Source organism: Pipistrellus hanaki (assembly GCF_964339955.1).
Source record: "Pipistrellus hanaki genome assembly, chromosome: 6".
Lineage (NCBI taxonomy): Eukaryota > Metazoa > Chordata > Mammalia > Chiroptera > Vespertilionidae > Pipistrellus > Pipistrellus hanaki.
The window spans coordinates 35,268,991-35,410,790 of record NC_140508.1 but is presented as its reverse complement, the minus strand read 5'-3'; the positions used below and the strand labels follow the sequence as shown (position 1 = coordinate 35,410,790).

The 141,800-nt window shown below is 45.2% G+C and overlaps 5 protein-coding genes and 1 pseudogene across 15 annotated transcripts in view; 2 read left to right on the top strand and 4 right to left on the bottom strand.

Annotated features, from left to right (window-relative positions):
• CBFA2T2 (CBFA2/RUNX1 partner transcriptional co-repressor 2) overlaps nucleotides 1-3,591 on the bottom strand; it is a 133,923-nt gene extending 130,332 nt beyond the window's left edge. For 5 of the 6 annotated variants that reach the window (XM_084888558.1, XM_084888559.1, XM_084888565.1 and 2 more), the window contains exon 1: nucleotides 3,404-3,591. Coding sequence is in view for 3 of the 6 variants with exons in the window: in XM_084888565.1 (XP_084744691.1) it covers nucleotides 3,404-3,437 (34 nt within the window). In the remaining 3 variants the exon portion in view is untranslated. The remainder of the gene's footprint in view (nucleotides 1-3,403) is intronic. The other variant, XM_084888563.1, reaches the window with a different exon arrangement.
• Nucleotides 3,592-23,152: 19,561 nt separating this feature from the next.
• On the bottom strand, nucleotides 23,153-24,439 carry LOC311624824 (MICOS complex subunit MIC26-like; annotated as a pseudogene). The gene is made up of 2 exons: nucleotides 24,402-24,439; nucleotides 23,153-23,778 (listed from the first exon to the last, which is right to left on the bottom strand). The product of its transcript is annotated as an MICOS complex subunit MIC26-like (transcript).
• Nucleotides 24,440-30,081: 5,642 nt separating this feature from the next.
• Nucleotides 30,082-61,550, top strand: SNTA1 (syntrophin alpha 1). Its single transcript, XM_084888571.1, has 8 exons — nucleotides 30,082-30,528; nucleotides 34,535-34,720; nucleotides 53,149-53,353; nucleotides 56,595-56,802; nucleotides 56,914-57,044; nucleotides 58,937-59,133; nucleotides 60,667-60,854; nucleotides 60,938-61,550. The coding sequence occupies exons 1-8, from the start codon at nucleotides 30,216-30,218 to the stop codon at nucleotides 61,028-61,030; spliced, it is 1,521 nt and encodes a 506-aa protein (XP_084744697.1). The 5' UTR covers nucleotides 30,082-30,215; the 3' UTR covers nucleotides 61,031-61,550.
• Nucleotides 61,551-67,684: 6,134 nt separating this feature from the next.
• On the top strand, nucleotides 67,685-96,774 carry CDK5RAP1 (CDK5RAP1 mitochondrial tRNA methylthiotransferase). Of its 5 annotated transcripts, none has more exons than XM_084888566.1 (15): nucleotides 67,685-67,769; nucleotides 68,418-68,605; nucleotides 69,120-69,450; nucleotides 71,203-71,306; nucleotides 72,457-72,491; nucleotides 74,627-74,727; nucleotides 74,965-75,175; nucleotides 78,429-78,549; nucleotides 81,557-81,787; nucleotides 82,025-82,122; nucleotides 82,977-83,032; nucleotides 84,561-84,691; nucleotides 87,582-87,731; nucleotides 94,572-94,712; nucleotides 96,511-96,774. In XM_084888566.1, the coding sequence occupies exons 3-15, from the start codon at nucleotides 69,141-69,143 to the stop codon at nucleotides 96,598-96,600; spliced, it is 1,779 nt and encodes a 592-aa protein (XP_084744692.1). In that variant the 5' UTR covers nucleotides 67,685-67,769; nucleotides 68,418-68,605; nucleotides 69,120-69,140; the 3' UTR covers nucleotides 96,601-96,774. The 5 variants fall into 5 exon arrangements, with proteins under 5 accessions (XP_084744692.1, XP_084744693.1, XP_084744694.1 ...); XM_084888567.1 differs by having other exon boundaries at nucleotides 67,687-67,760; XM_084888568.1 differs by having other exon boundaries at nucleotides 67,688-67,789.
• A 3,698-nt stretch (nucleotides 96,775-100,472) lies between these two features.
• Nucleotides 100,473-110,897, bottom strand: LOC311624908 (vomeromodulin-like). Its single transcript, XM_084888580.1, has 8 exons — nucleotides 110,826-110,897; nucleotides 108,033-108,303; nucleotides 104,618-105,119; nucleotides 104,206-104,307; nucleotides 102,545-102,700; nucleotides 101,568-101,652; nucleotides 101,154-101,211; nucleotides 100,473-100,910 (listed from the first exon to the last, which is right to left on the bottom strand). Coding segments are annotated over exons 2-8 (1,161 nt in total). The 5' UTR covers nucleotides 108,289-108,303; nucleotides 110,826-110,897; the 3' UTR covers nucleotides 100,473-100,908.
• Nucleotides 110,898-118,501: 7,604 nt separating this feature from the next.
• Nucleotides 118,502-135,939, bottom strand: LOC311624135 (vomeromodulin-like). The gene is made up of 15 exons (XM_084886977.1): nucleotides 135,868-135,939; nucleotides 133,614-133,872; nucleotides 130,698-131,199; nucleotides 130,273-130,374; nucleotides 128,787-128,942; nucleotides 127,780-127,864; nucleotides 127,367-127,424; nucleotides 126,547-126,617; nucleotides 125,170-125,307; nucleotides 123,596-123,718; nucleotides 123,267-123,334; nucleotides 122,932-122,962; nucleotides 121,229-121,289; nucleotides 120,113-120,192; nucleotides 118,502-118,756 (listed from the first exon to the last, which is right to left on the bottom strand). The coding sequence occupies exons 2-15, from the start codon at nucleotides 133,855-133,857 to the stop codon at nucleotides 118,733-118,735; spliced, it is 1,743 nt and encodes a 580-aa protein (XP_084743103.1). The 5' UTR covers nucleotides 133,858-133,872; nucleotides 135,868-135,939; the 3' UTR covers nucleotides 118,502-118,732.
• Between the last annotated feature and the right edge of the window lie 5,861 nt (nucleotides 135,940-141,800).

Here is a 141,800-nt window from a genome sequence, read left to right as displayed (position 1 = left end):
AAAGCACTTATTATCCAGGTGTACCTGTGCAGAGTCCCCACAAGATTATGAAATCTTTTTATTTTTAGATTTTTATTTATTGATTTTAGAGAGAAACGTCTATTTGTTCCACTAATTTTTTTAAATATATTTTTATTGATTTTAGAGGAAGGGAGAGGGAGAGAGAGAAAGAGGTAGAAACATCAACGATGAGAGAGAATCATCGATGGCGTACCCCTGAGCATGTGCCCTGACCAGAATCTTAGGTTGAATCTCAATCACTGAATACCACCAACCAAGTTGTTGTTCTGTTCCACTTATTTAGCATTCATTGGTTGCTCCTTGTATGTGCCCTTGGGATGATGCTCTAACCCACCAGTTGGCGACCAGACCACTGGTGGTCCGTGAGGGCGGAAAGATTGGCGACATCTGCTCTAATCAACTGAGTTATCTGGCCAGGACTAGACTATGAGATCTTTAAAGCAGCTTTGTATCCTCAGCCACTCACAGCGCCTAAAATAGAATGTGTCAAACACAGTATAAGTACTTTACATGTATTACCAAAATACATTATATTAACATATACATAGTATCAATTATCACAGTAAAACTGCAAATGAGGTTAGAATTCTCATCTCAATTTTATAGATGAGGAAGATAAAATGCACAGAGAGGTTAAGTAACTAAAGTGTTCAAAGTCTCGAAGCTAATAAGAATTAGACCCCAAGATTTCAACCTAGCCACAACTCCAGAATTGAATATAAACAGGGTTAAGAAGGTCTCGCTACAAGACCAATCGTTTCCATCACAGAGGGCATAGTTACTATTTACCCGCTGAGGGATGTAAGGACAATATTGGAACCTCTAACCATATTTGTTTTAGCTCAGCCTTTTGTAAAATGTCTATTTTTGCACATTATAAAGTATACATAAATAACCCCTGGGCAGTGTGGCTCCGCTGGTTGGAGCATTCCCCATATAACAAAAGGTCTCGGGTTTGATTCCCCATCAGGGCACATAAATACCTAGGCTTCGGGTTCGACCCTGGTTGGGGAACATAATGGGAGTCAACCAATTCTGTCTCTCTCACATCAATGTTTCTCTCCCTCCCCTTCTCTCTAAAAAATCAATGAGATGTATCTTCATCCTCCCACCTGGCCTGTGTTGCTCAGTGGCTTGGTGTCCGATGCACCAAGAGGCCACCAGTTTGATTCCTGGTCAGGGCACATGCCTGGGTTTTGGGCTCAGTCCCTTGTAGGGAGTGTGCAGGAGGCAGCTGATTGATGTTTCTCTTCTCTGATGTTCCTATCTCTCTCCCTCTTCCTTCCTCTCTCTAAAATCAATAAGAAATATATATATAAATTAAAAAATAAACAAACAACAAAGCATATCCTCGGGTGAGGATAAAAAAATGTACATAATACAGAGTACAGTCAACACCATAATTGTAATTTAAAACAAACATTCACTAATGTGAGTATAACACCCAACCCTATTTCCTGAGAGAACACTAAAAACATGAGGCCACTGCTCTAGAGTACTTCCCCAGGGACTCTGCGCTCCTACATTCTCCCTGCCCAGGACTTCAGTTAAAAACATTAGCCAAATGTTTAGACTATAGGTAAGCTTCTAGAGGCAAGAGTCTGCTCTTTCATTCATCTTTGAAGCCCTACAACAGCACAGGACCTGGTGCTTAGCAGATGGTCAATGCTGAATCTAACTGTATCATGAGAATCTCACTGAAAAAAATCCTCTCAATATTTTAATATACCATGCTATATGCTTCCAGATTAAAAGAAAATATATACTAAGCACACTGCCTAGGAATATAGAATTTCCTTAGAAACACCAAAAAAAATTTTAATAAATATTATGTCCTCCTTAGTTACATAATAGAACCAAAAATTGTACTTTGGGGCATAATTTAAACTCAAAACTGCATGAAAGAGATTTGGACATACAAAATTTAAGTTCAGATTAAAGATTCTTTCGCTACAGAGGTGGTGTACCTTTGTCAGATCTAAAGGTCACCTCTGTCTGCCTTTCTTTAGGTATAAGCTCCAAGAGGAAGGAATTAAACTATCAAAAGCTGCAACTGCAAACTTGACTATGAAGAGTCGTCAGCTGGGGGCAACTACTTTGCATTTCTTCCATCCAGCACTGAATGGGTATCACACAAAGGAGGAGAGGGGCTGTGTAAAACCTCCTATTTAGGTGTTGAAGAAGATGGGCTCTGAGATTAGATTGATTACATTAGATTGCAGGGTTTCTTCTGTTCCTCAGTTTCATCCTCTGCGAAATGGGCATTTTCAAGTACTTAACTCATAAATAAGTCACCAGGATTAAATGAGAGAAAACACACAAAATGGACTTGTTTCCTCATTTACCAAGGTCTTCCCTCCACCCCCAACTACTAGTAAATTCAAAGGCCAAGTTTGAGCTATCTAGTCTGCTGCTATATTCTCTGGGCCAAGAAGAGTACTTTTTGCTTAATAGATTATTTAATAAATATTAAATGAATGAAATGCAAAATGCCTGCTGCTCAAAAAACACTTTGGCGAGAAACAATTAAAATGTTATTGTATTAAGAGACCCCACCCCTAACCCAAGGATCTCAACAATTCCTGGAGGAACACTAGATAAATGCTAAAATGGGAGAATGGAGATAAGAAAATCAACTGGATTGTAAAACAGGACTAAGCAAAAACAAAATAAAATCTTAAATACACAACCCACAGCCTGATCCCGGGCTTTCTGGAATAAGGTTCACCCAGGATGAGGTTTATTAGCAATCACAATGACAGTTTTCACGCTTGGATTATGTGTGCCGAAGCAGTCTCTACTGGCTTCCCAAAACCCAACCACCAGGGTCGGATGGGGTAGTGGAGACGATCCTCACACCCCCGTTTCACAGATGGGAGAAGTGAGGCTCGTAGAGACAGATCCAAGGTCGGGATGTGAATCCCTGCAGTCCGACCCCACAAGCCTGCACACGCTACGGGCTCCTCCGAAGACCCATCTGGATCTCCTCCACCCTAGGCCCCATGCCCCTCGAAATCAGGAGTGTGCCATATTCCCCCAGGAGCCGGACTTGGTGGCCCCAGTGCCGGGAGAACAAAACAATCCCTGTCCGTGGGCAAGTCCGAGGGACGCCGGCCCAGCCTGGGCTTCGAGGCCGCGGTCCGCACCGCTCCGCTCTCCCCGGGAGCCCCGAGCCCTCCCGAAGGCGCTGGAAGCGCCCAGGCGGCCCGGGGCGCCAGGAAGGCCCCGCCCGCCGCTTGACCTTGGGTCTGCCGCCCTGCTTCGGGCCTCAGTTTCCCCACCGCGGCCTCGCGCCGGGGGCCTCTCGGCGGAGCTCGCGCCCGTGGAACCACAGGCCTCTCACACGCCCCCCTCCAGCCGCCCGCCTTTCCGTCCCACTTACGCTGGAAGGCGGCCGCTCCGGGGACACCCACCATCGCCGGGGGCCTCAGCCGCGAGCCTCCCGCCGCCACCCGCAGCCAGGGTCCTTCACCGAGGCCGCCGCCGCCGCCTCGGGACCTGTGGCCGCCAAGCTCGCCTACCCCAGCGCAGCCGCTTCGCCCGCACCTACCGCCGCCGTTAGGCCGCGCGCCGCCCCGCCCCCTCCGTTGGCCTGCCCCGCCCACCGGCCACGCCCCCAACGCGTGCTCCCGCCCGCTAGACCCACGCACGCAGAAGCCGGGCCCAAAGAGCAGCATCCGTTAAGCCCCGCCCCCTGGTTGGGCCCGCCCCTTCCGCGCGAACCTATCGCCCTATCCCGGAGCATCCTGCTTCTCAAACCCGCCCCTCCTGCGTCACTCGCGCTCGTCACACCCTAGGCTCCCTCTCGGTACCTAGCTCTCGGCGAGGCCCGGGGACAGAGGCGGAGTCCTAGGGGCGGGGCTTAGCGGGGGAAGGAGACAGCGTCTCACCTGAGTTCTCCACATTTAGGCCCGGTAGCCTTTGAGCTGGTTGCTGACTAAGTCACTTCTTTTTGGCCTACTATGTTCCAAAAGTGCAAAATGGCATCGTCATTATATTAATATCGTTTAGTTTTCATTATTATCATTGTTCAGGTCCTGTTTTTATTCATTCCATCAGGTTAACCCTCACAATAAATGAAAGAGGGATTATTTTTGCATTTTTCTGCACAAATGGGAAGAAGGGCTTTCCCATCAGCCAGCATGTGCACGACTACTTTGAGCTACTTTGAACTAGTCTGCCTCCAAGGACTCAAAAATAGGAACTAAAATGAAAACAAAGTTAAAAATGCCAAACTCCTCTATGTACAATGACAAAGTTCTTTTAAAAGCAAAAAATTGGGATAAAATATGTGCAACAACCCAGCTGGCATGGCTCAGAGGTTAAGCATCGACCTAGGAACCAGGAGATCATAGTTTGATTCCCAGTCAGGGCACATGCTTGGGTTGCAGGCTCAATCGTGCAGGAGGCAGCCCATCAATGATTCTCTCTTATCATTGATGTTTCTTCCTCTCCCTCACTCTCTGAAATCAATAATTTAAAAAAAGAGATAGTAGCCGAAACCGGTTTAGCTCAGTGGATAGAGTGTTGGTCTGCAGACTGAAAGGTCCCAGGTTTGATTCCGGTCAGGGGCATGTACCTTGGTTGTGGGCTCATTCCCAATGGGGGATGTGCAGGAGGCAGCTGATCGATGATTCTCTCTCATCGATGTTTCTATCTCTCTATCCCTCTCTCTTCTTCTCTGTAAAGAATCAATAATATATATATATATATATATATATATATATATATATATATATTTTTTTTTTTTTTAAAGAGAGAGATGGTAATAGTAATAGCAAAAAATGTCCAATCTTCCAAAACTTCCTCCATCCCTCCATTCACTGCCAGTATACTTTGGTTACCTAAGGCCTACAGGTAACCAAAACATTTCAGAGTAAGAAACAGACTCTGACCACTTTGGCTCAGTAGATAGAGCATTGGCCAGTAGACTGAAGGGCCCCGGGTTTGATTCCGGGCAAGGTCACATGCCCGGGTTGTGGGCTCCATTGCCAGGCTTGCAAGAGATAGCCGATCAATGATTTTCTCTTACACTGATCTCTCTCTCTCTCTCTCTCTTTCTCTCTCTCTCTCTCTCTCTCTCCCTCTCCCCTTCTCTCTGAAATCAATAAAAAAATAAAAATAAAAATAAAAGTAAGAGACAGGATGCCCTAGCTGGTTTGGCTCAGTGGATAGAGTGTTGGCCCTTGGACTGAAGAGACCCAGGTTTGATTCCAGTTAAGGGAATGTATCTCAGTTGCAGGCTAAATTCCTGCCTTGGTCCAGGTGTATGCAGAAGGCAGCTATCAATGTGTCTCTCTCACATCCATGTTTCTCTCTGTGTGTCTCTCCTCCTCCTTTCCACTTTCTCTTAAAAAAAAAAAATAATGGAAAAATATCCTTAGGTGAGGATTAACAACAAAAAAATAGAGTCAGAGACAGGGCTGGGTGCCTTACAAACTCAATTTGACTTCAGTTTTGCAATTGTTCCATTTTCCAGCTAAAGACACTCAGATCATACTGATAATGATCATACTGAGACTCAGAGACTTACCACAAAGTTTGCCTGTGTCAGAAGTTTAGTCTCAGGTGACAAAATTGAATTCTGACATTCCTTTCACAACCTTGTAAAGAAATTATCATCTCCATAGACCTAAGGAAATTGCTCAGAGCCCTGGCTGTTTCTTGTCCAAACCAAGTAATTGTTTCTCCTCAGTAACAAAGAGGATGAAGATGGGTGGCAGGGAGAAGGGCATGCTGCCTGCCATCTGTCCTGGCCATTCCCCTTCTGCTAATGAATGGTAAACACAAGGCCCAGCCAGCTGAGTGTAAGGAAAGCTAATTTAAAGGTGTATGGTCTGTATTGAGTAAATAGGGGCCTGTAATGGCGATGGCACTTTAGAAAGCCTTTCTGTGACCAGAGCAGTATTTGGCATGGGTGGGACTTTTCCAATAAGCAAGGCCTTTTCTCTCTAGGAGTCTGAAGAGCACAGGAGCTTAGAGGGAGAGATAAACACGTTGACTTTCTTGACCACAGGTTCTATTATTAAAATCCATTATTGCTTATGATTATGAGAGGAATGTGAGCATACTAATGGTGAGGAATTTGTTACTACACAACAAGATTAAGACGTAAATGAAAACCACTCTTAATTCTTGACACTAAAAAATAAATTGCTGCCCTGGCCAATGTGGCTCAGTTGGTCGGCATTGTCCTGTGCACCTGGGGGTTACCTGTTCAATTTCCCATTTCAGGCTTGATCCTCCGTACGGGACATGCAGGAGGCAGCCGACTAGATTTATATTATACCCACACATGGGTGTTTCTCTTTCTCCCTCTACCTTCCTCTCTCTCTAACAATCGATTTAAAAATCTAAATGAATAAATAAATTGCTTTCACCATTTTACTAAATATCCTTCTCAGCTATTTTTTTTTTTTATAACAAAGGTGGAAATTTATTGAAAAACAAATAGAGACTCCCACGTGGGGAGGGGGAAAGAATCTCACAGCACAGACTCCCACGTGCAGAGAGGGAAGTCTACTTTTCAGCTACTTTTCATCAACTATTTTTTAACCCTTACCTGAGGATATGTTTATTGATTTTTAGAGAAAGAAAAAGCGAACAAGAGAAATATCCTCTTAGAGAAACATTGATTGGTTGTTTTCTGTATGCAATGCCCAGGTTGTGGGTTCGGGGATTAAACCTGAAACCTAGGTATGATCCCTGACCAGGAATCAAACCCATAACCTTTTTGGTGTACAGGATGATGCTCCAACCAACAGAGCCACAATGCTGGGGCTCGGCTGTTTTTATTCATGGGTATTTATATAAGTGAAATCATACTGATAATACATTTCTGCATCCTGCCTTGCTTCTTTTTTCACTATTATAGATATCAGCATTTTCGTTGTGTCACTAAAAGTTATTCATAAATATCACTTGATAGATGGCCACATGACATTCTATTTTTGGTAGAATCTGATATGAATAACCATTAGGGCTCTTTTTCTTTTCCTTTTTTTCTATTATAAATTATGTCTTACACTTTCCTCTTCTGATTCTTTCAATAGGCTTTTTAAAAATAATACTTTATATACCTTATTTATTTATTTATTTTAAAATATATTTTTATTGATTTCAGAGAGGAAGGAAGAGGGAGGAAGAAAGAGATAGAAACATCAATGATGAGAGAGAATCATTGATCGGTTGCCTCCTGCACACCCCACACTGAGGATCAAGCCCACAACCCAGGCATGTGTCCTCTCTGGGAATCAAACCGTGATCTCCTGGTTCATAGGTCAACGCTCAACCACTAAGCCACGCTAGCTGGTCTCAGTAGGCTTTCAAAATGGTATTGTTAGGGGCAAAACAGTACCAGAATATTATTACCAGCATCTGGACCTCAGTCCAGCAACCTCAGTATTTGAGATCTGGCTAAGAAAGAATTCAGAGCTAAGACTCAAAATGAAAAACCAAGTTTATTTAGAAAGTCACAGAGGTGCAAGAAGGGTATTATAGAAGACATGGGCTCAGGAAACAAGTTACAGAGGTAAAAGAAGGGCCCTTGGAGCACAGAAAAAAGAAAAACAGAAAACAAATGTGCCTGAGGGAATGAGAGGGGAAAGGCATGGGTATGTTCCAGAGTCAGAGAGAGATGGAGCTCCAGTGATGGGTCCTTTCTCTTCAGGGGTTTTATCTAGAGATCTCAGGGGAGGATCTCAATAGACTATTCATCAGCTTTTCAGGTATACTTTCAGGGTCTTGGTCCACGCCAGGGAAGGGGGTTCATTAGTCATGGAAGCTGCTCCTGATGCCAGCCATGATGTCACTCCACCTGGCCTTGCTGTTTTTCTAGGCCTGGAGCTGAAACACAACTGAGGCCCAGATGCTATCTCTAGGGCTTAATGTAAGGGAGTAGTTGTACAAGGGACTCATATAAGCCTATTCTCCAGTCTCCTTGTTCCAACTCTAACAGGGTCTACCACATGACTAGGGATATGGAAGGTCAGGGGGTCTAAACTGCATGACCAGCAATGTGATGGGGAGGAAAGGTCATCCTGGGGAGGAGGTCCCTTCCTACAGTAGTCTGTTGCTAGGCACACAGGGCTTCCTCTCTGGTGACCTTCTTTACCTTGCCTATGGTTCCTACTCTGCTCATGCCTAACTGCCTACTACAGTATTATTGGGTCAGTTATAACAACATTTTCAGTTTCAGCAAATCGTATTTCTACCAGTTGAGCATGCTCATCTCCCAACACCTTAACAATGAGTATTAAAAATATTTTACATTTCCAGATTTATAGATGAAAATATGGCACATTGCTAATAGTCAATATTGTTCCCTCGTGGTTAAGTAAAGTCATGAGACTCAGAAGTGCCACATCATCTCAGTGACTTCACTGATAAATACCACTAGAATTCATGTTTTACTCCTCATATTGACTTCCACTCTCCAGGGTGAGGTTCTTATTGCCTCTATATAATAATTTTTTGTCTTCCTTTAGACATTTTGTTATTATTTTTATTGATTACAGAAAAGAAGGGATGAGAGAGAGAAACATCAATGGTGAGAGAGAATCATTGATCTCCTGCCTCCACATCCCCTACCGGGGGATGTAGCTGCAACCCAGGCATGTATGTGCTCTGTCTGAGAATTGAACTGTGACCTCCTGGTTCTTAGGTCAATGCTCAACCACTGAGCAACACCATCCTGGAACACAATTTTAAATCCTTTATAGGATTTAAGAAACCGGTTTGGCTCAGTGGTAGAGCGTCAGTCTGCGGACTGAAAGGTCCTGGGTTCGATTCCGGTCAAGGGCATGTACCTTGGTTGCAGGCACATCCCCGGTAGGGGGTGTGCAAGAGGCAGCTGGTCGATGTTTCTCTCTCATTGACGTTTCTAGCTCTCTATCTCTCTCCCTTCCTCTCTGTAAAAAATCAATAAAATATATTTTAAAAAAAGAAACACACATAGGGCTGAAACCAGTTTGGCTCAGTGGATAAAGCATCGGCCTGCAGACTGAAAGGTCCCGGGTTCAATTCCGGTCAAGGGCATGTACCTTGCTTGCGGGCATATCCCCAGTAGGGGGTGTGCAAGAGGCAGCTGATCGATGATGACTCTCTCTCATCGATGTTTTTAACTCTCTATCTCTCTCCCTTCCCCACTGTGAAAAATCAATAAAATATATTTTTTAAAAAAGAAAAAAGAAAAAAAGAAACACACATAGGCTTTGTGTTTCTTAGCATCAGGGACATTTTCTTGTTTACGTCTGGTCTTTGGGCCCAGGATGGGTCTGATAAGAAAGTGCCACTCAGGAGAGTTTGGCCAGCCTCAGTCAGAACGGTCTCCCTTTTCAGCTTGTGCTTATGTATTCACTCAGTCACCCAATAAACATTTGATATTTCCGATGGTAGACCAGGATTCAGACTGTATCACTCTCTGCCTAAAATCCTCATGTACTCGCATACTCTGATGGTGGTAGTATAAATGGTACAACCACTTAGGAAAACAGTATTTAGTAAAGCTAAACACACGCCCATTCTATGACCCAGCATTTCCACTTCTAGGTAGATACTATAGAGAAATGATACCATGTGTGCATGAAAACACATGTACACAATAGTTTATAGGAGCTAAGAATGAGTAAAGATAGAGGATATATGAAATGGAGTCACTTTAACCAAGCTGCTAAAATTATTAACATCTGAAGGTTGAGGCATGAAGAAAGACTATTCTTGTTCTAACTAGCCTGGGAACTTAAACTTTTGAACTTCCCAGTTCTGCATCAATTCCTGGATATACATCTGGACATATACCAGACCTCCAGATAGCCTTCTGATTGCCCCCTGAGGACTCAGGCATCCAAGCCAACAGATATCCACCTGAAATCTATTATTCCAGCCGCTGGATGTGACCAGACCACCTGGCATCCATCTTCCAGCCTGCCTGACATTTTACTGATAACCATCCTGAACTAACCTTAGGGCTAAGAATGCAAGACTATTTCTTTAGCATGTACTGTTTACTATAAGAACTCTTAATTTTTCTTTATTGAGCACTTCCCAGTTGTAAACTCTAAGACCCTTGAACAAATCTTTATCACTTATTTCTTGCCAAAGTCTCCAGACTCTTCGAGTTCATTCCAAAGAACATTATTTACAAAAGCCAAACCAGAAATTTCCAAAATGTCTGTCAACAGGAGGACAAATTGTGATATACTCAAACAATGGAATACTACTTAGCAATGAAAATGAATAAACTATAGAGGCAATAGACACGAAATTCACATATTAAGTGAAAGATGCTGACACAAAAGAGTATATATAAACTCCATCTTATATATTAAAGATATAATATGCAAATTGACCATCATGCCCCCACAAGATAGCTGCCTATGACCAAGCATGCTGTGTGAGGCCACCAGGCCAGCAGGGAGATTAGTGAGGGACAACCAAATGACTGAACAGCAGGCTGCATGGGATGACCAGGCTGGCAGAGGAGCTGTGAGGGGCGACCAAGCAGGTGGGGAGCAGTTAGGGGTGACCAGGCTGGCGGGGGAGGGGGAGAGGGTGCAGTTGGGGGCAACCAGGCTGGCAGGGGGGTGGGGGCAGGAAGCCATTGCTGTTTGCTCTTCCCTAAGACCCTTCCCCATCCAAGTTGTATGCAGAGACTTTTGCATATGAATGGCCTGGTCCTTTGAAATCTAAAATTACCTAACAAACTGCAGCTGAGTCAGAGAGACCCAAAGTATTCAAAAGAAGGCCCAAGGCCCCCACTGCATTGCTTCACAGTTAGGCCTTATCTGAGCACTGCCAAAACCCAAACAAAGAGGAATCTGCAGATCTCTCCATAGCTCCTGCTGGATGGCCTCAGGCAGAGGCTAAATTAGCATCTCCTTAGAGATCCAAGAGCCAGTGTACCAGAGGTCAGAGTAGAACCATCCAGATTACTGCTCCTCAGATCCATAAGGAACACACTCAGGGGGCAGACTCCACAAGCACTAAAGCCCCGCTGAAGCAAGTCTTATCTCCTAAAGGTGTCTCCAGCACAGCAGTTCTCCCATCATAGACACATCTGATCCTTACAACCAATTGGCTTGGAGGTCAATTTCTCCCAGTAATACCAACAACAATCAAGGCTTAACTACAACAAGACTGTGCACACAGCCCACAAAAGGGTGCACCAAGAGTGTCCACCTCAGGTAACTGGGGAGGCTGAGCCACTGGGCTCTATAGGACAACTAGCACACAAAGCCACTCTATCAACTGCCCTTCCCTGCAGGCCCAGTCTCCCCCAACTTTCTTCCTCTGCTGGCATGGTCACCCCTAACTGCCCTCCCCTGGAGGCTTTGTCCCTCCCAACTGCCCTCCCCTGCTGGCCTGATTACCATAACCACCTCTGGCCTGATTACCATAACCTAACTGATTACCATAACCACCTCTGCCTTCAGGCCTGATGTCCCTAACTGCCCTCCCCTGCCTGCCTGATCACCCCAACTGCTGTCCCCTCCTGGCCTAATCTACTTCTGCCTTGGCCCCCCACTAACATGACTTTGTCCAGAAGGATGTCTGGAAGATGTTCGGTATATTTAGCATACTATTCTTTTATTAGTATAGATGATTTGTTACTGTGTTATGCAAGGACAGTAAGATAAAACCTATGAAAAACATAAGAATACTGAGAATAAATAAAAGCAAAAAGGGTCCTGAAAAATAAAATAAAAAGTTTTCATTTCAGATCATCCTTTGTGGTTACTTTAGGTCTCTGAGTTTGCAGGGTCTCCACACAGGCCTTCCCTGAGCTAGTTGGGCTAGCATGTGACGCCTTTTCTTCCACAATTTTGAAGGTGGACTCAATAGGATTTGCTGATGGCTCCTTAGAGTATGGTAAAGAGAAAGGTGAAGGATGATTCTAAGGTTTGGGGCTGGACAGCTGGAAGGATGGGGAAGCCATCCTTTAGAAGGGAACAACTGTGGGATTAACAGACATCCTGGGAGCAACACCAAGACTTCAGGTTTAGAGATGCCAATAGGCCAGCGATTTTCTTTTTTTAATTATTATTATTAATATGTTGATTTTTTTTTTTTTTTTACAGAGAAAGGGAGAGAGATAGAGTTAGAAACATCAATGAGAGAGAAACATTGATCAGCTGCCTCTTGCACACTCCCTACTGGGGATGTGCCCACAACCAAGGTACATGCCCTTGACCAGAATCGAATCTGGGACCCTTGAGTCCCCAGGCTGATGCTCTATCCAGAGCCAAACAGGTAGGGCTAGGCCAGAGATTTTCAACCTTTTTCATCTATAGGTGAGAGGGCAGGGCGGGGCAAGGATAAAACTCCTGACTCCACTGTGGGGCAGGGCGGAGTTATCCTCCATTAACTGGACCTTAGCCCAATCAGGGTTAGCCAAAGCAGTGACATCACCACTGGAGTAAAACCCCAGGACTTGGCGAAATTCGTGTTCTTCCGCCATGCTGCTGGCATGAGTGGGACAGAGCCCATGCTAGCATGGAAAAGGCTCTTTTGTTTATTGCATCGGACTCGGCTCCATGGTGGTCCTTGGGGATCATGAAGTCTGGGCGTAACAATGGCACACATAAACTAATTATGTACTAAATTCTTCAGCACACCAAAAAATATATTTTTTCACTGTAATAGACCATCACATGGGAATGTTTTACAATTCTTTATACACCAGCAGTAAGGTTGGTGTATAAAAATTGAAATAGTCTGAATGTGACCCATTTACTCCTTTCAGCCTCTGCTGCAGCTAAGCCTTGGCACTGAGAGGTTGCTAATCTTCCCCTCTGCTCCACACTGGGCCTCCCATCTGGTACACCTTCCCCAGGTGTCAGCTGTGCTGGAAACTGCTCATCCAGGCCCAGACGTGTAGCGTGACCTTAAACTGCCTCTGGGAGGTGGTGAGGACAGGGCCCTCATCCACATCCGGGCCCAAGGAGGCTCCAGCTGGTGGCAGCCAAGTTGGGTGCAGCTGTTTGCTTTACAACACAGACAATTGCGCCCACCCCCTACGTGCCCCAGGGCGCACAGCTCCCGCACCTGTTCTCCACCCTCCTGCCCAGGTGCAGAGAACAAAAGAACACCCACTCACCAAGGTCATTACCTTGATGGGGGTGGGGGAAAAGACTGCAGATGGGAGAGAAAGGAAGAAAAGCTCAAGGGAATCCAGAGTGTGAATCAGCAATAGTCTGATACAACTTTATTGGATAATTGAAGTTGTTCTATATTTGTGCTGCTCAGTAGGACAGCCACCAGGACAGGTGGCTATTGAGCACTTAAAATGTGACTGGTGCTACTGAAGGACTAAAGTTCTATTTAATTTAATTTCATTTAATTCAATTTAATTTGAATTTAAGTAGCCACATGCACCTAGTGGCTATCTTGTTGGACAGCATTGGTTTTAACACTTGGATGTGGAGGACATTAGGATGCTGATAATATGTTTAAGAGCAGCTATCATCCGTTGAGCTCATACTTTGTGCCAGGTACATTGCATGTGTTCTCTTATTTACTTCTCACAACCCCTCTAGAGGAAAGGTATTATTATTACAAACGAGGAAACTGAGGATCGGAGTGGCAGTCACTTAGCCAAAGTCCCAGAATAAGGAAGTGCTGAAGGTGAAAGGGAACGCCCAAAATTGCATCCTAAAAGGCCACTCAAATAAAATAAACACAAAGGTCCCTGCTGGCTCTGCGGCATCTAGCTCTCTACAAATGAATGAGGTGTGCAAATTGCTAAAGGAATGCAAATCAGCCTATATTTGGGGGACAAAAGCTCAGATCCTCTGGCCGACCTGGAGTCTTTCTAGGCTGTGGGTGGGTGGGGGCGGAGGCTGAATGACAGGGAGGGATCTGGGAGAAAAGGGTGTTGGGTTAGGGTGGGGCCGGCCAGCTGGTGTCGACAACTGAGGACATCAGCTGGCTGGCGGGCTGATGGTCTGGCAGGCTTAGACAATGAGGGGGCCTGGTCAGAACCCTCTTCCTCCACACCAGGCCCTCTCCTCCCACCTTGGCCAGCTGCCATTGGCATCGTCTCTGGTCTTGGCCGAGGCCTGTGGGCTGGTGGAGAATGCTGGGGAGGTCTGTCTGGAGTGACGTAGGGCAGGAGACAGGGAAGGTTAGAAAGTTTCTGGAGGTCTTCTTGGTGTGTAAGATGTGGAGCTGGGGATTTTGCCTGCATCCTTCCATTTGCTCCTCCCTAAGTTCCCCTGGTAATAATAATAATGATTACCAACAGTAGTAATCAAGTGGCTCAGGCTGGCCTGGCTTGGCTGGAGCTAAAGGCTTTATCTTAGTTAATGCTCTAGAGTCTAGACTACCTTAGGAACTAGAGTTTTATTATTTCCCTTTTCCACTGGAGAAGCCCAAGGCTCCGAGTTGTCAAGTGACTTGCCCATCGTCACGGACTAGAGAGCAAACTTCTTCACCTCAGTTTCCCATTCTTACTCTCTACTTAAAGCCTTATTTGGGGATTTTGGAAATTTATGAGGTGTTTACACTTTTTAACTGTTGGAAAAATCAAAGTAAGAATGTTGTTTGTGACGTGTGAAACATTAAATTTAAGCATTAACATCCTTAAGTAAGGGTTGGTGTGTTTTGTTTTTTTTGAAACACAGCCATGCTTATTTAAATATTGTCTAAAGTTGATTGCTCCAACAGCAGGCAGACTATGTTTTATTACCTGTCCATTTATAGAAGAAGTTGCCCATCCCTATCCTACCTCTTAACCTGGAGATGGCTCCAGGGCAGGCTGGGGACCCACACTTACAGTCCCCTGAGGGTCCTCTCTCTAGTATTCCCTGACTCTGGGCAGCTCTTTCCCTTAGCAGATCCTGATCCATCCTGTCAGCAGGAGTATGAAATGGTATTCATGCATTCATTCCACAAATTGGTCTGGAGCACCTACTGTGTGCTAGACACTGGTCGAGGCATGAGGAATAAAGCAGATAGGGTCCTTATCTGCAGATATCAAACAATCATCCAGCACATCTCTAAATACAAAAGGTAGAGAAAGCTGTGAACAGGGATCTTGGAAGTTAAAGAGCACTTGACAGGAGAGCCAAGTTAATCTGGCTATCAGAGAGAGCTTCCTATAGGATGGCAACATTTGGAAGTCTGAAAAATTAGTAGGTTCCAATTCTTTGAGACTCACCTTTCCCTCACCCCCTTCATTTTATTTATTTTATTTTTTATTTAATTTTAATTTTATTTTTATTTTTTATTATTATTTTTTAAATATATATTTTATTGATTTTTTTACAGAGAGAAAGGGAGAGAGATAGAGAGCTAGAAATGTCGATGAAAGAGAAACATCGACCAGCTGCCTTTGCACACCCCCTGCCGGGGATGTGCCCGCAGCCAAGGTACATGCCCTTGACTGGAATCGAACCCAGGACCTTTCAGTCCGCAGACTGACGCTCTACCACTGAGCCAAACCGGTTTCGGCACCCCCTTCATTTTAATTTCTTTCCTTCTCCTAGGAGCCTAGATCTTTTTTTTTTTTTTTTTTTTTTTTTTGCCTAGATCTTAACTCAGTTGAGATCTCTCTGTTTAAGGAAGAGAGGCTCATTGAGAAAGGGGAGATAGAGTCCTTTTTACGGCATGAGTATGAATTGAACCATTGAGTGAGACAGAGCATGCTAGAGAAGGTAGATGCATAAGTTGACAGTCACTATTTTATTTTTTAATTTTTAAAATTCTCACCTGAGGATATGTTTATTTTATTTTATTTATTTATTTATGTATTTATGTATTTATTTGTTTATTTATTATTAAAATGCAGTTTATTGATTTTTTACAGAGAGGAAGGGAGAGGGATAGAAAGTCAGGAACATTGATAAGAGAGGAACATCAATCAACTGCCTCCTGCACACCCCTCCACTGGAGATGTATCTGCAACCAAGATACATGTCCTTGACTGGAACTGATCCCAGGACCCTTCAGTCCGCAGGCTGACTCTATCCACTGAGCCAAACCTGTTTCGGCGGATATGTTTATTGATGAGAGAGAGAGAGAGAGAGAGAGAAACATTTATTGGTTGCCACCAGTAGAGCCCTAACAGAGGATTGAACCCACAATCTAGGTATGTGTCCTGACCAGGAATCATATCTAAAATGTTTTTGTTGTACAGGACAAGGCTCCAACCAATCTAGCAACCCAGCCTGGGTGACACTCACTATTTTTTAAAAAATGATTAGAGTCCTGGCTGGTGTGTCTCAGTTGGTTGGAGCATCGTTCTATATACCAAAGGTGGTGGGTTTGAGTCCCAGTCAGGGCACATATGCAGGTTGTGGGTTTGATCCCTAGTCAGGGTGCATGCAAGAGGCAACTGACCAATGTTTCTCTCTCTCTCTCTCTCTCTCTCTCTCTCTCTCTCTCTCTCTCTCTCTCTCTCTCTCTCTCCCTTCTTCTCCCCCTCTCTCTTTCTCCCTTCCTCTTTCTCTAAAATAAAAAATTTAAAAATATTTTTTATTTAACTTCAGAGAGGAAGGGAGAGGGAGAGAGAGATAGAAACCATCAGTAAAGATAGAGAATCATTGATTAGCTGCTTCCCTCACATCCCCAAATGGGGATCAGTTGACCCTACAACCTGTGCCTTGATCAGGAATTGAACTGTAATCTCCTGGTTCATAGCTCAATGATCAACCACTGAGCAACACCGGCCAGGCTAAATTTTTTAAAATTAAAGCATTAGTGGAATACATCATAAATAAATAAAAATGATTAGAACAAGTATAAAAATGATTATATGGGCCAAAACCGGTTTGGCTCAGTGGATAGAGTGTTGGCCTGCGGACTGAAGGGTCCCAGGTTTTATTCTGGTCAAGGGCATGTACCTTGGTTGCGGGCACATTCCCTGGTGGGGTGTGTGCAGGAGGCAGCTGATCAATGTTTCTCTCTCATCGATGTTTCTGGCTCTCTATCCCTCTCTCTTTCTCTCTGTGAAAAATCAATAAAATATATATTTTTAAAAATGATTATATGGTACCTTTATGTAATAATTGCAACAGTTGATTCTCCAGTTCATTCATTTGCAAATATTCAACAAATATTTATTGAGTATCTGTTGTGTGACAAGTACTGTTACAGCAGTTAACAAGGCTGATAAAAATCCCTCAAGTGGAGCTTCTTCAAGTGTAGGAAGCAGTAAGTAATGTACTTGATATGAAATGGTGATAACCACCATGGAGTAAAATAAAGCAGGAGCAGGTGGCAGACAGACAATTTGAAATAGGTGAGGGTGAGAAGGTGACAGTCTCTCTCTCTCTCTCTCTCTCTCTCTCTCTCTCTCTCTCTCTCTCTCTCTCTCCTCCATCCCCCTCTCTCTCCCTCCCTCCCTCCTTCCCTTCCTTTCTTTCTTGGTCGCAGTTTGAGCCGAAAGCTACTTGTCCTGTGTGGCTATCTGGGGGAGGCATGCATCGCTGTAGCACTAAGATGCCATGAAATTAGAATCAATAGCATTCTCAACTTATAGAATTCTAAGTAATAGAATTCTGGGGCCATGTAATGTTAATCAATAGTTCCCTGGTGCCATAAAATTCTAATCAATAGAATTCTCTGGTTGTGAATTCCAACTAATTGAACTCTGAAGCCATGAAATTCTAATTAATCAGGAACCTTCCCTGTGAAAGCAGCTAAATTCTCTGTGAAAGCAGCTAATAACTCAGTGGGGTTAACCAGGTAAGGGAGGAAGAATGCCCAGGAGCGGGGAATAGGTAGCATGCACAAGGGTACTGCTGAAGAAGATGGAGAGGTTGGGAGTTGGAACCTGTCCTTCACCCAGCCATTCAATTGGTTAGACAACCTTTGAGGGTTCATTTCTCTACCTCTGAGTGCTAACACCAGAGTTTCAACAGCAGACAGTCTGGTGAAAATGTAACGCTCCAAGGCACACCTGGGCGGAGTCAGTCCTACTTCCAGATTTTCTTCCAATCAGGCCTGGGACCTGCCTAGTCCTCTCTTCGCTGCATGGAATCAGAGGACTCTGGAGTGACTGAGTCTGGGCCTCAGTTCTACCTCTTCCCCTTCTGAGTCTTAACTATAATGTGGTATTGTCCTAGACTCTTTCTTCTCCCCACCACTCATTTATTATTCTTTCCAATATTATTATTATTAATAATAAAAGCATAATAAGCTAATTAGACCACACATACTTCTAGAAGAAGCTGGGACTGTGAGGGGTGCCTGGGTCTTGGGTGCCTGTTGGTAGCCGGAGGGAAGCCCAGGTCCTGGTGCCAGAGGGAAGCCAGTGCTGGCAGCCAGCGGAAGGAAAGCATACTCTTGCACGAATTTCATGCATTGGGCCTCTAGTTTTTAATAATAGCAATGACTGTAAGAAAGGTGTTTGCCAAGGTAAGCAAAGTATTTGCCTAAACAAATTGGTTTACAAGAATTTCCTGAGGCAAATAGTGAAGTTATTTATTGGTTTACAGTTTTACCTTCTAGGGTAAGAATTTCCTTGAACAAACAATCAAGTCATGTTGACATGGAGGCTTCAGTTCTTAGACCCAATAGTTGAGTATTATTAAGAAAGATGGTCTAGCCGAAACCGGTTTGGCTCAGTGGATAGAGCGTCGGTCTGCTGACTGAAAGGTGGGTTCGATTTCGGTCAAGAGAATGTACATTGGTTTCGGGCACATCCCCGGTAGGGGGTGTGCAGGAGGCAGCTGGTCAATGTTTCTCTCTCATCGATGTTTCTAGCTTTCTATCCTTCTCCCTTTCACTCTGTGGAAAATCAATAAAATATATTAAAAAAAAAAAAAAAAGATGGTCTAGCCCTGGCTGGTTTGGCTCAGTGGATAGAGCATCAGCCTGTGGACTGAAGGGTCCTGGGTTTGATTCTGGTCAAGGGCACTCCTCTCCCTTCCTCTCTGAAAGCAATAAAAATATATTTAAAAAGAAAGAAAGAAAGAAAGAAAGAAAGAAAGAAAGAAAGAAAGAAAGAAAGAAAGAAACTAAGATAGTCTAATCCTAACCGTTTTGGCTCAGTGGTTCAGTGTGCTCCTATGAATCAGGAGGTCATGATTTGATTCCCGGTCAGAGCACATGCCTGGGTTGTGGGCTCAATTCCCAGTGAGGAGCATGCAGAAGGCAGCCTATCAATGATTCTCTGTCATCACTGATGCTTCTATCTCTTTCTCTCTCTTCCTTCCTCTCTGAAATCAATAAAAATATATTTATTAACAACAACAACAAAAAAGAAACATGGTCTAGGTTCATATTTATTCAGGCCTCTACGGGCGTCATGTCATTGCCAGTGTTTCACTATCACACACAGGGCTGCAATGACACCTTGAATGTGTGGCTGAACTTTTCTCCGAAGTCCCAGTATCGAAGTGAAAGTAGCAAGATGTGAGCATCTGCAATTTTCCTCGAGGCCTGTATTTCTAGCCCACTTCCCTGACTCCCAGAAGAGGAATATTTCCCTCCAGGGCCACCAGACCAGACAGCAGGATCTGCCAGGGCTTTGCCCACACCGGCTGCCTGCCCACCCGCCTGTCCTCCCTTGTTCTAGCAGATTAACAGTGACCTGTGACCCCAACAGGCTGGCCATACTCCCAGCCAATTTTAGCCTGTCGAAAGGAGTCCCTAGGGGTGGTCAGGGCTCAGGGATGTGTTGGCCAGATGGGCCTGGGAGGTCTTAGGTTGGCTTATCCCAGGAGGCAGAGCAGGTGGGCAGCCTCCAGCACCCGCCTCCCGCCATTTCCCTATCATGCATCACTGGGCTGTAGCTGGAGCCAGATGGTGGGGATGGGGCAAGCTTGCAGTTTCTGGTCTGACAAAGGATCCTCTATTCTACTTCCCCACCCTGACCAGCTTGGCTAGTCTAGTCTCTGATTGCCCAATCAGTCAGCCTTGGCCTGTCTTGCCGTGGGCAGCCTTTCTGCCAAGACTGTCCCTTTCCCCATCCTAGGCAATATTCCTGGGAGCCTTGGACTTGGAAACCCACTCATCAACTTGAGAGTGGGTATGACTAAAGCAGTGCTACTTCGTGGTTATAATGGTTATAGATTTAAATCTACAATAATAAAGGCATAATATGCTAATTAGACCAGATAGCCCAACGACCTTCCAGACATCAAGGGTGAAATTGTGGCAGCGGAACTGAGGCAGAGATGGTTAGGGGCGATCAGGTAGGCAGGCATAGTGTTTAGAAGCCATCAGGCAGCAGGTGAGCAGTTAGGGGTGATCAGGCAGCAGGTGAGCAGTTAGGGGTGATCAGGCAGCAGTTGAGTGGTTAGGGGTGATCAAGCAGGCAGGGTGAGCAGTTAGGAGTGATCAGGCAGGCAGGTGAGAAATTAGGAGCCAGCAATTCCACATTGTGAGAGGGTGCAGGCCAGGCTGAGGAACGCCCCCATCCCATGCATAAATTTCATGCACTGGGCCTCTAGTTCATTAATAAGATCAAGTGCAATGGGCCAGGAAGGATTGTGGCAGACTGGTATGTGGCAAACAGTGAGCTCTCATCAATGAATGGTCTCTGTGATTACTACAGATAGGGAAATTGAGGCCTAAAGAGGAGGGTGCTTACAGAAGAGTCTAATGGTTGGGAGTCCCTTCCACATGAATTCATTCCAGATCTGATACTGAGAGAGTAAATCTTTGGGCAGATTACATAAACTCTTATTCCTCATTTAACATGGGGCTAATTAAATCTTTATCATAGAAAAGAATCCTTCCCTGGCCAGGTAGTTCAGTTAGTTAGAGGATCATCCTTATATGCCAAGGTTGTGTGTTCAATCCCCGGTCAAGGCACATACAAGAAGCAACCAATGAATGCATAAATTGAAGTTTCTTTCACTCCTCCTTTTTCTTTCTCTGAAATCAATCACTAAATTAAAAAAAAAATTACCTGTAAAATAGGTCCAATAACAATAATACTATGAGGATTAAGTAAGTTATCCCCCAAAAAATGGTTATGGACCATACTCAATAAATATTAGTTATTATTGGGAGGTAAGAGGAGGAGCTTGGGGAAGGTCAGCCAAGGAGTTTTTGGAGGTGGGCCCTGGATACCCCTAACACCTGTCATCTGTGACGTTCCTCCTCTAGCTAAGCTTTGTAGTGTCTCCAAGTCAGATCTGTCTGGACGTGTAGCTGAGGGGAAGTCCCTGGGTGACCAGCAACCCTAGATCCCCTTCTAGGTGCTGCCTTATGGTGTATTTTGCTGTATGACTCTAGTCCTCTGGAGACTGGGAGGTTTGATTTCTACCTTCCTCAGGAGTCAGGCTTGTCTCTGACATGGGCAAGAGCATGAGTGAGGGAAGGCGGGTGGTAGGGAAGTGAGTTGGGGTGAATGAACTGCAGGGTTGCTGCCAGGCCAGCTTTCATGCAAAGCTGACTCCAGGAGTCCCTCCCCACACAGAGGGCCTGGGAACTTTTCAGGTGGCTCCTTGATGGCAGGTGAAATCTATTAATATCAAAGTAATGAGGTAATTACCGTGATTTGGAAAAATTACTGGTGAATGCTTTCGAGGGGATTTCAGAGCAGAGAAGAGCGTGCGTGAAACATCTGTGGGAAGAAAGGAATCAAGGATTGTTCTGAATGCAACATGAGGGTGGGTGAGCTCTGGGCCCAGGGGTGCTCCCTCCACAACTTGTGATTCCTCCTGGAATCAGTTAAGGTTAGGGGGTTGGGGCAGTGTGTAGAACTCCCAACTTTGGCTCTGTGTGTGTGTGTGTGTGTGGGGGGGGGGGGGTTTGGGGCCCTTTAATTTTCTCAGGTCATAGTATAAAGTTATACACCTGAAATTTATATAATGTTATTAACCAATGTTACCACAATAAACATTTTAAAATATATTCTTATTGATTTCAGAGAGTAAGGGAGAGGGAGAGAGAGATAGAAACATCAATGATGAGAGAGGATCATTGATAGGCTGCCTCCTGCACACCCCCTACTTGGGGATCGAGCCTGCAACCTGGGCATGTGCCCTGACTGGGAATGGAATCATCATTCCCTGGTTCATAGGTCAGCACTCAACCACTTAGCCACCCTGGCCGGATTACTCCAATAAATATAATTTTAAAATTTCTTTCAGAGCCCTCCAGGCTTTTGTTTTATTACCCCCCTCTCACATATGTGGAAAGTGAGACTTAGAAAGGGGAAGTGAGTTACTTGAGTCAATGGAAGAGCCAGGACTGGAGGCCAAATCTGCCTGACCCCAAAACTGGTTCTCTTTCCATTGGCTGGGTCTGTGACGAGGGGGTGCAGGTGCTGAGATGGGATGGGCTCAGTAAATGGTAACTGGTATAATAATGGTAACCATAATAATAATCCCACCTCTGAAATGGATGTGTAATCCTCATTTAAGGAAGGGAAGAAAGTGCTTCAGAAGTGGCAAGTTTAAGGATCCCCACTTGCCACACCATTCTAGACTCCCATCTTTCTTCTATGGATGCTGGATGGCCAGTTACCCAGGGCCCCGCAGCCCTGACTCTCTGCTGCCCTCTGCTGCCATCTATCAGATGTGGCGCTAGGATGCTGAATCTACATGGCTCCAGCATCAGGCTGTTTCCAGCTCATTGACAAATGTCTTTTTCAAGTGACTAATAGTGGGCTAGGGTTACAGGGGTAGGGAAACCCTCTAGGGCCTCTGGTTCCTTCTTCATCAAATGCTGGATTGGGATAAAAAGTCTTAGGCCATGATTGTGAATCTCCTTCTGCTAAGGTTAACACCTTCCTGGCTCCTCATTATCTTTAGGGAAAACCCAAACAAACCCATTGCCCTGGTTCCTGTTCCCTCTACTTCGATTTTCTGAAAGCCTCTTGATCCTCACATGCACATCCTCAAAGCCCAGTTCAAACCATCACCATTATCCCTCCCCCCTCCCCCCCAAGCTTTATTTTCTAGTCCTGGGTCCAGAATTAGAGAATTTAGGATTATTGTCTGGTTTAAGAGGACCCCCCTCCCCTTTTTTTTAAACTTGGAATTTTAATTATGTATATAAATAGCAACATGAGAACAAGAAGTTCAAAGACATGTATGTACATTATCTGGAGGTGAAAAGATTTCAGATTAGTCCCTTTGTGGTATGACATCAACCAAGGTAACAATAAGGCCTAGTGTAGTTTTTCCTAAAGAAAAAAGCCTGTTTACTACTTTAAATAATGACATCTCTTCCATTTTTTTTTTCTGTAGAAACACTGGTTTATTGTATGGAGTTTCCAATGTTTACCTATAACTGATTAAAATGGGCTGAACCTGGAGTATTCTACTTATTTCCAGATGAATTCTTCACATTTCCTGGCTTTTGAAAGTTCTCCTTCCACAAATCTTCTACAACTATGTATCCTCATAAACCCAAGTCTTATGGACAAATAAGATGGTTTATTGTGGATAATAAAGCGAGGCAGCTAATCCCATGAAACTAGGTGGATATACCAGCTTTTTTATTTTTGAACTTCTAGCTAAAAGGAGTCCAACAATGCCAGCAAAACCAAAAACACCAAGTCTTGAAAAAAATCCAGAAGGAGCATTTTGGAGAAATTCATTGCTGTCTAATCCCTACCAAACCAAACTGCATTTTGGGCTCAGTTTGGGAATACATTTCCTGACACCAACTTGTATATGGCTTGCAATACTGTCGGAGATGTGAGATGCTTTCTTCAAGTTGAGTCCTTGGCTCCTCCACATATTTAGACTGAACTTTGGAAACAGTAGAGTGAAAGCTCATTCACGTTCACAGAAGCTTTGTGAGTTGAGTCCTTTTTCTGTGATGAAGGTGAGCAGACACAGACTGGCTGGACCTCTGGATTACCTTGAACATGTCGCTGGCAATGGTGGCTCTGGCGGAGTCCGGAAACCCCTATCTTAATTAATTCCTCCCACCAACAAAAAAACAAGCACCCAACAGCGAATGTCCTGCTTCCTGAGATGATCATCTACTCTTTACTCTCTCCTCTTCTTCTTGATTTCTAACTCAGGACTCAAACCCTTGGTTTATTTTCTTTTTCTACATTCTCTTCCTAAGTTATCTTAGACTGTCACACACTTTAAAGTCTTCTGTTGTCGACTCTTCCTAATCTTCACACAAGCCATCTGAAAGTCCTAACCTCCTCATTACCTCTTAATTATATTTACTCCTCTCCATCTTCTCTTCAGCCATCTCCCTAGTCCAGGTCACTACCATCTGCCATACCCAACTTCAACAGTCTCTGTACAGATTGGACTTTCCAAAAAAGGCAGCAACAAAAGTTCCAATGGCATGTGCTCCTCTGGAATCTTATCATTCTCCCATCGAGAGGTGGAGTCAAATCCCCCTCTTCTTGAATCTGGGAAGATCTTTGCGATTGTCTTAATCAATAGAGTACAGCAGAAATGATGTTAATATGGCTTCTCAGCTTAGATCATAAAAACACTATGTCCTTTCACCTTGCTTTCTTGAACACTCGAACTTGCAACCCAACCATCATGCTTTGGGCAAGCCCAGCAGCTCATGGAGAGGACTAGAAGCCCCCAGACCCCAGCCCCACCTGAGCTCCTAGCTATGGAAGTGAGCCATCTTGAAAAGTAGATTTTTCAAGAAAAAGAAAAAAAAAGAAAAGGATTTTTCATTTTCTAGTTAAGCCACTCTATCTGACATTATATGGAACAGAGATGATCTGTCCCCACTGAGCCTTAGGCAAACAGCGAGAAATTACAATCTCTGAACACATAATAATCTGGCCACTCAGTGTGTGTGTGTGTGTGTGTGTGTGTGTGTGTGTGTGTGTGTGTATTTTAGAGGCCCAGTGCATGAGTTCGTGCATGGGTGGGGTCTGGCCAGGGGGAAGGGACAGGGGTGGTTGGCCGGCCTGCCTGCTAGTCGAACACCTGGTCAAGGGGAAAATTTGCATATTAGCCTTTTATTATATAAGATATACACTGAGTGGCCAGATTATTATGCATTCAGAGATCATAATAATCTGGCCACTTAGTGTATAATTGACTGTCATTGTTTTAAGCCTCTTAGTGGGGTTGTATTTTACACAGTAATATATAATCTGAATACTTCCCTAAATGATCTCTTCGCTTCCAATCAATCCATTCCCCCTCATCTTGCACACATTTTGTTTAGTAGCCAAAGGGATCTTTTAAAAATATAAATCAGCACTAGCTAGTGTGGCTTAGTTGGTTGAGTGTCATCCTGTGCATTGAGGGGTCGCTAGTTTGATTCCCCGTTAGGGCACAGGCCCAGGTTGGAGGTTGGGATGAGTGCCCAGTTAAAGTTTAGAGGATTAGCTAATCTGAACAACTCTCTTGAAAAAAAAAAAAAAAAAAAAACCCTAAAAAAATCTAAAAGTGGTGGGTAAAATCTAAAAACATACATTACTGAGCTGCTAAGCATGAAAGGAATATGCCAAAATGTATTTTTTAAAATCCTCACCTGAGGATATGTTTATTGATTTTAGAGGGAGGGAGATAGGGAGGGAGGGAGGAGGGAAGGAGGGAGAGAGACATCAATGTGAGAGAAACATTGACCATTGATCAGTTTCCTCCTACATGTTCCCTGACTGGGGATTGAACCTGCAACCTGGGTATGTGTGCTGACAGGGAATCAAACACGCAACCTTTTGGTGCACCGGACAACCCTCCAACCACTGAGTCACCCAGCTTGAGTGCAAAATTTATTTTGATTCACAAGTATTTCTGCAAGATCTAAATCATACAACTTATAATATGTAAATAAAGGAGATTATAAATTCGTTAAGGCTTGCCACATGTAAATCTCAGTCATGACTGGACTTCCCATCCATTTCTATTATATTTGGGGACATGAGACAGTGGAATCTTTGGTTCTGAAAACGTTAAATCTTTAATTGTAGTAAAACTGGAACTATATAAATACACAGTTTTATTGAGATATAGTGGGGAGATGGGTGATAAGTAAACAAACATATGAAGCACGCAGTACAAACTGTTATGAGTCCTGTGAAGGAAATAGATGGCTATGAGAGAATTATTAAAAGTTCTCTCAACCTTGATTTGAACAGGTACTTTAAGGAGGCAGCACTGAGACAGCAAAATCAAGAAGTGTGAGTTCCCTCTCCCTGTCTTGGCTTGGGTGGTTGGGAGTAGTTTCTTAATTGAAACGGGCTGCCTTGTGGAGAGGTGAGCTCCTTGTAACTGGAGGCATCCAAGCTCAGGCTAGAGGGAAAGCTCTTAGAGATGCTATAAAGGGCCTTCTCGCTTGGGGTAAGGCAATTAGACTTAGGGACATTCGGTGGGTCCCCTCTTAAACACCAATATTGTATGATACTAGCATTGCTTTACTCTGACTTTCACAAGTGTACAATTTGAATTCTCTGACATCCTGAGAGTCTGATTTTAACTAGGATCTTGAGCAGCCCAGTAGAAGGGGCTAAAGCTAAGAAATCAGAAATAACCTGTTTCATATTCGGGTTCTGTCATTTATTGCCTGTCTGACCTAGGATGTCACATTTTCTCTCTGACCTTGGTTTTTTCATCTGCAAAATGGAGATTTGAGTGCCTGCCTTACAAGGCTGCAATGAAGGTTTAAAGGTGACATATTAGGGAAGCACCTGGTTTAGTTTTCATCCCTCAGGACACCATGGAGTCTTAGTCTTGGGAAGCCTCTCAGCCTCCACTGAGATCCAAACCTCACCTGGGGTGCAGTATGGTGTCCCCGTGACCTCTGGTGCCAGATTGCTTGGGCTTATTACATCATGTATCTGAGCCCCAGTTTCCTCATCTGCTTAGTGGAGACAATAACAGGACCTACTTCTGAGGACTTTTTAAAAAAAAGAATTTTTTTTAAATTGATTTCAGAGAGGAAGGGAGAGGGAGAAATAGAAGCAACAATGATGAAAGAGAATCATTTATTGGCTGCCTCCTGCACGCCCCCTATTGGGGATCAAGCCCCAAAACCTGGGCATATGCCCTGATCTCCTGGTTCCTAAGTGGACACTCAATCACTGAGCCACATCAGCTGGGCTCTGGGACTGTCTGGAAGGTTAACTGAGATGATCCAAGCAGTTAGTCCTGTTAACTTTCATTATTGCTGCCATCTTAGGGTCTAGAAGGCCAGGAGAGTAAAGAATCTCTGCTCCCTGCCTTGGAGCTTGTGCATAGAGGCCTCGCTGTCTGACCAGAGTCCTCTCCTGGACTCCTGGCCCAAAGGCTTGAGCCTGCAGGACCTTCGGTGGGAATTCAAAACCGGTGAGCTGTAAAGTCCCCTCCCTCCTTCCTTTCCTCCCCACTCTCTTGTCCCTTGGTAGTGAACTGGTTTCCTCTGGAAGCTCTGCCCTGAGGTTGGTGGGAAGCCAGGCCTGTGTGTGTGTGTGTCTGGGAGGACAATTTCTGAGCCACAGAGGGGTGGCATCAGCTGACCAGAGTGGAGGGAGAAGAAGAGCATTTTTCCAGCTACAGTGTTCCTGTGGGTGGGCCGAGAGGGACACAGCTGATTGGCACCGCCCATATCATGTGATCTTGCACATACACACCACACACACACACACACACACACACACACACACACACACCCCTAACACTGTTTTCTTTGACTTTACATCCTTCTTCTCTGCTAGCCTCCTTTTATTCTGCTCACATCACACCTCTCATTCCTCTCTTCACATTACAATCACAGAAAATAGTCCCCCAGGGGAGAAACTCTGTATTAGGGCTCTTTCTCACCAAGTTTGGCTCATTAAGTCTTTTTTAAGCAGGGCAGTACGTGGGGGGACTTTTAAAGATCTGGCTCCAGGCTTTGGTCCTGGGAAAGAACGCTAACCTCCCCCTGGTCCCTTGTCCTGCCTGATCCCTCCTCCCTTCCGAAGTTCCAAAAACCAAGTAGATTGTAATTCTCATTTATCACAAGTGCTTACCCCCATTTTTCTTAAGCTGCTCTACAATCTTTAAGCACCATCATACTTTTAAAACATCAATGCATAAGTAATGCTATATTTCTTTCCTACATGCTTCCATCCTTCTCTCTCTCTTTCATATACTTGTTGAATATCATGTGTATGCCAGACCCTGTGTTCATTTTATTTATTTTATTTTTAAAATATATTTTTATTGATTTCAGAGAGGAAGGGAGAGGGAGAGACAATGATGAGAGAGAGAATCATTGATCAGCTGTCTCCTGCATGCTCCACACTGGGGATTGAGCCTGCATGTGCCCTGACCAGGATTCTAACAGTGACCTCCTGGTTCATAGGTCGATGTTCAACCACTGAGCAACACACGCTGGGCCCTGGGTTCATTTTATTTTTTACTTGTGTCTCTCCTATTTTGACACTTATAACTATAAAACTATTTGACTGATGCTTGTGTTCCACAATAATTACACTTCATGTTTTTTCAAATGTGTTTTTATTGATTTCAGAGAGGAAGGGAGAGGGAGACAGAGATAGAGACATCAGTGATGACAGAGAATCATTGATCAGCCACCTCCCTCATGCCCCCCACCAGGGATCAAGCCCACAACCCGGGCAGGTGTGCAGACATGGTGAGATTTTTCTGATACGCTTCACTTCATATTTGGCAGCTGTCAAGCAGAGTGGGCCAGTCTCCAGGGACTGGTGTCAGATAGGCATGAGTTTGAATCCCAGCTTTGCTCCCACTCACAAATGTGTGACCTGGGCCAATTAGAACTTCTCAGTCCAGATTTCCCCTTTTGTATGTTGGGGTATTCAGAGCAACTCTGCGAGGCTACTGTAAAGATGAGATTACACATGAAAAATATTGACTTGGGCTTGGCCAGTAGTGAGCATTCAATAAATGAAAGTGATATTGATTCTATAGGATTGATAGTTTTCTTTTTAAAAATTTTATCTTTATTGTTAAAAGTATTACAGATGTTAAAATATTACAATTTTCCCCATTGACCCTCCATCCACCCCTACCTTTCCCAGGCCTTCACCACACTATGTCTGTGTCCATGGGCTATGCATATATGCAAATACGTTCCCCTGGTTAATCTCTCCACACCCACCCACCCACACCCCTGCCTTCCCTCTGAGATTCAACACGTCTTCACATAGACTTAATCCTGACACACATTATTATGACTTCCATTTCACAGATGAGGAAACCGAGGCTTAGAGAATTGAAGTGATGAGACCAAGGTGGACATGACATGGAACTAACAATGTCTGAGCAGGGATCCTAAACCAGGTCTCCGGACATCCAGACCCAAGAGCCCACGTTCCAGCCATCTCCCCTCACACCGGGACTAGTTTTGGATTCTTATCCAGACAGGTCTCTCAGTGTGGGACTTCAGGCTTTTCTGTCTTCGCCTGTGAACAGAACAGGGAGTTAATCTTCTGAACTCCCTCGGACGTGGGGAGACTGTATCCCCCCTGAACCTTAAACGGAACCAACCGAGCTCTCAACCCAGCAGGCGTGGCCGCCACAAGCCACGCCCACAGCAAATCACGCCCACCGACCAAAGCAGCGTGGGAAACCAGTCTCCGGTCCTAGCAACCGAACTCGCAGCTCGGTTCCTAGCTCATCAACCCAAGCCCTGAGCCTGGAGGTCAGTGCCCTACAAGCGCAGCTCTGCTACAGCATTCCAAAGCTTCACACCAGGATTCCTGTGTCTGTGTCTTTTTCTTGTTTTTACGTACGTGAGCTATGGTCCTGGACCTATAACCGTGTCTCCTCCACAGGATCCTAGAGCTCCGCTCCCAACATGAAAGCCTCCCGCCCCCTTATGGCTCCGCCGAGCTCTCACGCCTCACTGGCTCCCTGCCCAGACGTCCCCCCACCCCCCCAACCCCCGCTTTTTTTTTTTTTTTTTAAATATACTTTATTGACTTTTTACAGAGAGGAAGAGAGAGGAACAGATAGAGACATCGATGAGAGAGAAACATCGACCAGTTGCCTCTTGCACACCCCCTACTGGGGATGTGCCGGCAACCAAGGTACATGCCCTTGACCGGAATCGAACCCGGGACCCTTCAGTCCGCAGGCCGACGCTCTATCCACTGAACCAAACCGGTTTCGGCCCAGAAGGCCTTTAAACCTCCCAGGGGCCCCCACACTTTACCATCTTCGGGTCCTGGCCCGCCCACCGCTAGCCCCGCCCCACGGCCCCGCCCCCGGAGGCCCCGCCCCCAGCGGTCCGGGCTGGGCTGGTGGCGGCTGGCCCGGCGGGGCCGGCTGCCCTCTGCCCTGGGCGCTCGGCGGGAGCGGGCCGGGCACCGCGGGGCCGGGCGATCGCGGCGGCCCGGGGGCTGGAAGATGGCGTCCGGCAGGCGCGCCCCGCGCACCGGGCTGCTGGACCTGCGCACCGCGGCGGGCTCGGGCGCCGGCGGCGAGCGGTGGCAGAGGGTGCTGCTCAGCCTGGCGGAGGACTCGCTGACCGTGAGCCCCGCCGACGGCGGCGAGCCCGGCGCGGAGCCCGGCGCCCCGCGGGAGGCGCAGCCCGCGCAGCTCAACGGCGCCGCGGAGCCCGGCGCGGCCGCCCCGCAGCTTCCCGAGGCGCTGCTGCTCCAGCGGCGCCGGGTGACCGTGCGCAAGGCCGACGCCGGCGGGCTGGGCATCAGCATCAAAGGTGGGCGAGGGGGCGCCGGGGGCGGAGGGGTCCTGGGGGGCTGGCAGCGCACCGGGGGCGTGGAGTTGGAGGACTCCTGTCTGGGGGTAAGAGGGTTCGAGGGGGCAGCGGGAGCCGGGGCACCAAGGTCGTCGGAGAGGGCTTCGGGAGTCCGATGTCTCCAGTCGAAAGGCACAGGTGTGGAGGGGGTGGGGGACGCCCAAGGACACGTGGGTGGGGAGTGCTGTGTGGAGGCGTAGAGAGCTGAGAGCAGTTACCATCCAGGGGTTGCATGGACATCAAGGACAAGATGGGCCCCGGGAAAGCAGAGGATGGATGCAGAAAAGGGATTGAGGCCTGGGACTGGGAGGTTCCTAGGGCAGGGAGGAGGAAGTCCCTGAGACACAAACAAGGTGGGGGCTACGGGTAAGACCTGCAGTTCAAAGCACAGGGGTCAGTTGGAGACTAGGCACCTGCTGGGCTCACAGTCAGGGGGCAGGAAAAGACACACAGAAATATGAGGACCCAGTAAGGCTGTGTACCTAGGCTAAGAGGTGGGTTTGAGTTTCCTGATCTTACTAACTCCTCCTTGCACAGGACTGAGAGGGGTGGACCTAGACTTGTTACTCCTTCCTCTCTGGGAGCTCTCAGCTTCCAATATTGACAACTTTTTATAAAAATGTTTTTATTGATTTCAGAGATGAAAGCAGAGAGAGAGAGAGAGAGAGAGAGAGAGAGAGAGAGAGAGAGAGAGAGAGAGAGAAACATCAATGATGAATCATTGATCAGCTGCCTTCTGCATGCCCCACACTGGGGATTGAGCCCACAACCTGGGCATGTGCCCTGACTGGGAATCAAACCGTGAACTGATTCATAGGTCGATGCTCAACCACTGAGCCATACCAGCTGTACCTGACAGCTTTTTTTTAGGTTGCAACCAGACTGTTTTTGAGTCCAGGATCAACTGTGTGAACTCAAATCACTTCCCATCTTTGAACTCCAGTTTCCTCAACTACATAGTGAAGCTAAAAATATAGTTGTGATGTTTCTATGAGCACAGGAGCCTGGAGCATTCACCCTGCCAGCACATAGTAGGTGCTTGGTTATTATTGCTGTTAGATGAAAGGGAAAATGGAGGCCAGGAGAGATTCCCAAAGCAACGAAAAGCAGTGCTTAAAATCCCTGCACACCCCAGCTATTGGGTTCACCGTTCCTACACAATTACTTTTCAGGGTCTCAGGCCAACTCTACTATCATTCTGGATGTGCTCCGTTCCCTCTTCCTGGTGCTGGGTCTGTTCCAGTGCTTCCAGACCCTTTGGCCTGAGCGAGAGGGCAGGGATGGTGGTGGCTCAGCTACTACAGTGTGCTAAGTGCTACGGCACTCTAGGCTCACGATCCACTTCATCCTGGCAACACGTGGTGAAAGGTAGAGAGCATAGTCAATATTTTGCAGGTAAGAAACTGAGATTCAGAAAAGGAACAATTTCCCCAGGATTCCACAGTCAGTGAGTGGCAGAGCTGGGATTTGAACCTTAATTATCAGGCCACTAGATAGTGCCCAGGGAGTTGATTCTTTCTCATGGAAGGGCAAATCCCCATGTAGTGACCCCTACAAGAGAAAAATGATAACCCAGGGAGTGGGCATCCATCTTAGCCCCAAACTCTAGCCCGGGGTTAAAACAGATCAATCCAGAAGTTGTACACTTAATGTGTCAAAGCAGGAAGGAACTTAGCGTTCATATAGAGTTATACTTTGTAGATAGACTAGGAGAGAAGCAGGGACTTTCCAAGGTCACATAAAGTTACACCCTAGCACCATACTTCCAGGTGGTCGTGAAGGTACTTTTGGAGGCATCAGGGGAAGTACCAGCTCCATTTAATTCTTCATGTATGTAGACTGCACTCCTGTTACCATGATGACCTCCCTTCTATGGTCAGCCCAGCCCGAGCAGCCAGGAATGACCACAGTTCCACATTGCACTGAGGTTCCCAGTTTCAAGCCAAGCAGGGCAGATATAAATAGAAACCTTTTCCTTTCCTTGGCCTCAAGCTCTATGCAGAACAATAAGCAAACTGTTAGGTCTGTATGGGGTCAGGAGAAACTTCCAGTTCTATGGTTGCCACACATTTATTCTGTGACCTTGGAATAATGACCGCCCCCTCTCTATGCCACTAGTTCATCTTCAGTCTTTCAGGGATGGACCCGTGGTGTGATATCTGAGGGCCCTACGTGCAGTCTGCCACAGAGTTAACGGTATTGCTTCTGAAGCTGGGACGCCTACATTCAAATACAAACTGGCTTTGCCACTTACTAACTGGGCAACCATGGGCAAGGGGCTTCTCTTCACACTTCAGTTTTCCTCATGGGAACCTGAGCGTGCCTGTGTGATTGGGGAGTTGTGAAGATGCAATGAAACACCATTGACAACATTTTGCTACTTGGTACTTGGAACTAACAGTAACTATTATTACTTTATTTTATTTTATTTTAAATATATATTTTATTGATTTTTTTTACAGAGAGGAAGAGAGAGGGATAGAGAGTTAGAAACACTGATGAGAGAGAATCATCGATCAGCTGCCTCTTGCACACCCCCTACTAGGGATGTGCCTGCAACCAAGGTACACGCCCTTGACCGGAATCGAACCCGGGACCTTTCAGTCTGCAGGCCGATGCTCTATCCACTTAGCCAAACTGGTTTCGGCACTTTTTTATTTTATTTTATTTTATTTTATTTTAAAAGAACGTTCAAGAATTTAGCAACAAAGCAATTCAGAAAAGTGTATTAACTATTTAGTTATTTTTTTTTATTTTTATTTTTTTTTAAAATATATTTTATTAATTTTACATAGAGAGGAATTGAGAAGGACAGAGAGTTAGAAATGTCGATGAGAGAGAAACATCGACCAGCTGCCTCTTGCACACCCCCTACTGGGGATGTGCCCGCAACCAAGGTACATGCCCTTGACCGGAATCGAACCCGGGACCTTTCAGTCCGCAGGCCGACGCTCTATCCACTGAGCCAAACCAGTCCCAGCTATTTAGTTATTTATCTAGGCTTTTGAAACCTCTAGGTTTTTAAGGCCTACGTCTAGATCCTGGATTGTAAAATTTAGAGCCATGGCAATAGCTAATCCCATCATAATGCCAAATTAGGGGGTACCAATGGGTTTCCCTCACTGTGGGAAAATTGCTTAAAACCCAAAATATGTATTTAAGGAAAAATTACTGAATCCCCTTGTAAATTACTCAAACACTGGTGAATACCCAAAGCATTGGACCAAAAGATCCAGTGACCGAACTGTAACATTAAGAATTTAGAAAAGGACTTTCTCAGTGAGGAAACACTCACCTGTGTTCACTCCTGTCCTAGTCCCGGAGCCTGTAGAGGTGAACCACTGGGGAGAAGAGGAAAGTTTGTTCTAGAAGGAACTGTCTACGGGATCATAGGATTTCTAATCTTGGAAAAGGGAAGAATAAATCACTTGTTGAACGACTGCATGTCTTTTCCAGGTCTAAAGAAAAAACAAAGCATGTATAATGGAATCCAACTCTCAGAAGACAGCAAAAAAGAAATTTTCAAAGAATTTCTTGTACAATGAGGCTGTTCAAATTTGCATGTAATCATTTCAGTCTTTATAAACAAAAACATTTTGAACCTTAAAAAATGACTTATTATTATTTATTTATATGTTTTTTAAAAATTATCTTAAGTTTTACATATGTCTCCTTTTCCCCCAATTACCCTCCCCCCCAACCATTCCCAAATGGACAAGCCCTCACCGCCCCAGTGTCCATTGATTATGCTAATATGCATGCATACAAGTGCTTTGGTTGACTATTAGCATTATTAATGTCCCAAACTTCTAAGATTCTTTGCTGAAATTCTCTTTATCCTCCCATCTCCCCTTTCCCAGCACTGGGCCGGACACTGCGGAGGCCTTCAAAAATAATTTTGCCTCCATGTGATTCCCAAGGGTTGGAGTGTCTGCCTCAATGTCTCCCCCTTTCTGTGTCTGTGCAGGGGGCCGGGAGAACAAGATGCCTATTCTCATTTCCAAGATCTTCAAAGGCTTGGCAGCTGACCAGACAGAGGCCCTCTTTGTTGGGGATGCCATCCTGTCGGTGAACGGGGAAGACCTCTCCTCGGCCACTCATGATGAGGCGGTGCAGGTTCTGAAGAAGACCGGCAAAGAGGTGGTGCTGGAGGGTAAGCCCTGGGGAGCTGAGGGTGTTCAGCTCATCCCTACCGCCTCCAGGCCTCGAGCAGGGGCGTCTGGGAAGTGGGCAGGATTGAAAACAGAAACAGGACCTGGGGACCTGCCTTGAGACTGCATGGGATGGTGGGAGAGCCAGCGCAGAGGCAGACAGACCTGGTTTTCGTTTCCTCTTTCCCACTCCCTATCTCTGTGGCCTTGGGTAAGTCCCCGCACTGTAGTTTCCTCATCTGTAAGTCAGGTCTGTAATCTCTGCCTTGCTGGGTTGTGTGAATAGGACAAAAGGCCCATGGCAGGGTTGTCACTCAATGAGTGACTCAGGGGAAGAGAGAAGATGAGACTGGAGATGGGACTGCTAAGACTCTTTCCTGAGGAACCTGGAGAGCTCTTAAGTTCCAGTTCTTCCAGTACTCAGGGGCTCTAACACCCTGAGGCCCGTCTCATTTGGGAGAAGACAAGGCTCAGAAAGGAGGTGTTTTTTGTTTTGTTTGTTTTGTGGGTGGTTCCTCTCCACTATCCCTTCACTGTGTGTCTTTTCTTTCTTTCTTTCTTTTTTTTAAAAAAATATATTTTATTGATTTTGTACAGAGAGGAAGGGAGAGAGATAGAGAGTAGAAACATCGATGAGAGAGAGTCATCGATCAGCTGCCTCTTGCACACCCCCTACTGGGGATATGCCCGCAACCAAGATACATGCCCTTGACTGAAATCGAACCCGGGACCCTTCAGTCCCCAAGCTGACTCTCTATCCATTGAGCCAAACTGGTCCCAGCTCACTGTGTGGTCTTGGATGAGACCTTTGCCTTCTCTAGGCCTCCATTTCCCCATTGGCTGTTACAGGCCTCTTGCTGTGGTTGTTGTATATCTTCCTTTTGCCATTTCTCTCAAGAGATTTCTGCTTTGCTCAGCCCTTTCCTCAAACTCCAGTTTGCAGTTTCCGGAAGTCGTGGGGGCCTGAGGAATGTGTCTGGCTCATGGCCCAGAACAGGCACAGGGAGGTGGCGGGGGCTGATGGAGAATGCCATGCTGAGCTGAGCCCCAGCCCAGATCCTGACACGTTGCCTTTGTCTCCCCAAATGTGTCTCTAAGAGGCCACAGAAATAAACAGCGTTGGGTCTCTGGGTGATCTTTGGCATTCTTGTTCTCTCTCAGTTTTTATTTTTAATATTTTTAATTGTTTTTTTTTAGAGCGAGAGAAAAAGAAAAAGAGGGGAGGGGGGAGAGAGAGAGAGAGAGAGAGAGAGAGAGAGAGAGAGAGAGAGAGAGAGAGAGAGAGAGAGAAATTGTTGTGAGAGAGCTGCCTTTTGCACTTGCCCCGACCTGGGATTGAACACACAACCTGGGTGTGTGCCATTACCGGAATCGAACCTGCCACCTTTTGGTTCATTGGACGACATGCCAACCAACCAAGCCACATGGGCCGGGGCTCTCTTAGTTTTGTTTGACTTTTATATTTTAGGTGTATCTATTTAAATGCTACTGGTGCAGTTTTTATTTTTATTTTTTGGTGCACTTTTAACATATACAGTGTATTTAATTAGAGAGTAAGTTTAGTAAAGCCGGGGACAGTGAAACAAGGAAGAGCCTGGGACAGAAGAAGCAACAGGAGAGAGACCAGGTGGGGCTGCTTCCTTCTCTAGAAACGTTAAGGGAAAGCAGTGAGCAAAGGCGGGGCTTCTGTCAGCTCACTGGAGAGTCAGAGAAAAGGGGGCCCTGGGGAGAGGTTCTGGGGGTTAGCCCACTGCTCCCCTGGTTGCAGGTCTGTGGGAACCCTTCGATGCATGCCTGTGGGGGAAGGAGAGGAAGAAGGGAAAGGTGCCCGAGTGTTCCTGGGAGGGAGAGCGCGCGCCTACAGTATATATTTTTAAAAAGCTGACACTGCAGTGTTGGTCCCTAAAAGCTTAAGTACATCAATCATATTTTAACAGCAAAGTTACATTAATGATATGGCTATAAGATACTTTTTCTCCCAGATGTCTTATTACTAGCCTCTAATGCAATTTGAAACAGTTGAAATTTATCACACTGTCATATTTTGGTTGACTTGAAAAGCTCTTTTAGTTTTTGCTGTTTGGAAGTCTAGCCCAGGAGTCCTCAAACTTTTTAAAGTGGGGGCCAGATCACGGTCCCTCAGAGAGCTGGAGGGCCGGACTATATGAACTACTAATTCCTACTGTAACACCTCGGCTGCGCTCACTGCCCGAAAAACCTGGCGGGCCGGATTAGACTCCTCTGCGGGCCGCATGTGGCCCGCGGGCCGTAGTTTGAAGACCCCTGGTAGCCTATAGATGGCAAAATTTCTACTATAGACACATTTCTAATCCACACGGAGGTCCCTCTCAGCCCCTCATCTTTCGGTTGAGAATGCCTTTATTTGGGTTCTCAGTGTGTATCATTCTGAAAGGTAGCATCTCTGAGTGTTAGATGCTTGAAGCATCTCCTGGTTTAGGAGGTACTTGTAATATCCAAACCTTCCATCTAACTCATTTACTCTATTCCTTCTTCACTAAGACAAGAAACATTTGCAGAGACCTACTGTGCACCTGGTTGCAGAGCATTGAGTTAGAAGCTGAACTAGACCCAGGCTTCTCCTGAAGGAGCTCACCATCTGGAAGGAGAGATAAAACATAAGCACTGTCTCTTCTACATAAACTGTTTAAAAATCAGAAAGGAGCTGGAATTGATTAATAAGGTCTACCATGGATATGGCAAGGAAGAGAAGTAACCTGTGTGCCATCCCAGGATTGAGGGTCTCTAGTGCTATGTTCTCTGAGACTTTTATAGGGCAAGATCTTTCCTTGGCAAATCCTGCTTCAGGTCTCCAGGTGGAGCTTGGCCTCTCTCTTTAAAAAAAAAAAAAAAAAAAAAAAAAAAAAAATATATATATATATATATATATATATATATATATATATATATATATATATATTAATTGTTATCAGAGAGGAAGGGAGAGGGAGAGATACAGAAACATTAATGATGAGAGCGAACCATCAATCAGCTGCCTCCTGCCAGGAATCGAGCCCCAAATCCAGGCATGTGCCCCAACCCGGGAATCAAACTGTGACCTCCTGATTCATAGGTCGACACTCAACCATTGAGCCATACTGGCCTGGCAAGCTTGGCCTCTCTGTTGCCCAGTATAGAATTTGGCACATAGTAGGCACTTTATAAATGTTAGTAACTCCCCTCCTGTTTCACTGCATTTTTATAGAATTGATATTATTTTTTCAAATGTTTAGTAGCGTTCTCCAGGGAAGCCACCTTTATAGAAAGGTTTTTAACTCAGCTTTTAATGTTGTTAATAGGGTTATTTAGAGGATCTACTTTTTTTTTTTTTTCTTCTTGATGAGCATTGGTAGTTTTTGTCTTTCAAGGAATTTGCCCTTTTCATCCAAGGTGTCAGATTTATCGACATAACAGTCATTTCTTATTTCTGCCTTTTGGATGAGAGCCCTCTTTTGCTTTTTCTTTTTCTCCCCTCCCTTTATGCTGCTCTGCTTGCTCAGTGGTTTTGAAGGCACTTATTGGGGAGACAGCGGAGCAAACCAGGTCCCCGACATGTCACACACGCTGAGATAGGGTCTGCCCAGGGATGGGGGGAGGAAGCGGTTTCTTCCCTGTGGGTTGTCAGGAGAGACTTCCTGGAGAAGGGGATGCTGCCAGTTTATGAGCACTAAGCAGAGGCGAGTTCGGGGTGGAGGAAGGCGTTCCAGGCAGGGGAACTGTGTGAGCAAAACCATAGAGGGGTAAAGTGACTTGACTCTAACAATTCAGCTTTATCTGAATCTATGGCATGAGGAAGGAAGTGAAAAGAAGAGGCTAACCAGACTGACAGATACTGCAGAGCCAGACTAAAGGAACTGGACTTTCTCTGGAGAGAAAGGAAGAGCCATTGCAAGGTGTTCAGCAGGGCTCACAGGGTCAACTCTGAGCTCTAGCAGCATCACTCTGGTTCTGAGGGAGGCACAAATAAATGCAGTATGGCAACCGGGAGGCGAGGCCATGAGCAGGAGGGAGAAGGTGGTGGTTTGATTTAAGCAGGCTTGCATAAAAAGAATTTGGAGGTTGTGGCCTTCTTTGTTAATTTCCCCCAGCTTTTTCTTAGTCAAAGTCTCTTTTGAGTTGCTTTCTTGGCCCAGCAAGCTTATGGAAAGAGTTCATTTCAACCAAAGCAGTAAAGGGGTGAGAGTAAGGACTGGAGTCAAAAATCTTTGAGTTGCACGGGTGAACTGAGAAACTTGGAGGATGTGAGGGAGCTAAGATGCTGGGTTGTGGCTGGTCCTTGAGATTTGGAGGAATCTGTGGAGAGGGTAAGAATTGGGCAGTGGTCTGAGTCTGGAGCCAGTGCTCTTGAGAGCCTCTCTGGGCCTAGGTTCTCTGCTAGAACCCAGCCACCGGTCACATTGTTCAGAACGTCCCTGCCCCTATCTCATTCATAAGCTACCTCCGAGGGGCCATGGAAGGGTGGCCTGTCCTTTGTGTCTTAAAAAAAAAATTAAAAAAAATTACTGATTCAGAAAGAAAGGGAGAAGGAAAGAGAGATAGAAACATCAATGATGGGAGAGAATAATTGATCTGCTGCCTCCTGCATGCCCAGAATGGGGATCAAGCCCGCAACCTTGTCATGCGGAATTGAACCTTGACTTTGTGGTTCATGGGTTGATGCTCAACCACTGAGCCACACCAGCCGGGTAGGTGGCCTATTCATTGGGTGAGAAGTTGGCAGGGAAGCTGGGCATCTTTCCTGAGGCCTGGGTCTTGGTAGGCACAGAGCTTCCTGAGAATGTCCTAGAAGGACAGATGTCACTGACAAACTCTGGGTGCCAGCCAGATCCCTACTTCTTTGGCCTAAGTCAGGGGCTCAGCTGAGCATCAGCAACCCTAGTCTGCCTTCTGTACCTTTTCCTCTGGGAGGTTAGGGGCTTGCACAAATGTCTTGAACCTGCTCTCAGTTGCAGGGATGTGTTTGTGACTAGTCTGGGCCCAAGCTGGCAGCCAACACACCTCTGCCTGCTACTCAGAGAGGCCCATTGTGTGCACAGACCTGGAGCCAGGGCCAGCCTGGGTCCTTGGAGACTAAGCCTGTGGGAAAAGAGGAACAGCCGAATGCCTCTCCTCCCTCCACCTCCAGTGTGGCTGGCAAGACAGAGTCAACAGTGAGCTTGCGATGCATTAAAATGTAATACTAAAGGACAGTGTAAATTAATGAAGTCAATTTTGGTACTTTGTACAAAGGGGAAGTGCATTCCACATAAAGATCAGGCTTTTAAAAGATACAGGAATAGCCCTAGCTGATTTGGCTTTGTGGATAGAGCATTGGCCTGTGGGACTGAAGGGTCCCAGGTTCGATTCTGAGTTTTGGGCTCGATCTCCAGTAGGGGGCAACCAATCAATGATTCATTCTCATCATTGATGTTTCTCTCTCTCTCCCTCTCCCTTCCTCTCTGAAATCAATAAAAATATATTTTTGAAAAAGTCTCCTTTAAAAATAAATTAAAGACACATGTATCTAAAAGGCACATACCGTAATAGGAATTTCTATAATCCCTGTTACAGTCAAAGTTACCAAGGTTTGTTGAGAATAAATAACTTTCTTCAAGTCACCCAACCAATAAATTGGCAGACTCAGAATTGAAACCAAGGTCAGTTTGGTTGCAGAGGCCACCATTGCCTCAGCCTTGAATAATACCTACCTTGTATTGTTGTTTGCAAGATTAAAAAATAATACATGTAAAGTGTGTGTAACATGCTGAGGCCAGTGCCCACAATATATACTTATTCATTTTATTTGCTGTTCATAAGGATGAGACAATGCGCTTGAAGCACATAGCACAATGTCTTCCACATGGTAAGCATTCAATAAAAGTCAGCCTATATTATCATCACATCAGCAGATTATTGTTTTCTCCAGTAAAACAATTCCTGCCCCCCTCTGAGGGCAGGAGTCATGTGTAGTTTGCCTCAGAGCCCGTGGCCTGGCACGGGGCCCAGCACACATTAGATCTTGGAGAGTGTTTGGGGAACGATCACTAGGGTACATCTCAGACCTCTTCTACTTTATCTTTAACCTTGTCAATTGCAGTTTACTTTCCTAAATGTGCCAGGTGGGGCTCAAGACAAGCTGGGCTTCAAGGCTCAAGCTGGGCTTGACTGACTCCTGAGAATTTCTTTTCTTTCCTTTTCATTGAATTTATTGGGGTGACACTGGGTAATTGAGGATTTTTGTGATGAGTTAGTTCTGCTAACTCCAGGTCTAGGCCCCTGCCAACTTCTTCCCTGAGAGATGGACACTGCCAGGTGTCATGACTGAATTTGGCTCAGCGCATCACCACCATCAAAAGTGGGATGTTGCCCTAACCGGTTTGGCTCAGTGGCTAGAGTAGGGGTGTCGAACTCAATCAGAGAAGGGGCCAAAATCTAAAATCCAGCCTAAATCGCGGGCCGAATGGTTTACTGAACAGTCATAAACTGACAATGTCATAAACTGACAGCGGAGTGCAGTGATGACAGCGCGGTGCGGGCCACATTGCAAGGCCTGGCAGGCTGGATTTGGCCCGCGGGCCTTGTGTTTGACACATGTGGGCTAGAGTGTTGGTCTGCGGACTGAAAGGTCCCAGGTGTGATTCCGGTCAAGGGCATGTACCCTGGTTGCAGGCACATCCCCAGTAGGAGGAGGTGTGCAGGAGGCAGCTGATCAATGTTTCTCTCTCATCGATGTTTCTAACTCTATATCCCTCTCCCTTCCTCTCTATAATTTCAGTCAAGGGCAGGTGCAATGGTTGTGGGCACACCCCCATTGCACATGCCCCAGGAGGCAGCTGGTTGATGTTTCTCTCTCATCGATGTTTCTAGCTCTCTATCCCTCTCCCTTCCTCTCTATAAAAAAAAAATCAATAAAATATATATATTTTTTAAAAAAGTGGGATGTTGCCCTAGCTGATTTGGCTCAGTGGATAAAGCATCGGCCTGCAGACTGAAGGGTCCCGGGTTCAATTCCAGACTAGGGCACATGCCTGGTTGTGGGTTCCATCCCCAGTGGGAGGCGTGCAAAAGGCAGCCAATCAATTATTCTCTCATCATTGATGTTTCTATCCCTCTCTCCCTGTCCCTTCCTCTCTGAAATCAATAAAAATATGTTTTTAAAAGTGGGATGTTATTAACCATTGCAGCTAATTTGAGGTCACCCGAGTTGGCTTAGCTAAGTGATGCCATGCTCCTGAAATGCCGGTGGGACTCTTTGTCCTGGGAACAGAGTCATAAATGTAGCTCCTATTCAGACCTCCCATGGCCACAAAGACCTGTTGTTCTAATCATTGTTTTCAAGGGAAGATTATTTGGCTACACACACCACACACCACACCACACCCACACAGTTTTAGGCCATGTGACTCCCCACAGACAAGATTTGGCTTAATGTAGTCCTGGCCTGTTCCCTGGGTCTTGATTAAAATTCCTGTGGGGCTCTGGAGGGGGGTTCTGACTTTGATTAGCTGTGTGAGTCTGGCTGCTGATGGTGGTAGAGGAAATAATAATGATAATGATGTAGTGTCTGCTGTTCATGGAATACCCATAGTGTATTAGACACTGTGCTAAGTGTCTTCCATATGTTATCTTATTGATTCCTCAAAACCACCTAGTGAATTAGGTACATTATTTATTCCATTGTGCAGTTGAGAACAATGAAACTCAGAGAAGTGAAGCTACTTGCCCAAGGCCACACAGTAGCCGAGATAGAGTTTGAGCTCAGATATGTCAGATGCAAGAACCCATGTTCTTAAATATTTATACTGCACTGCAAGTCATTTAACCCCTGAGACTCAGTTTATTCAATTTACTCAACTGTTAAATAAGGACATAGATCCATTTCTTGAAATGGTGCAATTAGATGAATATGTGTTTGTGAGAGTTGAGGTTGGTGCTTGGTGCATAGTAGGCGCTCAATAAGTACTTCTTTTTAAGATCCCAGGACTCTTTGCTTCTGGACGGGTTGATGAGTGTCTCATCCCAGAATCCTGGCTTAGATGATTTTGAATATGGTGGTATATACATATATTTTTTTTGTTAATCCTCACTTTAGGATATTTTTCCATTGATTTTTAGAAAGAGTGAAAGGGAAAGGGAGAGATTGACAGACAGATCATTGATTGGCTGCAATCAATGTGAGAGAGATACATTGATTGATTGCCTCTCATGTGCACCTGACCAGGGCCTGGGATTGAACCAACAACCGAGCTATATGCCCTTTATCAGAATTGAACCCGGGATCTTCAGTTCACCAGCCAACGCTCTATCCACTGAGCCAAACCAGCTAGGGCTATACATATATTTTAAAAAGTAGACTTTCAAAGAAATATAGAAAGTAATATATGCCTATTGAAAAAAACCTAAGAGAGTGAGATAAAGCAATTATCTTTTTATAGAGATAACCACAGTTGATATTTTCACATTCTTCCAGAAAATTTCCACATTTGTTTTTATCACTTAACAAGTTGAGGACATATTTCCAACTCAGGACATGTAGCTATGTTTCATTCTTTTTTTTTGTTTGTTTTTTTAGAAGTTCTAGAAAACTAGAATTTTAGTATTTCTTACTTGTATTTAAAAAAAAAAAAATATATATATATATATATATATATATATATATATATATTATTGATTTTTTACAGAGAGGAAGAGAGAGGGATAGAGAGTTAGGAACATCGATGAGAGAGAAACATTGATCAGCTGCCTCCTGCACACCTCCTACTGGAGATGTGCCCACAACCAAGGTACACGCCCTTGACCAGAATCGAACCTAGGACCTTTTAGTCTTCAGGCCAACGCTCTAGCCACTGAGCCAAACTGGTTTCAGCCTTACTAGTAATTTTTAAAATATGTTTTTATTGATTTCAGAGAGGAAAGGAGAGGGAGAGAGAGATAGAAAAACAATGATGAGAAAGAATCATTGATCGGCTGCCTCTTGCATGCCTTCTACTGGGGATTGAGCCTGCAACCTGGGCATGTGCCCTTGATTGAAACTGAACCTGGGAACCTTCAGTCCGCAGGTTGATGTTCTATCCATTGAGCCAAACCAGCTAGAGTTTTGTTTCATTCTTTATAATGATTGCACAATATTATCCTATATAATAAAAACCTAATATGCAAATCGACCAAACTGCTGAACAACCAGTGGTGGAATGACAGGTTGCTATGGCCTCCTGAGAGGGAGGCAACCAGCAGCAGTGATCAGGGGCGGGGCCAGCTGGTAAGCACCCTACCTGTTGCCTCTGGCAAACCAGCAGTCAGACATCCCCTGAGGGCACAGGCTGGGCTGAGGGACTACCCCTCAACTCCTTTACCCCTCCACCCCCTGCACAAGTTTCATGTACTGGGTCTCCAGTATTATTGGTATTTGTACATGAATTTAACCAATATTTTCTGATTCCTGTCTGTGTTCCATGACTAGATGTGGGTACTGGTGATATAGCCAAGAATAAAACATAATTAGGAGCCCTGGCCAGAGCTCAGTTGGTTGGGCATCATTCTGTGCACCGATAGGTTGTCGATTCAATTCCTGGTCAGGGCACATGACTGGGTTGTGGGCTTGGTGCAAGAGGCAGCCTGTCGATGTTTTGCTCTTACATTGATGGTTCTCTCTCCCTCTCCCTTCCTCTCTCTTTCTAAAACTAAATTAAAAAATATAAAGTTAAAAAGAAAGACTGAGTCAGGAAACTCCTATCTTGTATTTAGCAGCCTCTACCCATGGACATTCAAGTTGTCACTAGTCTCTTGAACCAAAGACAATTGTGCTGTGACCCCCTCTGTGCACTTAGGAGCATTTATCTGAGGCAGGGCTCCTGCAGAGGATATTATTAGATCAAAGCATTCCCATGCCTTTAGGACCGTGATAGATGGTGCCCCTTGTGTTGCCTAAGGGTGTGGTGAGGTGAGATTCTTTTGCTCAGAGTGTGGCAACCTAGGCTCTGTTGTTCAGTCCTGCTTCAGGGCCTGCCGGGGCCAGGGACTATTTATAGTCCAGCCTTGCTAGGCCAGCAGGACTTTAAAGGTCATCCCTTCCAGAGCCTGTTGGAACCTCACGTCCACGCCATACCATCCTGGGTGGCATGTGGGCAGCCCTGACTTGAGCCTTTATAGCGCTTTACTCAGAGAGCTCGTGTATCAAGTGCCCATTATTAAGGCAGAAAAAATTAGGCCCAGAGAGACCTTGGGACTTGCCAAGGCCAGAGAGCGAGTGACAGGGCCTGGATTAAAATCTTTGTCTGTCTGTAACTGCATTGTGTGCTCGTCCCCTTATACTGTTACACTGAGAACAGCAGCAGAAATAATAACTATATTACTTATTGAAGTTCTATTCCATTAGGTGCTGAATATCAATATTCTGGAAGTAGATATATTTTGCTCCCATTATAAAGATGGGAAAATAGAGGCTTACAAAAGGCAAGTCAGCTGTCCGAGGTCACAGAGCAAGGAAGTGAAACCCAAGCCTATTTGATGTCTCTTCAGGCTGTCAATATTAATTCATTAAACAAATTTCTTATTTACTGATTACCCGGTATATGATGGTACTATTCTAGACGCTGGGGATATCCTAATGAACAAGAAAACAGGTCTCTGCCCTCACAGGACTGACATTTCAGTTGGAGGAGAAAGGCCATTAACTAGTAAACAAACAGATCATGTAATTTCAGGTGAGGGCTAGTAAGTCACGTACTGAACAGATAAGGAACAGCTTGAACTTAGAGAACAGGCTTCAGCCAAGACTCAGTGCCACAGTATTCAGTCCCAAACATTTATTGAGCACTGGCATAAATACTGGGCATACTGTATTGAGCCCAAACAGATGCACCCGCTATCTCTTCTCAGCCTTTTGGCTAAGATCAAATGCAGATGTATCTCCTTTTCTTCGCTCCATGGGCCAGACAAATGGTCCTGCCTTGTCTGTTCCTTGTGTTTTTAAATATATTTTTATTGATTTTTACAGAGAGGAAGGAAGAGGGATAGAGAGCTAGAAGCGTCCATGAGAGAGAAACATTGACCAGCTGCCTCTTGCATACCCCCTACTGGGGATGTGCCCGCAGCCAAGCTACATGCCCTTGACCGGAATCAAACCCGGGACCCTTCAGTCCGCAGGCCGACGCTCTATCTATTGAGCCATACTGGTTTCGGCTGTTCCTTGTGTTTTTAGAGAATCCTTGGTCCGTGGGGCCCTGGCTTCTCCCCTTGGGAGAGCAGGGACTTGGGGCCTCGGGAATGGGCAGTGTTTATATCTATCACAGCTTCCTTGAAGAGGAAAGGCCCATGTGTCACTGCTTATTGGGCTTCTGGGCCAGGATCTTGGCTGGGGTGGGTGTGGATACCAGCTGTGTCTATCCTTGGAGTCTCAAGAATGCTGGCCACAGGGCCATCCATGGTCGTGTCCTCAGCTTTCCAGGCCATCGCCTTTAGGCAACCTGCCCTCTTGCTGAGTGACTCAGGTAGAAATCAGAGCAGAGAGGAAGACTCAGAGCTGGGCTATTTATGGTCACACTCCAGAGCCCCCATGACTCCACCCCCATTGGTTTGTGAAATCCAAGCCCTGTATTGAGTGCCAGCTGGTATGCTGTCCATTTATAGCATGTTCTTGTGGGAAAGGAGAGGGAGGACCCAGATCTGGAACAGCCTGGGTGGGTGAGCAGGGACTCTACCAGATTTTCTGGCTTCAGAGTTGACAAATGTTCATTTGTGGAGCACATAGGATAGGAGATCCCTGCTGCATTCTGGGGACACAGAGATGAGCCAGATGAGGTCCCTACCCTCACAATGCTCCCATCCTGGTGGGGGGCAGACCTCCACACAGACATAGGAGAGTGGATTCTAGGGGACTGCAGAAGCGATGGCTGAGGTAGAACCAGTGTGGGCATCTGGGAAGGCTACCTAGAGGGGTGAGTTTGAGCTGAGCAAGGACCTCTTGGAGTGTGGCATCTTCTTCCTCCTGGTGAACAAATGTGCCCTGCCTTGGCATTCATGGAAACTGACTCTGGGTTTGAACCAAGCCCAGTTTCTGTCCTCTGGGAGTTCCATTTTGGTGGGAGAGACAACCCCAATGCACAAAATAACAATAGTGTTCTAAGAAGTGTGGGCAGAGGTGGCTAACAGCTAAGAAACATATTTCTTTTTTCTTTTTTTTTAATAAATTTTTATTGTTCATATTATTACAAGTGTTCCTTCCCCCCCCTTCCCACCCCACCCTCTGCCCTTTCCCCACTCCCCATTGTCCTCATCCATAGGTGCACAGTTTATGTTCAGTCTCTTCCCACATTCCCCTGTCCCCTTTTCCCCAAGAATCATTAGTTCACTCCCCTTCCATACCTCTGATTCTATTATATTCAACAGTTAATATTGTTCATCAGATTTTTTTTTTTAATTTCCTTGGTTTTTAGATTCACTTGTTGATAGTTACGTATTTGTTGTTCATAATTTTTATCTTTATTTACTTTCTCTTCTGAAAGAACCCCCTTCAGCAATTCATATAATTCTGGTTTGGTGGTGATGAACTCCCTTAGCTTTTTTTTATTAGTGAAGCTCTTTATCTGACCTTCGATTCTGAGTGATAGCTTTGCTGGGTAGAGTATTTTTGGCTGTAGGTTCTTGCTATTCATCACCTTGAATATTTCTTGCCATTCCCGTCTGGCCTGCATGGTTTCTGTTGAGAAATCAGCTGACAATCGTATAGGAGCTCCTTTATAGGTAACCACCTGCTTAGCTCTTGCTGCTTTTAATATTCTCTCTTTGTCCTTTGCTCTTGGAATCTTAATTATGATTTGTCTTGATGTGGTCCTCTTTGGATTCATCTTATTTGGAGTTCTGTGTGCTTCCTGGACTTGTAAGTCCAATTCTTTCCCCAGGTGGGGGAAGTTTTCTGTCACTATTTCTTTCAGTATGTTTTCGATATCTTGCTCTCTCTCATCTTCTGGGACCCCCATGATTCTGATGTTGGATTGTTTGAAGTTGTCCCAGAGGTTTCTTACATTATCTTCAATTTTCTGGATTCTCTTGCCTTCTAGCTTCTGCAGAGGAGTGTCTTCTGGCTCTTTATGTTCCAAATCTTTGACTTGATTCTTGCGATCTTCTATTCTGTTTTTAGGACTCTGTAGAATATTTTTTATTTCAGACAATGTATTCTTTATTTCTTGTTGATCCCTTTTCATATCCTCATAGGTCTCATTTATTTTATCGGCCTTTTCTAGGATACTCTTGAAAAACCTTATAAGTGTGGTTTTGAACTCTATATCCAGTCGCTTTTTGTCCTCCATTTCTTTCGTTTGTGATCTGTTTGGTTTAGCCATTTTCGCAGGCAGCTTTTCTGATGGGGCGGGGTTTCAGGGTGGAGCCTACAGCCTTGGCTTCCGTCAGCCCCGCCCTATGCGACTCCTGAGACTCAGGGTCCTTCAGTACTTGTTGCAAGCACCTCTGAGAGAAAGGTGCCCTCGATTTTCGCCTGCTACCAAACTGTGTAGGCTCTCCCGCAATGGGCCCGAAACTGGGGTTCAGTTCAGTTGGAAGTGGAGTTGGAGATGGCGTTCAGAGCAGTCTGGAGCCCCTGTCTCCTTCCCGCCAGGGCAGTCCTACGGCACAGCCGGCCGGCCCTTCTCTGCGCGCTGTGTGCGCGTCTCTGGGACCTCCTTTCGCTGCTTCCCCAGGTTCCGCCTTACAGCCCAGCTCCCTCTGGATGAGCCTGGGTCCCCGGGGTCTGGCCTAGAACGGGGGTTCAGAGCAGTTGGGGGCCCAGCACAGTCGGAGTGTTTATCTCCTTCCCGCTAGGGAACGCCAGCCAGGCACTCGGCCTCCCTCCTCTCCGGCTCTGTCCTCTCCGCGCACGCCGCGTGTCTCCGTACCTTGGGCTTTTACAGCTCCTCCGCGCTTCCTTCTGGTTTTCTCCTTGCTTCTCGTTGTAGAATTTCCAGTCAGTCGACTTTCCTGTAGTTCTGGGTAATGTCCATTTTATATTTTAGTTGTATTTTATTGAAATTGTTGCGTGCGGCTGCGGCTAGGTGCCTACCCGAGCAGCCATCTTGGATTCTCCTCAAGAAACATATTTCTTGAGTCCTTAACTTGTGCCACATGTTTTACATAATCTCTCTTAATTCTAACATCTCTCTAAGGTAGACAATGTCATCCCTCTTATATTATTATTATTAATCCTTACCTGAGGACATTTAAAAAATTTATTATTTATTTATTTATTTATTCATTTATTTATAAAATAGATTTTTATTGATGTCAGAGAGGAAGGGAAAAGGAGAGAGAGAGATAGAAACATCAATGATGAGAGAGAACCATCAATTGGCCGCCTCTTGCATGTTCCACATTGGGGATCAAGCTAACAACCTGGGCATATGTCATGACTAGAAATTGAACCATGACCTCTTGGTTCATGGTTTGATGCTCAACCACTGAGCAACACTGGCTATGTTTTTAATTAATTTTTAGAGAGAGAGAAACAATGTGAGAGAAACATTGATCAGTTGCCTTCCATATGTGCACTGACCAGGGATTGAACCCCCATCTGGGTATATGCCCTGACTGGAATCAAACCCATACTTTTGGTGTATGGGATGATGCTCTAACGAGCTGACCCACACCGGCCAGGGCTCATTCATCTTTTACTGACTTGCAGAGTGAGACCCAGAGAGGTGTCCATGGTCACACAGTTAGACAGTACTGGAGGTGGAATTCAAGTCCAAGAGTATCTATCTCCAAACAGTGTATTAAGAGCATTCTGTGCAGAGGTAACTGCATTTTCAAAGATGTGGGAGTCTGGAAGCTAGTACAGCTTCTGAGAACTCTAAGGAGGTCAATATGCCTGGGCTCTACAGCAGCGGTTCTCAACCTGTGGGTCGCGATAGCCCAGAGGTTGAGAACCGCTAGCAGGGTCATCTAAGACCATCGGAAAACAGATATTTACATTACGATTCATAACAGTAGCAAAATTACAGTTATGAAGTAGCAACAAAAATAATTTCATGGTTGGGGGTCACCACAGCATGAGGAACTGTATTAAAGGGTCACGGCATTAGGAAGGTTGAGAACCACTGAATTAGAGGGTGAGATTAGGGATCTGACAGGAGGAAAAGCCAGAGAAGTAGGCAGGGTCCTGGAGAGCCTTGATGTTGGATAAAGGATACAAGGAAGCCAGAGCAGGGCTTTGAGTAGGGTAGGGACATGGCCAGTTATAGCAGAGAGATCAGATGTACCCTGGGGGGGAGGAAGGGAAGGGGAAGGCTATATTATTTAAGATGATTTTGTCTGCAAATCATAGGAACCCGATCCAAAGGATTTTAAAAATTGAATAAAATGTGTTTTATTCACTCTATCTCTAAAGGTAGCTTGGCTTCAGGGTGATTAATCTAAGGACTCCCCACTCTCGGTGTGTGGACCTCAACCCTTGTGGTAAAAAAGTGATTATCATTGCTCTAGGACCAATTCCCCTTCTAGCAAGAGAATAGGAAGGAAGGGAGTGTACTTTCCTTCATCCCTCATTGGCCAGAATTGTATCATCTGTCCCTTTCTAACCAATCACAAACAAGAGGGATGGAACAATCATGATTAGCTTTGGCCAATCAAGATTTTCCCCTTGGGTTTGGGAGAAGCCCAGCCTGTGGGGCTCAGGGGTCTGTTGGCAAGGAGAAAAGAGCAGGGGGATGGCTTGAACATCGTATAGGCTGTGATGTGTCCCACCTTCATTGTCCCTTGAGACATAACCCAACATTCAGTTCTGGGGTAAGTCATTGCTATAATGATGATGTTGAGTTCCCTCAGCCTGGCCTGTGCCCTCTCACAGTCCTGGATCCCGAGGGGAGTGGGCCTACGATGTCAGTCAGACATCCTTAGCACCTCTGCGTTGGCGGGACAGGTTCCTGCTACTGCTGCTGCGCTCGCCAGCCATGAGCCCAGCTTCGGGCTGAGCAGAGCTCCCCTGTGGGAGCACACTGATCACCAGAGGGCAGCTCCTGTATTGATCGTCTGTCCCCTGGTGGTCAATGCACATGATAGCAACTGGTCATTCTGCCATTTGGTTGATTTGCAAATTAACCTTTTATTATATAAGATTGATTTTTTCAGAGAGGAAGGGAGAGGGAGAGAGAGTTAGAAACATTAATGATAGAGAAACATCAATCAGCTGCCTCCCGCCCTCCCCCCCCCCGCCACCCCACTGGAGATGTGCTCTCAACCAAGGTACATGCCCTTTACCGGAATCGAACCTGGGACCCTTGAGTCGCAGGTCGCCACTCTATCCATTGGGCCAAATTGGTCAGGGCTGATCACGACTCTTTTGGTTGCAAATGTCATAACTTCTGCTGACATGGCAGCCTGACTTTCTGATGGACGAGCATTAGAAACTGGTACATTAGCAGGTGTTTCCCTCGTTTCTTGATGTGCATCTCCACTAATTTGACATCTCTGCAAACCAGCTTTCCCCTCTTCTTTGTCCCCACAGCAGCAGATGTTTGACTCCCATAGCAAATTTGTTTAAGACACCAGTCTCCATTGGGTAGCCTAGAGTGGGCTAGGTGTTCACCCATGGTCCAGCTAGCATAGCCAGGAAAGCAGGGTCACATGTCAGAACATGACTTTATGGGTCAGTTGGGCAGAGAAGTAGGCTGCTCTTCTAGCAATACGAAGATGTACTAATAGGGTCATCATTTGCTGCATATGACTTTTTGAATTTAATTTTAAAGTAATTAAAACTAAATAAAAAGCCCACTTCCTTGTGTCTGTGTGGAGCTCCCATTAGGCTGAGAACACTGTGGAGGTGGGGTACTTAACTGACTCATAAAATAAAAAATGCAATTCCTCATCTGTACTAGCCACGTTTCAAATGTTTAATAATCACATGTGGCTTAGTGCTACTGTACTGGACAATGTATGTATATATATATATATATATATATATATATAGAGAGAGAGAGAGAGAGAGAGAGAGAGAGAGAGAACATTCACATAATCACAGAGAGCTCTGTTGGACAATGCTATGCTCTAAGGCCATGGTCGGCAAACTGCGGCTTGAGAGCTACATGCGGCTCTTTGGTCCCTTGAATATGGTCTTCCACAAAATACCACAGCCTGGGCAAGTCTATTTTGAAGAAGTGGAGTTAGAAGAAGTTTAAGTTTAAAGAATTTGGCTCTCAAAAGAAATTTCAATTGTTGTACTGTTGATACTTGGCTCTGTTGACTAATGAGTTTGCCAACCACTGCTCTAAGATGTCCACTATACTCAGTGATGATTGTTCAGAGCTAAGAGGGCCCTTAGGCACCTGTATTGGTTACGGTGAGTGTTATGCTGCTACAATAAGAGACCCATAACATACTATGGCTTAACTGTGCTAGAAGCTCCTTGCTTTCTTAGTAACATCCAAGTAAGACAGGACATCTTTAAGGTGTCAGCCTTCCTTAGCGTGTGGCTCATGAACTCATAGTTAAGATAATGTTCCACCACTCTTTGTTCTAGCCAACTTAACCCTGTTGGGGAAAAAGAGGGTGAAAGGATCTGCCCCCTTCTTTAATAGACAGAACTTGATTGTTACACACACCCCTTCTGCTCTGGCCTTATCAGCCAGACTTGATCCCATGAGCACCTATATAGCTGCAGGAAGACTGGAAAATGAAGTCTGAAGCTGAGAGGCTATCACTCTACCAGAGGACAGTTAACAGCCTCTACCACACGGCTGTCTCATTCAACCCCTCTCTTCTGCAGATGAAAAGACTGAAGAGAGAGAGAGGCAGACAGTGGGATAGTGGCAGAGCAGTAACATCTCCTAACTCCCCTCTTGGTGCTCTTTTACTGTCTTGCTGTAGCTGTTGTCTGTTCCCTTTATTTTTTTATTTTTATTTTTAAAAAATGTATTTTTATTGATTTTTACAGAGAGGAAGGGAGAGGGATAGAGAGCTAGAAACATGGATGAGAGAGAAACATTCATCAGCTGCTTGCTGCACACCCCCTACTGGGGATGTGTCCGCAACCAAGGCACATGCCCTTGACCAGAATCGAACCTGGGACCCTCTAGTCTGCAGGTCGATGCTCTATCCACTGAGCCAAATAGGCCAGGGCTGTCTGTTCCCTTTAAGCAGTCATCCCAAAGATCCAAACACTTCTACTTACGTGGTTAGAACTTAGTCACATGGTGACATGTAGCTGCAAGGGAGGCTGGGAAATGTAGCCTTTCTTCCAGATGGCCATGTGTCTATAAACCGGGGAAAATGAGAGAATAGATGTTGGAATGCATCTAGTATTTTCTACCATAGAGTCAGAGACTTTAGCCCAGGGGAGGATAGTGACATTAGTCCTAAATTGAATTCTTAATGAATTAGTGAAAATTGTGATGTGTGCTGCGTGGGAGCCCATGTCACAGTGGTAACTGCTGACCTGTCCCCTGACCAGTCAAGTACATGAAGGAGGTCTCACCATATTTCAAGAACTCTGCCAGCGGGACCTCGGTTGGCTGGGACTCGCCTCCTGCCTCGCCCCTTCAGCGGCAGCCTTCCTCCCCTGGCCCCCCACCCCGAGACTTCAACGGTGCCAAACACATGTCCTTGAAGATGGCATATGTCTCGAGAAGGTGTACCCCCAGTGACCCAGAGCCCAGGTAAGCCTGGAGTGGGGGGCACCTCAGACAGTCATGCCCTGTGTTGTTAGGTGGTGGGGCCAAAGGAAAGATACTATTGCCTGAACATGGTAGGTGTTTAAGAAATGTTTGTTGAATGGATGCAAGAGTGAAGTTATGGGGATGAGGGTGTGCTTGCTTTTCTCTTCTTCCTCTGGGAAGTTCACATCTAAGGAGGAACTTTGAATATGGAGAGCCCCGAGTGGGATTCCAGTCCTGGTTCTGTTGAACTAGTCCCTTTTCCTCACTGACCTTTAGATTTCCCATTGTGAAAGAAGGTTGTCAGACTCAGCGATCCTCTCAAGTCTCTACCGACTCTATGGAGATTCGGAGATGTCTGGTGATACTTGTTTCAGGCCATAGAAGCTTATCATCCTTCACATCTGAGCAGCCCTTAACAGTTCATTGATAAGATTGATAACAGCCAACATTATTGTGTTTACCACACACACATTTATTTAGCTTTCACAGCAATCCTATGAACAAAGTCCTATTATTTCACCCCATTTTATAGATGAGGACAGAGAGAGGAAGTAAACTGCCCAAGGTTAATCACACAACCAGGAAGAGATGGAACTTGCCTCTTTCCAGGTAGCTCTCTCTGCTTTAGAAGCTATGGGTGCCTGAGTGATGGTGGTGGTTGAATGAAGTGTATATTGATCAAGTGGGGTATGCGGTGTTGAGGGTGGTGCATATATTGAGAGTGACAAAAAAGGTACTGTGAGTCCTAGTTATAGCCAAGGTTCAATGTCAGTCAAATACCCAATATTGGCATCCAAATCTCCTGGCCCTATTAGATGACCCAGCCCTACCCTGCCCCCATGAGGCAAGAAGTGGTAATTCACAGGTCACTTATAGGTATTCCACCAGTGGGACTTTGTATTAGGTAAAGGTGAGGGCTATTAGTCCTTTCCGAGACTCATAGGATCTTAGGTTAATCGTGGTTTCCAGCCCATCTCGAACATCACCTGAAGCATGTGTGTACATGTATTTCTATGCATGTGCCTGTATTTCTATGTGTGTGTATATGTGAGCATTTGCAAGGATATCGGTGTAGATTTGTGCATGTATTTATGTTAACAATCATATGTGTATATGCATGTATGCATATGTGCTTGACCATGTGTGTGCATATGTAACTACATGTGTAACTTGAATATAACTGGGGTTTCATATAAGCACTATATCCCAGTCAAAGGAACACGATCTGTTAACTAAAATATAATGAATAATATTTTACTTTTACTTAGGGTTACATTGGGCTGCAAATATCAGAAACTCTAACAAGTAATGGCTTAAATAAATGAGAGGATTATTTTTTCACATATTTAGAAAATACAGGGTCAGCTATTTATTTAGGTTCTATCACTGCTCAAGAATGCCCTCAGGGTTCAGGCTTTCAGTTTTTTTTCTGTCATATTTAAAAAAAAATTAAAAATTTTTTTTTATTGATTTTCCACAGATAGGAAGGAAGAGGGATAGAGAACTAAAAACGTCGATTAGAGAGAAACATTGACCAGCTGCCTCCTGCCCAGCCCCTACCGGGGATGTGCCCACAACCAATGTACATGCCCTTGACTGGAATCGAACCTGGGATTTTTCAGTCCGCAGACAGATGCTCTATCCACTGAGCCAAACCGGTTTCGACTAAAAAAAATTTTTTTTAAATTGATTTTTAGAGAGAGAGAAAGGAAGAGGGGTAGAGAGATAGAAACATTGATGAGAGAGAAACATTGTCTACTGGCTGCCTCCTGCTTGTCCCCAACCAGGGACTGAGCCTGCAACCCAGGCATGTGCCCTGTCCGGGTATCAAACTGTGACCTCTTGCTTCCTGGGTCAAATGCTCAACCACTGAGCCACAATAGCTGGGCTCTCCTGTCATCTTTATTGAGGGTTTTCTTCTTCTTTGAGGCAAGATGGTGGCTGCAGCTCCAAGCAGATGTCCATATTCTTGACAGGATGAAGGCAAGGGAAAGGATTTCTTCTCCTGATATTTTGTTCTATTGCTGTATAAACAAAGCATCTTAGATTTTAGTGTCTTAGAAGATAATGGTTTATGATTTCTCACAACTCTGGTTGGCTCACCTGGCAAATTCTTCTGCTCTATGTAGTATCTGCTGGGGCTGGAAGCCCAAGATGGCGGTTTTACTCGCACGCCTGTGCCTCGGCTGGATGGTTGGAGCAGCGAGGGGCTGGCGGAGCATTCTGGGTGGCTAGCTTGTTCTCCCTCTCAGGGTAGTTGGATTTCATGGTGGCTTAGGATTATGCCAAAATGTCACTCTCGCCACATTTTATTTGTTAAACCAGTTATAAGGTCAAGAAGAGGAGAAGTAAACTTCACCTCTTAATGAGAGAAGTTTAGATTGTGTGTACAGGGAGGGATAGATTAGTTGGTGGCCATCTTTGGAGACTAAGTGTTGCCTTTCATTCAGGAAGGGACTTCTATCTATATCTTATTGGTTATAACTGGATCACATGGCCTGCCCTAGCTGCAAGGGAGTCTGGGAATTAAAGTATTTTGCTTTCTAGCTCTGCAGTAGAGGAAGGCAAAGGTAAAGGGGTTGGAGTGGGTGTTGTGAGAGCCATAATTTTATTCATGTCCCACCTCATCTGTTACAGAGAGGCCAAAGGGGAGTGAATCTTTAATGTCCCACAAAACATTTAGAAATCCTCTCCCTGTTACTATTCCTCTGGGTACCTCCCTGAAAATCTTTCCCAACACTTGCCTGCATGGCTTTTCATCTCCTTCCCTTTTCCCTACTCCACTACTCTAGCTCTTTTTCTGTAGACCAACTTGGCCTAATTAGTGCATCATTTTGGTCCTGTACCATAAAGGAGAACCTGGGAGCTGACTCAGCAAGACAGTCCTCCTTAGAAACCAGGGAAGAAAGGGCAAGATAATGAATCCTCACACAGTGACAATTTTGGCCCCTATCATATGTGTTTTGAGTATGTGCATTTGTGTGTGTATGCCTATGTGTGTGTATCTAATGGTCTCTTGTCATTAGACCCCATGAGGCCTCAATAATAGGAACACAGTCTGTTATAAGTTTACAAGGTTACAAGGCTGAATCCCCAGCAGCAAGTGTTGCTCTAATTCTCTCATGGACACCCCTGTGGTTTCTTCTGGTTTGGTGGTAGGTGGGGTTTCTCGGGCCAGATCTGAGGGTTAATGAGCTGCAGGAGTGGACAACTCCCCCCTCCACCTCATTTATGCCTGCAGGTATCTGGAGATCTGTTCGGCAGATGGTCAAGACACCCTCTTCCTGAGGGCCATGGAGGAGGCCAGTGCACGGTCGTGGGTAGCTGCCATCCAAGCCCAAATCAACGCTCTAATGCCCTGGGTCAAGGACGAGCTGCAGGCACTGCTGGCAGCTACCAGCACAGCTGGGAGCCAGGACATCAAGCAGATCGGCTGGCTGACTGAGCAGGTGCCTGCTGGGCACCTCCCCTGGAGCTGACCCCATTCCCATTGTCTCCCCACCTTGGCCCTCTGACCTCTCCCCTCCCTGCCCTTCTTCACTGTGCCTTGTCTTCTGCAGCTGCCCAATGGGGGCACAGCACCCACCTTAGCCCTGCTGACTGAAAAGGAGCTGCTCCTCTACAGCTGTCTCCCGCAGACCCGTGAGGCCCTGAGCCGGCCAGCCCGGACTGCCCCACTCATCACCACCAGGTACCCACAGGCAGGCAGGACAGTATCTCGCCCAGAGCTTGGGGGGATGATGCTTTAGATGGGCCTCAGAAGTTGGGGACTTTAGCCCTGTCTTGCCCTGAGGTATTCCCCCGGTGGTCTGAAGTTAGCCTCTGCCCTGTCTGGGCCTTGATTTCCTCATCTGTAGAATGGGGGCTTTAAAGAGAAGGATGTGAAATCCCACAAGTCACTCATTCATTGACACCTACTCTGCCCAACCTTGCGCTGCATGATTTGGGGGGACAGGGAGCTGACCCCAATAGTTTATGCCCTCAGGAAGCACCAGGTCTGGTGGGGAACAGCCTTTACAATGCAGAGTTATGGAATTACCTGGCCTGGTTGGGGAAGGCTTCAGGCAGGAGGTGACATTTGAGCTGGATTTTGACAGACGAGAAGACATTTGCTGTTGAAGAGAGGGGAAGAGCATCTTCTGGAGAACAACATAGTCAAATGCACAGAAGCATAAGGGCTCTAGCGCGTTCGTGGAGTTATGGGTGTGCTATATATAACCGGTGTGTAGCATCTACGCAGGAAATGGAGAGAAATGAGACCGAGAGTTGGCAAGGCCTGATTTTGCAGAGCCTCTGTTGCCATTAAGAAGTGTTAGCTTTGTCATCGGAGTGGTGGCAGAGTTGAGGAGTTTTAGCCTGGGAGTGAGGTGACCCTGTGGCTGTCAGGTGGAAAATGCACCTGAGAGGCGGGATGGGAGCAGGAAGGCTATTGCAGTCCTGCAGGAGAGCTAGTGAGTAGAGGCAGCAGATGGAGAAGAAAGGCCGCATTTGCATTGAAAAAACACATGGGTGGTAAAATTAACCCTGCTAAGTACGTGCCAGATGGGGAGGGTGAGGGAGGTGTTCAGATGAAGGGGAGGCTGGGAGCTTGTGTCTGAGCAGACAGTGGGGCTGGGGGTAGGAAAATAAAGGGAGGGGATTGGAGCAAGAGGCTAAGTTGCGTCCAGAGTGTGTGGGGAATGGGTAGGAACCTTGGGTGGGAAGCTTGGGGACTCGTGGGTCTGTAGCTCAGGGCTGGAACGTGGGGGACTAGGTATCACTAGAAGCTCTAAGGGGAATTTGAAGCTACAAGAGCGAGGGTATAGAGTGAGGAGCAAAGAGGGCCACAGCCCAGAACTCTTGCAGTCTGTTGCCCAGAGAGGGGCCGTGAGCTGCTCAAGATTACACAGCAAGTGGGAGTCAGATAGGTTTTGGGCCCTTGTCACCCTGGGCTTGGCTGTGGCCCATGTGTCAGCACCTGCTGCCTACCAGGGATAAACAGGTCATGGATAAACAGGTCATGGACCTAACCAGTGACTCATTAATTCAGGCCACAGATGTTTATTATATGACAGGCATTGTTTTAGTGGCTGGAAACATAGTGGTGAACAAATCAGTTAAAAATTTGAACCCTAGAGGATATTCTAGTGAAAAGGACAACAAAAAGCCAATGGAAACAAAGAAGAAATACGTAGTAAGGCTCGTGAGGGGCAGGGTACCGTGTTCTATAGGGAGGTCAGGGAGGGCTTCTCCGAGGAGATGACAGTTGAGTAATGGTATGAAGGACGTGAGAGATGAACCATGTAGATAAACAGGGAAGAATGTACTCGGCAGTGGGAGCTGCGTGTGTAAAGGTGCTGAGGCAGGAGTGTGTTTGGTGTGTTTGAAGACACTGGTGTAGCCGGAGCTGAGAGAACAAGGAGGAGGGGGGCAGAAGCTGACCTCCTGTAAGCCAGTCAGTGCTGGTCTGGAAGTCCCGTCCCCCATTAGGTGGTGAAGGAGTCACAGGGTGCTTTCCCAGGACTTGCCCCTGGGCCAAGAACTATGTCCCTGCTGCCTGAGGCCTCATGCTTAGCCCCCCGCCCTCCCCACCCTGCGCCCCAGGCTGGTGCACTCGGGCCCCTCCAAGGGCTCGGTGCCCTACGATGCAGAGCTCTCCTTCGCCCTGCGCACGGGCACCCGCCATGGTGTGGACACTCGCCTGTTCAGCGTGGAGTCGCCGCAGGAGCTGGCTGTCTGGACCCGCCAGCTAGTGGATGGCTGTCACCGGGCCGCCGAGGGTGTGCAGGAGGTGTCCACAGGTGGGTAGGCTGGTCTGAGAGGGCCACTTTGGTAATGAGTCTCTTGTCCCCGAAGATACTCAAGCTCGCTTCTTTTTTTGTTTTGTGTTGTTGTTTATTAATCCTCACCAGAGGATATTTCTTCCATTGATTTTTTAGAGAGTGGACGTGGGAGGTGGCAGGGGGAGGGAGGGTTGGGGGGAGTTAAGAGGGAAAGAGAGAGAGAAATTGGTGTGAGAGAGACAAGTGGATTGGTGGCCTTTCGAACATGCCCTGACGGGGGCTGGGTGTGGAACCTTTGGTGTTTGGGGCCAATGCTCTAACCACTTAGCACAATGGCCAGGGCTCAAGCTTCTTTTTCTTTCTTTCTTTTTTTTTTTTTTTTTAATATTTTTAAAATATATTATATTTTATTGATTTTTAACAGAGAGAAAGGGAGAGAGATAGAGAGCTAGAAATGTCAATGAGAGAGAAACATCGACCAGCTACCTCTTGCACACCCCCTACTGGGGATATGCCCGCAACCAAGGTACATGCCCTTGACCGGAATTGAACCCGGGACCCTTCAGTCCGCAGACCGACGCTCTACCACTGAGCCAAACCGGCTTCGGCACTGAGCCAAACTGGCTTCGGCTCAAGCTTCTTTCTTTAGGGTGCTTGCAGGGGAGTAGAACATAGGGTTCAGAGTCTTTGAGGGTTCTCTGTTTTGGTCATGCAGGTGCCCTGGTTGGTAGTTGAGACTTCCCCCCGTGAAATGTCTCCCCCTCAGGTTTTTCTTGCCCAAGGCTTTGCCATTCTGCTGATGAGAACTTGAGAGATGGTATTTGGAATAGGGTTGCCAGAATAAAATACAGAATACATACTTAAATTTGAATTATAGATAAACAAATATTTTTTTAAGTATAAGAATGTCCAAATTATCTATGTGTACCTGAAATTCACATTTAACTGGGCAATTCTATTGGTTTCTGAGGTCTCCACGGGCCATGTTGGTGGGTCTGCTGCCTTTTTAGTGAGCCTCCTGTCCATGCAGAGCTTAAACTCCCCTTTCCATTTTTGGTGCTACAGAAAGTGGGACTAGAAGTGGGGTATAATTTTTCTGTGGGCCTCCCTCCCCCCCCCCCCTTCCTCCCGCCTTCTCTCCATTTCCTTCCTTTCATCAGAGAGGAAGGGAGAGGGAGAGAGAGAGAAACATCAATGATGAGAGAATCATTGATTAGCTGCCTCCTGCATGCCCCCACTGGGGGGTCGAGCCTGCAACCTAGGCATGTGCCCTTTATTGGAATCGAACCCAGGACCTTTCAGTCCACAGGCCAATGCTCTGTCCACTGAGCCAAACTGGCTAGGACCCACCTTTCTTATTTTAGGGTAGGGATGTCCCTGTGTGGGGTGGGCATACAGATGGCATGACAAGTAGTGAGCCTCCCATCCCTGGTGGTATCCAAGCCCCACTTTTGGAGCTGCCATTCGGGGTTGGAGGGAGGCTTGTGGCCTCTGATGGCCAGCTCTGCCCACTCCACACACCCTCCCCGTGCCCATGCGCCCTCCCTGCAGCCTGCACCTGGAACGGCCGTCCCTGCAACCTCTCTGTGCACATCGACAAGGGCTTCACCCTGGTGGCGGCGGAGCCGGGCGCGGCCCAGGCCGTGCTGCTCCAGCAGCCCTTTGAGAAGCTGCAGATGTCCTCGGACGATGGTGCCAGCCTCCTGTTCCTGGACTTCGGGGGTGCTGAAGGAGAGATTGTGAGTGGAAGGGGAGGGGGCTATGGTCTCCTGGAGGCCAGGCTAGACGGAGTTCCTGACTCTTCTCTCCATCCATCCTGCAGCAGCTGGACCTGCATTCGTGCCCCAAAACCATGGTCTTCATCATCCACTCCTTCCTCTCGGCCAAAGTCACCCGCCTGGGGCTCTTGGCCTAGAGGTCGCCAGAGGCACTAGCCCCAAGGAGGGGGTGTTCACCCCATGGCCTGACCTGGCCCTCCACGGACTGCCTGCTCAACACTGGGCTGAGGGGAAGGAGAGGAAAGGAACGAGGGTGCAGAGAGACCCAGCCCCTGAGGAGGCTGGGATAGTCTTGGCGACTGGGACTCAGATTCAGGACAGTGGATCCTGCAGTGATGGGGTAGTTTCCCTGCCCCATCTCCCCACCAGTGCCTTTGCAGAGAGATATTTTGTGTACACAGAAGCCATTCCAAGCCTGGGACTGCCCCTGTGGGGATCCTGACCCCAACCAGCAACTGCCAAGCCTCCTGGAGGCCCCAGAGCCACCCCCAGAGGCCCCGTCTGCAGCTGGAGTGTTCCCTGGAGTCTGAGGCAAGAGTAGAGGAACCTTTCTGTTCGTTTCTACCCTCGGCTCCACCACCTTGGAGCGTGTGGTTTCCTCCTTCATCTTCTCTTTCCTCCTTATTCTTGGACAAATAAACAACCTGTGAGCACAGTGTCTGTGGTTTGTGCCTTGATCTTTGGATCCTATGGTGGCCCCAAACTCCCAAGAAGGACCAGACCCAAGACTGGGGCCCCTTTCCTGGAGAAAAGCAGGCCTTTAACCACAGGGTCAAAGAAAGTGTACTTGTCTCCCCCCTCCCTCCTCGGCACTCCCCCCGCCCCCCCGCCCCCCAATTTAGCGCTAAAATCAATAAACATTTATTATCTTTCAAATTCTTTGGATTAGGCATTTGAGAGGGGCTAAGCTGGGCTGTTCTTGTCTCAGGTTCTACCATGAAGTTAGTCATGATGTTGCCTGGGCTACCCTTATCTGCAGGCTTGACTGGAGCTAGAGGGTCTGTTTCCGATATTGCTCACTCATTGCTGCTGGCAGGAAACTCCAGTTCCTCTCCAATGAACCTAATCATAGGGCTGCTTAAATATATGCTCATGACAGCTGGCTTCCACTAGCGTGAGTGACACAGAAGGGAGAGCCAAGAGGAATCCACAGTGCCTCTTAGGATCCAGTCTTAAATGTCACTTTTGCTTAATCTATTCATTAGCAGTGAGTCAGTATGTCCAGTCCACACTCAAGGAGAGGAGAATTCATTTCTACCCTTTAATTGATTGGTTTGAAAGAGAGAGAAGAGAGAAGAGGGCGGGTGGGCTGGAGGGAGGGAGGGAGAGAGAAACATTGATTTGTTATTCCACTTATTCATGCATACATTAGTTAATTCTTGTATATGCCTTGACCTGGGATTGGGACGATGCTCTATCCTGGACGATGAGCTATGGCCAGGCTAGTTTCCACCACTTGAAGAAAAGAATGTCAGTAACTTTGTGGACCTATTTCAACATCATCATAGAGAGTCACAGGCCCCTTTCCTGCAGGAGGGAGGACACTTGGAACTGCTTAGTGGAACATTCTTTGGAAGCTGTACTGTGCTGGCTGGAGATGAGTTTGCCATGTTTTTAACAACCTACTTGCTTGCATTGTCCAGAAAATCACAGAGACAACAGCAATGAAGGCTTACATTTAAAAAGTAGCTGCTGTCTGCCAGACAACGCACATATATTTCCTCCCCAGATCCTCATCGCACATCTTTGTGGTAGGAACAGCGATCTCTATTTGACAAGTAAGGAAACTGGGACTCAGATGGCGGGAGAGACTTGCCCAAAGTCATACAGCTATGACATGTCTGAGCTTGAGATTTCAATGTAGGTCTTTTTGACTTCAAACCCTTGTTCACCTTAGAGATTTTCTGGCCCTGCACAATCCATTAAAAACGTAATGTAAGCCATACATCTAATTGCAAATTTTCTATTATAGTACTAGAAAAAGTAAAAAAATAGATGAAAATAAATGTAACAATATATTTAATTTAACCCAATAAGTCTAAAATGTTATCACTTCAACACATAATGTAAAAATTTATTAATGAAGTGTTTTACGATTTACCCTCATATTAAGTCTTTGAAATCTGGTGTATATTTTACACTTATACATTTATTTATTTATTTATTTATTTATTTATTTATTTAATCCTCCCCCCAGGATATTTTCCCATTGATTTTTAGGAAAAATAAAAAAGAGAGGGAAAGATAGAGAGAAATATCGATATGAGAGAAGCACATCGATTAGTTGCCTCCTACACGAGACCTGACCAGAGCCCAGGCCGAGAAGACCCTGCAACCGAGGTACATGCCCTTAACTGGAATCAAACCTGGGGTCCTTCGGTCTGCAGGCCAATGCTCTATCCACTGAGTCAAACTGGCTAGGGCACACACATCTCAGATGCCAAATTCTCATAGGAAATACTTAATTTGTATTTAGATTTCATAAAATTTACAGTTTAAAAAAGTAGATTCACATATCTAATTCGTTCTTATCAGTTTTTATATTAAAATTTACTTAAATTCAGTTCCTCATTCACGCTAGCTGCATATCAAGTGCTCAATAGTCACTTAGGTCTAGAGGCTATTGTATTACGCTAAGCAGTTCTAGTCAAACCTCTACAAAAGGAAACCAAGGCCCACATTAAGTCATATAACAAGCCAGAAACAGCTGATTCTAGGAACCTGGGGAAATGCGGGTAAGCAGAGATACTCCAGCCTTGCCCATCATCCTCCCACCTGCCTATCGATCTTTTAAAAAAATGTTTTTATTGCCGAAACCGGTTTGGCTCAGTGGATAGAGTATCGGCCTTCATACTGAAAGGTCCCAGGTTCGATTCTGGTGAAGGGCATGTACCTTGGTTGCAGGCACATCCCCGGTGGGGGGTGTGCAGGAGGCAGCTGATCGATGTCTCTCTCTCATCGATGTTTCTAACTCTCTATCCCTCTACCTTCCTTTCTGTAGAAAATCAATAAAAAATGTTTTTATTGATTTTAGAGAGAGAGGGCAAGGGAAAGGGATAGAGAGATAGAAACATTGCTTGTATGTCTCCTGCACGCCCCACATTGGGGATCAAGCCTGAAACCCGGGCATGTGCCCTAACCAGAAACCAGTGACCTCTCACTCAACCACTGACCCACATCGGTCGGACTATTAATCCACTCTTCATTCAAGAAATATCTAGTGCTCACCTACTTTGTTCTTGTCCTTGGAGCCAGGAGCTGCTTTTCTGGTAGCCAGACTGACACGTTCCCATGTGCAGGGGAAAGTAAGTCAGCAGAAGCTCTCAGAATCAAATGCGATTGGGCAGACACATGGAGCTAGCAGAGAGGCCAGTGGGGATCTGACCTGCTTAGAGGTGAGAGTAGGTTTCAGGAGACCTGAAGCTGATGTCCTTCTGAAGGAGCATGTTAAAGATCAGCTGCTACTGCAATAATGCTGTGGAGAAACAACCCAATCTCAGTGGCCATGGCAACAGGCATTTGCTTTCATGCTTTTGAGACTGCACATTGACTGCAGTTTGACTCTTAGGAGCTGGGTTTGGCTGGGTGGTTTTGGTCCAGGCTGTCGGTTGGTTTTAGGCCTATTTTATGTTCATTCCTTTTGGAGCACAGGATGGAACATGGCACTCCCAAACACCTGGTGAAGGATTTATTTTTCATCACCTTCACTGCTCAAGGCGCGACACCTCCACAACATGGCTACTGAAAGTGGACCCTTGTGGTTGGAATGTGGTGAGTGATGATGGGCAATGGTCCCTCCACCCATATGGGTTAGTATGTGTTGGGGGAAGGATAACAGAGATGCTGGGAATGGGGTGTGTGTGTGTGTGTGTGTGTAGTGTGTGTGTGTGTGTGTGTGTGTGGGGGGGAGACAGCATAATAGGCACCAGAGAACACCCCTCATACTGCCCTATTTGCCCCAGGAGTAATTAGAGCTGGTAAAGAGTAGCTCTAACATTCTCTGACTGGCTGCCTCCTGCTCTGGCCACAAAGGGAGAAGGTGTCACCTTCCCATGAGACTGCTAGCAGAAGGTCCAGATTTGAAAGAACAGAGTTCTATTATAAGAAGCCAGGAGACCTGGATTCAAATCCTCCCTGAGTTTTGCATTGGAAACTCTAAAAGTGGCTTTCTTCTATTCTAGAATTCCTCTCTTCTATGATTTTAAGAAGACAAGACTGAGAATAAAGAGGGAAGAGCCATGGTGAAAAATATGGAAATTGCTATGCCTGGAAGGACAGGCTCAATGCTAGGGGGTCATCAGGGAAGAAGAAGGAATGTTTTCTTCCCTCTCTGTGGTGGGTGGGAGGCTAATACCCTCAACATAACTTATTTTAGGATGTAGGTGCTGCCGCCATAATGGGGCTCCCCCCTGACCAAATTAGGACAGGACATCTTCCTTGTGCAGTACAAAATTCGACAGTAAACCTGAATATTTCTCCACTGGGAAACTTTAGATCCCAGGGTGTCCAGGAACTTGTCTCTAGAGTTTCAGACTTTTTCAGGAGGAATTCTGATATTTTAAACTTTCATGGTGCTGATAATTCCACCGAACAACTCGATCACATCTTAAATTATCTGGAGAACCACAGTAAAAAAACAAGAACCATAATACAATTTTTGACCTGTGTTTGCCTTTTGTATATTTGATCAAATTGGCACCCAGCAACCATCTAAGAACACAGTGTAAACTTTAAAAATATATTTATTTTATTGTCGGCAATATTACAGATGTCTCCAATTTTCTCCCTTTGTGGGCTCTCCATCCAGTGCCTGCCCCACCTCATGTAAAATTTTTGCAGTATGCTCAAATTCCTGAAATCCAGGTTTGTTTCCATCATCCTCATGGCACCCAGCCACCACACTGGTCCAGGACTCACACTCTGGACAACTGCTCAGCTCCCTAAATGCTCTTCTGATTTGTTCCCACTCCCACTCCCAATGCAGTGTATTCTCCACACAGCATCCACTTTTTAGGCAATGAAACTGGGAGTCAGTCAGTAGGGATAACTTGGCCATGGCTATAATTGTAAGCATCAGAGTCTCAATGGGAACCCAACCAGCCTGACTCTTGAATTAGTAAGAATAGTGCTTTGGCATCAGATTGGCTTTGGCTGCCTCCCTTACTCTGTCTCATTCCCTGACTACTCCAGCAGTGTTTCCTGAGATCACCTACATGCATTCAAATCTGTGTCTTAGGGTCTGCTTCGGGGGAACCCAGGTGAAGACATAAAACAATCATTTATTTATTCAACAAATATTTATTAATCCCTTCATTGAACTAGACTCTGGACTACAGCCTGAGGATACTACAGTGAACAAGAGAGAATGTGTTCCTGCTGTCAAGGAGCTAAAAGTCTGGGAATTAGGCAAGCAACTAAAAAGCAAACACCCTCCCCCCCCCAAAAAAAAACAAAAACAAAAACAAAAACCCCCCAAAAAACCCCAAACGCTTATTTTGCATATTGACAAGTATTGTGAAGAAAATGATGTGATAGTGACAGGAACAATGTATATGGGGTTGCTAGAGAAGGCCTCTCTGAATAAATGATATTTAAGTTGAAACATGAAAGATGAGAAGGAGACAGCCATTAAACATTTCAGGAGAACATTCCAGAAAGAGCATAGTAAGTACAAAGGCTCCAAGATAAACATGTATTTGGGAATATTGAAGGAATAAAATAAAATTATGTAGCTGCAGTTTAGTCATCTAGACAGAACATGCTAGAAGTAGTAAGAATTGGTTGGAGAAGTAAAAGTAAACAGAGGCCAGACCATGCAGCTCCTCGGACACAAGAGGAAACCTGATTTTTTTTTGCAAGCCACCTTGAGTTTTCAGCATAGGGGTGATGTGATCTGAGTTAACAAAACAAACAAATAAACCCTCTTAGGCTCTGTGTGGGAAATAGTCTGTAGGAAACAAGAGCAAGGGCAGAATAGAAAAATGGGAAGTGGACAGATTTGAGACATTTTTGAGTTAGAGCTGACGGGAGGACTTAATGACGGATTGAGGGAAAGGAAACAAAATGACTCTTCAGTTTCTCCTAGTCACTAATGGATCTAGTGCAACTGGGAGGATGCGTGGGTCATTCACTGAGATGGTCAGATTGGGCAGGAACAGGTTTTAGGTAAGGATGTGTGTGTGCAAAGGAAGAGTTCTGCATTAACGATGGTCATTAGACAGGTACCACTTAGATAGCTGAACTATGCATGGATCTGTAACTCCAGCTGGGGTGCAGACTGGAGACGTGAATCCGGAATTCTTTAACCTATAGGGCAGCGTTGTGCAACCGGAATAGAATGTGAGCCACCTATGTGTTTTAAAAATTCCCAGTAGCCACATTAAAAAGCAAAAAGAGGCTGGCAGGTATTGCTCTGGTTGAATCAGTAGGTCACGGTTGATTTCCCCTTCGGGCACAGGCAGGGTTGGGGGCTAGATCCCCAGTTGGGGGGCTTGCTGGGAGCAGCCCATTAAGGATTCTCTCCCATCAGTGATGTTTCTCTCCCTTCGTCTCTCTGAAATCAATAAAAACATACATATCTACAAAAAGAGGAGACGTTTTGCATTATTTGTTCGACATTTATAGCCCATTTAACTCGCATTCATCACATTTTAAGCGCTCAGTGGCCGCATGCCCGCTAATGGGGATCGTAAGGTTCACCGAGCGAGTTGGGGAGGTTTTTCAAAGCGAGGAGCCTGGACCCACCCGGACCTTTCGGAGGAGGCACTTCCGTTGGAACCACCCGGACGGAAGTCGCGTCGGAACGGAAGTCGCGCGTGCGCCGGCAGCTGTCAAGTGAGAACTTTCGCCGGGAACCGGGCGCTCCAGGTGCGGGAGGTGAGCGGCGCCGGGGGAAGGTGCGCTGCGCACCCGCGCGGAGGCAGGAGGGGTGCGGGGGCTCCGAAATGCGCGGTGTTCGCGGGGAGGATGGCTTGCTGGTCCCGGTGCAGACCCTGGTGTCAGACTGTCGGGGTTCACACCCCAGTACCGCTGCCTACTCGCTGTGACCTTAGGCAGGTCACCCTTTCACCCTGAGCCTTAGCTCTGTCACCTGTGACGTGGGGATGATACTAGAATCTGCCTCGCAGAGTTGCGGTGACGATTGAATACGGTGATCAATGGGACACGCTTGGCACCGCATTGTAACCACCCAATAAAATGTTTGGGATGCTTTATTGTTTATGTTTATATATACTGAGACGAGGCTGTTGTCCCGTGTTTTTTGTCGACTACCAATTATTTCTGAGCCCCTTATTGTGCTATGCAAACATTGTATGTGTAGAATCACATCTGATCCTTGCAACAGACATAGAGGTAGTTCTGTTACCCCTATTTCACACGCGAAGAAATGGAAGCACCCAGAGCAGTGGTCGGCAAACTCATTAGTCAACAGAGCCAAATATCAACAGTACAACAATTGAAACTTCTTTTGAGAGCCAATTTTTAAAAACTTAAACCTATTCTAATGCCACTTCTTCAAAACAGATTCGCCCAGGCTGGGGTATTTTGTGGAAGAGCCACACTCAAGGAGCCAAAAAGCCGCAGTTTGCCGACCATGGCTCTATACCCACCACGAGAGGGGATGTGGGCTGCAGATGTGGTTACTGAACACTTACCGTATGCCAAGCTGGGTTTTTAAAAATCTCCTTTAATGCTCACATCACCTCTGGGAGGTAGGTACTACTTTTATTCTTTTACAGTTCAGAGGCAGGAATTTGACTTGCCCAAGGTAACACAGTAAGGGGCAGAAATTGGTGACTTCAAGGCTCACACTAAAAGTCTGCTGTTCTCTGACACTTGAAAGTAGGTTAGCACTGCTCCTGCTGTATATGCTGCTAGTACTTTAGGCAGGAACAGTGCTAACCTACTGTGTTGCTTAGGATTGCTGTGAAGATTTAATGAGTAAATATGCTTAAAGCCTTTGGAATTGTTCCTGTGCAAGGTGCTACTTTATTTTGTCAGGGCTTTTCATCTCATTTCTCCCACCCCTTTGTTCTGAAAATACACCGCCTGGATTTGCATCTCATCTCTGGCACTCCTCTGTGTGATTTTGAGCAAGCTGCCTCAGTGTTCACCTGTAAAAATAGGGATACTATTGTTAAAGGTGTTAGCTACTTGAGGTACTTAGAGTAGTGCCCTGTGCATTGTGTTCAATAAATGTTGATGATGCCTGTTATTTTTTTGCAGACTTTGAGCTGTTTTAGTGCCATGCATCATTTACAGTGCATCCTCCACGCACAGAGGTGTCTGGGGTGGGGGCCCTTGGCCTCTGTGTCCTGGCTGCTGCCCCGGACCTGCAGGGCACACAGCAGTTTCTCCGGCACCGCATGTCCCAGTCCAGAGGGGCGGCAGGAGGATGGAGCGCGGAAGGATTTCAGCTTCAGGCTGGCTACTGGACCGACGTTTCAGCATTTTTTAAGAAGTGCTTCAGCTCCTCAAGAGAAGCCCGCTTCTGCAGACGTGGAGGACCCACCCCCATATCTCACAGTGGATGAACTTTTAGGAAGGCAGAGAAAAGGTTGGTTTTATTTTTTTGTCTCTCTTTGGGCTTTCTGCTTTGCTCTTTTCCAGCATCCATGGCCTGATCCTTTTTTTTTTTTTTTTTTTAATATATTTTATTGATTTTGTACAGAGAAGAAGGGAGAGAGATAGTTAGAAACATCGATGAGAGAGAGTCATCGATCAGCTGCCTCTTGCACAACCCCTACTGGGGATGTGCCTGCAACCAAGGTACATGCCCTTGACCGGAATCGAACCCGGGACCTTTCAGTCCCCAAGCCGACGCTCTATCCACTGAGCCACACCGATCTCGGCCCATGGCCTGATTCTTAACAGTTCTTTATTACATACCTGGCTTTGGAAGTTTAACAGTGTGGGAAGGCTTGCTAAGCTAGGGAATCATTAAACTCCATCTAGTAACATTAATCTGAAGGAACTTACAGTGTTGGTGCACACAACTGGGGCATAGAGTCCTCGGTAGTCCTCTCTTCGGTTACTTTTGGAAATCCTGTACTTTCTGTTCTAATTTTTAGATTTCTTAAGTTATAAGGCAGCTTTCACAATTGGTGCTGTAGAAATTCACTCTTTATATTTAGGCAGAACATTGTATAATGTTCCTTAGAAACATTATACAATCAGATAAATACTTTAAAAAAAGTTTGAAGAGAAATTAAGGGATAATCAGACCTTTCACCCCTTGCTCTTGCTCTGTTTCAAAAAACTATTTCCCTTTATAATTCTTAAATATTTGGTTGCAATCATAAGGTGAAAATTATTTTTAATTTGTTTTCATTGAACATTTTCTCCCAAACTACATTATTTATAATTAAATTTTAAAACATTGGTACAAAATATCACATTTGTTCTATACCATGATGTTTCTCAATTTGTCACCTATAGTTGGACATTAGTATAAAAATTCGTCTCATCTATATCTACATCTATCTATCTATCTATCTATCTATCATCTCTGTTTGTCAGACATCTGGTTATTGTTGTTCCACTTATTTATGCATTCATTGCTTGATTCTTGACCATGATATATTGGGATGATGTTCTAATCAAGTGAGCTACCTGGCCAAGGCTACATGTGGATTTAAATGTGTTTTTCTTCTAGGTTGATAATCAATGCTGACAGCTAATCCCTGCTTTTCTTATTGTTTTTATAGCTATTCTAGAGGCCCCCATGCACTGGTGGGGTCCCTTGGCCTGGCCTGTGTCCTCTCGCAATCTGGGACCCCTCGGGGGATGTCAGACTGCCGGTTTTAGCCTGATCCCAGCAGGCCAGGCTAAGGGACTCCACCAGTGCATGAATCCGTGAACCGGGCCTCATATAAGATCTTTGGTTAATCTCTTCCTACCCTCCCCCCTTCCCTCTGAGATTCATCAGTCTGTTCCATGTTTCCATGCCTGTGTGTTGAGCGTCTGCTCCCTGGTGGTCAGTGCGCGTCATAGCTACTGGTTGAATGGTTACTTAGACTTTTATATATATAGGTAGATTTCCTGATGCTTAGGTGCATGTTTTCCCCATATTTTAAGTGACACAGCTTATATTTGGTGTGTGTATATAATGTAGTATTTCTTTTGTTCTGAAAAGCTGTCATTAATTTGGTGATACATCTGGTAATTAATAGTGTCTTAGAATTGAGGCAACAGAGGACTTAGTGGATAACCAGTTGTGTCAAATATTTCTGGGACATTTGGGAAGGAGACCTTTGAGACATATGATCCCTTTTTGTCTGCCTACCATGGACTCTCCCTCTCATTGCAGTCTACCTTGAGACCTATGGCTGCCAGATGAATGTGAATGACACAGAGATAGCCTGGTCCATCTTACAGAAGAGTGGCTACCTGCGGACCAGTAATCTCCAAGAGGTACACGTATTGCCTGTTTCCCTGTTTCCTGGATCTACGCTAAACTCTACATTTGTGCCAATTTGTAGATGCAGTTTCAGGAACAGGGTATGGCCTGGTGAGAGTGAGTTCTTTTGAGTAAAGTATGTAGAATGGGACGAAGGTCTATATTTGTTTCATTATTTTTGAAAATTTTATGGTGATGCTCACTTTCAGGCAAGGAACTAAATTAAAAATAGACTGCAGGGGCAGGGTTGGGAATAGTGTGTAATGAGTATGGAGTTGTAGTTCTGGAAGGTTGATGGCGATAATTGCATAACAAGGTGGATGTATTTAATGCTACTGAACTGTACACTTAAAACTGGTTAAAATGGTAAATGTAATGTATTTCCACAATAAAAGATATTTGTCTAATATGTGGAAAATGAGATCTAATACCATGTCAAAACATATGGACTTCAGTTAAATCTCTAACCTAACATTTTGGAAGTTGCTAGATTTTGGCTTTAAAAAAATATATATATATTTTTATTGATTTCAGAGAGGAAGGGAGAGGAAGAGAGAGATAAAAACATCAATGATGAGGAGAATCATTGATTGGCTGGGATCGAGCCCACAACTCTGGCATCTGCCCTTGAACAGAATCAAACCTGGGACACTTGTGTCCACAGGCTGATGCTCTATCCATGGAGCCAAACTGGGTAGGGCAGATTTTGGTTTCTTAATAAGCTCTGTTATCATGGCATTACTATGTAGTTCATTTTCTTTCTTTTTTTAAAAAAAAGATAACATTTAAAATATTTAAAGTATAGTTGGCATGCAGTATTATAATAGGTTCAGGTGTATAATGTAGTGAATTGACTTTTGCATACATGAACTATTTTTAAATGTACAATGCAGTACCATTAATAATATTCACAATGTTGTATAACCATGACCATTATCTAATTCCAAAGCTTTTTTATCACCAAATACAGAAACTGGGTATCTGTTAATGGGAGTTCATTTTCACTGATGATGAAGTACTCAGATTTTTACATTTCTTTAAAAGTATATTTTGCATAAAAATTTATAAGCAAAAAAAAAAAAAAAAAAAAAAAAAAAAGTCATGGGCAGTGATTCTACAAGGCTAATTTCATAATTTTCTTTTTTCCCCTTGCTCTTTCCTCAGGCTGATGTGATCCTCCTTGTCACTTGCTCTATCAGGTGGGAATTTGTTCTTTACCTATAGAGTGAATATATCTTATAATAACAAGAGGCCCGGTGCACAAAATTCATGCACCTGGCCGGATAAGGGGAGTCCCTCAGCCTGGACTGCTCCCTCTTGCAGTCCGGGAGCCCTTGGGAGATGTCTGATTGATGGTTTAGACCTGTGCCCTTCGGGGAGCGGGCCTCAGCTGGCAGTTGGATATCCTTAGCTCTTAGTGCTACCACAGAGGCAGGAGAGGCTCCTGCCACCGCTGCCGTGCTTGCCAGCCGTGAGCCTGGCTCAGGGCTTCTGGCTGAGTGGTGCTCCCCCTGTAGGAGCGCACTGACCACCAGGGGGCTGCTGCTGCATTGAATGTGTGCCTCCTGGTGGTTGGTGTGCATCATAGCGACCAGTATTTCCATAGTTCGGTTGATTTGCATATTAGCCTTTTGTTATATAGGATGCCAGAGTTAACAGTGCCAAGCTGTCCTACCTGTGGAGATGAGCCAATGGCTTTGCAATTTTATGCACTGGAGACAGTAATGATAGAACTAGTTGACATTTGCTGAGCATGTGCTGTTTGTCAGGTCCTGTGCTGAGCACTATACCCTACATGCACTAAAATAATTTAATTCTCACGACAACTCTGTGGGTTAGGTGATGTTATCAAACTCACTGTATAGATGAGGAAACTGAGAGTATGCTGAGTCACCCAAATTTTCCTACGGTTTTTCTTGTGGCTAATGGCACATGTTTATGATGTTCACATTGTAAGGGTTAGGATGCAGTTAGTGGCTGGAGGAGTGAGTTCTTCTGAATACACGTGAGTGGTATCCATTAGAGGTGAACATAATATCTTTCATACTTTGTTTCTATGTACAAGGCATGTTATTCTTTTTTTTTTTTTTTCAAATCAATCTTTATTGTTCATGTTATTACAAAGGTTCCTCATTTCTTCCCCCTCCCCCAGGTTCCCACCCCACCCTCCGCCCCCTCCCCATCCCCCATTGTCCTCATCCATAGGTGCACAGTTTATGTTCAGTCTCTTCCTCCCTCCCTTTCCGCAATAGTAAATCCCTTTTCAGATAGTAAATCTGTTACTTAGCATTTTCTCATATCAATAATACCTCCACATGCCCAATGATACATTTCACACAAAAGACATTTCCAAATAGGTCAACCAGCCTCATCCAGACCCCACACAAGGCACTCACAGATCAACACCCCAGCGCTATACTAACTCAACACATCCAGATCCAAGCCTTCATCACTTGATTCAGCAGACCCTCAAGTTCCCACAAAAGTTTCCAGCCATGTCTGAGAGGCAGCCGTGGGGCAGGGGCAGGCGAGGAGCGAGCTGTTCCGGGCCTGGCTGCTCCGGGCCTGGCCTCTGTTGCTCTGGTTCGTTCCACAACCAGCTGCTCCGGGTCTGGTCACTGCCGCTCCCGACCTAGTTGCTCTGGACTTGGCAGCTGCTGCTCCGGGCCTGGCCGCACCCGACCCGGCTGCTCCGGGCCTGGCCGCTCCCAGCCTGGCAGCTGCTGCTCCGGGCTTGGCTGCTCCCAGAAGGCATGTTATTCTTAATGTTTTCTCAACTGGGTATACTATCAATTAATCCAACGTTTTTGTTCAGAGGGTTGTTTCTGCTACAAGACACAGAGCTAGGTATTTTGGGAGATTCAGAAATGACCTCTTCCTTCATATGGAGCCTAGGAGCTTAGTCTCATATGGGAACTAAGATAAATATATAAGTAGCTCTAACATCTGGTGAAAAGCACTAGGTAAAAAAATAAAAAAAATATAAAGGATAAATGCTAAGTACTGGGAAAATATAGTTAAAGTGATAGAGTAGTTAAAAGGAAGGAGGGTAAACTCTCCAACAGCATCGGGGAAGGCTTTGTGAAGTAGATTGTTTCTGAGTTTGGCTTAAAGCCTTGTCAGGAATTGGAGATGGGCAGGAAGGGCGTCATTCTGGGAATGTTATAGCAACTGGTGCTTCTTCAGTCGGCTCCCGGCCTACCTTCCCTAACCCTTTAGGTTGGGTATTCATTTAAAGCGTTGAAGGTTTTTATTTTATTCCCATTGTCCTCTTTTAGATTTCTATGTAGTTTACGGTATTTGCAGACTTAAGTCTACCTCTTGGTCTCTGTAGGGAGAAGGCTGAACAAACCATCTGGAATCGTTTGCATCAGCTTAAAGCCCTGAAGACAAAACGGCTCCGCTCCCGAGGACCTCTGAAGATTGGGATTCTAGGTATCCGGCAATTTGCAGATTTTGTGGGTTTTGAGACTTGGGCTCCATGTGGCTTTATGTACTAGGGTTTCTCTTAGAGGCCAGATTCCCAGTGTGTGAAGAAATCTTATATACCTCATGCAACTCTTGTACTTAATGTCTGTGCCCTGGCCTCTAATCCAGCTGGAGATAATGTGTAGTGAGAAGCCAGGAGACCCAGTGAATTTGGGAACAGGTGCTTATTTCTTTTCCCTCCAGGTTGCATGGCTGAGAGACTGAAGGAGGAGATCCTCAATCGGGAGAAAATGGTGGATATTTTGGCTGGCCCAGATGCCTATCGGGACCTTCCTCGGCTGCTGACTGTTGCTGAGTCAGGCCAGCAAGCTGCCAACGTGCTGCTTTCTCTGGATGAGACCTATGCTGATGTCATGCCAGTCCAGACGAGCCCCAGTGCTACTTCTGCTTTTGTGTGAGTCATTGACCAAGAGACGAGTAAACTTCTTTCTCACTTTATTTATTTATTTTATATTTTATTGATTTTTTACAAAGAGGAAGAGAGAGGGATAGAGAGTTAGAAACATCGATGAGAGAGGATCATTGAGCAGCTGCCACTTGCACACACCCTACCGGGGATGTGCCCACAACCAAGGTACATGCCCTTGACCGGAATCGAACCCGGGATCTTTCAGTCCGCAGGCCGACGCTCTATCCACTGAGCCAAACCGGTTTTGGCTTCTTTCTCACTTTAAAAATAACATGTTGTCCTAGCCAGTTTGGCTCAGTGAATAGAGCATCGGCATGTGGACCAAAGGGTCCCAGGTTTGATTCCTGTCAAGGTCATGTACCTTGGTTGCAGGCTCCTCTCTGGCACAGGACCCTATTGGAGTTTGTGCAAGAAGCAATCAATCAATGTGTTTCTCTCACATCGATGTTTCTCTCTATTGTTCCCTTTCTCTTCCATTCTTTCTAAAAAAAAAAAAAAAAAAAATCAATGGAAAAATATCCTTGGGTGAGGATAAAAAATAAAAATAACATGTTAATGTTATTACATTAAAAAAAATTAAGCTCTGGATGGTGTGACCCAATTGGTTGAGTGTCATCCCATGTCACTGGTTCAATTCCCAGTCAGGGCACATGCCCAGGTTGCAAGCTTGATTCCCAGTAGGAGGTGTGCAGGAGGAGCCAATCATTGTTTCCATTGTTTCTCTCTCTCTTTCTCCCTTTCTCTGTCTAAAAAAATGAATGAAAACTTAAAAAAAAAATGTAATGCACACACACAGTATAAAAGACAAAAAATGATGTATAATATTTCCTCTTACCTTTCATCTCCTAGACCACATTGCAGAGGTGGCCTGCTAGTCGTTTCTTGTATAATTCTTTGAGAAGTGTTTTTTAAAAATTTTTAATTTTCACCTGAGGATATTTTTGCATTGATTTTTTTAGAGAGTGGAAAGGAGGGAGAGAGACACATCGATTGGTTGCCTCCTTCATATTCCCCAACCAGGGGTGGAGATCAAACTGAAACCAGTAGGTGCTGCTGACCAGAATCTTACCCAGGACCCTTCATTCTGCAGGCTGACTATCAACTGAGTCAAACCAGATACAGTGAGAAGTGTTTTTCGAATATGTATTCATATACATAAAATGAGGTTTTTCCTCCCCTCCCTTCTATACTTTTATTTTATCACATAGGCTTTCCTGATTTTTTTTTCTCTTCCCTGATCTTTAAAGTTAAAAAGAGTAATTGACAAAATAGTATATATTTGTTGAAGAAAATCTGGAAAAGAGAAAAACATAAAGAAGAAAGTAAGAATTAAATACCTCTACTACCTAATGATAAACACTATTATCATTTTGATGTATATCATTGCTCTCCTGTCCTTTGTGCTTATGTGTATATGCTTTGCTTATGTGTTTGTTCATAAAAAAAATGTCTCTGTGTATAATTGGTTTTATAACTTAAAAAATATTTTTATTGATTTCAGAGAGGAAAGAAGAGGGAGAGAGAGATAGAAACATCAATGATTAGAAAGAATCATTGATTGGCTGCTTCCTGCATGCCCCACACTGGGGATCAAACCCAAAACCCAGGCATATGCCCTGACTGGGAATCGAATCGTGAGCACCTGGTTAGGTCTATACTCAAACACTGAGCCATGCCTGCCGGGTGGTTTTATAACCTTTTGTTATTTAAAGCGGTGAACATTTCTTATGTCATTATATTTTCTCTAACAGAGTTTGGCAAATTGGCTTACAACCTGTTTAATAAATAAAGTTTTATTGAAATAACAGCTGTGCCCATTTGGTGTGCGGCTGCTTTCACCACTGTAACAGCAGAATTGAGTATGTGGCAGAGATTGTATGGTCTGCAAAGCCTAAAATATTTACTAAATACTTTTTTGCAGAAAAAGTTTACCAACCATTTTCATTAAAAAAAAAATAAAATTTATTCTTCACGGAGAGGAAGGGAGAGGGATAGAGAGCTAGAAACATTGATGAGAGAGAATCATCGACCAGCCGCCTCCTGCACACCTCCCACTGGGGATGTGCCCACAACTGAGGTACATGCCGTTGACTGGAACCAAACCCAGGACCTCTCAGTCCGCAGGCCGAAGCTCCATCAACCGAGCCAAACCGGTTTTGGCAACCATTTTCATTTTAATGGCTAAACAATACTCCATTGTTAGAATGCTTAATAAAAATAATCACTAACATTTATTTAACAATTCTTCAATGAACATCTTTGATACATACTAGTAATTATTTCCTTACAATAAATTGAGGCTTTCATTATACAGGATGCAAATGAAAGAAAACGACTTAACTTAGATACCTAGCATTTGGACCAGGAATGTGAGAAATGCAGACGCCTGTGTTTTATTTTATTTTTAATCCTCACCCAAGGATATGTTTGTTTGTATTTATTTATTTATTTATTTATTTATTTATTTATTTATTTTTTGAGAGAGAGGAGAGAAACATTGATTGGTTGCTTCCCACACTCGCCCTGACTGGGGATTGAACCTGCAACCTTTTGTTGTACGGGATGATGGTCCAACCAACTGAGCTACCTGGCCAGGGCTGCAGACCTCTGTGTTTTCAACCCAATGTCTCTGCTCCTTATATACACTTTATAGTATTTATTTATTTTTCTGGTCTAGAAGTGGAAAGTTCAAACAATATAAACATAAATATAAACAGTGGCAAGCCCAAATGTGGTATGTCTTCCATCACCATTGGTCCCTCAGGGTAATCACTATATCCACCAGTTATGGTTTGGTTTATATCTTGGGGTTAAAAAACAGGTTTTATTTTTTAAAATATATTTTATTGATTTTTTTTTTTTACAGAGAGGAAGGGAGAGAGATAGTTAGAAACATCGATGAGAGAAGAACATCCATCAGTTGCCTCCTGCATACCACCTACTGGGGATGTGCCCACAACCAAGGTACATGCCCTTGACCAGAATCGAACCTGGGACTCTTCAGTCTGCAGACCGACACTCTATCCACTGAGCCAAACTGGTTTCGGCTAAAGAATAGTTTTTAAAGATAAAAAAATGTCTGCCTTAGTTTTTCTTAGATCTCATATTGGTCCAGTGTGAGTACATTGTCAAGAGAATTTAGAGCCAAAGGATAATAACCAAGGAAATTCTGACCTGCTCCTTGGGTTGGACCAAGGCATTCTGCTGCTGTTACTGAGTTCTGTTCCTTCCCCCCCAGGTCTATCATGAGAGGCTGTGACAACATGTGCAGCTACTGCATTGTTCCTTTCACACGTGGCCGGGAGAGGAGTCGGCCCGTCACCTCCATTCTCGAGGAAGTGAGGAAGCTTTCCGAGCAGGTGAAAAGTTCTCCAGACTTCCTTCCTGAGAGTGTGTGCATGGAAGGATGAGGACAACTTTCTAGTTTCCCAGCCTGTGCTATTTTTAAGCTGTACAAGTTTAAAACCGTACCTGGCCAGAGAGAATACATGGGTGTGCATCTTTGGTTTGATGCCACAAATTATAGGCAGATCCACTGTCAATTTTCTTAGGAGTCAACATAAAAGATTGGAGAGAGTATGAGAGCATGAGTTTAGAATCAGATGATTAAGTATGAATTCTGACTCCACCGTTCTCTGGCTTGGTGCCCAGGCACTGGTCATTTAACTACCTTCTTTGAAACAGTTCCCCCATCTATGAAAAAAAATAAAATAATACCTTTCTTGCCAGATTATTGGAAGGATTGCTACTGGAAGGATGTGGTAGTTTAGATGTTTTTAAACTACCTGGCACATAGTAATTTTTTACAGAATGATTTTTTGATTTGTCTATTCTATGGAAACCTCCCATATCTTTTGTTAATTTTACCACTGGGCAGAGAATAGATGAGGCTAGTGAATCAGATAGAGGCTAGATGGAAGATCCCACTTCCTTCCTCCTATTGGGAGCTGATCCCTCAGCCCTTGAAGAGGTCCCTCCTCAGCCCTAGCCCAAACCTCCCAGCTGTGCAGAATAGGACAGTAGGTGGGAAAGTGGAGTTTTTCTTCTGCTGGAGTCTCTGTTTCCTGACTTGGTTGGTTCAGGACAAGGGAGGCTCGCCCCTCCTTCAGTTCTAAGTCAGCAGTTTGCCTTCTTTCTTACTCTCTGGCAGTGCTTTCTTTTTTCCCCCTTCCTCAAATTCTCAGTTTTTGTAGTTTGTTCCTGACTGCTCACACAGGTACTGTAAGGTGTTCCCCATACACTACCTCTACAAGTGCTTCCTGGTCTGAAGTTGTCTCCTTCCTCTCCTCTCCCATCTACTCCACACTACCAAACTCACTCTCTCAAGACAGTGAAATTCTGTTTCAGTAAACTGAGGTGATGACAAACACTCCCTAGCCTTTCTAAGGTATTAGCATATAACAAAAGGAACTTAACATTAAAGTGAACTTAGTGAACTCAAAGCTCACTAACTTGTGGAAAACGATGATTCTGCGTTATGTTTTAAAGGATCTGTTAATCACTTATTTATTTTACTTATAGAGTGTTTTAAAAAAATATATTTTATTGATTTTTTACAGAGAGGAAGGGAGAGGGATAGAGAGCCAGAAACATCGATCAACTGCCTCCTGCACAACCCCCACTGGGGATGTGCTCGAAACCAATGTATGTGCCCTTGACCAGAATTGAACCTGGGACCCTTCAGTCCGCAGTCTGACGCTCTATCCACTGAGCCAAACCGGTTTCGGCAAGTGTTGTTTTTTTTTAATTCACACCTGAGGATATTTTTCCCATTGATTTTTTTTTTTTTTTTAGAGAGAGTGAAAGGGATGATGGGAAGAGAGGGAGAGAGAGAGAGACATCAATTGGTTGCCTCCCTGACATGCTCTGGCAGGGGATCAAACCTGTAACTGAGACATGTGCTCTTGACCGAGAATCGAACCCAAGACCCCTTGGTCCTTGGGCTGATGCTCTAACCACTGAACTAAACCATCCAGGCCTAGAGTAACTTTTTAAAAGATGTTTCTTTCATTTAGATTTTTTAGACTACAGTTACAAAGAGAATATAATATTTCCCTTTAACAGAATGTTGTTTATTCATTCAAACAATGGTTATTGATTGAACGTTATTTAAGTAAGCAGCCTTTTTTTTAAGTCTCTTTATTATCTTTTTATATGAAAAAAATTAAATACACAGGAAAGAAAGAATACTATCATGGGCCCCTAGCTAACAGTCACTTAAATTTTTTTTTAAAAATATATTTTATTGATTTTTTAAGGGAGGAAGAGAGAGGGATAGAGAGTTAGAAACATCAATGAGAGAGAATTATCAGTCGGCTGCCTCCTGCACACCCCCTACTGGGAATGTGCCCGCAACCAAGGTACATGCCCTTGACTGGAATCGAACCCGGGACCTTTCAGTCCATAGGCCAACGCTCTATCCACTGAGCCAAACCGGTTTCGACAGTCACTTAAATTTTTAAATGTAATTTTATTAAAAAAAATTCCTCACCTGAGAATATGTTTTCAATGATTTTAGGGAGAGAGGAAGGGGAGAAAGAGAGAAAAACATCAATGTGAGAGAGACACAGATCATTTGCCTCCTGTTTGCCGCCCAACCGGGGATTGAACCTGAAACCTAGGTATTTAAGTGAGCCCTGGCCAAACCCACAGCCTTTTGATGCATGGGATGAGGCTCCAACAGAGTCACCTGGCCAGGGCTCACTTAAATGCAGTAGTTGTTACATTTTGCCATAATTGCCTTGCCTATTTTTGTTGTTGTTGATAAAGTATTTCAAAGAGTAGCATAACATTTCATTCTTAAGTTAATACATCTCTAAAAAATAAGGAAATTTTTATTACCATTAATTCTTCTAATGAGATTAACAAAATTGCTAGGTATCATCTTAATCCTAGCCCACTCATACTCAGATTTTCTTAATTGTCCCGTAACTCTTTGTATTTGATTGTTATGCCTTTTTATATGTGTGTGCATTTTACTTAGTTTTATATCCTGCTTTGCTTGTTTTAATAAACTTTTTAAAATAAAGTTTTGGAATAACTTTAAATTTATACAAAAGTTGCAAAGATAGAGTTACCTCTAAATGTTAACATCTTATTTAACTTTGGTACATTTGTCAAAACTAAAATGTACCAAGTATGGTACATTACTATTAACTAACTAACTTCAGACTTTTTTCCTGATTTTGCCACTTTCCCCACTAATGTCATTTTTCTTTTTCAGGATCCAATCCAGGATCCACATTGCTTTTAGTGTATCCTGTTTTTTAAAGTTAACATTATGACACAGCGAATTTTCGTTTTAATGGCATGAAGCTATCAAACTATTTTAAATTGCTCCCAAAACGTTTATTTCCCGCTTTTCAGGGGCTGAAAGAAGTGACACTGCTTGGTCAGAATGTTAATAGTTACCGGGACAATTCAGAGGTCCAGTTCAACAATGCCGTGTCCACCAACCTCAGCCGTGGCTTCTCCACCAACTATAAAACCAAGCAAGGGGGCCTTCGTTTTGCTCACCTTCTGGATCAGGTCTCCAGAATAGACCCTGAGATGCGGATTCGTTTTACTTCTCCCCACCCCAAGGATTTTCCTGATGAGGCAAGTGTTGGCAGTTAACTGTGGCAAACTGCTATCAGTATCCGAAGCATTTGTGTCTGGGACAGACACAACCTGGTTTGAGCAAAAGCAAAGCATTTGGGTAATTCATAAGTTCGGTTAATTAGCCTCTTAATTACTTGAAAATTAACTTTGGCAAAGGCCAGAGGGGATGGTATTCCTTTCTGTAAGATTCTTTGGTGAGACTTTGATGACCTTTACTGTGTTCTGTTTGACCAGGTTCTGCAGCTGATTCACGAGAGAGACAACATCTGTAAACAGATCCACCTGCCAGCCCAGAGTGGAAGCAGCCGTGTATTGGAAGCCATGCGGAGGGGGTACAGACTTTTCAGTGTCTCCTTTAGGAGCAAACAGTGTCTAAAATTCTATGATAGCATAGTGTGCAGCACATAGTAACTGCTCAATAAATATTTGTTCTGTGAATAGACCCAGGGACACTGTAATTTGCTGTTGTTCACTAGACTAAGGACTGGATTACTCATTTCATTTGCTTAGCATGTTTTTATTTTTTTATTTTTTATTATTATTAAGCACCTACCATGTGGCACACTGAGATTTTAACATTAAAGTTTTTTAGGTCTTGGAATTTGTATAGCTCTATGTGTTCACTTCCTTTGGGAATAATAAATGCTGCAGACAAAAGGCTGAAAGGAGAATGTGACAGATGGCAAGCTGTATGGAACTAGTGTTTTTGACATTGGCAAAGATTTTTAAGATTTATTTATTTATTTGTCCCTTTCACTCTCCCCTCCCATCCCCCCGCAAAAGTCAGAATTCTCAGGCAGACTTGAGTTCAGTCTTTGACAACCTCCTTTGACAACACTGTTAAGTCCTTGACAACCTCCAAATTGTTCTTGGTGACCTTGATATCCCTCTGGCCATAATCTTGGAACCAGAGAGCATATAAAATCATCTAGGTCCTTTGAAATGTTTAATCTATCTTCATTATTAGTTAAATGCAGACGGCTATTTAAAATAATTTATGTTCTTGAACTAAACATTCATAGGCCCTAAATTAGGTTACAGTAAAGTTTTGGATCATAAGGTCTTTTGGGTAGTTTAGCTGATTGTCCTGTCCTGTGTGGGTGAGAAGTGATTACATGTGGTAATTCATAGTGTTATCTTTTAATAACATTAATTTAAAGAAGATTCTTTTTGTTCTTTATTGCAGCTATTCAAGAGAAGCTTATGTGGAGTTAATTCATCACATCAGAGAGTCTATTCCAGGTACATTTAAGAAATGTATTCTACTGAGCACATTACAGTGACCACAGTCTCAATCAGATCAGATACAGGCAACACCTGTGGCAGTACCTGCGACACCCTTTACACTTATTTTGCTTCTCTTAATGTCTCTCTCTCGCTCTCGTACTCTCTCTCTCTCTCTTTCTCTCTCTCTTACTCTCTCTCTTAAAAGAAGCGGGAGAGAGAGAAAGAGAAAGATTGATATAAGAGAGAAACATTAATTGGTTGTCTCTCATATGCATACCAACTGGGAATGGAAACTGCAACCCAGGTATGTGCCCTGACCAGAAATCAAACCCACGACCTTTTGGTGTATGGGACAATGCTCCAACCAACTGAGTCGCACCAGCTAGGGCTCTTTCTTTTACTTCTTTCTGATTTTTAATGTTTTGGTCTTGCTAGAAATACTCAGAGATGTGGATCAGTTTATGACCTCAAGGCTAAAGAGATTAATTTTCTATAGTTTTTGTGTTTCTGAGCATATGGGAGAGACCTTGTTTTTTTCTGTTAGTTGGCAAAGTTATATATGGTCTGAATTAGTTCTGTTTTGGGGGCAATTGATATCTTTAAAAATGTGTACTTAGCCGAAACCGGTTTGGCTCAGTGGTAGAGCATCGGTCTGCGGACTGAAAGGACCCAGGTTCAATTCCGGTCAAGGGCATGTGCATTGGTTGCGGGCACATCCCCAGTTGGGGGTGTGCAGGAGGCAGCTGGTCGATGTTTCTCTCTCATCGATGTTTCTGGCTCTCTGTCCCTCTCCCTTCTTCTCTGTAAAAAATCAATAAAATATATTAAAAAAAAATGTGTACTTAGAAATTATTCCTTTCCTATTTATCTTTAACTTTTTTACCTTCTAATAAAATTACTCTGTAATCTTTTACTTTAGATTTGGTTGATAATGTCGACATTTTGTCCAAATTTCTAATGATTGTAACTTGTATTTTGCCTAAATACCTTCATTTTGATGGGACAGGATAATGTGGAAGTTCTCTGGGCTGCAGCTTTCTCATCTATAAAGTGCAATTAATACTACTCACCTCATTGGATTTTTGGGATAGTTAAATAGGTTAAGTTAAATACTAGTAGATAGTAATGTGGAGCCCTTAGTAAGTATTCAGTAAATAGTAGTCATTGTTACTATTTTAAATGAACATTGTGTTAAGCTAACTTCAAAAGTGTATTTGTATGGGTTACTGCAATGTTTTTATAAAACAGGACCAATTTGAAAACGAGGACTCCTACTGTGCTCTTAATCCCACATTTGAAGTGAAACTACCTTTTCTAGTGCTGAGGGGAACGTAGCCTGAGAAGCCAGGCTCTGGCACGGGGACATTTTAGATAGCCAGGCCCACCCCCTCCTCGCTCCCGTTGACCTGATTACACTTGCACGTGGACTAAACAGCTCCAGGAAAGCCCTTCCAATTGCTCTCCCTCCCTCTGTAGCTTACAAGTTCCAAAAGCCTCTCTTGAAAGTAAGCAGCTGTCCTTTGTCCTTTGTTGTGTGTCGCAGGCGTGAGCCTCAGCAGTGATTTCATTGCGGGCTTTTGCGGGGAGACAGAGGAAGATCACCTCCAGACAGTGTCTCTGCTTCGGGAAGTTCAGTACAACATGGGCTTCCTCTTTGCCTACAGCATGAGGCAGGTGAGCCGTGGGATGGGGGAGTAACTCTTCTGTCCTGGAATGCTGCCTTTTTCTTGGTGGTAGGGAGGAATTGCCTATGTTATTTCTTATCCCCACCGTCACATTGGGGGTAACTTGCCTTGTGTTTGGGCTGGAGTTTGAGGAGCCTCTGTCGCCATGGGCTCAGGAAAGCTGGCTGATGAGTGAATGAACCTGTGACCTTAGCCAATGTCAACTCAGCTGCCATCAGTCAAGCTAACTCATTTATTTAAAAGCCCACTGTCTCTTGTTCTGTAGGCAGTGGCTGGTGTGTACATTCATGTCTCTTACAGAATTATTTCAGGGATGAAGCTTCAAAGGAGCTGTTGCTTATTTTCTATGAAAATCACAAACATGCCATAGGAATTCTTTATAATGTTAGATTTGGGAAATAGGTTTTCAGTGTGTTATGGAAGCATATTCCATGGGCATTGGCATTGAATATGAGTGTACACTTTGGGATCTAATTCCTGGGTTAGGGATTAGGTTATAGAGACTTAATCAACAGCCTAAAGAAGAGAGCAAGCACTTCAGTTACTCTTCTCTCATTTAATAACTATGTGACCTTGGGAAAGGTCCTTGGTTTCTTCATCTGTGCAATGGGGATAACATTAGTACCAACTCAAGTTGTTTTGAGGATTAAATAAGATGATATGTATAAAGCACTTAAGAAAGTCTATAATAGAGTTAAGTTGTTAGTAAGACAGAATCGAGTAAGCCCTGAAGAGAATTACATTGTAGGATTCTCTACCTATTCTCCATATTTTTCTGGATTTTGTAGTTCTCTTAAAGGCAGGTTGATTTGATTGACTTTGGTGTATTGATTTTTCTCTTATTTCATACTTTTGTTTAGCTCATTGGTTCTCTAACTGTATTATGGTTTTTTAAAAATATATCTTTATTGATTTCAGAGAGGAAGGGAGAGGGAAAGAGAGATAGAAACATCAATGATGAGAGAGAATCATTGATTGGTCACCGCCTGCTCGTCCCCTACTGGGGATCAAGCCTGCAACCCAGGCATGTGCCCTTAACCTGAATCATACCTGGGACCCTTTAGTCTGCAGGCTGACGCTCTATCCACTGAGCCAAACCAGTTAGGACTGTTATGATCTGTGTGTGTGTGTGTGTGTGTGTGTGTGTGTGTGTGTGTGTGTAAAAATGCATGCATACCATGGTGTTGGATGATGTAAAGGCTTTTCAAGGATACATTTTCTTTTTGTTTTTTTTAAGAATAGTTTATTGATTTTTAGAGAGAGGAAAGAAGAGGGAGAGAGAGAAACATCCATCTGCTGCATACCCCCAACTGGTCATCAAGTCCGCAACCACTGTATGTTCCCTGACTAAAATTGAACTGGCAACCTTTGGTGCCTGGGATGATGCCCAACAAATTGAGCCACACTGGCTGGCCAAGGATGAATTTTCTTTTCTTTTTTTGAACTAGGTAATATATGCTCATTGTATAAAATTCAAAAGGTCAAAATCATATGTAGTGAGAAATTCTTCCTTCTTCCCAGGTTGCCTAGTTTTTTAGTTCCTTCCCTGAAGGCAGCTGCTCTTAGTAGTTTCTTCTGCAAACTTCTAGAGATAGTTCATGTATTTAAAACATATTTATATGAATTTTTTTTGTACCCCAAAGTTCATTTGTACCTTGTTTATTTCTGTTAAGAGTATATTTTGGGGCCCTGACTGGTGTGACTCGGTTGGGCGTCATCCTGTGCACCAAAAGGTTGCCAATTTGATTCCTGGTCAGGGCATAGGCCTGGGTTGTGGGCTTGATCCCTACTTTGGGCGCATACAGGAGGCAACCGATTGATGTTTCTATCTCACATCGTTGTCCCTTTCTCTCTCTCTCTCTCTCTCTCTCTCTCTCTCTCTCTCTCTCTTCCTCTCTCCCTCCCTCTTCCTTTCCTTTTTCTCTAAAAATCAATTTAAAGAATCTTTAAAAAAGTATATTTTGGAGAGCAATCATATCAGTATATATAAAACTATCTTACTATTTTTTAATAGCTGTGTAATATCCCATTGTGTAAATAATAATTTGTTTTTTAAAAAATTTATTTATTTATTTATTTTAAAATATATTTTATTGATTTTCTTACAGAGAGGAAGGGAGAGAGATAGAGAGCTAGAAACATCAATGAGAGAGAAACATCTACCAGCTGCCTCTTGCACACCCCCTACTGGGGATGTGCCTACAACCAATGTACATGCCCTTGACCGGAATCGAACCTGGGACCTTTCAGTCCGCAGACCGAAGCTCTACGGCTGAGCCAAACCGGTTTTGGCTGTTTTTTAAAAATATATATTTTATTGATTTTTTACAGAGAGGAAGGGAGAGAGTTAGAGAGCCAGAAACAATGAGAGAGAAACATCAACCAGCTGCCTCCTGCACACCCCCTACCGGGGATGTGCTCGCAACCAATGTACATGCCCCTGACCGGAATTGAACCCGGGACCTTTCAGTCCGCAGACCAATGCTCTACCACTGAGCCAAACCAGTTTCATCTGTAAATAATAATTTGTTTTGCTATAGGCTGCTTTGCATCTTGTGACTTTATAACCATGTGACTAAGTAACTTGGAATACGTACAAATATAATTTTTATTCTTAGGACATTCTATAAAAATGTTGAAAATAGTTTTGAGTCTGTAATTTTTATGTGCTAAATTTAAAATGTAGGCCTTGCAAAAACAGTGATTCCACTGCATAGCTACCTTTTTCTCTTAGAAGGCTCTCAGAACTAGAGAACCCTCGGGCTATGGCCTGGGTTTCCTGTATACATGTCTGTAACTTGCAGGTGGAATGAACATGGTCTCCCGCTGTGGATTCTATAGCTCCTTGGTGACCTTGCACTTTAAAATTTTTTTCATAGAAGACCCGGGCATATCACAGGCTGAAGGATGATGTCCTGGAAGAGGTCAAATTAAGGCGTTTGGAGGAACTTATCACTGTCTTCCGAGAAGAAGCCACGAAAGCCAACAAGACCTCTGTGGGTTGTACCCAGCTGGTGCTGGTGGAGGGGGTGAGACCATATGTATCTATATACCTTTTGTTTTTTGTATCCAGTATGACTCCCTTTTGTTTAGATTTTCTTTGATTCCTTTTATCAGTTTTTATAGTTGTCAAGTATACAGATCCTGTATATGTATTGTTAGATGTACACCTACATATTTCCTGTTTTGTTTTTTTAAGGTATTGTAATTGGCTGTTGTTTTTAATTTTAGGTGTCTGTATGTTCATTGCTATAATATAGACATAATTGAGTTTTGTATGTTTATCTGTGTCCTGTGACCTTGTTGAATTCATTTAATAGGCCTAGGTGTTTTTTGGTAGTTTTCTGTGTAGATGTTCTTTTTTCTTTTTTTTTTAATTTCCCAAATTTCTTTTTTATTTATTTATTTTTTAATTATTAAATTATTATCTGTGTACATATCTTACTATCCCCACCCCTCAATTAGATGTTTTTTTTTTCCTTCCTGATGTACCAGGTGAGACTCCATGTGTGAATATGAGTGTACACTTTGGGATCTGATTCCTGGGTTAGGGTTTAGGTTATAGAGACTTAATCACCAGCCTAAAGAAGAGAGCAAGCACTTCAGTTACTCTTCTCTCATTTAATAACTACGTGATCTTGGGAAAGGTCCTTGGTTTCTTCATTTGTGAAATGGGGATAACATTAGTACCAACTCAAGTTGTTTTGAGGATTCAGTAAGATAATAATCTCTTTTATTGTTTCCTTTCTGTATGCAGCAGTCACCAACTGATGGTCCGCGGACCACTGGTGGCCTGTGAGGTCCGAAAGGTTGGTGACCGTTGGTTTAGAGAACTTCCTTTAGACACTCAGGCAGCCAATTCCCTTTGTTTTCATTTATCTTAGAATGTCTTGATCTCTCCATTTCTGAAGGATGGTTTTGTACCAAGTGAAAGCATTAGGGAAAAGTATGTGTGCTCCATCTTTCTGGAAGCTGTATCATATGTGTATTTTTAGAATCAAAATTACTGTCTGTCTTTAATCCTTTCTTAAAAATGTAGTGAATGTCAGGAAGTTTGTGGTTTCTCTAGGCTTCTGTGGTCAAGCCTGGGGACCTTGCCATCATTTGGGGAGAGCACTAAACAGATGGGATAAGGGGGGAGTTTGGGAACCTGACCATTTGTGAAGCTGCAGCCAGTGGAGAGGAGGGAAAAGAGAGAGGGCCCTTTCTGTGACCTTTTCTGAGTTCTGGTTTGGGAAAGGAGACTCCTGCTCCATCCCTCAGGATATGGCAGCATCAAAGCCACCAATGCCTGGTGTTTGTGTTTGTTAGGACTCTCTGGTAGTGAGTAACAGTGAAAAATTTGTTCAAGTCATTCAGGCTAAGCTAAAAAGAGGGTTTTTTTTTGTTTTGTTTTTGTTTTTGTACAAAACTTTATGGAGTCCAAGGGCAGGAATACTGTCATGTGTCTGGAAGGGACTCTATCTAACCTGGGATGCCCTTGAGGCTCAGACTTTCTTTTCTCCTTATATCTGCTTTTCCTGCTTCTCCATTTGTGTGGCAGAATAGAGCAATCCTGTAATTCTTTTTTAAAAAATATATATTTTACTGATTTTTTACAGAGAGAAAGGGAGAAGGATAGAGAGTTAGAAACATCGATGATGAGAGAAACATCAACCAACTGCCTTTTGCACAACCCCCACTGGGGATGTACCCACAACCACTGTACATGCCCTTGACCGGAATCGAACCCGGGACCTTTCAGTCCTCAGACCGACGCTATATCCACTGAGCCAAACCGGTTTTGGCATGTAATTCTTGCATTTTCATGTTATTAGCTATTCACAGACTAAAGTTTTGTCTCAGCCCCAATTCAAATTTCTAGGAGTGGGAACCTGATCATTTGGCTTAGGTTAGGGATTTTCCAGTGATTCTGTCCAGCTGTGGCTGATGAATGGTGCTACTGAGATGGTTAATACTTTGAAAGGTGTTTGCCATGAGCACTTACGTCTGCCATGAAATATACACTTAATGGTCATCAACACATGGAGTCTCACTACAGTCGTTGGAGGTAGTGCTGTTATTAACCTCCTTTTTTACTCGAAGAAATAGAATAACTATTGATCAGCTGCCTCCTGCACTCCCCACACTGGAGATTGAGCCTGCAACCTTGGCATGTGCCCTGACTGGGAAAGGAACCGTCATCTTCTGGTTCATAGGTTGATGCTGAAACACTGAGCCACACCAGCTGGGCTCCTTCTTTTTTTTTTTTTTTTTTTTTAAATATATTTTATTGATTTTGTACAGAGAGGAAGGGAGAGAGATAGAAAGCTAGAAACATGGATGAGAGAGAGTCATTGATTAGCTGCCTATTGCACACCCCCTACTGGGGATATGCCCACAACCAGGGTACATGCCCTTGACCGGAATCGAACCCGGGTCCCTTCAGTCCCCAAGCCGACGCTCTATCCATTGAGCCAAACCAGTCTCGGCATGGGCTCCTTCTTGTGTCTTTGATCACTTAAGAATACATGTACTAGTAGTCATATTTAAGGATATATGAAGTCAGAGCTTGATTTTCTAAGGGCAAATTATGTGCTCTTTGAATTATTTTAAACATTTTTATTGATTTTTTTTTTTTAGAGAAAAAGGAAGGGAAAGGGAGAGAGAGAGATAGAAATATTGATGAGAAAGAACATCTATTGGCTGCCTTTTGCATACCCCTCACCAGGGATTGAGCCTGAAACCCAGGCATGTGCCCTGACTGGGAATTGAACCAGCACCCTCTTGGTACATGGGTTGATGCTCAATCACTGAGCCATACCAGCTGGGCTGGATTTTTGACCAGTTGTTTTAACCCCAGTCAAGGCATCACTCAACCTGTATAATACAATATAAGACCCTTACAGTAATGTATTTTTGTCCTTTCCTCTTATCTTTTGTGCTCTTGCTGTCATATATTTTTACTTTATATTCCAAAATATATTTATATTTTTGTTTGAACATTATTTTCTAAAGAAATTTTTTAAATGAGAATTTTTTTTATATGTACCCCCCTTTTCTTAATCCCTGTGTACATCCAAGTTTGCATTTGCTATCATTTCCTTTGTCTTGAAAAACTTCCTTTAACATTTCTTGTACTGAAGATCTTTTAGTAATGAATCCTCTCAAACTTTATTGGTCTGAGAAAATGTTTTTTCATCTACCTTTTAAAATATATCTTCTTTCTTTCTTTCTTTCTTTCTTTCTTTCTTTCTTTCTTTCTTTCTTTCTTTCTTTCTTTTTTCTTTTTCTTTTTCTTTTTTTCCTTCTTTGCCTCAAAAAGTGACATTTATTCAAAGGGGGGAAAAAAGAAAAAAAATTGACAAGATGTCCATCCCTTCCCCGCCCCCCCCTCCTGCTCCTCCTCAGCCTGCCAAGGACTGAGAACCCTGGCTGGGATGAGGTAGCAGGCCAGCCCCTCTCAGATGAGGTCAGCAACATTGAGGGGCATCTCCTCAATGGAGGTGTTGTAGAAGGTCTCAATGTCTCCAAGAAGTCCTCTTGTCTTCTTCTGTCACCATGTTAATAGCCACACCCTTACGGCCAAAATGTCCACCACCACCGATTTTGTGGTACGCGTACCCTCAGGGGTATGGAAAGAGTTTGGTGGGGGTACGCGTTGCACCGGAGTTCGGTGGGGATATGCATTGCACCGTGCTTAGCTGCGCCTAATTCTACGTTCTCATGAGTACGAGGGGTACTCAGCGTTACAAAAATTATAGAAGGGGTACACATATGTCAAAAGTTTGGGAAACACTACACAGAGCTGTCTGGCTAGGGTCTCATTTCAGTTATTGTCTTTTTCTTTTCTGACTGGTTCTTTTTTATGGTTTCTATCTATTTATGCAAGTTCTTACTGATTTCATATATTCTTCCCCTAAGTTCATCAAAAATCTTTATAACCAGTGTTTTGAACTCTGTATCTAATAGATTGCTTGCTTCCATTTTGTTTAGTTCTTTTTCTAGGGTTTTGTCCTCTTTTTTCATTTAGGACATGTTCCTTTGTGTCCTCATGTTGGCTGCCTCCCTGTGATTTTCTATATGTTAGTTACATCTGCTATGTCTCCATTGTGGCAGTGTGGCCTTATGTAGTGGGTGTCCAGTGAGATCCAATGGTGCAGATTTCCTTGGCTGGGAGGTTGGAGCTCCAGAGGTATCTTTTGTGTGGGTTGTGTATATCCTCCTGTTTCAGTTGAGCCTTGATTGCTGTTGGCATATCAGTGGGTATGACTGGCTGTGACCACAGCAGATGAGCTGTCGTGAGGGGGTTGACCCCACGGAGTGGAATTAGCTGTAGCAGGGCTCTGGTGCCTCCTGAGTTCACCCTTTGTGTGTGTTGTTTGTGGAGCTAATTGTGTGCTGCTCTGGTCTGAAGCCAGCACACAATTAGCTCCTCATGTGTTTTGTTTCTGGGTTTCTTGGGAGGGGCTCTCAGTCTAGGCCTCCCGGGTCATTTGCTGCCTGTGCCTGGCCTGGGTCCACCTCAGAGGAGCTACGAAGTGATATGCAGTTGGTAGCTGCCTGCCCTGGGTTTAAGAATGCCTGGGTGAGGCTAGCTGTGAGCTGAGGTCGGCTGCCACTAGTGCCAGGCTTGGGTCCGCTTAACAAGAGGTAAAGTGTATATGCCAAGCCCAGCCATTGTTTGGAGTTTGTGGGCCTTTGAGAGATTTTAGGAAAGCCCGCAGCACTGGCTGAAGCGGGCCACTTGTGTAGGACTGCCACTAAAAGAGATTCTGCTCCAGCACGCGTTGGTTGGGGTGGGGTCTCAGGGGATCAATCACCAGGGTAGGCAGTTTGATGGAGGCTCAGACATGGCACCCGCCTCTGCCTGTGCCTGGGGGCTGTGTGTGGGGAGGGCTCAACAAAGGAATCATGGTACCTGCCAGCACTTCTGTCTGGGAGAGTGCTTTCCCTTCCGTCCTGGCTCTGAAGCTAGACAATTCAGTTCCTCCCTGTATGTCCCTGGTGCTTTTTGAGCTGCTGTCTCTTCACTGGAGCTTAGGGTGAGTATGAGTGAGAACGGCTCTGCGTGGGCTCTTTAAGAGGATGTCTGGGTCTGCAGCAGTTCTCTGTCTCACCCAGTCGAGTCCCTGCTGATTTTTTACAGCCTGATGTTGTAGGGATCTGTCCTGGCTCTGCTGCTCTGGGCTGGGGAGCCCATGTTGGACTGGGCCGCCTTGCTCCTCAGGGGAACCTCCGCAGCTGAGATATGCATCCTGAATCTTAAAAAATTTGTTTAAAATTATAGTTTACATTCAATATTATATTACTTTTTAGTGTACAGCATAGTTTTCTCCTGAATCTTAACTGCCACACGAGTGTGGGACTAGTCTGTTTTGCATCTCCACTCCTCTTACCAGTTTTGATGTGGCTTCTTTGTATCTTTAGTTATAGGAATTCAGCTCATCTCAAGGGTGGTGGTTTTATGATTTTCTGTAATTTTGATGTGGTTGTGGGAGGAGGCGAGCACAGTGTTTATATACTCTGTCATCTTGACCAGCACTCCATTGGTCTGTTTCTATTGAGTGATTTTTCTGTTGATTGTAGGTCACACTTTTCTGCTCCTGTGCATATTTAGTGAGTTTTGATTAGATGTTGGACATTGCAGTGTTCACTTATGAGTGTCTGGATTTTGCGTTTGGCTTTGTTCTGATAGGCAGTGTTGTTACTTACAATTCCATTGATCCTTTCAAGGCTTGTTTTTAAGCTTTGTTAGAAAAGCCTTTTTGTTATTGGGATGGTTCAGCCTCATTACTAAGTTTTGGCTCTTCTGGAGTCAGTACTACATGTCCCAAGGAATCAGTGAGGACTCTTTAGAGGTAGATCAAATGATCCCCAGTCCCATGTGAGCTCTGGGAGTTCTCAATAACTTTCTTTTGCTTGACTTCAAGGAGTTTCCCTCTATAAGAGGAGCATGTAGTAGTTAGTATTCAGCAAAGACTCGAGGGATCCCTTTGCACACTTCCATAGCTTTTTTCCTGCTTATCTCCCTCCTGTCTAGAACTTGTCCCACAGTTTCTAGTTAGCAGGCTTCCTGTACTCCAATCCTTCAGTCCAGAGAAAATCACCATGCTCTGTCTTGAGATCTCCCTCCTTGCTTTGCATACTGCATATCGCATGTGCCTTCTGGTAAAACACAGAGGTGATTGGAGGGCTCATCTCATTTGCTTTTCTTCTCTTGGGGATCACAGTCTGATGTGATCTCTGTTCAAAATCTGAAAAAAGTTATTTCATACCTTTTGTCCAGTTTTCTGGTTACTCAAGGCTTGAGGATAAATTTGGTTTTAGTTACTTCATCATGGCTGTAAGAAAAAGATTCGTAAGTTAGTTCCATCATTCTGGGTTTATTATTCTCCTGGCCTTGTTTTCTACATGTGTGATGGAGACACTGATTTCAAGACTACCTGTTCGTTGGGGGCATGTAATCTGGGCCAAACAATCCCTGATCATTCCTTAGTGATTACTGTGAAACTGGTGGGTAAAGTGAAAGTGGGCTTGCGAAGAGCATCACCCATACGTGGACTCAGGATCTGAGCTGCCTCGGTTTGAATCTCTACATTACCTATTTGAGGTCCATTCCTGCTGAAACGAGTTCTGTAATCAGACTCATTGATTGAGTCATTTACTAAGATAGCGTCAGCAAAACTTTATTGAATTTCTGTTATGTGTCACGTATTGCCCTTGTTGGTGGGGCAGTGGTAAACACTAGATTTCAGAGATTTCTTGGTTTAGGAATGTTCTCTGAGTAAAACCCTTGGGGGAGTCTGAGACATAGAAGGTGTACTCTCTGCCTTCCAAGAACTGATGACTATGACGGGTTTATACATTCTCCTCTGTTCTCTTTGCAGCTCAGTAAACGCTCTGCCACTGAGCTGTGCGGCCGGAATGATGGAAACCTTAAGGTGATATTCCCTGATGTAGAGATGGAGGATGCCACTGACTCAGGGCTCAAGGTCAGAGCTCAGCCTGGGGACTATGTGCTGGTGAAGGTAAGATATTTTGGGCATTTAGCTTGCCCTGTGAATGGGGTGTTGGATTGGGTAATACAGGGGAATGAAATTTTTTTTTTTGGAGAAATTCTTTAGTAAAATAAAAATTTCTTCTCAATCTAAACAATGGAAGAGCATCTTGAATTAAATTTTAGACTATTTCTAACTAATGCATTCTTGTTTTTCTTCTCTTTCTGGGAAATTGCTGAGGTTGGAGTATATAGTAGCATATTGTTTCTGGGTGCAGAGAGGCCAGGAAGTATAAGTGATTTTAGTGGGTTGATAGTTCTCTGAAGCACCAGGAATTTAAGTAGCTTGCTCAGAGTCACACACCAACACGTGGTAATGTAGAGATTCAAACCGAGGCAGCTCAGATCCTGAGTCCACATTATTAACTCTGTGTTTTAGGTACTCACAACTATAAGCCTAATTTTGCCTATCCCTATATTTATCCATATTATATAAATATACCACAAATTATTTATGCATTATACTGTTGTTGGCCAGTTTGGTTGTTTCCAGTTTGGAGCTATTATGATTAGAACTAGAGGCCTGTTGCATGAAGATTGTGCAAGAATAGGCCTTCTTTCCCCATGGTTTGCTCCAGGCTGCCCAGGAGCCTACAAGTCTTTGCTCCTGGCCGCCTGGGAGCCTACAGTCTTTGCTCCTAGGCGGCTGGGAGTGAAGACTTACCCGCTCCAGTAGCTCCCTCTGCCCCACAGCCTCCCCCTCATAGCAGGCATCCCGCCCTGCTTGGCTGCTCTGCACCTGTATGCAAATTAACCTGCCAACTTTGGTGGGTAAATTTGCATACTCCTCATTGGAGTTGCAGAAGTATGGTCAATTTGCATATTTCTCTTTTATTAGTGTAAATTGCTATGATGTTCCTATACACATGTTTTAGTGCACAGACATTTTCATTTCTGTTGGGTATATGGCTTGGAATTGCTGGGTTATAGGGTTTGATAATAGAAATAGCCGAGGGGAGAGGGAGAGACAGGAAGAGATTAACCAAAGAATTTATATACATATATGCATAGCCCTTGGACAAAGACAATAGTGTGGTAAAGGCCTGGGGTGGGGTGGGAGCTGGGTGGAAGGAAGGGATAGGGGGGAAATAGAGGACATCTGTAGTACTCTAAACAATAAATAATAAGAAAATAGCCAGTGTGACTACCATTTTTTAAAAATATTCACTTGAGGATATTTTCCCATTGATTTTCAGAGAAAGTTCCTTTGAGGTCAGGGAAAACATCTCTTTTGTTCTCCTTACTATTTCTAGCACCTAGGACTATTCCTGGAACATATTAAATGCTCAATAAATATTTACTAATGGATCCACTTGTTCTCATGGTGAGAAATGAGACCACTGGTACCTTTGGGGTCACATGCTTTTAGCTCTTAATTAGAGATGAAAGAGCCTTTCTCACCAAACGTTGGCCTTAAATATCCTAAGGAAGGATTTAACTGGTCCAGCCCTGATTACAGTTCCCCCGGGAGTTAGGAGGGCGGGGTCTGTGATGGGCAGCTCACAGCTGAACCTTGGTTGATGTTGGGGAGGAGCCATCTCCCAGAAGAAAAGGACTGGCTGTTTGGTGCTGACTAATGGTAACATGCATTACCATTGCATCAAACACCTCTTCCTCCCTGGATTGGGGGCCTACGGGAACCACACAGTCTCTGCTGGCCTGGCGTCTCCATCAGGTCCCTTGTGGTGGCCTCTCCTCTGGAGGCTCCTCATCGTATACCTGTGGTGCAGTCTTGGTTACCTTGCTTCTCCTGACTGATTTTCTTTCAGATTACCTCCACCAGCTCTCAGACACTGAGAGGACATGTGCTCTGCAGGACCACTCTGAAGGACTCCTCAGCCCATTGCTCACCTGAGTGATGTGGGCGGTCCTTGCCACCAGGAAGGGAGATATGACTGGTCACTAATGAAAGAAGTAATGAAGCATTGAAGACAAGCTGCCAGTGGTGAAGCAACTTTATGTCAGATGGAGAAATGCATCCCTTTGCTGCTATATGAACAGCCCTTATGATCATTAAATTTATTTAAACTAAAGTGGTCCCTCTGTCTCTCTACATGATTATCGTTTCTTCATTGGTAAGTGTTTCTGGGATTTTCTCTAGAATGTCCCGTGTTAAATGATTCCCACCCCAGTTTCTGCTGTGGACACTGCTAACCCCTTTGGTTTTCTCCCCTGAATCCTAGGAATTAGAGACTGAAGGAGAGGCCAAGGTGAGAGAATCATTTTCTTGGGAAAACTGCTCTAGGTCTTTCTAACATTTTGGTTTGATGACATTGACTCACCTGCTACTTCCTCATTTTATTCTCATATTTTACCTGAGGATTTCTCTCTGAACCTCGTTTTTAGCCTGTCAGTTCATTCCTTGCTTTCAGGTCTGACAGCACTTGGAGTTTTGGAAGACATCAATACCTATTAGTAGGCTTTGGACACTCATTCTTGGCCCATTTATTACTAAGGTTATGCCATTCTCTGAGTATCATGTATTCTGAAGCTCTGATAAAAGGTGACTATATTTAGAATTTTTATGTTCCCTTGATTAATTGATTCCTTTGTCATTATAAAATGACCTCTTTAACCCTAGTAATATCTTTAAAAAAAAAATATATATATATATATATATATTTTATTTATTTTCCACAGAGAGGAAGGGAGAGGGATAGAGAGCTAGAAATGTTGATGAGAGAGAAACATCAACCAGCTGCCTCCTGCACACACCCCCCTCCCCCCCCCACTTGGGATATGCCCGCAACCAATGTACATGCCCTTGACCGGAATCGAACCCAGGACCCTTCAGTCTGCAGACCAATGCTTCATCCACTGAGCCAAACTGGTTTCAGCCCTAGTAATATCTTTTGCTTTTAAATCTACATTATCTAATATTACTATAACCACTTTGGCTGACTCCTTCCCTCCCTTTTTATTGAGATTACAATTCACATAGCATTGATTTCACCATTTTAAAGTGTACAATTCACTGGTTTTTAGTATATTCACAAGGTTGTGCAACTGTCACCACTATCTAATTCTTTAACCTTTTCATCTCCAAAAGAAACCCCATACATATTAGTGGTCACTCTTCATTTTTCCATCCCTCATTGGCAAACATTACTATATATTCTGTCTCTGGATTTGCCTATTGTGGACATTTTGTATAAATTTAATAATATAATATGTGGCCTATGTTTGGTTTCTTTCACTAAGCGTAATGCTTTTAAGGTTCATCCATGTTGCATAATGTGTCAGTACTTCATTCCTTTTAAAAAATATATATATTTTTATCGATTTCAGTGAGGGAGAGAGGGAGAGAGAGAGAGACAGAAACATCAATGATGAGGGAGAATCATTGATCAGCTGCTTCCTGCACACCCCACACTGGGGATCGAACCTGGGCATGTGCCCTGATTGGGAATCGAACCATGACCTCCTAGTTCACAGGTTGATGCTTAACCATTGAGCGACACCAGCTGGGCTCATTCCTTATTTTTTTTTAAATTTTTTATTTATTTAAAAAAAATATATTTTATTGATTTTGTACAGAGAGGAAGGGAGAGAGATAGAAACATCGATGAGAGAGAGTCATCAAAAAGCTGCCTCTTGCACACCCCCTACTGGGGATATGCCTGCAACCAAGGTACATGCCCTTGACCGGAATCGAACCCAGGACCTTTCAGTTCCCAAGCCGACGCTCTATCCATTGAGCCAAACCGGTTTCGGCTCATTCCTTATTTTTTAATGGCTGCATAATGTCAATCAATGTAATATACCATGTTAATAGAATGTATTGATTATTAGTTCAATCTCCTTACTAGTTCTAGATCTACTTATATTTCCCATTTCTTCTTGAGTCAGATTTGATAGTTTGTGTGCTTCAAGGACTTTGTTCATTTCAATCAGGTCATCTAATTTGTTGGCATACAGTTGATCATAGTATTCTCTTATAATCCCTGTATTTCTCTAAGATTGGTAGTAACATCCCCTCTTTAATTTCTGATTTAGTAAATTGAGTTTTCTCTCTTTTTCTTTGTCAGTCTAGCTAAAATTTTGTGAATTTTGTTGATTGTTTCAAGGAACCAACTTTTGTTTCCATCAATTCTTTTAATTTTCTATTCTCTAATTCATTAGTCTCTGCTCTAATCTGTACATTTCATTTCTTCTGCTTGCTTTGGGTTTAATTGGTTCTTCTTTCTCTAGTCCTTAGGGTAGAAGGTAGTTTATTTATTCTAGTTCTTCTTTTTCCTTTGTATTTTTAAAAAAGGTCTTTATTATTTTAGAGCAGTTTTAAGTTTACAGCAAAATTGACTGGAAAGCATAGAGAATGGCTTGTAAGTTATTATACATTTGTCAAAACCCAGAGTGTATTCCAAGAGAGAACCCTCACATAAACTATGGACTTTGGGTGATAAATGTGAGTCAAGGTAGGTTCATCAAATGTACACTCTGATGTGGGACATGTGTGGGGGCAGGAGGTATATGGGGATTCTCTGTGTTTTCCAATCATTTTGCTGTAAATTTAAAACTGCTCTAAAATAATAAAGTCCTTTTTTATTATACAGAATAGTTTCATTGCCCTAAAATTCCTCTATGTTCTACCTTTTCTGTTTTCCACAGAGGTTGAACCATTTTTACGTTCCCACCAGCAATGCATGAGGGTTCTGATTTTTTTTATAGACTCATGAGCACTGGTGGAAAGTTTTCAAGTAGGGAATGTGCATTTTTATAAAGAGCACTCTGACTGCCAGGTGGAGGATAGATTGTAGGTGACAAGGGCAGGGAGGTCAGTAGCCCTACTAAATGAGTTGGTGACTTGGACTAGGATGGTGTTGGAAAGAAAGAAAATTGGGGAAAGGTGTTCTTGAGGCAGAATCAACAAGACAGGATCTGTTCCTGGGAGAGGAAGGAATGGAGAACAATTCTCAAGTGGCCGGCTAGAAAAGCTGGATTGTACTGCCATTTACCAAGAAGGATTGACTGAGGTAATGGCCTGGCAAGAAATCAAGCCATAAGGTTTAGACAGAGCTGAATGGAGTAGTGTGATTCGGACTTTATTTTGTGGAGTGCTGCCCCTTACTGGGAGGAAAGCCCAGTGGCTGGTCCTGCTTGGCATCTCTGGTCTTGGTGTCTACAGTCTGAGCTCTTTTGTTTCCAGAGCAGATATGTTAACGCAGACACTGGACTTAGGACGGAGGGTCTCTGCCTGGTATAGAGATCACAGTTGTGTTTCTCAGCACCCTTCTTGTAAACTTGTCTGGAGTTCTCTTTATTTACAGGTTTCCTATTTGGCTTGTCTTCCTCTAACAGCCACTTGGCATGGCCTGTAGCTGCTGAGCTGGGACCTAGATCCTTTGCTGCCTTGCTCATGGTAGGAGGCTCTTCTTACTTGCTCTGTTCCATATATCTTTTAGCATCTAGTCTCTGCCTTTTCCTGTGTAACATGTGATGATGGGGGTTTTCATGTTGTGTGAAACATGAAAATCCCCTGTGTGATTTTCATGTTGGGCCAATGGGCAAAAGAAAGCACTTGGAGTTGGGGAGGGCACAGGTATGGGTAGAAAAGTCTTAATCATGGTCAAGATTGTCTCTTAGTGCCCTAGATAAATTAATCCTGGCCTTTGCTGCCTCATCATTCACATTATTGATTAAAAATATTTTGCTATTTTTTTAGAGAGAGAGAGGAAAGAAGAGGGGAAGAGAGAGAAAAACATCAATCAGCTGTCTCTTACACACTCTGTAATGGTGAATAAGCTTACAACCTAGGCATGTGCCCAGACTGGGAATTGAAAAGGCAACATCTTAGCCACACTGGCTGGGCTCATTATTGATTTTAGTGTGTATAGTACTTTTACTTATCATGAACACACTACAAAACTCCTTTTTGTAGGAATTGAAGACAAGTGAGTCATTTTCTGCATGAAAACAGGATAATTATTAAAGAGATGATTACAAAATGCCCAAAACCCTCTTCTTGATTTTCTTGCACTTGTTGCTTCAAGGTAGCACTGGTGAAATTCCAAAGAGTAGCTGACATGTTCAGAACACTGTTCAGCTTGGCTCCTTAATCACAAGGATGCCCTCACTCCATATTTCTTCAGAGAAATTCCAGAGTGCTTTCATTTTCGGAAATGCTTTGGTTGCCCATGTGCTGGGTTTAGTTTGCTGCCTGAAGGTCTCTCTGTGGGGAGATAAAAGAACTAATTATAACTGTTAATATAAGCTGGCTGCAGGCACAGGCGGTGCCAGCTGTGCCCTCCATCTCCCTGAGCGTGCTAAGGAGTTGGTGGGGTGCTTGGAGGTACCCGGTGTTGCAGCTCACAGCCCCATCTCCTGTCTGTCACCCAGTGGGATTCCTATGGGGCTTGGCCATCTCCCTGCATTGACCTGGGCAGCCCCCGGGAAGTCAGGTGTTTGTACTCACAGTTGTTGCATTCGCTGAAATCACTGAGATCAATGTCACACGATGTTGATTCTTTGGTCTGTGAATTAACCACCAGTTAGCTTTGCGAGGACATGCAGCAGTCTCACCCACCTCCACACCCAGGTCCTCTTCTCCTCTTTCCTCTTCTACTTCCCTTCTCCCTCTTCTGTTTCCTGGCCTTCTTTTTGGCAGAACCCATCCTCTCCCCCTATCCCGCCAGCTTGAGGCGTTGTCCTATGCCGCTGCTGGGGTCAGAGGGAATGTTGTATCCCCTAGCCTCTGGACTCCTGAAGGCCGATGTGTCCTCCCCACGTCTCTCCCGGCAGCAGGCCATGTCTGAGGAAAGGCTGCTTCCTGTCTCCCCACACATGACCCAGACCTTTGTGTGGTGCCCGCCCCTTTCCTGTGACTCACCTTCTCCTTCAAGGCAACTGTCAGCAGTTGAGAAATGACATCATTCAAGGGCAGAGGAAGAGGGAGAGGCACAATATCTGTGACCCTGGGAAGAGATACGGGGAGAGCTGTGTGAGTTTGCATTTCTGGATTTTGTCCGACATTGGAGAGAACTCATCTATTGATGATACAGCTGCAGTGATGTCCTGCTGCTTACAATTTGCAACCACCTGAAACCTTTCACCTTCAGTTATAGCCATGAAGGGAGAAGTGAGGATACCTGGGGAAATCATCAAAGTCAGACATCTGACCCAGTGTTTCACATGGAGAAATTTATCCTTCAGATACCGTGCACTTTAATGAGCAGATATGTGTGGCACCTTAGTAATTAGAGTTGGGCAGAAAGGTAATAATTGGAAGAAAATTCACTATTTCATAAGGGACTGTTAAATTATAGTGCGTATTCATAAATGGTAGATTTAACATAAGAAGAAGCTATTTACTGATGCAACTAATTCCATGAAAAAAAAAACTTTATGTGAAACAATTGGAGTGCAGACAGGTGTCTATAATATCTGCCCATTTCAGTGTGTGTGTATGTTCATGCATATTTGTTGCCAATGCAAATATCTCTGAAAGCCAACAAAAAGGACTGGATTCATTGGTTGTTTCCAGGGAGTACCATTAGCCAGCTGGTGTGTATGGGTGGGCAGAGACTTCACTGTATAGCTTTTTGTATCTTTTGAATTTTGATCCAGGTAAATCCATTGCTATGCAACAAAACTGGGACAAAATACAAGGTGTGCTTAGTAGGTAGAATGTAGGCCAAGTGTGGGATGGCTTTCCTCAACATAGTGGTCTGTTCTTAAGCAGAGACCCTTCTCTGGGCCTCTTTTACTGCTCATTGAAAGCATTGGGCTGGCTGAGCTAATCTATGAGGGTAACCTCCTGTGTACCAGGGGGACATTCTGACATATAGGCTTGTTGGTCTCACGTACATCTCCACCAACTGAAGGTCCACTTTTGTAGTCTTGATGACCGTGTCCTGGACTTGCAGGCTGACACATTGGGTGGCGTTTGTGGAAACACCAATCTTCAGAGTCACATCCCCATGCATCTGAAATCCCAGGATGCTGATTACAGGTCCTAACAGGCTGTGGAGAACAAGATGCGGGTGAGGGTGGGTAGGAAGAGATCAACCAATGAACTTATACGCACATATGCATAACCTGTGGATACAGACAACGGGGCAGTGAGGGCCTGAGGCTAGAGTGGGGAGGTGGTTGGGCAGGCTGGAAGAGGTTAATGGGGGAAAATATTGTTGTAATAACTTTCAACAATAAAGAAAAAAGAAAAAAAAGATACAGGTGAAACGAGACCTGGCTGCAAGAGGTTGCTCAGCTGAAGTGATAGGCATTTTGGGAGTCAGCCTCATGAATTTGTCCAGATTAGTGGAGAGAGTGAAAATTCTGGTGATTTCCAGTGAGCATGCCCCAAAGTTGACGATCCCTTGTACACAGGACTCAAAGTCTGGTTCATGGCAGGCTTTCCATAATCATTGGAAAATCCCTCTCCTGACCAAACTTCAGGAAGTCTTTTTTTATCTTTCTGGAGGCATTCAAGCTACTTGTAATTGGATGCTCATTACAGGTTCACTTTTGTGCCCAGCACCCCAGCTGTCTGTTGTGTGAGTGACAGCGTAAGAAAATCCCACCATTTACCACACCTGCTCTTATTAACGTCACGTGCTCTGAAGAAGGTGAATGGCTCCTCCTACCACTGCTCATTGTGTTGGTCACAGACATGGGCTGTGGAGGCAGAATGCCTGGATTTAAGTGTTGTCACTGCCACATTTCAGCTGTGTGACATTGAGCAAGGTTCATAACCAGTTTGTGGGTCTCAGCTGGTTTCCCAATCTTGAGACAGGGCTGCTTTCTTGATGAGTTGTCAAGAGGCTTTGGAAGTTGAGAGTGCCTCAGTTAGGTGCCTGGATAGAGCTCGATCAGTGAGAAGCATCAGTGCCGAGGGGGGTTCCTGCCCTTCTCATGCCTTTCTGTGTGCCCTGGGCCTGTCCTGTGAACGTGTTCCTCTCCCACATGTGGACTCTCCCCAAGGACAGAGCCCTCTTTTAGTTGCTCCCTCTGTGCCCAGCATGAGGTCTGGTACAGAGTAGTGTATGTTAGGTGGATGAATGGACTTGAACATGCATGTTTCCATTGTTAGCTTCTGGAGAGCAATCAACCATCTCTGTCTCCCCCAACTGCCTAGGACAGTGTTTGTGAGAGTGGGCTGCTCCTCTTTGGAGAGTGCAGATGGTTTGGAAGTTACACTTTCCAGGAACCAGTGCAGTCAGTAAGAGGTGCCCTCTGTGGTTTCTCTCTACATTGGCCATCTGTATAAATGTGCATGTTTTACAGGGAATTTGGATTTCTGGCTCTGTTTACACTCGTTGAAGATGGGGTTCCATGGGGTCATTATCCCAGCTTGGCCCTCTGGGCTGGAGGAGAGGGGCTAATTTGCTGCCTAATTTGCTGCCTAATTTGTCCCATCCTCAGACATCCTGCCTTGCTCTGTGTTCTCCCTGCCTGGCCCTTTGGAAACTGCATATTAAGGGCCTGGTCCAGGGCTACTCAGTTGACTGATTTGGAGACAGACTCACCCTTTTCCACCTATGAAGGCGGTAGTCACAGCTTGAGCGAGGATCTCATCATCTGCCATGGTCAACGTCATGCTCTCCACAGTTGCTTTTTGAACCTCTAATCTGCAAAACGACAACATCCAGGGTCAGTCCTGACTCAAGGAATCAGCCTGAGCAGCAGTAGAAATGCCTTTGAAGCAGCCAACTAACATCTATCCCCTGGATAGCCCAGTCCTGTTAGCCACCCAGTTCCTTAAGCTCAAGAAATCTTGTTCATATTCCCTCCCTATCCCTCCACCCCCGAAGACACAGAGCTGGAATATTGCTTTGGGAAGATATGGCTGTCTCCATGGGTTTGTAGGAGGTTGAGCTTCAAAATCTCCAAACATCTCTTTTCTCTTGTGCCATACCTTAGGCTCAAGGAAGCACTTACCCTATCAAGAGGTCTTTTACGTTAATATTTCCCAGCACACCCGAGAGTGTATCGCTGATGCCACTTGGCACCACACTCTTGAGTACGCCATCGGTGGATTCTGTGAGCTCGCCCACTGTGTTGAGCACACCACCCAGGGGCAGGGGGAGATTTGAGAGAAGAGAAGAGTCCTGGTCAGCTTTTTTTGCAGGATCCTTCTCCACAGTGTTGGGCAGTAGGCCGCCCAGGGCCCCTTGGGCCAAGGGTAGCAGGTTGCTGACTGCATCAGTGGCTTTTGAGAGCGAGGACAGTGGTGACTTTGAGGACTTGCTGTTGCTCCCCTTGCCCAGGACACTACCAAGGCCACTGTCACCAAGGATGTTGAGGGCGGAAGAGAGGTCTAACAGAGACAGCACGTCCAGGTTGGCCACTGTGTTTAACACTGTGCCAAGCACACCGGCCAGATCCACATCCGCACACATGAGCAGCTTCTCAATCTGTGGTGGCAGGGTGGTGTTCAGATCTGAAAATGGCGAAAAGACACATTCCTACTGTTAGCTGCACAACTGATTCAGTCAAAGGAACCTTCCCAGGTGGAGAAGCAAGTCAGAACTCGAATCCTAGAAGACGGTGTGGAAGGGAAGGAGGGTCAGGAGCCAAGTAGCAGAGCTGTGAAGTCACAGGGTCCTATCCTATCGTGCTGCTCTTGATGGCTGGAGAAAGGAACTCAGAGGAGCTGTCTCATCTGACAACCTTGGCTGCCTAGCACGAAAGTGAACTGGACTGAGGGACAAGATTCTTATCCCCATAGAATAGCAGGAGGAAGAAGTCTGTTAGGACCTGCCCCTGTGAAGCTTCGAGGCCATGGCTTTTGGGGCCTTGCTGCTGCTTCCCATGCCCAGGGCTCTGCAGTCTGGAGGGCTTTTGCCTGTGTGGGTGATGTGGACACACCTTCATCTTTCGCATGTATGAGCTTCAAGACCCGCACAAGAGTGTGCTGTTTTGCATTGTTTAGAGTTGAACACAATTGAACAAAAACACAGTTGGTATATATATCCTGGAGAATTTATCAGGAAAAATGAGTCAGGGAAAATGGACAAAAACTCCTCATAGATAAATCATGTCACAAACATACATATGAGAGACAGTGCAAGCTGGCCACCTTTTGAGAAACTTTATGATATGTAGTGCAAATTTTAGATTCAGAATGAGAGCCACTTGACATAACAATAAAGAAATGACAAAGGAAAAACATTCAGGCTAGAAGCTTCCTGTGGTTGGGAAAGAGGGGAGGCCGGAAGAGTATGCAGCCCAGTAAGTGTCATGGGGCCTTCAGTCCAATGTCTGGTTTTATTCTGAATGTAGATTTTGATTACAGTTATTTGCTGTGTATATCTTTTCAGTTTTTGTTTGCTTGACAATGAAATTCACTATCACCACCACTGAATACTGCTTGATGGGTACATTGCTGTCCTTTATACCACTGGGTGAACTTTTCTGTGTATGTGAAGTATTGCATAATAAGGCAGGATGGTCAGAAGAGTGGGGCACATGTTCTTAGAGGAAAGCAGTGATGGGTGAGCTCTGGTCAGTAGGCAGTTGCCGAGTTTCTCTCTGTCACCCTGTCTTGTCATTCTGGAAGGTTGACAGTGACCGTGACTGTAGGGCCATTAAGGGTAGCCATGAGGACTTTCCTGTGGCCTTTGTTTGACGATGAGTCCTCTTCCCTTCTTATTCCCCAAATGGGCTAAGTTCTTTGCCAAGTTTTTCAATTCCTGACTTCCTTTCCCCTCAGGGCCTGGGAAATTGCTGGGGGACAGAAGTCCACATCTGAGAAGGGAGCTTGCAGTGCACGAATCTGGTCAAGGGATTTGGACGTGGGCCTGGGTTTCTTATTTTCTGGCTCCTGTCAAGCAGGTTGATGCTTTAAGCACCTATAGGTATCTGGGCTGAGCTTTGGGCCCAGCGTTGAGAAACTGTGAGATTTCCTGGAAGTGTTCAGGTGTCGTTAGGAGTCATATAAAAGACAGGTAAATGGAGAAGTTGCTGGACCCAGGAGCTCTCTTCTCTAAACCTGCTTTGACATATCCTAACCAATGTGTGGACTGCAGATAAGAGCCTCAGCATCATCTTGATCTTATTATAAAACCAGTACTGCGCTGACTGGCTAGCTCAGTTAGAAGATCCCTCAGGTTATGGGTCAATTCAGTGTCAGGGTACATACAAGAATCAACCAATGAATATATAAATAAGTGGAACAACAAATTTCTCTCTCTCAAATCAATAAATAAAAATTTATAAAAAGCCAGGCTGGTGCAGCTCAGTAGTTCAGCTTGGACCTATGGACCAGGAGGTCATGGTTCAATTCCCGGTCAGGGCACTTGCCTTGGGTTGTAGGCTTGGTCCCCAGTGTGGGGTGTGCAGGAGGCAGCAGATCAATGATTCTCTCTCATCATTGATGTTTCTTTCTCTCCCTCCCTTTCCCTTCCTCTCTGAAATTTTAAATCTTAGAACACATATACTTATGTGAATAGGGAGTTACGTGTTTTTTTAATAAATGAATATGGGTTACGTTTTAAAGTTTCCTTTTCAAGGCCTGTGTGAAACGACTAAGGAGGTGACTCAGCTGTGGATCCAGCAAGCAGAACAAATAAGCACGGTCAGACCAACCCACCAGGAGTCAAAACATCATCTCATTGCTGATGACTAATTACAGGAGCTGACATCTGCGGACCCCCAGGCCTGCACGTAGCTGCATTCCTCATCCTAGCACCCTCCCCTTTATAATCCTGTCCCCTACACCTTGCTGGAGACAGGGTTTGATGCTTGTAAGCACCCTGTCTTTTTGGTTGGCTGACCTTCTCAATAAACACCTAATATGATTCAACCCTGCCTTTGTTATTGGACACTAACAAGCAGCCCGAGCCCAATGAGGGATCTCACTTGAGCATATACTTTTTTTTTTCTTTTTAAACACACACACACAACACATACACACACACACACACACACACACACAACAAACAAACAAACAAACAAAATACCAAAAAACAAACAAACAAAAACACTACCATGATTTTTAGAGAGCGAAGAAGGGAGAGAGGAAGTGTGAGGCAGAAACATCGAAGTGAGAGAGAAAGATTGATAGGTTGCCTCCTGTACTTGCCCCAACTGGCGATTGAACCTGCAACCGAGGTATGTGCCCTGACCAGGAATCGAACCCGCAACCTTTTGGTGTATGGGTCAACACTTCAACCACATGAGCCACCAATCAGGGCTCAAGCAGCTGTTTTGTTAACAAGCTCCTGAGTTGATTCTACTACTTCCTCTTTGAGAGTCACTATGAAGAAGGAATGAATAGTCTTTGTGCTTGGAAATGAGAAACGTGTGAGGGATGTGAACATCAAAGTGTATAGATGAAATAGTTTTTACTTACAGTCATAGAGTTTGCTGCTAGACATGTCATCCTTGACCTCAGGGGGAGTGTCAGCGAGACGTCTTGTAGGGGGAGTGTCCGCTAGGCGTCTTGAAGGGGGAGAACCACTTGGAGTTGGAAGAGATCTGCGGAACTGTCCGGTAACTGGAAGGAGCCTTTTGACAGGAAGTTCTCCCAGCACTGGAGGTGGGGCCAGCAGGTCAAGCGCTTGTGCCTGGACAGCCAGTGTGATGGCCAGGGCCAGGAGGGTGAGCATCTTGGCGGCTTTTATCTGCAAAGGAGGGCTTCGTCAGGCACCACATTCCCAGCGGACCATAGGGCTGCCAGTAGGTTTGTATTGGAAGTACACACAAGATCCTGCCTCATGTAGGGGGTGTCATTCACATTGCAGGTACTCTGGCCTGCATAGTGTATTCAAGGAACACTGTTTCATCACATGACAGTCAATATCCCGATAAGGGCATTTTCTCATGTCCATCACCTTTGCGTAAATGTATCTATGGGCTGGTGGCATCCTTTGAGTACAGGCCATGCCCTTTTACTAAGGCCTTACCTGGACAGTCCCACATCCTCCTGCCAGTCCTCTTGACTCAAACATCCTTGGAGTGGTCTGAGTCAACTTCTGGGTAACTGGAGAGTTTTGAATGCTTCAGCTACCAATATTATCTCTCCAGTGGTGGTCAGGCTCTCTCCCTGCTTCTGGTCAGGTAATGTATAGCAGTGTCTTTGTTGGTGTGAGCTCACCAAGTGCCGATCTCTTTTTGGAGTATAAACGATATGATATGAGCTGCTTTAAACCCTCTGCACACCCCCGAGAAGGAAGGCCTATGCATACAGGTGCCACTACATACAGGTGCCAAAGAGGCCCATTGTCCAGCCCCCTGGTAATTATCATGGGCAGGACTAAACCACCCCGTCAACCCTTCCCAGGCTTGGCATTCTTCACCCTTCTGGTATTTGGGCTGCCTTGGCAATTTAGTTCAGTTTGCAGAGGCCAGAGCCATCCCCTTGTGAGTGAGACCATCTAAGGGCTACTCTGTCTTTCGAGGCCTGTTCTGTTTCAGGAGAGCACTGGTCTGGTTTGATGGTGGCATGAGCCAGTTCATGCCATTGTATTAGTACTCAGCACAAGCAGGCTCCCAGGGTGGAGTGAATGATGGAGTTAACCCGGGAATCCACCTTCTGTGGCCTCTTCTGTGTGCAGGGCAATGGGTGATCCTATTGGCCACAGGTCACATGGCCTCTTCCTTTTGGCTGGGGTTGAGCATCCATAACTAATGTGATTGTATAAATGCATAAGTCTCAACTCTACCTCTGCTGGCTGGGATGTGTCTGTACATACAGTGGTGCCTCACACAACGAACTTAATTCGTTCCAGGAGCAAGTTTGTTATGCGAAAAGTTCGTTATGTGAAACGCATTTTCCCATAACAATACATGTTAAAAAAATAATTCGTTCTGTAGCATAAAATATGCTAAGATGACATAAAAAAGATAAATTTTTTGTTATTATTTTTATTTAGATACATCTAAAAACATAATTTCAACAGAAATCACCTTCCTGCTTTTTTTAGAAGCCATGATATAAAAAAATATTGAGTTTAACTTAAAAGGACGACTGCTGTGATATGTGCGTGATTTAATTCATAATGAAGAACGATTGCCGCGATACGTGCTTAAGTTAAGCGCAGTGACTAACGACTGCCTGCAGTGCCTGCGCGGAAGGATGCAATACATCGGCAGCGATCGTGGAAGCTCGGGCGAAGCAGTCGTGGAAGCTCGGGCGACTTCGTTGTGTGAAACGAAGTTCGTTGTATGAATCATGAAATGAAGTTCGTTGTGTGCAGCGTTCGCTGTGCGAGGCGTTCTTTATGCGAGGCACCACTGTATATCCTTATTGAGTACTGGTCAGTGTTTGTACTTGTTACTGTGCTAACATCTGCAACATCTCATGCAATCCTCCCTGCAAGTCCAGGCACCAGGTAGTATTATTACTGCTGTTTCCAGCTGGAGGCAGAGAGCTGGGTTCCCTCCCAGACAGAAAAGCCCCCCTTGACTCTGAGCTCAGCTGCTCCCTCAGTGGGATCACTTCCTTTCCTGGCTGTCAGATTCCTCCCTTACCATGATTCTCAAAGTCTGGCTGTCACTGAGAATCATGGGTAAAACGGAGGCTTGTGTCTTAGGGCGTTTTCCCTCTGTGAAGCAAGTAGACTTTGGAGTTTCTCTCTGTTTGGATTTTTTTCTCCATACAAGTTTAAAAAATCAGGCTCGGGGACCTCTGTTCTCTCCATGGGTAGGTGGGCATTGCCCACCTCAAGCTGCCTGCCATTTACCAGCATCAGCAGCAGAATCGCTATTGCAGAAACGTTGGGAAGGACACAATCAGAAGCCATTGAAAATCCTTCACATTGAACAACAAAAAAAACCACCACATTTTCATTATTTTTCTGATTTTACCCTCACCTGTGTGAAATTGGCCTTTACTGTCTCAGGTGACATGTAAGTGTCCTCTGAGGAAAGAGTAATAAAATTCTGTGCCTGTGACCGAGTTGATGGCAATATTGTCAGACATCGTCTTTAGTGGGGCCCTTGGAGAGTCCCAGAACAAATCCCCCTTTTCTAAAAATTGTGACACCTACTGAGCTCGGCAGAGGGCTGTGTGGCTCAGTAGGGAGGGGCTGAAGAGATTCTAAATGCAGACCCCGCATTTATCGTCCTCTGGTGAACTGCCCTAGCTTGTTTCCGCCTCCGAATTTCCACCCGTTCTTTTGTGAACTTGATTTAGAGTTCTTACCTTGCCCAGTGTCGATGAGTTCGTGTTGATGGGAGACCTTTTCCGGAAGCTGCCTGTCCTCCTGCTATTGCTGGGACTGTCAGACGGAAAGGTGTACCCCACATTTATAGACCAACGTCTCCAAGGAAAGTAATCAGACATGAAGGGACGCCATTCAAGTGTGCTGATAAGGGAGGCGTGATACAGGCTGATTTCCAAGATCAGCACCTGCTAATGGTCGTGACATTTGTCAATGCCTTTCTCAGAGGTGTTCATGGTGCTTAGATCTTATTCAGAGGGCTTGTTTGTCCAAGTACTGTCCCATTTTAAATCTTCAAAGGCCTGTTATCTCTGATGTAGGTGCTGGTTGAATGGCAGAGTAGAGCAGTCTGTAAGGTTACAAACAGGTGCCAACTCATTGAGAGCCCTTTACTAAAGGTGCCAGTGCTGTGCCCTGTCCATGGTAGGCACTCAGCATTGAGAGGCCAATTCTAGGGTGAGGACCTGTGAGAAAGGCCATGGGGTCCCTTTGGACAGGGTGTCTCCCTGTTAAGTATTATTTTACATCAGGTGCGTGTGACAGGAAGTATTCAAACATGCACAGATTTGGAAATAAAGTGATGGATGCAGGCGGATTGGAAAGTACACAGTGTTTGAAGTGGGTGATGGCCTGAATGCAGGCCTGGGGATTGTAAGCATGGCTGTTACATAAATGGCTCAGCCTCCGTTCCTTTCCCAGAGTGCCTCTGGAATGAGAGTGAAATGTTTTCAGATGTCTGCTGTCCTTTCATTGCTATTTTAGAAATCTCAATCTCCATATGAGGCTTCCTCTCACCTGTTCTTTATTTAATGGCTCCCAAAATTCTAGAGCCCCTTCTCTGGGCCTCAGGCTTTCCCCTATTTCAGAGGTTGTTCTCAGCCATCTGTTCAGTTCCTGCCCATAGGATTTTTGTGATTTTGTGCATCCTGCCACCGTCTTGCTGTGTGGTGTATCACAGCAAGAGTGTGGGAGAGGGAGATGATTTTGACAGAGAGCGTGGCTAATGTCTGCTTCTGCTCACTTGAAGTGGGGGCATTGGTTTGGGTTCCTGCCTTCAAGCAGGCTCAGCATGCTTGCTGCCTGGCCCTTGCCAACCCCACTGCGGTTCTCAAACTGTGGACCTCAAGTGCAGTTCTGGTTGCCAAAGGCCCCATTTTGGGATTTGCTGAAATGTCAGATGCATAGAACAAACAATAGTTGACCTTTTCCCAGAGACTAAGACCATGGGTTTTACACATGATGTTAAGGAGGACAAAACTCACTGTCCTGGATCTTATTTTCCTTGGACATTAGAGAGAAAGTGAGTGATTCTTTAGTTGAAATTCATGACACCCACTAGTGGGTGTGGCCGTTGGTTTTGCTAATGGTTTCTCTGGACCCAAGGAATGAACCCTACTCCAGACATGGGGAGGGACACATCCGGGATATAGCCTTTGAAGGCCCCTTGGGGCTTCCTGGTTCCTTGTCTTTCTCTCTCCTCAGCCCCAGGAGGTGGGGCAGCCCTTGACTTCTGCTAATCCAGGACCCACCTGAGCGGCTGCTCTGAAGGTGGCTTAGCAGGCTGAGCACTAGGGCTCCCTTGTTGCCAAGCCCTAAGTGCTAAGTGATTTGACCTGCTGACTCTTGAAAGGGAGGGTCCTTTCAAGGCTGGCCCAGGCTTGGCTGGATCACAGCTGCTGGTGATAATGCAGATACCAGTTCTTAATTGCCTCTGGGTGAAGGTGTCACCATAGGCCCAGCTGAGCCAGGGGTGTCCTGTGACAGAGGCATCAGAGTTTTGACCTTTTCTTGAGTGTTTTTAGTGAAATGCACACATGTGTGTACACATTTGTACTTTGTCTGTGTATATGTTTGTCTGTGACTCTCCAGGTCCCTCAGCAGTCTTTCCAGCACTCCTGCCTTGGTTTCCTTCTCTGGTGTAATCAATCTCAGATCTTTGTTGGTTTTGGGAGTTCACAGGGCTTCTAGCAGCAAATAAATCTGTGTTCCCAAATTTTCTGGAGTTTTGTGTAAAAGTTGGGTTAATTTTTATTTCTAAGGGTACATATATCTCATGAGATTTAAAAAATATATATTTTTATTGATTTCAGAAAGGAAAGGAGAGGGATAGAGAGCTGGAAACATAAATAAGAGAGAGTCATTGATCGACTGCCTCTTGCACGCCTCCCCCCGCTATTGAGGACTGAGCCTGCAACCCAGGCATGTGCCCTTGACCGAAATCGTACCCGGGACCCTTCAGTCTGCAGGCTACTGAGCCAAACCAGCTAGGGCTCTCATGAGATTTTTAATGAGCCTTGTGTTTAATTAAAGGTGATGAAACGGTGTTTTGGGGAAGGCAGAGTTTCTGTGCACAGGGTTTGGGGCCAGACAGACATGTGTGTGAATCTTGGCTTAGTGTTGGGCCTTGGGACATTATCTAATAATTTTCTCTGGCTTAGTCATCCTTAAAGTATAGATAATATTGTACCTATTATAGAGCTGTCATGATGATTATGTTAGGCAATTAGCATAATGTTTGGCATATGTGAGTATTCCATAATTTACTATCATCATCATTTTCATTACTTACCATTGGATCAGGTATTTTCAATTGTTTTCCACCTTTCTCTCAGAATTTATATAACTTCTCTATCAATATGATGTACCCAAGTTTTGGCAACTATTACACCTTGTTTACAATAAGAAAACACTGGTAGTTTGTTTATGTTTCTTTACTCCCCAAATGGATCTGTTCCAAAGCTTTTATCAGAATGAAGGCAGGTAAAGAGACATTTTAAAAAAATTGATTTCAGAGAGAAAAAGAGAGGGAGAGAGAGATAGAAACATGATGAAATGATGAAAGAGAATCATTGATTGGCTTCCTCCTGCACTCACCCCACTGGGCATCGAGCCCACAACCCAGCTATGTTCCCTTGACCAGAATTGAACCCGGGACCCTTCAGTCTTCAGGCCAACTCTCTACCCACTGAGCCAAACCAGCTAGGGCAGTATAGAGCCATTTTAACCTCACTCTGAAGTTTATATTTTCAGTTGGGGATCGAGTTTGATACATTCTACTACACCTGTGTATGTCATAAATGTTTAAGAGGTTTGGAAAGGCCAAGAATTTACTTTAAGACATGTTTGCAGATGCCTGTGTTTAGGCTTTGTTCCTTTTCTACCCAATTTCCCCACTGATGTCCACATTCAGTTTTCGGTCTGTGGATTCTGCTTTGAAAGTCCAAGTGGAGTATGTGTGGGCCAACAGGTGCTTTTCATTCATTCCCAGAGGTGGCTGTGGCTGGTGGGAACTTGCTTTTTGCTGCTTTCTCTCTGAGTACCTCCTGTCGGTTGCCATTCACTGGCTACACATTGCTGCTAGTTGGCATCGTTTTCTGCAAATGCAACAAGTTGGCTCCATAGATGACCGCAGGTGGCACCTTAGTGGCATTTGCCTATTGAATCAGGCACCTTGAGTTTCACCTGGAGGAGAAACTGCTTTGCCTGAGATGCAGAGAAAGGTCATGTCGTGGAAGCCACACTGAAACCTGAGTCTTTCCTCTCTTCCCCGCCCCCCCCCCGCCATTTTTAAAATTAAGGTGTTATATGTGTATATATCTTACCTTTGCCACTCCCCCCCCCAACACTATGAAACCTGAGTCTTTATGTGGTTACAACTGTCAAACCCCTATTAATGAGCCCCCAGAGAACGCTTTTCACTCTTACAAAACCCATCATCGTGGTCAGTAGCATAAATAGCCTCACGCAATCACCCACATTTCCTTTTCAGGACGAAGAGACTATGGCTGAGAGCACTTAAGCTGCTCACCTACAAAAGTGGCAGAGCCAGGTGTTCTAGTCCAGATGTGCCTGAAACCAGAACCTTGGTCTAGGACATGCCAGTTGTCTTCTTCTCTTTCTTGTCCAAGAGATTCTCAAGGGCTGGGGCGTGTCTATCCTGTGTCCACCCAGAGTGCAGTAAATGTTGAACAAGTGAATGAATGAACTAATGAATGGGCCTACTTCTCTGAGCCTCAGTTTCTCTGGGTGTCACTTGCCTGCTTCTTCTACATGGGGTTTATGAGAATCAGATAAGACAGCAGCTCTGCGTATGCAAAGTGACAGTCATACCTGAGTCAGGGAGTTTCAGGCCTCCTTCCTCCTGTCTCCACCCCTTTTCAGAATGCATTAGAGGCCCGATGCATAAAATTCATGCATGGGGGTGCGGGGGCAGGGTGGGTGGGGGAGGTGTCCCTCAGCCTGGTCTTGGCCTGCAAAGACACCAGCATCCCTCACCTGGCCTCTAGCCAGAGGCTCCCCCTCCCTCCACACAGCCAGGGGGAAGATGCTTGTCCTGGGGCCTCCTCAGGGCCCCGGCCCACGACACCCTGCAGCTCGGGTACTCAGGGGCTTGGGCTTTCAGGTCCAGCTTCCTTGCCCGGCTACACATCAGCTGCCATGGGAGCCTTGCCTCAGGAGTCGCCCCCTTGGACCATAGTACTTGTGAGTGTGTGTGTGTGTGTAGGGGTGGCCTCGGCAGTAGTGATTTGATGTCTGTAGTGTGCCTACAGGACACCCTCCCGCCCCACTGTGGCACCACACTGGTCCTGTCTGGACTGCTGGCAGGGGGTTTCCAGTCTGCGACTGCGGCTGCTGAGCTGCAGGTGGAGGACCCTGGCACCCATAGGGCTCTGTCAGCATCAGGAACTGGAAAGATCCCTTTTTCTGGTTCCTCCCCTGCCACTGGGACGCTGAGCTTGGCAGCCCCATAGGCCTCTTCCCTCCTGCTGCATGGCAAGCTGGGGCATGGACTCTGGGCCCACGGCCACACAGACTCCTTCCCTCTGGCCGCACAGCTGAGGCCTGCACACTGGGCTCATGGCCCACAGGCTCCTTTCCTCCTGCTGCATGGCTGGCCGCGGTGCAGACGCTGGGCTCGTGGCCCCACAGGCTCTTTCTTTCCCGCAGCAGAGCCGTGGCTTGGACGCTGAGCTCTCGATGCGAGCTCATGTCCTGCTCCCAGTCCTCTGGCCAGAGACCCCTCTCCTCCCTCCGCGGCCAAGGAGCAGACACTGGGCTCCCGTTGCCTGGGCGATGCCACCAGCATCTGCTATGGGTGCCGCCATTTTTTGTCATGGAGTGTGGCTAATTTACGTATTACTCTTTTATTATGTAGGATTGGGCGGGGATATGGGCTCCTTTGGGCGATCAGTTTGAACACCTCAGGGATGAATCCCCTGAATTCTCATGATGAAACAGACATTGTTATCCGCCTGCCCACCCTCCCCCACGAGGGTTTGTTGCTTTGTAGCTCTGCCTCAATCTCTTCTCTCCTAAAATGCATGACAGAATTGAGATCATATCACTCTCTTGCTTACACTTGTCAGTGATCCACCATAATAACACATTTATCTTTAGCCCTGGCTATGGAGGCTCTGTGCAGTTTGACTCCTGCCTTCCTCTGTGTCCTTCTTCCTCAATCCTTCTTGCTAATTTCTGTACTAGTAGTTGCACTGGCTCTCTTTTAGTATTTTCCTTACACCTACCTTGTTCCTATCTTAGAACCTTTCCACATTCTGTCCTCACGCTTGGCAATTATGGAGCTGTTTTCATCAGAATGCAAAGCCCTCTGGTTCCCTGCCCTTCTTTGCTCACTGCCCTGCCTGCGCAGGCACATGGGACTGGAATGTTGGTGGGAGGGAAGCTTCAGGCTCTCCCTTGGTGGCACTGCTGCCTGCCACACTTTGTAGGGCCAAGGAAGCTCTGAGGTGCAGCTGTGAGGTGCAGTGTCTCACAGTCACCCACCTGGACCCAGTATTTCCCTTGGTGGTCTGGCTGCTTTCCTTTGCCCCTTTCCTCTGTACTCAAGGCCTCAAATATCTCTGGGCTTTGTAGTCCTTTATTTTCTTAGGAACTCCAAAACTTCTCTTCCCTGTTTCCTCCCTCTCTCAATTAGGGAACCTCTCTGTGCTTGTAGATTTTCTGTGTGTCTTTCTATACGTCATCTTCTCAGGGCCTGGATTTGGAAAACTCAGGCTTTTGGTCCATTTTCTGAGGAACCCTTCCTTCTCTGAGACACTGAGCCCTGAATTCAGAATATTCTCTGAGGGGCCAGAGGAAACAGGCACTATCAGGGAGAAAACCCTTAGCAAAGCAGAACCAGCTACTTTCCATGAGTAGAAGCTGTAGGGCCATCTTCCTATTTCCTCTCCAATCCTAGAATTAGCACTTTCCCCAAGGAGCCCTGACTACTTTTTATTTTATTTTATATTTTATTGAATTTTTACAGAGAGAAAGAGAGAAGAATAGAGTTAGAAACATCAAGGAGAGAGAAACATCGATCAGCTGCCTCTTGCACACCCCCTACTGGGAATGTGCCTGCAACCAAGGTACATGCCCTTGACTGGAATCGAACCCGGGGCCTTTCAGTCCACAGGCTGATGCTCTATCCATTGAGCCAAATCTGTTTTGGCCCTGATTACTTTTATAAAGAATGATATCACAAACCAATATGGGTGCTAGGTATACTTTTTTTTTTTTTGCTAATTTAGGTGGGAAGGTGTTTTGTTTTAAAATGGAAGTGAAATTCACACAACATAAAAGTAACCATTGTCAAGGGAACAATTTAGTGGCATTTAGTAAATTGAGAATGTTGTGGAACCCACTACCTTTAGTTCCAAAACTTTTCCATTACTCCTAAGTAAAACCCTTATTCTGCCTTACCTAATCTCTGTTCTTCTGGCATTCACAACTTTGTATTCTGTTTCTATACATTTAGTTGGTCTGAATATACTATATAATAAAAGGGTAATAATCAAATTCACCCTAACAGCAGAAAGACCTGGAATGACTTAGTTGCTATGACGTGCACTGACCACCAGGGGCAGACACTCAATGCAGGAGCTGCTCCCTGGTGTTCAGTGTGCTTCCAAAGCGGGGAGGGGTGCCGCTCAGCCAGAAGCTGGCTCATGGCTAGCCAGTGCAGCTGTGCTGGCAGAAGCCTCTCCTGTCTCTGCAGGAGCACAGGGGAGCAGGCCCAACCCTTTAGTCAGACATCCCCTGAGGCCTCCTGGGCTGCCAGAGGGATGTCTGACTGACAGCTTAGGCCCAATCTCCTCAAGAGCTGGCCTAAGCCAGCAGGTGGACATCACCCAAGGAGTCCTGGACTGTGAGAAGGCACATGCTGGGCTGAGGGATCCCCCTGACTGCACGGATTTTCATGCACCAGGCCTCTATAAAATAAACTGTACAATATGTGATCTTTTGTGTCTGGCTTTGTTCACTGAGTGTAATCTCAAGACACTGAGCACAGTTTTTATGGTATCACCAGGGGGTTACCTGCTCTTTCTATCCAGCGTTTAGCATCTGGTCTGTGCTTTTCTCTGCGTAACATGTGATGATGGGACATTGGATCCCAGCCCCTGTGTGATTTTCATGGTGGGCCAATGGGCAAAAGAAAGCACTTGGAGTTGGAGAGGGGAGGGCAGAGGTATGGGAAGAAGAGTTTTCATCATGGTCACGATTGTCTCTTAGTGCCCTAGGTAAATTAATCCTGGCCATTGCTGCCTCATCATTAGCATTATTGACTTTATGTCCTTAGTATGTATAGTGCTTTTACTTATCATGAACACACTATAAAACTCCTATTTGTGAGAATTAAAGACAAATGAGTCATTTTCTGCATGAAAACAGGATAATTATTAAAGAGATGATTACAAAATACCCCAAACCCTGTTCTTGATTTTCTCGCACGTGTTAATTCAAGGTGACACTGGTTCCAAAGAGGAGTTGACATATTCAGAACACTATTCAGCTTGGCTCCTTAATCACAAGGATGTCCTTGACTCCATGAGAGAAGCTTCAAAGTGCTTTCATTTTCGGAAATGCTTTGGTAGCCCACGGGCTGGGTTTAGTTTGCTGCCTGAAGGTCTCTCTGTGGGGAGATACAAGAACTAATTATAACTGTTAATATAAGCTGGCTGCAGGCACAGGCGGTGCCAGCTGTGCCCTCCATCTCCCTGACCACAGCACTTGCCCTAAGGATGGGGATAGGGAGCAAGTCAGGCCAGTGGGAGCCCCGGAGGTTATTTCTCGGTGATTGTCATCTAAGCTGTTCCAGAAAGAATTGGATGGTGAAGCTCCTGGTGATTGTCATCTAAGCTGTTCCAGAAAGAATTGGATGGTGAAGCTCCTGGTAGGTGGGGGACCACCCAGACCTGGTGGAGCCAAGACATGGATTCTGGTGTCATCGTTTGGGCCCGGAATCGAGCCACTGCTGATGCTAGTGCCATCTCTGAATGTTCAGGACTGACGATTTTATTGTTACACCAGTTTGTGTGGTGCTTTCTGCCACTTGTAGCTGAAATACAGCTGGCACTCATCTCTGATCCAATCCCTTGACTCAAGGCTGACTTAGGGAGGCTAAGGGATGTGTCCCAGGCCGCCCAGAGGAATGGGGTGTAGGAGCAGGAGGAAGGACACCAACACTGAGGCAAATGCTGATTTCACCACCCTCTCCATGCTAGTAATTGATTTGGCCACAGATATAGGACTTTGGGGGTGAAATAAATGTGGGAATGCACAACTTTGAGGTTTGAGCCAACATAAAAGAAGTTATTATTATTATTTTTTGGTCAGATATTACACTCATGAAGCACGTTTATTAAGAATGGAATATATAAGGGTGGTAGGAAATTTATTTATTTATTTTGGTTCTTTTTTTGGGGGGGAACGTGATATTTTACATTTCTTTACTCTCTCATATATCTTCCCTTGTTCCATCCTCATCATTTTTCTGATGTTAAATTTAAATAAAAATCTCATTCTTTTAACAGTTTTTTTTTTTTTTTTTTTTTTTTTTTTTTTTTTTAGGAAGCAAGTTTTCCTTTAAATTTCCTCCGGTGTGGGGAGGATAGGTGGGAAGAAGGGGGGTATTTGTGTCAGGGTGGCAGAGAATGAGAGGCTCCAGCAGACACAAGGTGACTGTGTAGAGAGTCAGGCATATGTAGTGGACATGTTTCCAAAGAGGTGATTGAGGCATATTCAATGAAGTATGAGTCCGCATGAGGACAGTGGACAGAATATTTGATTATAGGAACAGGAGTGTCTCAGTGGTAGGGCTTATATGGTGAAGAAAGGGGCAGTAGGTAGTGGATCTGCCTGGGAAACAGATGGGCAGTGGGGTGGAGCTGTTAAGGCAGCTTGGAGCTGCCTGTGATGCCTCTGAAGCCTGAAGCATAGAGTGGGCTTTAGTGCAAAAGGAAAACATTTGTATTTTGTGCTCTCTTACCAATTTAAGCAGTTCAGCCTTGGCATTGTCCAGCAGATTTGAGGATATTCCTGGTGGAATATTCCATTGACTGGAAATGTCTAAAATGAAGAAGGAGCATTTTATGACATGAGTTGAGAAAAATAAGAACAAGTGCTTCCTCTTTGTGTCCTATCCGCAGCCAACTGGAGGGATCTCTGGGCCGTGTATGGCTCTAGGAGAAATCACCCCCTGCCCATTCAGCAGCGTCATTCAAATAAGACATTGTGTCTCTCAGTCTTTTGTGTGTGTAGGTGAGTTCACAAGGACCAGAAGACACCCTAGAAGTAACTGGAAACCTGGTGAGCATTCTATGCGCAAAGAATTGATACCAAGAGATATGCTGGTGTGTCTGCCCTCACTATCTTAAGAAACCAGAAGAATTAGGCCCTGCTGTTTTGGTGCCATTTGAGTTGCATATGATGAACACCCTTAGAGTTCATCATAAATATGTGTAGTTGGCATATTCATAGGGTTATGACTTCAGGCTCTTGAATTTCCTAAGCCCTAGTATCCGTGTGACTAGTGACCTGGGTCCATTTTTCCTCTAAGGGGCATGATGCTGTTTTTCAGAAGATACCCAGTGGGCTGGGTTTCATTTGGACTTGTAGAAGAGATATTTTGATTTGGGTTTTATGTTTTGCCATATGAAGATGCTGGAGTCCCTATCTAAAAACAAAGAAGTCCAGCTCAGTTGGCATGGCTCAGTGGTTGAGCATCGACCTATGAACCAGGAGGTCACGGTTCGACTCAGGGCACATGTCCGGGTTGTAGGCTTGATCCCCAGTGTGGGGTGTGCAGGAGGCAGCTGATCAATGATTCTCTCTCATCATTGACATTTTTATCTCTCTTTCCCTGTCCCTTCCTCTCTGAAATCAATAAAATTATATTTAAACAAATAGAATAAATATCCTTGGATGAGGATAAAAGAAATAAAACATAAATAAAAACAAAAACAAAGAATTCCTCTTTGATCCAGACGGTGATAAGATGATTCTGTGCTCACTGCCACAACACATTCTACAATGTGGCTTCACACCCTGTACATTGCTTGTGACACTGACTCTTCTAGGTGTTCATGTTATTAACTCCACATACCCATAATAGTAGATATGAATTTCTTCGTAACTGCAGACATCACATCTTTTAGCTCGTCTATCTGGAAGAGATGGGAGGAACATTTTTGTCAGTCAATCTGCCAGTCCCCCTGCTAGTCCTCACATCAGGGAAAGCAGTCTCGGGTGCCTCTGTGTATGTGGTTTGTTTTTTTCTAGTGGAAGAAGTCTGTTACTGGGTGAGGTTATGTAGGGAGATGGGTTTCATTCTATCTCTCAGGCCTCTAATTCTTTGGGTATTTTCAGAGACCCTTCGGTAGGTTTTAATGCCTGAGGTAATTCCCAATAAATGTGTATTGGACTCTCGTTATGTTCCAGGCACTGAGGGAGGCATAGCTGTGCAACTGTGTGCCCTCAGGACAAACACTGAAGTCTGGACTGGGGAGGATTGGTTGCTGCTGAATGCTTCCCCTTTTGTGTCCTAACCAAGTCCCTCCCTGACCTGGTCCTCCCTGCTGATGCTCCATGGACCTTCCTTCCTTGCATTCCTTTCCTCCTCATGCCTATGAGCTCCTGCTGCCTACCCTTTCTACAGTCTGTTTCCTCTACCTGGCACACACTTTTGGTCTGTGTCAAACTCCTGCTCCTCCTTCAAAGCTGAGTTCAGGCATCATTTTTTTTCAGTGAACCCACTTCTGCCTCCCAGTTGGTTCTCCTCCACCGTATTCTTCATGCTCAGCTATTTGCATAAATGTCCCTGTCAGGTAGGTGGTTACATGAGGCCAAAGACCAGGCCTTCTATGTTCCTTTCACTTCACACAGCCTGGCATAGCACATGCCTCCCCACTAACAATGAGATGAAAGAACTCTGGGCTTTGCATTGTGACTCCCAGAGTTTGCCTCTTGACAGACCCCTCAACCCCCATTATCTCAGGACTGACATATAGGACACAGACAGTTCACACATAGTGACAAGGTTGTTCACCTCAGTGCCCATTGTGTGCTTCCACCCAATGTGTGGTTATCAGTCCCTTAATGATTTGGCTTATTTATTCTCGTAATCTGTCTCTGTCTTTCCACTTCAATGAGAGGGTCACTCCTGGGGTTAGGGAGTTGCATTTTTAGAGCTGGGCTCATAGTGGCGCTCACTAAATGTTTGTTGGACGATGCTGTGTATGAACATGTGCAAGGTCAAATGTGTTAAGTATGGGGTTGGTTGGTGAATTGTCCGTGAGTTTCCACCCCTGTGTTTGGAGCCTGGTCAACTGGGTGCTACCCTCACTCTTCCCACTTCCCTATCCTCCAAGCTCTCCTCTGGTGATCCATGCGCTTGCTCAGGAGGACATGGTGAAAAACCTCTGATGGAAAAGGTGAGGCCGTGGGAGGCTGGCATGTTTTTTAAGAAACTCCCATGAGCCGAAGAAAGATTAGAATCTAGATAATCTTTTCATTCTTTCAGTGGACCAATCCCAAGACAGAATGATCCATCCCACTAAAAAAGCACGGATTTTGGGTTTTCACTAGGGTGACTGACTGATGTGGTGCCGTGGCAATGGGTTTAGGACTGACTTTAGGAGTTCCCCAGGGAGGGCCTGGGCTGGAGCTCGCAGCCGTGCTCCACACTGCGTCTGTGACCTGGTCTGTGTGACCGTTCCCTTTCCAGAGTCCCTGTGTCACTAAGTGTCTGGGTTTAAAACAATTTATCACGCATCTTAGATAAATATTTTGAAAATCTAATCAACTTACAGCCTCAGGGGGGTTCGTGCTGTGTTCAAGTCTGTCAGGAAACAAAGTACAAGGAAAAATTATTTTCAAATAAAAAATATTAACTAATTCTAACACATAGAGTTTAAGTATTAGCTCAGCCCCTTATTAAAGTAACTTATAAAGTTTCAAACACAGAAGGATCAAATTTAAGGTGAATGCAGCATGTAGGTAAGACTTTGTTCTGAGTTCTCTGTAATGATCCAAGTATTTACCAAGGACCTTGTCTATTATTCTTCTCATGTGATCTGAATAGAGTTCTGAACAGCTTCCTATACTGACAAGTGTCAAGAGGAGTTTTCAGTAATAGACAGTACCTTACAATCTTGATGTTTGATACCAATTTTCCATTTAAAATCTTGCACTTATAGGAGATGAGTATCTTCTGCATTAATATAAAACAAACGAGTTAAAAATAATGCCTTGACCAGGATACTTAGAAAATATGACCAACAAGGCCACAGGTCAGAACTAGAGTGGAGACAACCTGTTTATCCTCCCCTGGTGGCTGAGCCCACCCCCCTGGTTGATGCCCCTTGTCTTAGGGTCACCCAGGCCCTCAGGGTTATGGTGGTAATTCCCCCCCCCCCCCCCCATCAAACACTCTTTGTGATGGAATCCTGATTTGTTACTACTCAGCACTCACCGTTTGCCCTTGGGCAAAGCTCTCACCATCCTTATCCACATCGACCCAGTAGATGGCTCGGACTTGGTTGTCTGGCAGGCTGCTATAGATTATTTTGGTGATGTATGCACTCAGGTTATTCATCTGTTGTAAAGAAGTCATCATTTAGAGTGTGGAGAGAAGAAGAAGGACCGCAGAATGTTGCATTATGAAACACCCATGCTTCATTCAGTTCACTTATTCAAATATTTATTGATCCTGTAATATGAGTTAGTCACCTAGCCAGGTGCTGGCATGGCTGATCTAAACACAGGACAGGGCCTAATTTCAGACCTTGCCATTTATCTCTTTTTCTTTCTCAGAAGCACAGTGGTGCATATAACAGATAAAATTTTACTTTTCTATTACTTCTCATTCAATTTAAAGCATGTTTTTTTTCCTTAAAAAAAAATGTTTTTATTGATTCCAGAGAGGAAGGGAGGGGGAAAGAGAGATAGAAACATCAATGATGAGAGAGAATCATTGATGGGCTACCTCCTGAATGAGCCCGCAACCCAGGCATAGCCCTGACCAGGAATCGAACCTGCGATCCTTCAGTTCACAGGCTGACACTCTGTCCACTGAGCAAACTGGCGAGGGCTAAAGCCTGTTTATTTCTATGCTCTAGTGGCAGATAACTCTGTATTTGATTATTTTGGGAGGCTTTGTTAAGGATACATTGTACATTGCTTGAAACAGAGCCTGGCACATCGACAGTACTCAGTGATTATTATCTATATATATAAAAGCCTAAGCGACCTAACAACCGAACAACCAGTCAACTGGTCATTATGATGCGCACTGACCACTAGGGGGCAGACCCTCAATGCAGTAGCTGCCCCCTGTTGGTCAGTGCACTCCCACAGTCAGCGCCTCTCAGCTGACTGATGGGCACCAGACACAGGGCTCACAGCTGGTGAGCACTGCTGTGGTGGTGCAAGCCTCTCCTGATCAGGACTGACTGGGTCAGGGTCGGGATGAGTGGGAGTGGCAGGCAGGAGCAGCCGGTTGCATTGGACTGTAGGTTTGGGCCGGATCCCCGCAGGCCATGCCGAGGGACCCCACTGGTGCATGAATCCATGCACCAGGCCTCTAGGTTTTGTTTTAACTAATGACTACTACTATTCCTTCTATCACTGAGAGCAATTGAATACCTCACAGGAGGGGATAAACCCACTCCCTTGCTCATGCTGTAACTGTTGGTAAATTACTTCACTCACGCTGGTCATCTGCGAAATGTGAATAAGGATCACTATTTCCCAGATGTGTTGTGAGGATGAAGTGTCATTAATTATGTAAAGATAACTGGCTGTGTACCTGGCACATAGAATGTACTCAGAAAGCATTTGTCCTCCAGTGCCCTTGCTCCCTGCTTTCTTTGATGTAAATGGGATCCACTTAGACGATCCAAAAGGAAAATGTGTATCCCATTTCCTCATATCTGTCTCTCAAAGAATGTCCCAGAAGCCATTTCTATCTTCTCAGGCTTAGAGGTTGGTAGACTAGGCTTAAGCAAAGAGGAGAGTGGTGCCAGGGGCCGTGTGGATGACGCTTACCTGGACAGGGCTCTGCTTGGCACTGAGGGTGACGATCTCCCTGAGCATTGTGTTAGACATGGTTATGGCAATGTTGGCATTTTTAGGATTTGGAGAAAGGGGGCTTCCAGGCAGAAGGACTTCACTGTTGAAGGAGGCCTAGAGAGAGAACAACAGAAAATCAGCATGCTATCATGTGAGGCTAACATCAATTTCTCTGCCTTTGGAGGCCCAGCTGGGATGTTGAGGAGTGAGGTGGCCCCATGTGAGCACTGCAGTGGATGAGCATGAGGACAAAGAGCAGTAGACCTCCCAGCCTCTGTGCTGAGGGATATGGGGAGTCGTGAGGTTTGTGGAGACTGGAGACAGGACCTCCTTTGAAACAAGGAACCATTGCTTTTCTTCAGCTGATTATCCCTCATACCGTGTGGCTCAGGCCCCCAGACCTCTGATTTTCCAACAGAAGCCACAAATCCTCTTTTTTTTCCAGATAAATTCCCCCATCTAAGTGTTGATAGTTCCTACCATTTTTTTTTTTTTTTTTTTACATGTTCTCCCAGCTTGGAATGGCCTCCTTGTTAAGCTCAAGGCCCATCTTGTTTATAAAACCGTTTAATAGATATTCTGGCCTCCATTGAATAGTTACATCTCATATGCATTTTCCCCTCTGCTTATAAAATTCAAATTCCACATGGCAGGAAATTTGAAAAGTTCAGAGAAGTATGAAGAAGGGAAAAGAGATTCTGTTGTTGGCATACTTAATATCATTTTCATTTTACTTAAAAAATTAACAGTTTCTTAAGTATTTCTGTGAATCGTTAAAAATTTTGAAAAATTTCAAATGATCTCATATTCAGCTCAATTACTTTCTTTTTGTTCCTTTCTAGTTTTTTTAATCCTTTTTTATCGTTAATATTTATATTTATTTGTACTTAAATATATATGCACTTAGGGTGCTTATACAGGTGAATTCCCAGAAGTGGAGCTAAGTGGGTCACAAAAACCTTGCCCTCCTTCAGTACTCTGTGTGACCTGTTTTGTGTTCCCAGGTGGTTGAGATGGGTAGATGGGGTGAGTTGGCCCTTTTATTTTTCTTGCATATTTTCTATTGAGTGTCTGGACCTGTGCTTGCCACATCCTACTGGTCAACAAATGGTTGCATAGGTGGAATGCCTGTCAGGCATTGTACATTGGACTTAAATGGAAGGGCAACCTGGCTGACCCCCATGGCAGATGCTCAGGTGTTGTTGTGGAAGCCTGGAGATTCACCCCATGGTCAAGGTCTGGGATCTGAGAGGGGGTGAAGGCGGGCTTGTCATGTCATTGGAGTGTATTTGTGAGATCAAGGATGTTTCCAGCTTTCCTGCAGAATTTATCTTAGGAGCAAACAACACTTACACAGTAGAGGGTTGAAAGACCTTCTTCAGATAGCTGGAAACTTTTAACTTGGTACTCGAACAAGCCGGTAGCTGCAGGAGAGAAGAGAGAACCTAGAGGGACCCGACAGACCCCTAATGGGTGTGGGGCCCTGGGTTCTCTGCCTGGCTCTGCCCTCCAGATGGGGGACCAGGGTGACACCATCCTTTCCTTCAGTCCCACACAGAAAGCTGGTGCCAGTCTGGCTTCTTCTCATGAGTCTAGGAGGAAGCTGCAGGGAGGAAGGTGTCATGAGGACCCAGCCCTGCCCCTGCTGTGCTGGAACCTCTGTGCGGGGGGAGGAAAAGGCTTGCTGCCCGGGTCCCATGCTTTGTCTACCTCGCAACATGACAAGTATCACCAATTTCGTACATTGGCTGTCTTGATGGCAGCTGCCTGACAAAGTCCCGTTATCCCATACCTTAGGTATGTAAAGGGATATTAAGAGGAATTTCTGCCTCTCAGCCTCCCTGGTGTGAGGGCCTAGGACTGATGCTTGTTCAGACTCCATGCATATGTGCACTTTGCAAAACAATCTAGGCTTGGGAGCTACCACCCAGCCTCAAGGGGGCTTTTTGTCCTTTATGGCCTGATAACGAGTCTCAGTAATTTGGAGAAGCAAGTAAGCTGCCACACTGTGTGCCCTGAGCGTGCTGAGGAGTTGGTTGGGTGCTTGGAGGTACCCGGTGTTGCAGCTCACAGCCCCATCTCCTGTCTGTCACCCAACGGGATTCCTATGGGGCTTGGCCATCTCCCTGCATTGACCTGGGCAGCCCCCGGGAAGTCAGGTGTTTGTACTCACAGTTGTTGCATTCGCTGAAATCACTGAGATCAATGTCACACGATGCTGATTCTTTGGTCTGTGAATTAACCACCAGTTAGTTTTGCGAGGACAAGCAGCAGTCCCACCCACCTCCACCCCCAGCTCCTCTTCTCCTTCTTCCCTCTTTACTTCCCTTCTCCCTCTTCTGTTTCCTGGCCTTCTTTTGGCAGAACCCATCCTCTCCCCCTATCCCGCCAGCTTGAGGCGTTGTCCTATGCCGCTGCTGGGGTCAGAGGGAAGGTTGCATCCCCTAGCCCCTGGACTCCTGAAGGCCGATGTGTCCTCCCCACGTCTCTCCCGGCAGCAGGCCATGTCTGAGGAAAGGCTGCTTCCTGTCTCCCCACACATGACCCAGACCTTTGTGTGGTGCCCGCCCCTTTCCTGTGACTCACCTTCTCCTTCAAGGCAACTGTCAGCAGTTGCGAAATGACATCATCCAAGGGCAGAGGAAGAGGGAGAGGCACAATATCTGTGACCCTGGGAAGAGACACGGGGAGAGCTGTGTGAGTTTGCATTTCTGGATTTTGTCCGACATTGGAGAGAACTCATCTATTGATGATACAGCTGCAGTGATGTCCTGCTGCTTACAATTTGCAACCATCTGAGCCCTCTCACTTTCAGTTATAGTCATGAAGGGAGAAGTGAGGATAGCTGGGAAAATCATCAAAGCTGGACATTTGACCCAGTGTTTCACATGGATGAAATTACCCTTCAGTCTGCCGGCATGGGTCAATAATTGAGTGTCCACCTATGAACCAGGAGGTCACAGTTTGATTCCTGGTCAGGGTACATGCCCCGGTGGTGGGCTTCATCCCCAGTGTGGGGCCTGCAGGAGGCAGATGGTCAATGATTCTCTCTCATCATTGATGTTTCTCTCTCTCTTTTCCTCTCCCTACCTCTCTGAATAATTTTTAAAAAAATATATTTTATTGATTTCTTACAGAGAGGAAGGGAGAGAGATAGAGAGTTAGAAACATCAATGAGAGAGAGCCACCGATCAGCTGCCTCCTGCACACCCCCTTCCGGGGACGTGCCTGCAACCAATGTACATGCCCTCGACCAGAATCGAACCCGGGACCCTTCAGTCCGCAGACCGACGCTCTACCACTGAGCCAAACCGGCTTTGGCTCTGAATAATTTTTTAAAAAAGTATTGAATAAAAGGAGAAATTATCCATCAGATACTGTGCACTTTGATGAGTAGGTTTTTCTGGGGCTTTACTAATTAGTATTGGGTATAAAAGTTAATAATTGAAAAAAAAAACCCCATTATTTGATAAGGAACTGGTTAAATAAATTATAGTGCATCCCCATAATGAAGCTCTAGGTAGATTTAACATAAAAAACATTCTGGCACACAGGCCTATTGATCCAAAAATGAGGAAAATGGTCTCACGTACGTCCTCACCAACTGAAGGCACACTTTCGTAGCCTTGATGACCTTGTCCTGGACTTGGAAGCTGACACATTGGGTGTTGTTTGTGGAAACACCAATTTTCAGAGTCACATCGCCACTTATTTGAAATCCCAGTATGCTGATTACAGGTCCTAACAGGCTGTGGAGAACAAGATAGAGGTGAAACCAGACCTGGTGGCAAGAGGTTGCTTAGCCAAAGTGATAGGCATTTTGGGAGTCAGCCTCATGAATTTGTCCAGGTTATTGGAGAGAGGGAAAGTTTGGTGCTTTCTAATGAGCATGACCCATGGTTGAACATCCCCTGTAGAAAGGACTCAGAGGCTGGCATTCCATAGTCATTGGAAAATCTCTCTCCTGACCAAACTTCAGGAAGTCGTTTTTCTTTCTTTCTGAAGGCACTAAGGCTACTTGTAACTGGATGCTCATTACAGGTTCACTTTTGTGCCCAGCACCCCAGCTGTCTATGGTGTGAGTGACAGCGTAAGAAAATCCCACCATTTACCACACCTGCTCTTATTAACGTCACTTGCTCTGAAGAAGGTGAATGGCTCCTCCTACCACTGCTCATTGTGTTGGTCACAGACATGGGCTGTGGAGGCAGAATGCCTGGATTTAAGTGTTGTCACTGCCACATTTCAGCTGTGTGACATTGAGCAAGGTTCATAACCAGTTTGTGGGTCACAGCTGGTTTCCCAATGTTGAGACAGGGCTGCTTTCTTGATGAGGTTGTCAAGAGGTTTTGGAAGTTGAGAGTGCCTCACTTAGGTGCCTGAATGGAGCTCGGTCAGTGAGAAGTATCAGTGCCGAGGGTTAGTCCAAGAGTCCTCTTCTCCCAGGGGGGTTCCTGCCCTTCTCATGCCTTTCTGTGTGCCCTGGGCCTGTCCTGTGAACGTGTTCCTCTCCCACATGTGGACTCTCCCCGAGGACAGGGCCCACTTTTAGTTGCTCCCTCTGTGCCCAGCATGAGGTCTGGTACAGAGTAGTGCATGTTAGGTGGATGAATGGACTTGAGCATGCATGCATGTTTCCATTGTTAGCTTCTGGAGAGCAATCAACCATCTCTGTCTCCCCCAACTGCCTAGGCCAGTGTTTGTGAGAGTGGGCTGTTTCTCTCTGGAGAGTGCAGATGGTTTGGAAGCTACACTTCCCATGAACCCAGTGTGGTCAGTAAGAGGTGCCCTCTGTGGTTTCTCTCTACATTGGCCATCTGTAGAAATGTGCATGTTTTACAAGGAATTTGGATTTCTGGCTTTGTTTACACTCTTTGAAGATGGGGTCATTATCCCACCTTGAGGTCATTATCCCACCTTGGTCCTCTGGGCTGAGGAGAGGGGCTAATTTGCTACCTAATTTGTCCCACTCTCAGACATCCTGCCTTACTCTGTGTTGTCCCTGCCCAGCTCTTGGACATTGGATATTAAGGACCTGGTCCAGGGCAACTCAGTTGACTGATTTGGAGACAGACTCACCCTTTTCCACCTATGAAGGCAGTAGTTGCAGCTTGAACAAGGATCTCATCATCTGCCATGGTCAGCGTCATGCTCTCCACAGTTGCTTTTTGAACCTCTAACCTGCAAAATGACAGCATCCAGGGTCAGTCCTGACTCAAGGAATCAGTCTGAGCAGCAGGAGAAATGCCTTTGAAGCAGCCAACTAACAACCTACCAACCCACCCATCCCCCGGATGGCCCAGTCCTGTTAGCTACCCAGTTCCTTAAGCTCAAGAAATCTTGTTCATATTCCCTCCCTATCCCTCCACCCCCAAAGACACAGAGCTGGAATATTGCTTTGGGAAGATATGGCTGTCTCCATGGGTTTGTAGGAGGTTGAGCTTCAGAATCCCCAAACATCACTTTTCTCTTGTGCCATACCTTAGGGTCAAGGAAGCACTTACCCTATCAAGAGGTCTTTTACGTTAATATTTCCCAGCACACCCGAGAGTGTATCGCTGATGCCACTTGGCACCACACTCTTGAGTACGCCATCGGTGGATTCTGTGAGCTCGCCCACTGTGTTGAGCACACCACCCAGGGGCAGGGGGAGATTTGAGAGAAGAGAAGAGTCCTGGTCAGCTTTTTTTGCAGGATCCTTCTCCACAGTGTTGGGCAGTAGGCCGCCCAGGGCCCCTTGGGCCAAGGGTAGCAGGTTGCTGACTGCATCAGTGGCTTTTGAGAGCGAGGACAGTGGTGACTTTGAGGACTTGCTGTTGCTCCCCTGGCCCAGGACACCACCAAGGCCACTGTCGCCAAGGATGTTGAGGGCAGAAGAGAGATCTAACAGAGACAGCACATCCAGGTTGGCCACTGTGTCTAACACTGTGCCAAGCACACCGGCCAGATCCACATCCGCACACATGAGCAGCTTCTCAATCTGTGGTGGCAGGGTGGTGTTCAGATCTGAAAATGGTGAAGAGATATTTTCCTATTGTTAGCTGCATAGCTAGTTCAGCCAGAGGAACACCCCCACTGGAGAGCCAGCACTGAGGAATGGTGGGACCCATAGGTACTTTATATCCTGTCTCCTAGACATATCAAACCCTGCTTCTGCTCACCCTGTGGATAGCATGGTGACAGAGCAATATACCAGTTACTTTTCAAAAGTTAATATTTAATAGCACCTCGCTGAGGGTAGCCTTGTTTGAGTATGTTATTCTGAAGTGACTTGGGCATGTTTAGTGTTTGAGCCAGTAGTTTGGAATTTAATGTAGGGCAGGCTCTGCCCCTGAAGGCTGAGTGTTCTGAGCCCCAGTCTCTGCAGCTGTCTATGGGTACATGAAAGAACCTACAGCATGGGTCATCGGGTGCAGGGTGAAATGAGTGATTGCCATTTGAAATGCTGAGTAGGACAGGAGGCAGCTGAGGGAAGTGGTGGTGAAGCTGAGAGATCTGAAATTTTCTGTCCTCCATCTGGGCGAGTCTGTGCAGGTCCCTTCCCTTCTGTAGGCCTCCTTTCCCCTTGTGGGTCATGGGAGGTCCAGCTACCTTTGACGGGCTGCCTCAATAGACCTCCTGCATCTGCTCTGCAGCATCCTCCTGCATCATTATCATCAGGGAGGAGGAGGCGCTAACCATAGGTTTGCCTCCACCCTGAACAGAAGCAAGTCAGCGAGAACTTGAATCCTAGAAGACGGTGTGGAAGGGAAGGAGGGTCAGGAGCCAAGTAGCAGAGCTGTGAAGTCACAGGGTCCTATCCTATCGTGCTGCTCTTGATGGCTGGAAAAAGGAACTCAGAAGAGCTATCTCACCTGGATGACAATCAACCTTGGCTGCCTAGCACGAAAGTGAACTGGACTGAGGGACAAGATTCTTGTCCCCATAGAGTAGCAGGAGAAAGAAGTCTGTTAGGACCTGCCCCTGTGAAGCTTTGAGGCCATGGCTTTTGGGGCCTTGCTGCTGCTTCCCATGCCCAGGGCTCTGCAGTCTGGAGGGCCTTTGCCTGTGTGGGGTGATGTGGACGTACCACCAGCCCAGATATGTGTCCCAGAGAATTTGTTGCGCATGTGAACCTTCAGACCCACACAAGAGTGTTTCGGTCAGCATTGCTCAGAGTAGCTCACAATGGGGCAAGAACAAAGTTGATGTAAATCATGGAGGATTCATTAGGTAGAATATTTCAGTGAAAACTAATGGGCTAATATTTCTCATTATAACATGGATGAATCACCTTAGAAACATAAGTGTGTGACAATGCAAGCTGGCCACCTTTGTGGAAACTTTATAACATATAGTGCAAACTTTTAATTTGATTGAGAAAGAGTAGCCATGTGTTGTAAAATATAAAAAATGGCTCGGGAAGAGTAATCAGGCCCAAGGCCTCTTCTGGAAGGGAGAGGGGAGGAGGGAAGGATGTGCAGCCCAGTTAGAGTTGTGGGGCCTGCAACCCTGTGCCTGCTTTTGTTCTTAATGCAGATTTGGTTACAAAGGTGCTTGCTCTGTATATCTTCTTGGTTTTTGTATAGTTGACAATGAAATTAACCATCACCATCACCACCATATACTGCTTGATGAGTACACAGTTGCCCTTCATACCACTGTCTGAACTTTTTTGTACATTTGAAATACTTTATAACAAGGTAGGATGGTCAGAAGAGTGAGGCATATATTCCTAGTGGTGGGTGAGCTGTGAGGGTGGGCACTATGATCAGGAGGCAGTTGCCGTGTGTCTCTCTGTCACCCTGTCCTGTCATGCTGGAAGGCCAGCTTACGTTTCTGAAGGCTGGCAAGAGTAGCCATGAGGACTTTCCTTCTTGCATTTGTTTGATGATGAGTCCTATTCCCTTCTTGTTCTCAAAGGGTGTCTCTTCCAGTTCCTGACCCCTCTGTCTTCTGATCCTGAGAGAATACTGCGGGACAGAATTTCACATCTCCTAGAGGAAGCTGAGACTCAGGGAGGGGGTGACACAGGAGCTTGGTGAGCACAAATCTGGACAAGGAGTTTGGACCCGCATTTCTTAGGTCCTGGCTCCTGGTCAAGCAGGTTGATGCTCTAAGCACCTATGGGTGTCTGTACCGAGCTCTGCGGTCCAGCATTAGAAGCTGTGAGACTTCCTGACAGTGTCCAGGTGGCAAGAGTCATAAGAAAAGGCAGGCAAATGGAGAGGTTGCTGGACCCAAGAGCTCCCTTCTCCAAGCTTGCTTTGACATGTTCTACCCCATGTGTGGACCAGCAGCCTCAGCATCATTTTGGTCATATTAGAAAACCTGTACCACTGTGATTCTGATACCACCTCCTCTTTGAAAACCACCTGTTCAAAAGGTGTAAGCAGCCTTAGAAATGAGAAGCATGTGTGGGTGAAACAGTTCTTACTTACAGTCATCGAGTATGCTGCTGGACATGAAGTACTTGGCCACAGGGATACAGCTAGGATTTGAAGTCCCCGGTAGGTTTTTTACGGATGAAGACCCTCTTGGAGTTGGTAGAGATCTGCGGAGCTGTCCAGGTAGTAGAAAGGGTCTGTCGACAGGAAGTTTTCCCAGCAGTGAAGGTGGGGTCAGCAGGTCAAGCGCGTCTGCCTGGACAGCCAGGGTGAGGGCCAAGGCCCAGAGGCTTATCATCTTGGTGGCTGATATCTGCAAAGGAGGGCTTCGTCAGACACCACATTCCCAGTGGACCATAGGGCTGCCAGTATGTTTGTATTGGATGTACACACAAGATCCTACCTCATTGCAAGGGTGCTATTCACATTGCAGATATTGTATGCATACTGTATTCATGGGACAACGTCCTAGCATATGGCAGTCAATGTTTGGAGGAAGGGCCTCTTTTTCATTTCTATACACCTGTGCATAAAGATGTCTGTGGGCTGGGGGAACCCTTTGGGTACAGGCCACGCTCTTACTGTAGGCTTTCTGAGTAGCGCCCCACATCCTCCTGCCAGTCCTCTTGACACAAACATCCTTGGAGTGGTCTGAGTTACCATATGAGTATTGGAGATTTTTGAATTCTCCAGCTATAAATGCTATGTCTCCAGTAGTGGACAAGTCCCTGCTTCTGGTCAAGTAATGGATAGCAGTGTCCTTGTTGGTGTGAGCTTACAAGTGCCATCCCTTTGTGAAGTGTAAATGGATATCAGCTGCTTTAAATTCTCTGCACAACCCTGAGAGGGAAGGCTTGAGTCCCCTTTATTCAAATGGTGAAAATTGTATAGCGCCAGCAATTATGCTCGCCTGTGCCCATTGTCCAGCCCCCTGGTAATTATCATGGGCAGGACTAAATCACCCCGTCAACCATTCCCAGGCTTGGCATTCTTCACCCTTCTGGTATTTGGGCTGCCTTGGCAATTTAATTCAGTTTGCAGAGGCCAGAGGCATCCCCTTGTGAGTGAGACCATTTAAGGGCTACTCTGTCTTTCGAGGCCTGTTCTTCTGTTTCAGGAGAGCACTGGTCTGGTTTGATGGTGGCATGAGCCAGTTCATGCCATTGTATTAGTACTCAGCACAAGCAGGCTCCCAGGGTGGAGTGAATGATGGAGTTAACCCGGGAATCCACCTTCTGTGGCCTCTTCTGTGTGCAGGGCAATGGGTGATCCTATTGGCCACAGGTCACATGGCCTCTTCCTTTTGGCTGGGGTTGAGCATCCATAGCTGATGTGATTGTATAAATGTGTAAGTCTCAACTCTACCTCTGCTGGTTGGGATGTGTCTGTACATATATCCTTATTGAGTACTGGTCAGTGTTTGTACTTGTTACTGTGCTAACATCTGCAACATCTCATGCAATCCTCCCGGCAAGTCCAGGCACCAGATATTATTACTGCTGTTTCCAGCTGGAGGCAGAGAGCTGGGTTCCCTCCCAGACAGGAAAGCCCCCCTTGACTCTGAGCTCAGCTGCTCTCTCAGTGGGATCACTTCCTTTCCTGGCTGTCAGATTCCTCCCTTACCATGATTCTCAAAGTCTGGCTGTCACTGAGAATCATGGGTAAAACGGAGGCTTGTGTCTTAGGGCGTTTTCTCTCTGTGAAGCAAGTAGACTTTGGAATTTCTCTCTGTTTGGATTTTTTTCTCCATACAAGTTTAAAAAATCAGGCTCGGGGACCTCTGTTCTCGCCATGGGTAGGTGGGCATTGCCCAACTCAAGCTGCCTGCCATTTACCAGCATCATCAGCAGAATCGCTATTGCAGAAACGTTGGGGAGGACATAATCAGAAGCCAATGCCAATCCTTCACATTGAACACATTAGGTGTTATGAAAAAAAATCACCACATTTTCATTATTTTTCTGATTTTACCCTCACCTGTGTGAAATTAGCCTTTACTGTCTCAGGTGACATGTAAGTGTCCTCTGAGGAAAGAGTAATAAAATTCTGTGCCTGTGACCGAGTTGATGGCAATATTGTCAGACATCGTCTTTAGTGGGGCCCTTGGAGAGTCCCAGAACAAATCCCCCTTTTCTAAAAATTGTGACACCTACTGAGCTTGGCAGAGGGCTGTGTGGCTCAGTAGGGAGGGGCTGAAGAGATTCTAAATGCAGACCCCTCGTTTATCGTCCTCTGATGAACTGCCCTAGTTTGTTTCCGCCTCTGAATTTCCACCCGTTCTTTTGTGAACTTGATTTAGAGTTCTTACCTTGCCCAGTGTCGATGAGTCCGTGTTGACGGGAGATCTGTTCCGGAAGCTGCCTGTCCTCCTGCTATTGCTGGGACTGTCAGACGGAAAGGCGTACCCCACATTTATAGACCAGTGTCTCCAGGGAGAGTGATCAGACATGAAGGGACGCCATTCAAGTGTGCTGATAAGGGAGGCGTGATACAGGCTGATTTCCAAGATCAGCACCTGCTAATGGTCGTGACATTTGTCAGTGCCTTTCTCAGAGATGTTCATGGTGTCTGGAAATTTTTCAGAGGGGTGAGCCCGACCAGGTACTTACTCCACCATATTTTAAATCTTCAAAGGCCTATTATCCCTGAGTCATGTGGGTGGTGGTTGAATGGCAGAGAACAGGTGGCAACTTACTGAGAGCTCTTTAGTAAAGGTGCCAGTGCTGTACCCTGTCCAAGGTTGGCATTCAGCATTGAGTGACTGACTGAAGAATGGGGACTTGCGGGAGAGGGCATGGGGTCCCTTTGGACAGGGTATCTCTCTGTTAAGTGACATTTTATATCAGGTCTGTGCAATGGGAAGAATCCAAACATACTAAGATTTAGGAATAAAGTGATGGATGCAGGCGGATTGGAAAGTACACAGTGTCTGAAGTGGGTGATGGCCTGAATGCAGGCCTGGGGATTGTAAGCATGGCTGTTACATAAATGGCTCAGCCCCCGTTCCTTTCCCAGAGTGCCTCTGGAATGAGAGTGAAATGTTTTCAGATGTCTGCTGTCCTTTCATTGCTATTTTAGAAATTTCAATCTCCACATGAGGCTTCCTCTCACCTGTTCCTTATTTAATGGCTCCCAAAATTCTAGAGCCCCTTCTCTGGGCCTCAGGCTTTCCCCTATTTCAGAGGTTGTTCTCAGCCATCTGTTCAGTTCCTACCCCTAGGATTTTGTGCATCCTGCCACCGTCTTGCTGTGTGGTGTATCACAGCAAGAGTGTGGGAGAGGGAGATGATTTTGACAGAGAGCGTGGCTAATGTCTGCTTCTGCTCACTTGAAGTGGGGGCATTGGTTTGGGTTCCTGCCTTCAAGCAGGCTCAGCATGCTTGCATGCCTGGCCTTTGCCAACCCCACTGCGGTTCTCAAACTGTGAACCTCAAGTGCAGTTTTGGTTGCCAAAGGCCCCATTTTGGGATTTGCTGAAATGTCAGATGCATAGAGCAAACAATAGTTGACCTTTTCCCAGAGACTAAGACCATGGGTTTTACAAATGATGATAAGGAGGACAAAATCCAACTGTCCTGGATCTTATTTTCCTTGGACATTAGAGACAAAGTGAGTGATCCTTCAGTTGAAATTCATGACACCCACTAATGGGTGTGGCCGTTGGTTTTGCTAATGGTTTCTCTGGACCCAAGGAATGAACCCTTCTCCAGACATGGCATGGAGGGACACATCCGGGATGTAGCCTTTGAAGGCCCCTTGGGGCTTCCTGGTTCTTTGTCTTTCTCTCTCCTCAGCCCCAGGAGGTGGGGCAGCCCTTGACTTCTGCTAATCCAGGACCCACCTGAGCGGCTGCTCTGAAGGTGGCTTAGCAGGCTGAGCACTAGGGCTCCCTTGCTGTCAAGCCCTAAGTGCTAAGTGATTTGACCTGCTGACTCTTGAAAGGGAGGGTCCTTTCAAGGCTGGCCCTGGCCTTGCTGAATCACAGCTGCTGGTGATAATGCAGATACCAGTTCTTTAAAAAAAAAAAAAAAAAAAAAAAAAAAAAAAATATATATATATATATATATATATATATATATATATATATATATATCTGTGTATATATATATATATATATATATATATATATATATATATATAATTGATTTTTTACAGAGAGGAAGAGAGAGGGATAGAGAGTTAGAAACATCGATGAGAGAGAATCATCGATCAGCTGCCTCCTGCACACCGGCTACTGGGGATGTGGCCATAACCAAGGTACATGCCCTTAACCGGAATCGAACCTGGGATACCTTTCAGTCCGCAGGCCGACACTCTATCCACTGAGCCAAACCAGTTTTGGCCAGATACTAGTTCTTAATTGCCTCTGGGTGAAGGTGTCACCATAGGCCCAGCTGATCTGGGGGTGTCCTGGTGACAGAGGCATCAGAGTTTTGACCTTTTTTTGGTGTTTTTTTTGTTTAGTGAAATGCACACATGTGTGTACACATTTTTACTTTGTCTGTGCATATGCTTGTCTGTGACTCTCCAGGTCCCTCAGCAGTCTTTTCAGCACTCCTGCCTTGGTTTCCTTCTCTGGTGTAATCAGCCTCAGATCTTTGTTGGTATTAGGAGTTCACAGGGCCTCTAGCAGCAAATAAATCTGTGTTCCCAATTTCTCTGGAGTTTTGTGTAAACTTTGGGTTAATATTTATTTCTAAGGTTACACATCTCTCATAAGATTTAAAAAAAAATTAAATTCTTTATTTTTTATAGTATTACATAAGTCTCCTGTTTCCCCCATTGACCTCTCCCCAGCAGCCCTCATTCCCCAGCACATTTCTCCCCTTCCCCCATCTGTGTCCATTGGTTTTGCTCATATGCATGTATACAAGTTCTTTGGTTGATCTCTTACCCCCTCACCCCTTGCCTTCCTCATAGGTTGGACAGTCTGTTCAATGCTTCTGTGTCTCTGGATCTATTTTTGTTCATCAGTTTATGTTATTCATTATATTCCACAAATGAGTGAGATCATATGATATTTATCTTTCTCTCATGAGATTTAAATGAGTCTTGTGTTTTATTAAAGGTGATGAGCCAATGTTTTGGGGAAGACAGAGTTTCTGTGTGCAGGATTTGGGGCCAGACAGATGTGTGCGTAAATCTTGGTTCAATGTGTGGGGCCTTGGAACATTATCTAATAATTTTCTCTTTTTTAGTTTCCTCATCCATAAAGTATATAAGCGACAGTCATAACTGAAACAACCAAACAGATGACCGAACAGGCTGTATGGAGCGACTAGGTTGGCAGGAGGGTCAGTGAAGGCCAACCAAATGACTGAGCAGCAGGCTGCGTGGGACAACCAGGCTGGCCAGGGTGGCAGTTGGGGGTGACCAGGCTGGTAGGGGGGAAGTTAGGGGTGATCAGGCAGGCAGAGAGGTGAGCAGTTAAGAGCCAGTGGTCCTGGATTGTGAAAGGGATGTCTGACTGCCAGTGAATCAGGCCTAAACCCACAGTCGGACATCCCCTGTGGGGCTCAAATTGGAGTGGGTGTAGTCTGGACTGAGGGGACCCTGCCCAATGCATGAATTTCATGCACCAAGACTCTAGTAGATAATATTGTCCCTATCATAGGGTTGTCATGATGATTAAAGCAATTAACATATGTTTGGCATATGTGGGTATTCTATAATTTACTGTCGTCATCATTAATATTACCTACCATTGGTATTTTTGATTGTTTTGTACCGTTCTCTCAGATTTTATACCATTTCCCTATCAATATGGTGTACCCAGATTTTGGCAACTATTATACCTTGTTTACAACAAGAAAATACAATGTTTTGCTTATGCTTCTTTACCCTCAAAACATATCCTTTCCAGTGCTTTCACCAGTTTGAAGGCAGATATAGAGACTTTGCAAGGCCAACATGCAGGGCTGTCCTACCCTCTAGCTCAGAGACCCACTTGGGAGCTGCTGGTTGGGGATATTTTTTCTTCAATGCAGGGCCTGTGGTTCATATTTATTTATTTACTTTTGCTTTAATTTATTTTATTGATTTTTTACGGAGAGAAAGGGAGAAGGATAGAGAGTTAGAAACATTGATCAGCTGCCTCCTGCACACCCTCAACTGGGGATGTGCCCGCAACCAAGGTACATGCCCTTGACCAGAATCGAACCTGGGACCTTGCAGTCTGCAGGCTAACACTCTATCCACTGAGCCAAACCGGTTTCGGCCTGTGGCTCATATTTAAAAACAGGTCCTGAGTCAAGTAGTGAATCTACACCATCATTTACTCTGAACGCCAACCTCCTCCTACAGGACAGGGTCTCTGCACCAATCCTTGGTGCCCCTCCGTGGTGTGGGCTCCATGGTGGAAATCTGGCGCTTAGGAGGGCTTTGCCTATAACTCTTCCATTTTCCCAAGGCCAGCTGGGGTTACCGAGGGAGCCGGACACTAGTTCATTCCCAAGGCAGAGTCCATCATAAGCTCCCACTCTTTCTGTGGTGGGGATTTTAGGACAATCCTGTTTCTCCTCACCCGCCTTTTTCTGGGGCCAGGCTTCACTTATTATCGGCTTTGGCTGCTGCCTATCTCTCCAAGCTTTGCCATCTCCCCACACTTGGCAACCATGGGGCTGTTTTCATCTGACTGCACAGCCCTCTGGTTCCTGCCCTTCTCTGCTCACAGCCCTGACCTGCCGGGGCCACACGGAACTGGGACGCTGGTGAGGAGGGAGGGCGCAGGCACTGCTGTTGGGCACATGAGAACTCCGCTGCTGCCTGCTCACCTTGCAGACCCAGGGCAGCTCTGAGGTGCAGCTGTGAGGTTCGGCATCTCACAGTCACCTCGCTTCCCTCTTGGGTGGTCTGGCTGCTTTCCTTTGCTTCTTTCCTCCGTACTCAAGGCCTCCCAAATACCTTAGGGCTTCACAGTCCTTGTTTTCTTAGGGACCCCAAACCTTCTCTTCCCTGCTCCCATCCTTTATCCTGACTAGGGAACCTTTCCCACGTGTGTAGATTTTCTGTGTGTCTTTCTATACCTCATCCTCTCAGGGCCTGGACTTGGGAAACTCAGGCTCTTAGTCCGTTTTCTGGGGAACCCTCCCTTCTCTGAGAAACCGAGCACTGATGTCATAATGTCCTCTGAGGGGCCAGGGGAAGCAGGAATGATCAGGCAGAAAACCCTTTCTTTGAGCATTTCAAGATGGCCTCTCCAGAACCTATTGGCAAACTCAGAACCAGACTCTTTCTCAAGCAAGTCAAGTCATCTTTATTGCAACCGAGATTTTTCCACTGTGACTGTAGCCGTTCTTGGAGTCTCCAGGGTCTGGAGCACGTGTGGCTGAATGGAGGGATCCTCGGCAAGAACCTATTCCTCTGGAATGGTCAGCAGCATGTAATCCTGTGGGTAGAAGCAGTGACGTGGACATCCATCTTACAAACCAGCTCTCCTCTCCCCGAGGCTGCGCCTGCCTCTCCTGAGAGGGGGTGTGTGAGTCCTATGAGCACACTATTCCCCCGGGGCAAGAAGACAGAGTCAGGGACTAACTGGATATGGTGATTAGTGGAGGGCAAGGAGGGTCTTGGAAATGTCAGTGAGGGAGGGAACAGGCTGGTCTTCAGGGCTCTTCCTGAAAGCCTAAGTATCAAGGGCTTCTATGTCTCTGAGGCATTTGGGTTCATCCCGGCAGGTCACTCTGAGGTGGACCTGTCACCGCGCTAGAGCCTTCTACTTGCTCCCACCCACCGTGCCCATGCCTCTGCTGGGCCCGTCCACGCTGCTAGAATCCAAGTGCTCCTGCCTGTACCTTCTTCTTCACCAGAGTGGGAGCTTTCGGGGGTCAGGGACCGGGTCTATCTCACCTCTTTGTCCCAGCATCACTCAGCACAGGCCAGGCACAGAGCAGCTAGTGCCATACATTGCCTGGCTGCATGAGTGGCAGTGAATGAGTGCGTGAGCAGGGAAGCCAGGGAAGGAGGCCCAGATTGTGCACCGCCCACTTCTAGGTGGTGCCACTCATGGAAACGACAGGATGAGTGATACACCCTGCAGTTGTGCACCTGGCACAACGTGCGAGGCGGCTTAGAAGTGAATCAGTGTGTGAGCCAATGAGCCCACCACCGCCTATTCCTTTGCCTCTAGAGGAGTGGCTCTGACGTGAGACAGCTGCTGTGGCCGTGCCGGGATTTTGCTTCTCTGAGCCCTAACTCGCTTGTCTGTAAGATGGGACAAGTCACAGCATCAACTTCATGCAA

Excerpts from the sequence above, each read along its gene's own strand:
- LOC311624135 (XM_084886977.1), bottom strand. The coding sequence starts at position 133,857 with ATGATAAGCCTCTGGGCCTTGGCCCTCACCCTGGCTGTCCAGGCAGAC. Across the intron at positions 125,308-126,546 it reads GTCTTTCAACCCTCTACTGT|GCCTCCTTCAACAGTGAAGT; the intron begins GTAAGTGTTGTT and ends TTCTCTCTCTAG. Across the intron at positions 123,719-125,169 it reads CCAAGCAGAGCCCTGTCCAG|ATGAATAACCTGAGTGCATA; the intron begins GTAAGCGTCATC and ends TCTTTACAACAG.
- LOC311624908 (XM_084888580.1), bottom strand. The coding sequence starts at position 108,288 with ATGCTCACCCTCCTGGCCCTGGCCATCACACTGGCTGTCCAGGCACAA. Across the intron at positions 104,308-104,617 it reads GTAAAAGACCTCTTGATAGG|ATTAGAGGTTCAAAAAGCAA; the intron begins GTAAGTGCTTCC and ends GTCGTTTTGCAG. Across the intron at positions 102,701-104,205 it reads GCCTTCATAGGTGGAAAAGG|CCTGTTAGGACCTGTAATCA; the intron begins GTGAGTCTGTCT and ends TGTTCTCCACAG.
- CDK5RAP1 (XM_084888566.1), top strand. The coding sequence starts at position 69,141 with ATGCATCATTTACAGTGCATCCTCCACGCACAGAGGTGTCTGGGGTGG. Across the intron at positions 74,728-74,964 it reads TCTGAAGATTGGGATTCTAG|GTTGCATGGCTGAGAGACTG; the intron begins GTATCCGGCAAT and ends TTTTCCCTCCAG. Across the intron at positions 84,692-87,581 it reads TTGCCTACAGCATGAGGCAG|AAGACCCGGGCATATCACAG; the intron begins GTGAGCCGTGGG and ends TTTTTTTCATAG.
- SNTA1 (XM_084888571.1), top strand. The coding sequence starts at position 30,216 with ATGGCGTCCGGCAGGCGCGCCCCGCGCACCGGGCTGCTGGACCTGCGC. Across the intron at positions 59,134-60,666 it reads TGTGCAGGAGGTGTCCACAG|CCTGCACCTGGAACGGCCGT; the intron begins GTGGGTAGGCTG and ends CCCTCCCTGCAG. Across the intron at positions 60,855-60,937 it reads GGGGTGCTGAAGGAGAGATT|CAGCTGGACCTGCATTCGTG; the intron begins GTGAGTGGAAGG and ends TCCATCCTGCAG.